Genomic DNA, 121,896 nt, shown 5'->3' with positions numbered 1-121,896 from the left:
AGGTCAAAGTCAAAGGCTCTGCAATCTAACTCTTTTAAACTCTCTAACAATGTTTTAATGCAATTTTTTATACCTTAGCTATGACTGTAACACTACACGCTACACTTTCTCATTTCCGTCTCTATGAACGGTATGTTTTGTCTGTATAGCGCACATGAAACAATACTTTTCACTGTATGTTAATACATGTGACAATAATAAATCAAACCAAAAGAGAGTTCCACCAAGACCAGCTAGCTCAGTGTGGTAAACATCTGGACAGAATTGATGCAAAATCCAAAGAAGTTTTTGGGTGGCATCTACCACTTGGCTCGAGAGTGTGGTGTGTCTGACCACAGGTTCCCTATTGGTTTGCATGGGCTCTGCACTTACTGTGACCGTTAGGGTGTGAGATGATTTTTCAATTTGTGTTATTCTTACAAATCTGAAAAGATTTTTAAAATTCATTTATGGGACATGGATGTCACTGGCTGGCCAGCATTAATTACCCATCCCTAGTTGCCCTTGGGGGGTAATTGAGAGTCAACCACTTTGCTGTGGTTCTGGAGTCACATGTAGGCCAGGCCAAGTAAAAATGGCAGATTTCCTTCCTGAAAGACATTAATGAATCGGATGGGGTTTTCCGACAATTGACAATGGTTTCATGGCCATCAGTAGATTCTTAATCTCCAGATTTTTTTTAACCTCTTGCAGGATTCAAACCTGGGTCTCCTAGAACATTAACTAAGTTTCTGGATCAATAGTCTAATGATAATACCACTAGGCCATTGCCTCCCCTCATAGCTGTAGGCAAAGGAGTAATATAGGATAGTTTTTTCCTTATTTAATGAATGTGTTACTCTGTTGTTAAAAAGTACATCAGCAGACTCCTGTATCTCTGTTGTTTCTCTATGTTTCTAAATAAAAGAAATAAGAGTTTGGATCTAAAAAGGTACTTTCCACCTTGGGATCTGACTTGTCCAGTAGTAAGATAAACTAGGATTGTAGCATAAAGACATTCAAAAAATATAAACACAGTTTGAGCCAACCAGTTAATTTTACCATTCCATTGCGATCTCTGAATCAGCCAAAAATGATGGCCAATCTTTAGTGTAATTGTGGATTAGTTTGTTCTCATTACCATCCATTACCAGGTAAAATGCGAAATAAAACATCATTTATATTTGTGAGTTGCTTAATGTGAACTCTGCTGACTCATCCTCATCAACAAAAATTGTGCTGTGGCATCATATTTGATTTCCGCTTTCATTACATTACAGACCTTGTTGTGAGCTGCTCGGTGGAGTTAGGGGGCGCCCAACTGCTCTCCACGCGTGCCAAGTAGAACATCACCGCAGTAGCGGTGAACTGAAAAGCGAGAAGGGGAAGTGTTCTTACTAACTGGCTATTGATCACTTTCAGTTAGTTCCAGTTCCACCAGTAGGAGACAACTACGGGAAGAGGCCAGCCAAAGAAACAAAGCACCAGAACACAGAGCGCTGCAGAGGAAACGTACTGTTGGTACCAGTATTCTCAATTCTGATAGCGGGGTTTAATTCCCAGCCGCTGCTTGTCTTTTTCACTGGGCGCTCTCACCAGTAATATTACTTACCCAAGGAACCAAAAGGAACAACACAAACCTCTTGCTTCCTCGATAATCTGACTGTGAAGACGCGATGAGCTCCGAAGCGGTGCAGGCGTTGATTTGATTGTAAGTTGTTTCCTGTTTTTTGGGGGGAATCGGTTTTTAAACTTCCAATGTTGTTACAGTAATCTTAGCTTCTCTGACAGATTAAGTTTAATACAGTACAGTCTATCTAACCTTTGCATCGAAGTATCTCAGTTCGAGCGTTTACAAAATACACATTTATTTTCCTGTTTTATTGCAGTTTTTCGGAATTACAATTGTGTTTAGCTCCGATTCATTGTTTGAATATTAAATGGTTGATTATTTTGACTTTTCAAATAGATATAGATATGTTCAGTCTATTTCCCGCGATGCTTATTGAGCAGTCTCTTCCCTCTTTGACCTCTCAGGTAGCGAGAATAGGGAAGCATTTTACAGAACTGGTTTGAATGGGGCGGAGGCGGGGGGGGGAGAACAGAAACATTTGATGGATTTTAGGAAGATTGGTTATGAGAAATCCATTATGGAGATACTGCGACTAGGTGGGTTAGATGACTGAAAGTAGGTATTCATGTCTGCCTGTAGTTATCACTATGTGTGAACGAAAATTGCTGTTTTACAACGTACACTGGGACTCTGCTATAACGCTGTCCCCGGGGTCCATTTCTCAAGACTGCACTATTGGTGAAACAATATTTTCACAAGGACCTTTCAAAAGTGTCAAGAGACAATAATAAATCAAAATTAAGATAATCAATTCAAAGAACTTATTTTTTTATAGTAAGAAAACATGTGAATATACTTGTATAATGGGTCATTGTTGAATGAATGTATGAGGTCACTGAGCTCGGTCAGTACAATGCAGAACGTCGGGTAGTGAGTGTTTAATCCCTGCTATGGGTTGTGGTAACTCGCGGAGACTATGTCTCCTCGCCTGGCCCCATGTTTGCCGAGTGGTGCCCTTCAAACGACAAGTAGCGAATTTGTTTCCCTCTCTTTCTAACGACGTGGAAATGCTGGCTTGGGGCTGGGGTAGGCGCAGTAAGAAGTCTCACTACACCAGGTTAAAGTCCAACAGGTTTATTTGGAATCACGAGCTTTCGGAGGCTCCACTCGCCCGATGAAGGAGCAGTGCTTAGAAAGTATGATTTGTCATACTTTGGGACAATGGTGTCCTTTGACAATTTGTCCTTTGGGGCAATGGTGAGTTGAATGTGTGTGTTGAAGAAATCAGTAATTTTTAACAGTTGACATTTACTCCTGGCGTGTGCTAGAGGTAGGAGGTTCTGAAGTTGCGTCACACTTGCAGCAATTAATTTTTCATTTGCTTCCAACCATCTCAGTGATCCTTCAAAGTGGCAATAACTCGCAGAGACACTGTCTCCTCGCCTGGCCCATGTTTGCCGAGTGGTGCCCTTCAAACGACAAGTAGCCAATTTGTTTCCCTCTCTTTCTAACGACGTGGAAATGCTGGCTTGGGACTGGGGTGGGCACAGTAAGAAGTCTCACTACACCAGGTTAAAGTCCAACAGGTTTATTTGGAATCACGAGCTTTCGGAGGCTCCACTCGCCCGATGAAGGAGCAGTGCTCAGAAAGTATGATTTGTCATACTTTGGGACAATGGTGTCCTTTGACAATTTGTCCTTTGGGGCACTGGTGAGTTGAATGTGTGTGTTGAAGAAATCAGTAATTTTTAACAGTTGACATTTACTCCTGGCGTGTGCTAGAGGTAGGAGATTCTGAAGTTGCGTCACACTTGCAGCAATTAATTTTTCATTTGCTTCCAACCACCTCAGTGATCCTTCAAAGTGGCAATGTCATCATCATCAGCATATTGGATTAAGTGAGGATTTGGATTTGTTTCACTGGCCAACATTTCATTTTTAAATCATTGCATCATTAGTAACTTCTTGCTGTTGATATTCAGTTTTGCACTGATGCCCTCAAAGTTTAACACAGCTTCAAGTTCAAATTTGCAGTTGCTTACATAGAAATCAAAAGCAGCACCAGGCCATTCAGCCCTTTCAGCCCACTCCACCATTCAATATCATCATGGCTGATCATCAAATTCAATGCCGTAATCCCACTTTTCTCCCACATCCCTTGGTCCCTTTAACCCCAAGAGCTATATCTAATTCCTTCTTGAAATTGCATAACATTTTGGCCTCAACTACTTTCTGTGGTAGTGAATTTCACACATTCTGTAACCTCTGGGTGAAGAAATTACTCCTCACCTCAGTCCTAAAAGATTTGCCCCTTACCCTCAAACTATGAACCAGGTTCTGGACTCCCCAATATCGAGAACATTCTTTCTGAATCTATCTTATCTGATTTTGTTAGTTTCTATGAGATCCTCTTTCAGTCTTCTAAACTCCAATGAATATAATCCTAATCAATTTAGTCGCACCTCATATGATAATTCTGCCAACCCAGGAATCAGTGTGGTAAATCTTTGCTGTGCTCCCTCAATAGCAGAACATCCTTCCTCAGATTAAAATACCAAAACTGCAGACAATACTTCAGTGCCTCACCAGTACCCTATATAATTGCAATAAAATATTCCTTTTCCTATACTCAAATCCTTTCACTATGAAGGCCAACATAGCATCAACTTCTTCACGGCCTGCTGTACCTACGTGCTTACTTTCAGCAGCTGATATATGAGGGCACCAAAGTCTCGCTGAGTCTTCACCTCTCAGTTTACACCCATTCAAGTAATAATCTGCCTTTCTATTTTTGTTACAGAAGTGGATAGCCTCATATTTGTCCACATCATACTGCATCTACCATGCATATGCTGACTCGCAGCCTATCCAAATCACGCTGAAGCATCTCAACATCATCCTCACAACTCACCCTCCCACCCAACTTTGTATCATCTGCAATTTTGGAGACAATAGGCAGGATTTTACAGCCTCGCTTGTCCCAAAACAGTAAAATCCCGCCCAAGGTCAACGGACCTTCCCATTTTCTGCCCCTTACCACTCCGATTACCGTGGTGGGCAGGGCAGTAAAATTCCAGCAAATACATTTAGTTCATTCATCCAAATCATTAATATATAATATGAACCCTTGGCGTCCTAGTATAGATCCTTGCGGTACCCCAGTAGTCACTGCCTGCCAATTTGAAAAAGATCTTTTTATTCCAATTCTTTGCTTCGTGTCTGCCAACCAGTTTTCTATCCATGTTAAGACACTACCTGCAATTTCGTTTAGACAGTGATGAGTAAATCCAGCATCATCCACAACTCATTTTTCAAGTGTCTCTCCTACAGTGAATTCTTGGATATTTTTCTAGTTATCACTGTTGGTTTACATCTCAAATTCATACTAAGCACATGACTCCAGGAGATTCTGCTGTTAAAAAATTCTTTCCTGAAGTGTGATTGTCATTGATAAGATCATCATATATTGCCCATCCCTAATTGCTCACGCGAGTCTGGTGCTGAACTGTCTTTTTGAATGATTGTAGTCCACTGGGGGATAGAAATATCCACACTTTGAAATGCATTGAAATGAGTATAGGATATAATTTGCAGGTGTTGAAAGACATTGACAATCTCTTGAAACATCGTGAAATGTAGAAATTACAGTGAAACTTTACATGCCTCAGCAAAGCTGCCACCATAATTAAGGATCCCATGCACCCCGGACATTCTGTCTTCCATCTTCTTCCTCCGGGAAAAAGATACAAAAGTCTGAGGTCACGTACCAACCGACTCAACAATAGCTTCTTCCCTGCAGCTGTCAAACTTTTGAATGGATTTACCTTGCATTAAGTTGATCTTTCTCTACACCCTAACACTATATTCTGCACTCTCTCATTTCCTTCTATATGGACGGTATGTTTTGTCTATATAGCACACAAGGAGCAATACTTTTCACTGTATGCTAATACATGTGACAATAATAAATCAAATCAAAAAGAAATCAGTATTTATCATACTTTCTGGTATATTGGTATAATGACTTTCTATGATATCCTCCACGTGCTACTTACCTCTACTTTATCTCCTGTTATTATCTTTACTACTCTTACACTTAGGTCAGATCTTTAAAATCACATTCATTCACAGAATGTGGGCAGCACAGGGTAGGCCAGAATTTATTACTTATCCTAATTGCCCTTGAGAATGTGATGGTGAGCTACCTCCTTGAACCTCTGCAGTAAATGTCATGTAGATATACCCACAGTACTGTTCGAAAAGAATTTTGCCCAATTTTGACAGTGAAGGAATGGTGACATAGTTCTAAGTCAGGCTGGTGTGAGGCTTTGGGGGGAATTTTCAGGTGGTGGTGATCTCATGCATCTGTTGCCTTTGTCCTTATGAGTGGTAGAAGTTGCAGTTTTGGAAGGTGCTGGAGAAGGAGTTTTTTTGGTGTGTGACTGCAGTGCATCTTCTCGATGGTACATGCTGCTACCACTGTATCAGTGGTGGAGGGAGTGAATGTTTAAGGTGATGGAAGGGATGCCAGTTTAGTGGGCTGTGTTGTCCTGCTTGGTGCTGGGCTTCTTGAGTTTTGTTTCAGCTTCACTCATCCAGGAAACAATTCCCAACTTGCACGCTGTAAATGATGACAAGCTTAGGGGGTCAGGAGGTGAGTTACTCTCTGTAGCATATTCAGCCTCTGACCTGCTCTTGTAGCTCGAGATCCTTGATGCCATACATGGGCAAATGCTCTCTTGGTGTCAAAGACAGTGACTGTCACCTCCGGTCTTGAATTCAGCTTGTTTGTCCATGTTTGAGCCAAGGCCATAATGAGATCTGAAGCTTTGTGACTTAGCAGAATCCAAATTGAGAATCAGTAAATTGCTTTGTAAGTGCTGTGGGATAGCTGATGAGAGTAGACTACTAGGAGTAGGAGTAGGCAAGTCAGCCCCTCAAGCCAGCTCCACCGTTCAATAAGATCATGACTGATCTCATTGTAAGCCCCACTCCATATTCCTGCCTAACTTTGATAACCAAGAATCTATCCAGTTATACCTTAAAAGTAATCATGCACTTTGTATCCCTGCCTTTTGAGGGAAAGAGTTCCAATGATGCTTGACCCTTTGCGAGAAAAGGTTTATTCTTATCTCTTTCTTAATTGAATGGCCCCTTATTTTCATACCATGACCCTAGTTCTAGATTCCACCACAAGAGAAAACATCCTCTCCTTATTTACCTTGTCAAGACCCCTCATGATCTTAAAAGTTTCAATCAAGTATTTGTGAATGACATTTAAATTCCCACCCAGAGAACAGTCTGTGCTTTTGCTACTCTCAGTTGCTTCGTTCAGATGATGTTCAACATTGAGGAGTACTGATTCATCAGCTGAGGAAGGACTGCAGGTGATAATGTACAGGATGTGTCCTTGTCTGTGTTTGGCATGCTGCCATGAGACTTTATGGAATCCTGAGACAATGTTGAAGATCCAACTGCCATTTTTTTCCTGACTATATACTATTGTGGGCCTCTGCTGTTGTTTAGATGGCGATTGAGGAGTTTGGGGCACTGGCTGTGAGATATAATTAGATGAATATAAAAATGTTAAGTTGTTGCTTAACTAGTCTGTGGGACAGCTCTTCCAGTTTTGACATAAGCTCCCAGTTTTGGAAAGGAGTACTTTTCAAGGTGTGCCATTATCAGATCTGGTTTCGATGTCAGATGATTCACCTGGTTAAACTGTTTCAAAGGGCAATTAAGAGCCAACAGCATTGTTGTGGGCCTGGAGTCACATGTAGACCAGATTGAGCAAAGATGCAGATTTTTGTTTCTAAAGAACATTAATCAATCAGATGCATTTTTTCAACAGTTTAATCGTTATTGTATATTTTAATTTCAAATTTATTAATTTATTAGTTTAAGTTTCACCAGTTGCCTGTGGTGGGAGTTGTTTAGTACTTGTTGGTGTCTTATTACTCATGAGGCTGCCATTTCTTTAGCTGGTTTGATGTAATTTATGAAGCAATCAGAAAAACTTTCAGCGAATGACCCAACTCTCTGATTGTGGTTTGGTGGCTTCTTCTGTCTCATCTCCCTTACAACCAGATTCTTATTTTTACTTCTGCCTCCCACCTGATCTAAATCCGCTCGTATCTGGCCCGTTGCAGGCTCCCTGTTGCATGCCTTAATGTCAGCCTTTTAATTGATCAGAACTTTACCCTTCAAGTAACCAGACAAGTTTTCTTAAAACAGGTATTTTCTTACAAGCTATAGCAAGGACGCAAGGAAGCTACTGTTGATATCCCTGTAACTAGCCAGAGTGGCGTATTCCAAGATTCAAAGCCAATTAAAATTTCAAAATCGATTACGAGTAATTAACATAAACCAATCAGAATTCCTTTATAATTGCTTCATTGTAATTTCCAATCAGTGAAGAAACCTCATTGTACAGCTTGTTTCTGTCTTTGTGAATCACTCCTATTTCCCAGTTACAGATATCTGATTTATGTGCTTTGCCAGATTGATGGCCTTGGTATCTGCCTGTGAAGGCTCTTATAAGACCTTTGTTTTTCAGCCTCTGTGATTTCTAAACTTTCTGTGACTGTTAACCCTTTTTTCCAAGATCTCCACCTACCTTCCTGACCTGATCTAATCTGCCCAACACAGCTGTCTCCTTGATCCAATTTTTCCTGATTTACCCAACTAACCCCCATAATCTGACCTGACCTGAATCCAACCTTACCCACCCAATGCACTAACCCACCCAACCCTCTTCATGCATCTACTCACTTATCCACACTGCTCACCTACCCACCTCACTCATTAATCCACTCACCCGCATTTCTACTTAACCACTTATCCACCTACCCATCTCACTCACCTACCCACTCTTCTCACCTACCCATTTCCCCACTTAACCATCCAGCCATTCATCCACTCATCCAGTCACACATCTATCCACTAGCAATCAAAGACTGGATCATAGAACTTTCCATATGACATGTAGTGCTTTTAAAAGGGGGTGTCAGCTGTCTTCCTCAAACTCTCATCTGAAGGAATCTCTAAGGACGCTGTGCTGTGTATTTTCTGTGAAAACCAGGATCAGATAACCCTGGAAGAAGTGCTTAGCAATGTTGAGTCAGGGATACTTACAAGCACAATGGCAAGCCACTTGTTGTTGCTGCTGCTCAAAAAATTCAGGCCATTATAACTGGACCACATTAACTCCACATTTAATCAATATTGTCCTGGATTTTGTGTTAAAAATAAAGACAAGGTTGTTGGTGCTTACCATTATTATGGAGTAAATCAGCCAACAACTGCTGGGTCAGAATTTTACATTGCACATGGGGCCATTCCCTTGACCTGGAAGTGCATGACATTGTGCCAGAAGACCTCAGGCACACATCCCGACATCATCCTGGACTTGCATGATATTTCGATCAGTGGGCATAAGTGAGAGTCGGAAGTATACCTGCCAACAACCAAGCAGGTGACTTATCCCATGAGGGGCCAATAGAAATAATTTTACATGGTCCATCTACTTTTACAGTTGGCACAGCAGGTCGACTGGCCAGGCAGCCTTTACATTTCAGCTGCAACCTCGAACCAGAGCCGGATGAAATGTCAGAACTGAAAAAGAATTTAAAATGGTGCCTGCAGACTGAGGTTTGTGCTTGAATGTGCTGCTCAGACATGCTTTACAGCATTTTTCCATTGCATGTTATTTTTTACAGGTCTGCAGCTCCCTGAGACAGTTCCATGTTGGATGGATAAAAGCAAATACTGAGGATGCTGGAATCTGAAACCAAGAGAGAAAATGCTGGAAAATTTCAGTAAGTCTGGCAGCATCTGCAAGGAGAGAAAAGAGCGGATGTTTTGAGTCCAGACAACCCTTTGTCAAAGCTAAAAGACATAGCAAGTGTGAGATATTTATACTGCAGGGTGAGCAAATGAAAGATGAGATGAAAGATCTTTCATTCCTTCACCCTGCAGTGTAAATATCTCCCATTTTCTATGTGTTTTAGCTTTGACAAAGGGTCATCTGGACTCGAAACATCAGCTCTTTTCTGTCCGTACAGATGCTGCCAGACTTGCTGATATTTTCCAGCATTTTCTCTTTTGGTTCCACATTGGCTGAGGGAGCACATTAGAAATGCCAGGCTGCACTTTCCCTTTTCTCGACGCCTGCCCTCTTCCAGCTCTCCCTGGCAGCACTCAGTTTTTCCCAGCCTGCATTTCATGCTCACTGCCCATTAATTTGCCAGCCAGTTTGATGTTGCGTTCTGAGACTGATTGCAGCCAGAAGCATGTTACATGCTCACTTTCGAGCCCACTGATTGTGTGTGACCAATGGGCTAAAAGTTCAGGCCCTGGGATCTGCGCGTGATCAGCTAAACGTGAAAATCTGCAAGTTGTGGTTCAATTTGCTCTGCTGCTCCAAAGATTTTGCTGTACCCTGCTCCATGCTAACATAAGAGCATAAGAAATAGGAGCGGGAGTAGGCCATCTAGCCCTTCAAACCTGCCCCGCCATTCAATAAGATCATGGCTGATCTGAAGTGGATCAGTTCCACTTTCCTGCTTTCTCCCCATAACCCTTAATTCCCCTGTCCAACAAAAACATATCTACCCGTGACTTAAATATATTTAGTGAGGTAGCCTCCACCACTTCAACGGGCAGGGAATTCCAGAGATTCACCACCCTTTGAGTGAAGAAGTTCCTCCTCAACTCTGATCTAAACTGCCTCCCCTTAACTTGAGGCTGTGTCCTCTAATCCTGCTATCCTTTCTAAGTGGGAAGAAGCTCTCTACTTCTACCCTATCCATCCCCTTTATTATCTTATACGTCTGTATAAGATCCCTCCTCATCCTTCTAAACTCCAACGAGTACAGACCTAGTCTATTTAGTCTCTCTTCATAGTCCAACGCCCTCATCTCCGGTATCAGCCTCGTGAACCTCCCTACTTTTATATTCTATCCCCCTCGCTATAAAGGCCAACATTCCATTCGCCTTCTTGATCACCTGCTGCACCTGCAGACTGAGTTTTTGCAACTCATGCACAAGGACCCCCAGGTCCCTCTGCACCGTAGCATGCTGCAGCTTTTCGCCTTTTAAATAATAATCCCTCCTACTATTATTTCTGCCAAAGTGGATAACTTCACACTTACTAACATTATACTCCATCTGCCAGGTGCTCGCCCAGTTGCTCAGCCTATCCAGATCTCTCTGCAGACTTTCCACACCCTCCACGCAATTTGCTTTTCCACTCATCTTCGTGTCATCAGCAAATTTCGTCACCCTACACTCAGCCCCCTCCTCCAGATCATCTATATAAATGGTAAATAGTTGAGGCCCCAGCACCGACCCCTGCAGCACTCCACTAGTCACCAACCGCCAACCAGAATAACACCCATTGATACCAACTCTCTTCTTCCTATTAGACAGCCAATCCTCTATCCGCGCTAACACCTTACCCCTAACTCCATGGACCCTAACCTTCTGTAGCAACCTTTTATGAGGCGCCTTATCAAACGCCTTTTGGAAATCTAAAAACACCACATCCACCGGTTCCCCTTTGTCTTCCGCACTAGTCACATCCTCATAGAAATCCAATAAATTTGTCAAACACGACTTCCCCTTAACGAATCCGTGCTGCGTCTGCTCGATCAAACCATTCTTTTCCAGATGCCTCGTTATTTCTTCTTTGATGATGGATTCTAACTACAGACTTGTAGTAACCGGTCTATAATTCCCTGCCTTTTGTCTGCTACCTTTTTTAAACAGCCACATAACATTAGCCATTTTCCAATCTTCCGGCACTTCCCGGAATCCAGTGAATTTTGATAAATAATTACTAAGACATCCACTATCACCTCTACCATTTCTTTCAGAACCCTGGGATGCATTCCACCTGGTCCTGGGGACTTGTCCATCTTCAGTCCCATTAGTCTATCAAACACTACCTCTCTAGTGACAGTAATCGCATTCAGGCCCTCAATTCCTACCATCCTTCTATCTTTAAGATCTGGCAAACTATTTGTGTCCTCCTCCGTGAAGACCGAGGCAAAAAACTTATTTAAAGCCTCAGCCATTTCCTCATCTCCCACTGCTAAATCCCCCCTCTCATCGTCTAAGGGTCCAACGTTCACTCTAGCCAGCCTCCTCTTCTTTATATATTTGTTCCATGGATTAAAATCCATGGACGGCATGAGGTTGCTGTACACAGAAGAATAAATTAGCACTCATGAATTCAGGCTTAAGTGAATTTTCAACTGCAGGGAAAGTTTTATTTACTGCCAAACTTCCCAGACCCTTGAAATTTAATTTTACAAGTGTGAAATCTTTTTTCTCAAGATTTACATTATGGTTGAATATGTTGTTGTCTGTGAAATGTGAACAGACGCTTCAGACAGTTTGTATATCTCAAACACTTTGCCCAGAAACTACAAAAAACAAGAAACTACAAACGGTCATGAATGTAGCCCAATCAATCATGCAAACCAGTTTCCCATCCATTGATTCTGTCTACACTTCCCGCTGCCCCAGCAAAGCAGCCAAAATAATGAAGCATCCCACGGAACCCGGACATTCTCTCTTCCACCTTCTTCCGTTGGGAAAAAGATACAAAAGTCTGAGGTCACATGCCAACTGACTCAAGAACAGCTTTGTCCCTGCTGCTGCTTAATGCAAGGACCTACCTTGCGTTAAGTTGATCTTTCTTGACATCCTAGCTATAATTGTAACACTACGTTCTGCACTCTCTCGTTTCCTTCTCTATGAACAATAAGCTTTGTCTGTATAGTGTGCAAGAAACAATACTTCTCACCATATGCTAATACATGTGACAATAATAGATCAAATTGAATTCAATCAGGTGCCCTTATTTATGAGATGAACAAAAGGACAAGGCTCGATTCGCGGTTCAACCCAATTTCATTAGCAAGTTCAATAAATATTAACACAGTTACTATTTCAAAATTATCTTAACTATATTTGCCTAAGATTCTAATACTACCCATGCTGATGAACTTGACTGAGTTGTGGGTCCTAGTCTCTGAGCCACTGCTGTCTCAGGGTCCTTGTCTGTGAAGGTGATTCTCATACGTCTTCTGTCATTTCTAAGTTGCCACTGAATGTTGCCTATGGTCTTCTTTGCTGTGGGTCATGACAAGTCTTCACTGCTAATTGCTTCCAGGGCTGCCTCTGATTCGTTTCCTCTGCAACCTTCTGGAAGCTGCCCTTGCTTCGAGCCAATAGCTTGAGGCCATAACACCCAATGAGATTGCAAATCCCTTATTTGGAGGATGTTAGATGCACCCTAGGTGACTGTTGCCAGTATGCATTTCCGTGTACCTCATTCCAAATAACGTTGTGGTGGAAAGTGCATTCAAAGAATCCAGCTGAAACCAGCAAATACATAAACCATTGACAAATGTGCTCAAGGTTGAGTCCTTCCAATCTCCACACCTAACACATGCCCTGGCTTGCCCATTTGTTCCTAATCTGTACTGTTTTTGATCTTAGCTTGTCTGAGTTCCCAGTGCTCTTGTTGTAGGAGCTATTTGCTGCAGCAGTTAAATTTAGTGTGTCCAGTTGTCCATTGGGATTCAGATTACTGGTCATCTGGCCACAATGTGAAAATTTAAAAATATTTATTTTCGATTTATTTTTATCAATCCCCCTTAATTCCACCTTTCCTCCCTCCCGCACATTTTCTGTAGAATTAATTTTATATATGTTTGTGTGTGAGTGTTTGTGTGTGTGTGTGTGTGTGTGTGTGTTAGTGAGAATTCTTCAGTTTGATTGATTGAAGAACCATACTATTGATTGCCAGGCTCACACAGATGGTACCACACTGGATTAGAAGCCTGATGAAAATGGTCTCCACTCAGATGCTGTGAGCAGCTTCGGAACAGTGAATGACGAGCGCTGTTCCTAAACTGCTGATTGCAAAATCTAGGCAAACTTGCTCATCCAGTATAACTCAACTCCCAGTGTTGAGAAATTAAGAGAACGCCCATCCCTGGCAATAACGAGCATTTATATACGATGCCTTCAAAGTAGTGAAACAATAAATGGCATGTGCAAAAATATTATCATGTTTCCTCATTTTTAATTATGCTGTAATTAAATTCATAAATAAACCTGTCGTTATCATTGTTTATGTGATTATGTTATCATAGAATCAGTCATAGTGGTTTACAGCATGGAAACAGGCCCTTCAGCCCAACTTGTCCATGCCGCTCTTTTTTTTAAAAACCCCTAAGCTAATCACGATTGCCTGCATTTGGCCCATATTCCTCTATATCCATTGTACCCATGTAACTATCTAATGCTTTCTAATAGATAAAATTGTACCCGCCTCTACTATTACCTCTGGCAGCTTGTTCCAGACACTCACCACCCTCTGTGTGAAAAAATTGCCCCTGTGGACACTTTTGTATCTCTCCCCTCTCATCTTAAACCTATGCCCTCTAGTTTTAGACTCTCCTACCTTTGGGAAAAGATATTGACTATCTACCTTGTCTATGCCCCTTGTTATTTTATAGACCTCTATAAGGTCACCCCTCAGCCTCCTACGCTCCAGAGGAAAAAGTCCCAGTCTATTCAGCCTCTCCTTATAACTCAATCCATTGAGTCCCAATAACATCCAAGTAAATCTTTTCTGCACTCTTTCTAGTTTAATAATACCTTTTCTATAATAGGGTGACCAGAATTGCACACAGTATTCCAAGTGTGGCCTTAACAATGTCTTGTACAACTTCAATAAGACGTCCCAACTCTTGTATTCAGTGTTCTGACTGATGAAACGAAGCAAGCTGAATGTCTTCTTCACCACTCTGTCCACCTGTGACTCCACTTTCAAGGAGCTATGAACCTGTACCCCAGATCCCTTTGTTGTGTAACTGTCCCCAACACCCTATTATTAACTGAATAATGTAAAGACTCACATTCCAACCATCCTTCACATTCCAGTCTATAATTATCTACATTTTTGTAGCATGGCCAATCCACTTAACCTGTACATCTTTGCACTGTGGGAGGAAACTAGGGCACCCAGAGGAAAGCCATGCAGACGAGGGAGAAGTGTGCAAACTTCACACAATCAACTAGGGCCGGAATTGAACCCAGCACTGTGAAGCAGCAGTGCTAACCACTATGCCATTGAAGACTGTTCCCCAACTGTGTAGAGGTTAGTTTGACCATCAGCATCAGAAATCTCATAGCCCAGAATGTTATCAAATATCATGTTGCCAAATATCAGCATTGTCAATGTGACGTTGGAGGTGGTTAATGGCTTCACAAAGCTAGGCTCCATAATCAGCAGCAATCTGTCACTCGATGCTGAAATCATTACTTGTATCATAAAGTTGCAGTGTTATGTCCATGCTGTGTGCGAGAGTGTGGAATAACAGCAACCTGACTGAGAACACCAAGCTGCGATCCTGCCAAGCCAACATCCTCAGCGTAATCTTCTACAGTAGTGAGATATGGCTATGTCACTACTGTAGCTAAGCTATGCCAGAGAAAAGGCCCAACAATTTCCATCTTTGCTGTTTCAGCTGTATCAACAGCATGTCTTGATAAGACAAGGTCACCATCTCAGAGGTCCTAGAGTGTGCTAAATTCATCAGCATAGGCTCATTGTGAAGCAAACAATGTTTGTACAGGCTCGGCCATGTTCACTACATGGGTGATGATAGGAGAGGAGGAAATTAGGAGTCCATGCCTTACACCACCTGCAGCTTGTGAATCACAAGATTGTGGAATGAAGGAGAAGCTGAAAGGACACAAGAGAATTATGATTAGCTCACTGAAAACTATCATTTGACATTCCATCTTCATGGCTCCAACAGGCCTGGTAGTCATTGTCTTTTAAATTCCCTGCATTGAAATGGTTCAGGGGAGTCAAATTGCATGTGGAAAGATTAACTGCATTTTTAAATAACTTCTTCAACATTTTGCCTCAGTCTTTCCAGAATCCATTTTGAGAGAGTAACCAATTCAACTCCAGGGTCACTTGTGCACTAACAGGAGTTTGGGGAAATAGGTTTCATCAAAGATGCATCTCATGTATCTATATACAAATAACTCGCATTTATATGTCATATTTAAATAGTAAAATATGTTAAGGTATTTCACAGGAGCATTACCAAACAAATGTTGGCACTGAGATACAGAAGGAGATATAAGAGCAGGCATCCATAAACTTGGGCAAAGAGTTAGGATTTAGGAAGTGCTTGCTGGCAACGCCAAATAGACCTTTGGCTCCCAGAAGGAAATATGGTGGGTCTGAGTCAATTCGGAGCTTATGAGAATCATGTTTCAAACATACATTGAACAGCACATGTTCTTCTTGTATGTGACACTGAAATAATAATATAATTGCCATTATGCTATCAGTTTGACCCTACTGTAAATCAAAAGCAGTAGGATCATTTTCACTACGTACATGCTTCACAGATCAGAATAACTCATCTGGTTCTCCATTGCTTGATCTGTCTTTCAGCAAAGCTGGAAAAAGAAGAATACCTGTTGCAAAAGGCCTTAATGATTTTAAAATCATCCTTCAATTTGTAGGTTAGAACCTTTTTGCTATGTTATGACCAGAGATGCTGTAGACCAAATGCATGTTTCTTTGGTTGAGGAAGATGTTAAAGATTTTATGGTATTATTTGAAGGAAAAAAAGGAGTTCTCTTGATAACCTGGTAAAATATTTCTGCCTCAGTTAGGGAGGAACAGTTTAACTGGCTAATTGTTTTATAGCTGCTTGCAGAATGTTGCTGATCCAGAATTATTCTGATCTGTGAAGCATGTATGTAGTGAAAATGATCCTACGAGTAAGTAATGTGTTCTTAGTTTCATATTCACCATGTGCCAAAGCAGTGCGGAGTTAGGAGGAAATAGACTTCAGTTGAACAACTAAACTGTGAGCTGTTTAGCCTCACCTGCCAAGGGTACAATCAGATGCTGAAATTATATCTAGGCTGTGGTGTTTAGTAATTGTGTGAGGATTGCTGCACATGGTAGTCTTGCAACTAATTTCTGTCAATAGGGTCTAAATTACTCACTGTAAGAACTTTCAATCTAGAGATTTTTAAAAATGGATTAGCAAGCATCCCGCTTGATTGGCACCCCTTCCACATTCACTCTCTCTATCACTGACAAACAGTAGCAGCCCAATGTACCATCTATACGACGACCGCAGAAACTCACCACCTTCCAATCCCATGATTGTGACCATCTAGTTGTTGTTGTTATTCGTTCATCATTGTCGATGAGGACCTCGACACCATTAGTCATTTTGAGACTGGATGCGGTGTGTCCAAAGATGACTGATCAGGCCAATTCGGGCACGGAATGTCCTGGCACATATTGGACAGACTTGTGTAGGCACTGTATTTGTTGCGCCAGTGGCTCTGGACTTGTGCAGCTCGCACTTAAGTTGTGCTTCAGCACTGCACCTTGCTTCATAAGCTTGACAGTCCTTGTGGATGAGGCAGCGTCAGGTAGGGCAGTTTTGTGCCAGCGTTTCCCTGGTGGTCGTGTCTATGTCAAGCGACTTCAGGAAGACCTTGAATGTGCCTTTGTAATGTTTCTTCTGCCCTCCATGCAAGCATCTTCCAGCAGAGAATTCCCCAAAAAGGAGCTGCTTGGGTATGTGCTCGTCTGGCATACAAATAACATGACCTGTCCACTGCGTCTGTGCTCTCATCAGCAGTGTGTGGACTAATGGTAGACTTGCTCTCGAGTGTATGGGATGTCAGGGAGGGGTAGTACCTCTGGTGGGGGAACATTTTGCGTCATTTCAGGGCGGTTTGTCCACCCTTTGTCCCCACCTGGTGCTCAGCTCTCACCTGTGCCTCCCTGTAGCTGTGGGCATGCGACAGTGGCCACACCCCAGGCAATGGCTTCGACAAGCCGGCTAAACCAGGTGAGGGTAGCCGACGGGTCTCAACCCTCGGTGAGATAGGGAGATGTCTATCCCAGTATGTGAAGCCAGACACTGGCAGATTGAGCGGACGAGACCAATGGAAGGTCCAATGGTCAAGAAGACAGTCTCTGCAAGCATCGTGGAACGCGAAGAGCAGGACAAGACACAGAAGATGTCCTGGTCATCCACTGTGCCTAGTCCCATCTCCAGCCGTTTTGATTCTTGCCTTGCCACTGGATCCAAATGGGAATTGGGAAGAGAGAGTGAGGTTGACGCTGCGCAACTCTCCCTCACTTTAATCCAAATCAAGCACTAGTCTTGACACCATCATCATCATCATCATCATCCTATTCAACCTTTGAAGTCCTGTGGCGATGGGTGAGTGACGAAGCAGCAGGTGTGGGTACACTGGGAGCTGTAGCCACAGACCTGGACACAGGCGGCTCAGGCCCAATGATCATTTTCCACTGACTGAAGCAGCAATGAAACTCGGTGTCTACCTGGGTGACTGAGCAGTCCTCTTCAGGAACGCACCGCTCACCTCCTTAGAATGAGGAAGGGGCTAGAAAAGGTGCCCTAAACATTGCCTGCTTCACTACACTCTGGCCAATTTACCACGGCTGGTGGGATTCCCCTCTTGTGGTCAAACACACAAAATAAAACAGAAGGTGACACCGCTCACCATTGGCACTTGGAATGTGTGCACGCTTTTGGACAACCCTACAATAGACAGACCAGAGAAAAGAAAAGCCTTAGTTGCCAGACCATCTAGTAGGGACACATAGGAACACCTGCACCTGGAAATTCCTCTCCAAGTCACTCACCATCCTGACTTGGAAATGTAACATTGTTCACTGTCGCTGGGTCAAGATCTTGAAACTTCCTCCCTAATAGCACTGTGGGTTTACCACATGGGGTGGAGCAGTTCAGGAAACTCACAACTAATTTTTCAAGGGCAACTAATAATGGACTATAAATGCTGGTTAAACTAGCAATGCCCAATAAAAAAAGCACTTATACTATGTAGCAAAATGCTCTCAACCATAACTTGCATTGGAGAGATCCTATAATAAAGCACCCAAAAAGCATCATCCTCCCATTGCAAAGTATTTATGCATATTTTCAGTTTTTCCAGAGCTCCTCTGTCACAGTAACGATGGATAAATGGGAAAACAAAGTGGAAGTTAACCCCATACGTTCAAAGAGATTCAGAATATTAAAAACGAATGCAAGGATGTATGGTCTAACTGGGCATAATTTGCAAATAGCTTTCATAAGAATAGGACACATAGAGGTGACCACCCTAATAAACTAAAGAACAGCTGAAATAACCACCACATAAGACAGAAAAAAATTTGATGATGGGAAACACTCAGTATGAAAAGGGACAAATGCTTCTGTCAGAAGGGTTTTGCATCCATTGTTAATGGTTAGAGTGTTACGTAGCTGCCTATTGTTTGGACTAAACACCCACAAACCATTCTGGAAGTTTGCAAAAGACAGTAGAAATGACCGAAAACCCGAATTTTGTGTAACACAAACAATGTTTGAAGACATGTGAAACGGGTGGATGAGGAAGTGTGTGGTTGCAGAAAAATGCTTTCCCAATCATACTTTGTTGAAATAAACACACTTAGTTTTTTGTTTTAATTCATCTAGGTTGTTTAAAGAACTCCACTGGTTGATTTCAGAATTTATAGACAAGATGACTGCTTGTTGTCGAATCAGTACATCAACAGACATTTTGGCAATGAATATAGCTTGAAAATTAAAGCATATACTGGCCTTAAACTTGAGTAAGTCTTTGCACTTTGAAGGCCTGCAGTTATGGGATCCTTATGTGTCAATCTAAAACATTAGCAGGTTCAAAACAGAAACAATATTTGCTGAAACACAACTCACATGACCCATAAAACACTGCCTAAATATAGGATCCAGATTGAAGACAAGGAATTAACCTTTAGGTCTTGCTGAACTGTCATAAATTTAAGTTGTAGATATCAATATTTGATATGTTCTTTAGGTGAGGAGAAGGAATTTCAAGTATTCCAAAGTATACTTTACAGCTACAGTGCGTTTAAAAATTAATGAAGAAGAGATTAATTTTCTAGCAAGGTTTGGGGCAATTTATGAATTATCTTTTTAACACTTTATTTATCATTGATACCTTCCAAAGGATGACCATGAAATTGATTAAAAGGGAGAAAACAGAATGATAGTAAACTTAAAAGAGGTATATATACAGTAAAACCCCAATGTTAACGCATTCCAATTTAGCGTGAATTTGAATATAACATGATGAATCATTGGACCCTTTTTTTGCTCTTTCCGGGGAACTGAAAAATTTTTGGTGAATTACTTCTGTATTTTCTTAGATCAAAATGGAACAAACTGCTAGAAAAAGAAAATCTTTTTCTGTGTTTATTAAAAAGCTTTACTGAAAATTACTTTGCGTTTTAACTTCTGCTGTAACAACAACAATTTATTCGCACAGTTCTTTAATTAAAAGGTAATTTACTTGCCAGATGTTAAACGTGCAAAAAACAGGTCAAATAGGGCAGTAATAGGGGTGTTTTAGGATGTTAGGTCAACACTGGGTCAGTTTGAAAGCTGATTTTCTTGAATCCCGATTTAGCACAACCCCGCTTTTCTTGTGATAACATTTTACGTACCCCAACCATAGCGTTATAAAGGGGCCACACTGTATATAAATAGAAACAGATTTATGGATTTCTCCAAGTATGTAAAAGGGAAGAGAGCAGAGAAAGTAAGCATGGATCCCTTAGGGGCAGAGGGAGGAAAGATTATAAGTGGGAATGAGGATATAGATTTAAGTAAATATATCTTGTGTCTGTCTTCACAGTAGATGATAGTAAAAAATACTAGAAATAGTGGAAACCAAAGGTCCAGTGAGACTTTAAGTATTTAATTAATATTAGCAAAGATAAATTACTGGAGAAATTAACTAAAAACTGGTGAATTCCCCTGTAGGCTTACAGCTTATAAAAGAAATTATGGAAATAGATTCACTTTTCACTTGCTGCAAATTTATTTGTTCTCTCTCAATCCAAACTTTCTGCCCTTATATCATTTTTGCACCTGATTTGGCATTGTATTTGCTCAGTTTAATTCAGTCCTTGCACTGATTTACACAAGAATATAGGCAATTAGAGGATGAGTTATTTATCTCCACCCTAAATGGCTGCCCCTTATTCTTACCCAATGGGCTAGATGCTCGTGGAGTGGGGAAGATACTATGGACCTTTACAAATGGTAGGCATGACTGGATGTGAATGTTTTATCTCTATATCCAACCAGTCCAATTTTTTCCACTGGGGGAAGGGATGGGACTTGATTCACATAAGCAGGAACTCTCACTTCAGCAGGGCCATTTGAACTAAGTGCTGAGTTCAAACAGACCCCATTCCAGTTGTTCTCAAAGCTTTAATCCACAGCATGGGAGTTGCAAATTGACAGTGTAGACATAAATGCCCTTGAAAGGAAGAAACTGTTCAGTTATGTTTCATAATCAGAAGTTTTTTTAAGTCCCTGATCTTTAAACCTGAAAAAACTGGCTTAAGCTGCCAGTAAGAGTCTTTTGAAAAATCACCACTTGCTAGACTGTTTTGAGTGACAGGCCATCTGGTGTAGGTGAAAGCATATCACCTGGTCCATGGTTTCAGTAGAGTTCTTTGTTGGCATTTCTCAAGGGTAGTTATTATATCAAAATGAATGGTTAACTAAATTCCAAAAGCAACAAAAACAGCTATTTCAACAGAGTTCTGAATTCACAGTTTAAAAGTTTCACAAAGCTACTAGAACATGAATTGTCTTTGATGTGTCTACTGAAACAAGTATGCCTGTTTTATAACAGATTAACCACTTGAGTTTTAAAAGCTTTTAATGAATATCACAAATGGGAATCTGCTTCACTAAGAATGAGAGCTGTATTAGATTGCTACAAGTTAATTTTTTTATTTCCACATGGCTCCTGAGGTCTGTCCATTGTAGAAACTGGATGTGTGGTTGAGGGGGCTTGGGTCAGCATGAATGTAGTATGAAGGACATGAGAGCTCACGGAGGTGGGAGTGGCTGGCATGGAGATGGCTTGGAGTATGAAGGGGCATGGGTGTGGACGGGTATAAGGGGTGAGGGCTAGAGGGCCTAACAAATTCGAAACAACTGGGGCAAAGCCCTAGAGAAACCCTGTTTCTCACCTCTCACAGTGATATCAGCACTGAATTACCAGGCGCAAGGCAGATTTTAATATTCATAAGCTGATTTCAATATGAATAGTGAGCCTGGGATGCAATCATTCGGGCTCTGTTGCCTTAACGGTATCGCTGGTGGAGTTCCACCAACGGGGACCAGGCATGATGACCTTACATGTAGAAACAGAGCCCTTGAGGTCCCTGAGTGTTGGGGACAGGGACACTCAATGCCCCCGTAGCCACTGCCAGCCTGGCACCATGGCACTGCCAACCTGGCACAATGCTAGTACCCACCAGATACCCTGGCACTGCCCACCATGCACCGGGTGCATTGTTTCCCTGACCCCGCTCATGACACATTCTGCAGGCTTGCTCTCAGCACATTGTTTCCTCAGTCCCGCTAACTGACTCTTTCACCTGCCCTGCCCTCTGGCACACTGTGAGCAAACCTGCTTGAAAGAGTATAGCTGCATTCTACTCATTGCTTCTCAGCTCACAAACCTTTAATTCCATGAATCAATCTATTGAACCTTTGTTGCACCCCCTCTTGGACAAGTATGTCCTTTCTTAGCTACTGAGGCCAGCAGTGGTCTTACCAAGGTCAAATACAATGCAGCAAGATTCCTTTAATTTTGACTCCAAGCAACTTGCAATAATGGACAACATAACATTTTGCTTTTTTATTGCGTACTGTACCTGTATATTAACTTTCTGTGCTTCGTATACAAAGTCACTCAAATCTCTCAGACCATCAACATTTAATAGTTTCTCATCGTTCTGTTTTTCTATTCTTCCTATTGAAGTAAATAACCTCAGGTTGTACTCCATCTGCTATCTTCTAGCCCACTCAACTGATCTATCCATACCCCTTTGAAAACACTTCATTTCTTTCCCATAGCTTACTTCCCCATTTAGCTTTGCATCAGTAAACTTGGATACATTACACTCATATAGTCAAGTCTCTTCACCTTGATCATTGATACAGATTATAAATATATAAGATCCAAGCTCTATCCATGAAGCATCCTAGCTTGACAAACTGAAAATGTTAGGGGTAAGTTTTTCACTCAGAGGGTGGTGAGTGAATGGAATCGGCTGCCGTCAGTGGTGGTGGAGGCGAACTCGCTGGGGTCTTTTAAAAGACTTCTGGATGAGTATATGGGGTTTTATGGGATTGGGGGTTATAGATAGGTGTTGATGTGATCGGCGCAACTCGTGGGCCGAAGGGCCTGTTTGTGCCGTAGTGTTTTATGTTCTATGTTCTATGACACATTTATTCATTCTCTGCTTTTTAAAAAAATCTTCTACACATGCTAATAATCATCACCATAAGCCTGCTCTTTGTGCAACAGCTATTTCAGTTTTGTGTGGCAGCTCATCAAATGCTTTTTAAAAATTAAATAAAATCACACGAGCTCTCCTTTATCCATTTACATCTTCAAAAACTCGAGATTTATTAAGCACTACTTCCCTTTCATAAAATCATATTGACTCTGCTAAATTATGTTATGAATTCCTCTGTGCCCCAGTACAACTTCATTAATAATGTATCCCAGCATTTTCCTGATGACTACTGTCAGACTAACTGGCTTATTGTTCCTCATGTTCACTCTCTCTCTCGTTCTCTGTTTTCTTGAATAATAATGTTCTGTTTGCTAACTCCCAATCCATTGGGATCATTCCAGAATTTTGGAAATTTTGGAAGATCTGCAGCCACTCACTCTGCAGCCGCTTCTTTTGGGATTCTAGGGTGTGGATGATTGGATCCAAAATCCATTCATTATGGGATGTTGCATTGAATTCCTGATATTGGGTCTACTGGGCAGAATTTTCCCAAAATTGCACAGAGGGCGGGATCAGGCAAGAAAAGCTGTGTGAAACTTATAGGTTTCACAGACACCTTCTCTCACCTGATCGAACAGCGCTTTTAAAGGCAAGGATCACACTGGCAGCCGTGGGGTTGGTAAGTGGGGGGGGAGGTGAGGAGCGTGGGTGGAAGCGGGTACTGAAACTAATTTATTAGTGTCACAGGTAGGCTTATATTAACACTGCAGTGAAGTTACTGTGAAAATCCCCAAATCATCATACCCCGCACTGAGGTACACTGAGGGAGAATTTAACATGGCCAATGCAACTTACAAGCACGTCTTTCGGACTGTGGGAGAAAACCAGAGCACCTGGAGGAAACCCAGGCAGACACGTGGAGAACGTGCAGACCCCGCATAGACAGTGACCCAAGCCAGGAAATGAACCCGGATTCTTGGTGCTGTGAGACAGAAGTGCTAATCTCTGTGCCACCTTGCCACCCAAAGCTGGGATCGAAAGATTGGGCTGACCCCAAAGTTATATGTAAGGCCCCCCCCACTTGCCCTTACAAAGATTAAAAGGTCCCTCAAGCATCTACCCCACTCATGCACTCCAAGTTTTGAGTCAGGTGTCATGACAATAAAATTATGTTGTTGGCCTATTGAGGACAACTAAAGAAAACAAAAAGTTCACCCACTGTTTTGTGACTTTGGTTCATGAGCTGAATAAGTTAAAACATCAAGATTTTCTTCACCCCTTTTCCATGTTTCCTTGTTTTCAGTTTAGTTGTCTGCTGTTGCTAGTGTTCCCTTACCATCATTAACAAGTGTAATTTGATATCATGGGATAGGAAAAGTGTTTAGGACATATGGAACAGTGCCGTTTAAAACAGTATCCTATTGATGGAATTTAGAGTCTGCAACCTATTTTAAACAGCCAGAAGCTGGAATTTGCATTTCTGTGGTCTAAATGTTTATTTAAATGTGCCACATTTTGTGAATGTGTGCATGCTGCTGTGTTAAAACTTGCAATGGAGGCACCATGACCAGGTAGTGACGGAATGGTGTTCTGGTCAGGAGGGAGATGGTTTACTTTTTTTCCACCTCTCGACTGACCATAGATAGATGTGTTTTAAAGGGAAACTGTTTTAACCCGTTCAGGGCTGTGACTCAAGAGAACAGATGAAAGATAGTTTTTTCGTAACATTAAGAAGGGGAAGAATAATTGTTGATTTTTCAACTTCCAAATTTATTTGCAAAGCACCCATTCACAGATGCATACACATAAGACTCAAACGTACCCACACACAAGACACAAACACAGATACAAGAAACATACAAGCACAAGAAAAGGTGATTATAAAAGAGGTAACATGCAGTTAGAATTCTGCATTGCAGAAGGAGGCCATTCGGCCCAACGTGCCTGCACCAACACAAATCCATCTAGTCCCTATCCCCATAACCCCATGCATTTGCCCTAGTTAGTCTCCCTATCACTAAGAGGCAATTTATCATGGCCAATCCACCTAACCCACACATCTTTAGACTGTGGGAGGAAAGCGGAGCACCTGGAGCAAACCCACGCCAACACGGGGAGATTGTGCAAACTGCACACAGACAGTGAGCCAAGCCGGGAATCGAACCTGGGTCCCTGGTGCTGTGAGGCAGCAGTGCTAATCACTGTGTCAGTGTGCCCTCTCATGTGTTTAAGAAGTTACATGTTTAAAAAGTCCAAAAAGTAATTGTTGTACTCAAGCCTGTCAAGATAGAGGGCTTGAAATGTTGCAGGCCTAATGATTCCCTTTTGGTTCAGTGACAAAATGGAGGGTGAAAGTTTCTGATGACAATTTTGCAGCAGCTGACCACTTGCAGCATTAGGTTTTTGGCTTTGCTTCAGTTGAGCTCCTATAGCCGAAATCTGACTTGGCTCTTCCAATAGGTAGATAAGATTGCTCTGCCTATAAATGGGTTCTTTGCTAGCCAAGATCTCTTCCCTCCGAGTCGCAGTGTCTCCAAAAATGATATGAGGTCACTCTCAAAAATGTGTGTCACATATAAACATACATACAAAGGTATGAATTAGAAGCAGGAATAGGACACACAACTGCTCGAACCTGCTCTGCCATTCCACAAGTTTATGGCTGATTTGATTGTAACTTCGGCCCCACATTCCTGCCTATCTCCAATAACTTTTCACCCCCTTGCTAATATAAATCTATCTAGCTATGCCTTAAAAATATTTAAAGACTCTGCTTCCACTGCATTTTGAGAAAGAGACTCATAATCCTCTGAGGAAAGAATTCTCTCCATCTCTACCTTCAGTAAACAACTTGGTATTTTTAAATAGTGACCTCTTGTTCTAGATTCTTCGACAAGAGGAAACATCCTCTCCATATACACATTGCCAATACCTCTGCAATCAAGTCACCTTTTACTCTTCCAAACCCTAGTGGATTCAAACCTAACCTCTCAATCTTTCTTCATAAGGCAATCTGCTCATTCCTGGTACTAGTCTAGCAAACCTTCTCTAAATATTTCTAATGTATTTACATATATTTTAAAATAAGGAGACCAATACTGTACACTATACTCCAGATGTGGCCTCACCAATGCCCTGTCAAACCCTGAGAAGCTTAAAGGTTTGATCAAGTCACCTCATACTCTTCTAAACTTAGTGCATAATGTTACTTATCACAAGTCGAGTCACCATAGTATCTTTTATTCCCTTGTCCTTCAAATGGTCCTTGATGACTTGAGCAATGACACACATTGGTGTTTAAGTTTTGGCCATTTGCATCCAGAAAACAAGTTCTGTCTAAGGTCAACTCCATGACTGTGTCCAGAAAAAACACAAATTAAACCAAGGATCAAAATCACATACTGTCAGGCCAATGTCCTTACTACCTTATGATGCAGAATCATGGATCTGCTAAAGGAACCACATTAAAGCTCTGGAACATTTCCAACAAAGACACCCGAGGTCCATTGTAAGTCCATTCATCAGTAAGGTGATGAAAAAGATTATCAATGTGCTGTCAAGTGGCACTGGTTTACCATAATCTACTCACAGATGCAACATGGGGGAACCCCATTGTGGACTATACCTGCAGCAAATGTTGGTTGCTCAAGGAAATTCAGTTTAGAATTAGTGAGTTGGAGTCTGAGCTTCAGACATTGCGACACACCAGAGAGGGGAAGAATTATCTGAATGCTGTGTTTCAGGAGGCATTGATACCCCTTAGATTAACTGCCCTTTATTTTGTCAGAGGTCACGGTCAGGAGGGTGTGATTATGAGTGAAACAGGTACAGGGATCCAAGAGATAGCACTGGAGGAGCCTCAACATCTGCCCTGGTCCATTAGGTTTGAGATTCATACTCCCTGTATAGATGAAAGCAGGGACTGTCGCGAGGATGAAAAACTGACCCCAGCACATAGTTCAGGAAGCCAATCAAGTACGGGGAGAAAAGACAAATGTAGTTGCAGTAGTCAGGGGAATAGATACTGTTCTCTGTAGCCAGGATCAAGAATCTTGAAGGCTGTGTTGCCTGCTCGATGCCAGGGTTCAGGACATTTCCTCTGAGCTAGAAAGGAACTTGCGGTGAATGGGGGAGGATCCTGTGGTCATGATCCATGTAGCGACCAATGACATAGGCAGAACGAAGAAGGAGGCTCTGTGTAGGCAGTTTGAAGAGTTAGGCACTAAATTAAAGAACAGAACCTACAGGGTTATAATCTCTGGATTATTATCTGAGGCTCGTGCAAATTGGTAAAGGGTGCACAAAATTAAAGAGATGAACGCATAGCTCAAGACTGGTGTGGGAGAGGTGTTTTTTTGTTCATGGGACATTGACGTAAGTACTGGGAAAAAGTCATACTCCCTGTGTGGATGAAAACAGGGACCACAGCACGTAGTTCAGGAAGCCAATCAAGTGCGGGGAGAAAAGACAAATGTAGTTGTAGCTGGAGGTAACCTACATCTGAAACGTGCAGGGAACAGTGATCTTGCAGACTGTATAACTAGAGAAATAGAGAGGGCTTTAAGCTAAATTTTAGGGGTGAGGGTTCAATTGCATGGAAAGTTAGAAAGTTAAAGAAGGTAGGTGTGCATATTAGTGGTAAGTCTGAATGTCAACAAAAAGTAAGAAGTATAAAAATTGTATTGCGTCAAGGACTTGTACAAGAGAGGGGAAATTTGATTTGATGGAAAGTTACAAATGGATATGGATAGGTTACGTGAATGGGACAAAATTTAGCAGATGGAGTTTAACCTGCTAAGTGCGAGGCTATCCATTTTGGTAGGAAAAATGCAAAGGCAAATTATTATCTAAATGGAGAGAAACTTCAGAATGTTTCAGTGCAGAGGGATGTGGATGTCCTCCTGCATGAATTGCAGAAAATAGAATGCGCATACAGCAAGTAATAAGGAAGGCAAGGCAAATGGAATCTTGGCATTTGTTGTTAAGAGAATAGAATATAAAAGTTGTGGAATGTCACAGCTACTGTTCAAAGCATTAGTGATGCTGCACTTAGAATATTGTGCACAGTTTTGTTCCCCTTACTTGAAGGAGGGATATAGTTTCACTGGAAGCCATTCAGAGGAGGTTCACTAGATTGATCCTAGAGATGAGGGCTTTGACTTATGAAAAGAGATTGGGCAGTTTAGGCCTAATACCCAAGATTCTAGAAGAATGAGACAAAATCTAATTGAGGTGCACAAGATGATAAGAGGGATTGACAAAGTAGACATGGAGAGGATGTTTCTTCTTGTAGGGCAATCTAGAACAGGTCATAGTTTTAGGATAAGGGGTAATGGATTTAAAACAGAGATGAAGAGAAATTGCTTGTCTCATAGGGTCATGTATCTGTGGAATTCACTACCCAAGAATGTGGTGGATGCTAGGATGTGAGTAAATTTAAAATAGAGTTGGACATATTTTTAAAGACCAAGGGTTTGAAGGACTATGGTGAACAGACAGGTAAGTGGAGTTCAGGCCAGGATGAGATCAGCCATCATTGTATTAAATGGTGGAGCAGGCTATTTCTAAATTGCCTACTCCTGCTCCTAGTTCTTATCTTTTATGAGAAGTTTTCTACAATTTTGATGCTGGTGCCATCAACAAGTATGTATGTTGCTTCATGGCATGTATCTGGTCCTGGCTAAGACATAGCCTTGGACCTGGCAGCATTGATTTAATAACCAAAGTTTTATTAGCATTTGAGAATTTGTTTGCCATAGAATTGGTGTCTTGTGGGCAGCTAGGGCCCATTCATCTGTGTACAGAAGCTCTCTGATTTTTGCCTCTGTGACTTTGTTGGAGGCATTTGGTCTGGGGATATTGAAGAGTTTCCCTGAATAAAAACCTCTTGTTGATGCCTACAGGCATGTTTCTGGTGGCTTCCTCAAGCATTGCAACAAAGAAGAGATTGAAGAAACATCATTGCTTTATGCCACTTAAGGCAAAGTCATCGGAGACATCTCACTACAGGCACAAACATATTCAACCATGCCATCAAGCAGTAAGCACAGGATGTTTGGGCATCCAAGCTTGATGAGCAAGTGCCAGAGATCAAATTGAGTCACACTTCAAGGTTTATATTTAGGAATGTAAACAGAATATTTAAAACCTCTCTGCACTTTTGTTTCAGTTTTCTTGCTATAAACACCATATTGGCTGTGCCATGATTAACTCCAAATCATTCCTCGAGGACATCATCCACAAGTTTCCCTGTAAGGATCTACAAACATTTTTGGATCCTTTCTCCTTCCAGATGCCTTAGCCTCTGTTTAGTTGATTTCCTTTATTACCTCTTCGGTAGAAGGAAGAAGCAATAGGCTTTCTTTCTCCGGCAACTGTTCAGTTTGATACGGAGAACCTGCTCAGGTGCAGTAAGTCAATTTGTTGGGCATTGCCAAAGCTAAATATCAAACTTCTTAAGGATCTAGCATTGTCTTATTCTTTTCTACACAACTTGACACCACTCTGCAGTTTGATCTTCCTTCTCCGAAGTGATGTACAGGATAAATGGAAACAGCTCTCTGATTAGATATTCCAAGACTTCAGGAAACATCCTGGCATATTGCAAGTATCAAGATTGTTCTGATGAGAATGGTGAAAAAAATGTCCCATCTTTTCAAACAGAAACAGTTTGAAAGCGTGGCTGAAAACAGATGCAAGTCTTCCAGCAGCCCTAAATTCAATAACCAAACATCAAGCTAATAAAAATGTTAACTACAAGCTCCAGCGTGCTTGAGGAGAAATACGAAATGACTGGTGGAATGCAAAAATTGATGATGTGCAAAATCGAGCTGAGAGACATGATTCATATTTTAAAAATGTGTGGAAGACTGTAATTGGTTCACCCACCACAACCTTCGCTCCTATCCTAACAACTGATGGAAATGAACAAACCGCTGAAAAGGCAGCTGAAATGGAAATATAGTGAGAGCATGTCACTGAATTCTTCAATTCTTACATCTCAACAAATTCTCTGCAGCAAATTGAGTAGTTCATACAGCAAAAAAAGCAATAAAGAAACCGTGCATGCAGTGCTATCCAAGGTTAACAACTGTCATTTGCATTGGATACATTGTTTGTACAGTGGAAGCAGGTCAAAAGAAAAATCAGTCCTTACAAATAAATACCTGTTGTAAGTGGAGGAGGTGAGGATATTCAGACAGAGGCTGAACATCAAGTGTGTGTATAATGATGCACTTGGATATATCTCCTCGGGCGGTTTCACACCAATTTGAAGCTGATTACATTGTACTACTTCATTCCGACAAAAAAAATATTGATTGTATATCTGGAATGCTTTATGTGAATCGATCAAGACATAATAGAGTGGACATCTGGGCTGATAATTCCTACTTCTTCTTTTGGGATTTCTGTGTCGAAATATCAGGCATAAAGGTAGTTTTACTTTAGTGAATTTTATCCACTCACAAAATAGGTGAGTTGGAACTGAGTGAGCAGCTGGAGGACAGATTGTGCAAAGAGGCTTGCAGATTGTCACAGTCAAACAATGTAAACTATAGCTGTGTGGCTGCAGTCTGAACTTACATGGCAGCAAGATAACCCTGCATGACAGATCCCGCTGCAGCACCCCGATATTGGGTGGCTGCTGCTTGAACTGTAAAGGAGACTGAGATCTTAGCCATCAAACACTACATCGTGGTTGGGTGCACAAGTATGTGAGCAGAATAAGCCACCACTTATGTGCTAGAAATAATGGGGATGAATCTCCCACCCCACCGTGCTAGTTTTCTGGCATGATAGGAGAATCTCACATCTGGGATTTCCCACGCCATTTTATTCACACTGGAATCCAGCAGGAACACCAAGTAAGTACTTTACATCTTATTTTAATGTTATTATAATGCGATTAGCAGGCCTGGGACTGAATTCTCCGGGCCTGCTAGCATCTCCCACCCCGCCAGGAGTATTTCACTCCAGCGAGCTGGGCTTAGACTAGATCCCCATTTTCAGGTAACTAACAGCCTCTCCCCAATGGAGTGAAGGGAAGGGGGTGCAATCGGAGCCCTCCAGAGGGTTGGGCAATGGGGGAGGGTGGTGTGTCCTGGACGTGGGCACCCTAGCAGTGCCAGCCTGTGTCACCAGCACTACCCAAGTGATAAAGTGCCGATGCCCAGGCGGCACCTTGGCACTACCCACGGGATAGACTGTGGGAGATTCTCGTGTGAACTCTCACTAAAAAAAACCAGCACGATTAGCACTGTTGCCTCACAGAGTCAGGGATCTGGGTCACTGTCTGTGTGGAGTTTGCACATTCTCCCCGTGCCTATGTGGGTTTCCTCCAGGTGCTCCAGTTTCCTCCTACAGTCCAAAGATGTGCATTGTGGATTGGTCATACTAAATTGCCCCTTAGTATCACGGAATTAGAGGAGGAAAATGCATGGAGTTATGGGGATAGGGCCTGAATGGGATTGTGGTCAGTGCAGACTTGATGGGCCAAATGGCCTCCTTCTGCACTGTAGGATTCTATGATTTACTCCAGTTTTTCCACAAATTTGATACTTAGAACTCTTTTGGGAAAATTCCACCCGTGGGTTCCAAGGTCTGTGCAAAGCTACCTGCCAAGTTGCTGCCGAACTCTGCCATAGTCCAAGACATTAATCATAGATTTTCTGCCATGCTTCTCAAAGCACCAACATTTTGTTGTGTATACCTATCAGAGTTCTTCTATAGGCAAATGTTACACATCATGATACACACAAGAAAATCATAACATATTTCACAGAAATCTACAGTTCATATTTTATCATGAAATTATGGACTTAAAATTATTCTCTAGCTCTCCTACCATTATCCTTCTGTTTGATATTCTTGCTCAGTGTTCTTTCTCCCGGCCCTCAATTGTTAAAATTTCATTCTTGTCACATAAGAACGCACACTTCCGCTTGTGGTCATCCCAGAAACATAACTTCACGCAGGCTGGCCAATGAATGGGAAGGCAGCTTGAAATGCACACTGGGAAAGGCTTAATGCTGGTGGGGGGGGCAGACCCTGAAAAAAGGATGTGGGCTGGTGCTTCTAATGTGCTTCCTCAGGGGGATAGCCACTGCTTCAGGGAACTGCTGACTTGAAAAATAAATTGTGAAACCATGCGGAGAGTGGCTGAGCAGCACATCCAAATGCAAGCCTCAGACCCCAGACACATTGTTAAAATTTAATTTCAGCCAGGACAGTTCATTTTGCCTTGGATTGAGGCTGAAGGTAAAAAGTTGAAGGCTGGCTGGCCAATTGACCCACCTGCCTGCCTAATTGTCAGTGCGCAGACATCCGACTCTCGTGTTCGCCTGCTGCCGAAATATTGCACGAGTGCGCAATGACATTGGGATGTCAGCCTGATGTCTTTTTGCCTGATTTCACGTTCAGGTGCCCAATTGAGCAATGTAAAATTCTGGCCGTAGATCAGTCAGGTGAAATATCGATAATAAATAGGATTCAAATATAATTAGGACATTATACCTTAGAATTGAATAAATGGTTGTCTCTGTTAACATGGCAGATGTACCCTACTCAGAAGCCTTTGGGCACACATTGGGACATATTTGAATCTGACACATCAGATGGAATGTTTCCACATCGAAGGTTGGTGGTGTTGTGGATGGTCTGGAAGGATGGCAAAAGTTGCAGCAGGACATAAATAGGATGCAGGACTGGGCGGAGAAGTGGCAGATGGACTTCAAAGCGGATAAATGCGTAGTCGTCCATTTTGGCAGAACCAACGGGATGAACGAGTACACTATCAAGGGCAGGAGTCTTGGTAGTGTTGAGGAGCAGAAGGATCTTGGGGTCCGGGTCCACAGGACTCTTAAATCGGCCTCGCAGGTGGAAGAGGTGGTCAAGAAGGCGTATGGTGTACTGGCCTTCATAAATCGAGGGATTGAGTTTAGGAGTCGGGAGGTAATGCTGCAACTTTATAAGACCCTTGTCAGGCCTCATTTGGAGTACTGTGCGCAGTTCTGGTCGCCTCACTATAGGAAAGACGTAGAAGCTATTGAAAGGGTACAGAGGAGATTTACAAGGATGTTGCCTGGACTGGGAGGCATGCCTTATGAAGTTAGGTTGAGGGAACTGGGTCTCTTTTCCCTGGAGAGACGTAGGTTGAGAGGCGACCTGATAGAGGTTTATAAAATGTTGAGAGGAATAGATAGGGTGGATTCTCAGAGGCTATTTCCCCGGGTTGAAATGGTCGCTACGAGAGGACACAGGTTTAAGGTGCGGGGAGGAAAGTACAGAAGTGATGTTAGGGGTAAGTTTTTCACTCAGAGGGTGGTGAGTGAATGGAATCGGCTGCCGTCAGTGGTGGTGGAGGCGAACTCGCTGGGGTCTTTTAAAAGACTTCTGGATGAGTATATGGGGTTTTATGGGATTGGGGGTTATAGGTAGGTGTTGATGTGATCGGCGCAACTCGTGAGCCGAAGGGCCTGTTTGTGCTGTAGTGTTCTATGTTCTATCCCTGACAGAAACATACTGTACAAGCTGATACAAAAGGTCACAAAAGACATAGATACCACAGTACAGGGATTTTCCAGAAAAAAATAGAACATTGAAGGTCCTGTCTATTCTATGTTTTAAATGATTTATGTTTTTAAGAAAAGTTAAAAAGATATTAGAGGTCAACTTTATCTGCAAAAGGGCACACTGGTTGTTTCTGTTTCAAATGAAGGATTCTTTTAAGGATTCATCTCAGATCCAAAGTGCCAGGGCATGGTTTTGGTGCTGGGGGCAGTGCTCCATCGGTGCTGCCAAGGCACATGGCCTGACGGTGGGCCTGAGTGGGGGCCTGAGGGCAGAGGAGCTGAGTGAGGGTCTGAGAGAAAGAGGGGGGTGAGTGGAGGTCTGAGGGGGTGGGGACTGTGAGGGATGCCAGGGTCAGGTCACCTTCATGCCTGCGTGGTGTGGGGGGGTTTGTTGTGGGGGAGATGCCCTTCTTTGCTTAGGGCTTGTTGGTGCCCCTATGGACTCTCAGGATCCAGCAAGCCAGGTCTACATTGGTGATAACCAACACCAAAGCCTGCCTGGTGCATCTCCTGCAGAGAGATGGGTAAATGGCAGGGACCAGTGAATGGGCCATCAAACCCACTAATCATGTTACAATTAGCAGGATTGCATGTTATTTGGGTTGCCACCAACTCTGGATGGGAACTCGAATGGGATTGATGGGAGGGTGGGGTGAATCCTGATAGACCTCATGCCCAGCTTTTAGCTCCGACACCTGAGCAGCAGTTGGGACAGTGAATCCCATCCCCCATTTGTTAGTGCAACATGTTGAAGTTCAGACTTGGATTCCCTGGAAATAGCTCTCTCTCTCTCTCTCTCTCTCTCTCTCTCTGCAGGATCATAGAATCCTACAGTGCAGAAAGAGGCCATTCAACACCTCGAGTCTGTACCAACCACAATCCCACCCAGGCCCTATCCCCATAACCACATGCATGTACCCTAGCTAGTTCCCCTGACACTATGGGTCAATTTAACCTGACCAATCCACCTAACCTGCGCATCTTTGGACTTTTATTAACATTTACTGTTCTTAAACAAATTTTGCTGATAACCTAAGGTGTTAGAACAAAGAACAACACAGCACGGGAAACAGGCCCTTCAGCCCAACGAGCCCGTGCTGCCATTTCAACATTGTGAGTCCCCTCTCCACCCATGACCCTTGTCTATGCTTATGGCACTCCACATTGGAAGCCAGATAGAGGGGGCCAGAGCACCTGGAGGAAACTCACACAGACACGGGGAGAATGTACAAACTCCACATAGATTTCTTCATTGACAGTTCCTCATCCCTCTCTCTCCTTTTCTCACCTTTTTCTGTCTATTTTCTCTTCTGTCTCTATCTCTCACCCTTTCTTTCTCTCTTGCTTCTGTCTTCCATTATCGCCCTCTTTCTCTTCATTGTTCTATCCCTCTGTCTTCCAGATTCCCTATTTATTTCTGTATTTAACGATTTAATTTAAAATAGAGCAACAAACAGTAACGAAATGGGCTGTTAATTTAAGCAATGGAAGATGAGTAAAGGATTGGATGTCATTTCCTTCTTGCTGCTTTCGATTTGTATCCATGTTGTGAGCTGTGGGAGGAATTGACTGTCTGACGGGCCTATTCTTGTCAGTGAGTGCATGTACAGAGCCTGTGAGTGTTCCCTGCATTGAGGCACTAATATTGCAGGAATGCTCATCTGTGATATACTGATTAATGAATACCACAATTTTATTTTCAGATCAATGAATACCCTGCTTTTATTTTCAGATCAGACTGTTTCAACAGTCTTCAGTTTCCTGAAAAATTTGTTGCGTAATGAGGGTGATAATGTTTTAAATATAACTGATAAGTAGATAAGCTATAGTTGTGCAGTGGTATTAATCTGGGTGAAAGCAGGTACGCAATTTCAATTTTTCTTCAGTATTATTATGTGGTCTCTGGTGGTTTGATTGGGGAGGGGTGTGTTGTGGTGTGTTGTCCTTTCGTTATATTTTGACTGCCACCAGCTGTTCAAATGTTACGAACTCAGTGCCAAAAAAAATTGGATATCTGGTTAAAGTGAGAAGATTTTGTTTTGTTTCATAGCAAACCCCAAAAAGTGTCTGTGAGACTGCAGCAAAAGCTAAAAGTAATATGTTCATATTTTGATGATTTTTGGTTGTTCAACCTAAATAATTTATTTTCAACAAAAATTTTTAATGTATTTCTCTAGTGATTCGTGGACAATAGTTGCATGGTAAGGTCTTAAATTCCAGTTATTATCTGCAACAGGTTAGTGGAAAAGAGTGGCGCGGTGGCACAGTGGTTAGCACTGCCAATTCACAGCGCCAGGGTTCCAGGTTCAAATCTGGCCTCAGGTCACTGTAAGAACATAAGAAATAGGAGCAGGAGTAGGCCATCTAGCCCTTCGAACCTGCCCCGCTATTCAATAAGATCATGGCTGATCTGAAGTGGATCAGTTCCACTTTCCCGCTTTCTTCCCATAACCCTTAATCCCCTTGCCTACCAAAAACCTATCTACCCGCGTCTTAAATATATTTAGCGAGGTAGCCTCCACCACTTCAACGGACAGAGAATTCCAGAGATTCACCACCCTTTGAGTGAAGAAGTTCCTCCTCAACTCTGTTCTAAACTGCCCCCCCCCTTATCTTGAGGCTGTGCCCTCCTGCTGTCCTTTCTGAGCGGGAAGAACCTCTCCGCCACTACCCTATCCATCCCTTTCATCATCTTATACGTCTCAATGAGATCCCCCCTCATCCTTCTAAACTCTAATGAGTACAAGCCCAGTCTATTCAGCCTCTCCTCATAGCTCAACCCCCTCAACTCCGGTATCAGCCTAGTAAACCTCCTCGGCACTCCCTCCAAGGCCAAAATATCCTTGCGCAAGTGCGACCAAAACTGCACACAGTACTCAAACTGCAGCCTCACCAGTGCCCTGTACAGTTGCAGCAAGACCTCCCTACTTTTATATTCAATCCCCCTCGCTATGAAGGCCAGCATCCCATGTCTGTGTGGAGTTTGCACATTCTTCCCATGTCTGTGTAGGTTTCCTCCGGGTGCTCTGCTTTCCTCCCACAGCCCAAAGATGTTGGGTTAGGTTGATTAATCATGCTAAATTGACCTAGTGTCAGGAGCATTAGCAGGCTAATTATGTGGGGTCTCGGTGGGATTGTGGTCAATACAGACTCGATGGGCCGAATGGCTTCTTCTGTACTGTAGGGATTCTGTGTTCTATGACACCAAAATGTTTATTTCCCGTGAAATAAACTGCATGGTGAAACCAACTTATGAAGAGAAACAAGAACATGCCATTTTAATCAGTTATAACCATTGAAAGCGGGAGAGACTTGAGATCATGGGGGGGTGGGTGCAGAAATGAAGGTGAGTGCCGAACAAAACTAAGTGTAAGTCCACCCCTGCTTGCTTCTGTATTCATTCACATGTGATGCTGAAGAAATCCGGGGATTTTCTGTTTCAGAGATCATTTTTAAAAATCTTATTCCTGGTTACAGAAACTGTACCTGTAGCTGTTCAACCCTTTTCCTGCCTATGGTTCCAAATGGATCACAACTTCCAACTGTTCCTTTACAGAGTGTCCTGCACCCATTCAGTGATGTCCATTATCCCAACACCAGGAAGGCAACAAATTGTTCTGCACTCAAACTGTCTTTTCCCTTGACCATTTTATCCCCTGCACTAAAAGATTGCTGTACCTTTTTATGCTCCCTTCGGGCAGCTGAGTGTCCCAAAGTTCTGCTAATTTGCTTCTTTCTGAAATGCACCAAGGGAACATCACCTTCACTGGTATGCAAGTCTGTATACCAGATTTAAGTGCCACAGAATTGTAGAATGTAAAAGCACAGAAGGAGATCATTTAGCCTATACTGTCTCTCAGTTTCCAAGAGAAATTTAACTAGTCTCACACCCTCGCTTTTTCTCTGCAGCCTGCAGTCTATTTCCCTTCAGATGCATATTCACATTCCTTTTAAATTTCACTGAATAATCTGCCCCAAACAGTGCATTCCAGATAGTACCCATTCCTTTCGTAAAACCACTTTTCTTTGAGCTGCCTTTGATTCTTTTGCTGATCACCTTAAATCTGTGCATTTTAGTTCTAGATTTTTCCACCAATGGAAATAATTTCTCTGTATCTGCTCTGCCTAAATCCCTCATGACTTTGAACACTTCCATGAAATCTTCTCTCAATCTTACCTTCTCGAAGGAAAACCACTCTAGTTTCTCCAATCTAACTTCATTACTGAAGACCCTCATCCCTGGAAACATTTTTGTAAATCTTGTTTGAAGTCTCTTTAGAAAGATTGTAAAGTTTTCAAAGTGCATTGCCCATAACTAGATAAAATCCCAAATTGAGACCAAACCAGTGTTTCTTAAAGCTGTACCGTAACTTCCCTGGTACCCAAAGATGCTCTGGGCAATCCCTTCCAGAACTTCAGAGATAAGGGTTTGCACAGAAATTCCCAGAAGTTTAAACCTACCCTGAATAATTGCCCTGAGTTGGGATCGATCCGGAAAATGTGATTTAGATCACAAGTTTCAGGTAGTTCTGGCTATGTTGCAAATAATTATCAAGAAAAGGATAGAAGAATTTAAACCTCTTCTAACTTCTTGGTGACTAGTGTAAGTAACTATTGTAAAGGCCCATACCCGAAGGGAATCTCCCCACACCCCTGAAGCCCCAGTGGACTCACCCCATCCCCAAACTAACCACCTTCCCATAGTATTCCCCTTACTCCCCCCTCCCCTAACTCCATGGGCTTTTCCGCACCCCCACAGGAATATTCCTCATTACCTCCCCACGGGCTTAACTCTCATCCGCGTGCCCGCCCAAGAATTGAACCATCCTCTCTTCTGCTCCTGCCCCAGCCTCCCTCCCACCCCAAACCAGAACCACCACACAACCCAAACACATCCGTTATCCTGGGCCAATGCTGGTCTCTGGGACAAAGTGCACTGCCTGGATCTCGCCTGGCTTCAGTCAGAAGAAAGATCTGATGAATAACTGAGCATGGGGTGGCATGTGATGCTGATTGCCAGTCCCAAGAAGTTACAGTCCAATGTCCTTTCAGCCTTCTCTATTACAGAGAAATAATTCTCTAATTGACGCTCTTTGATCCTTTTATTTCCAATTTAAAAACTTGACTGAATATTTCTGAGTCTTTGTGGATTTATTTTATTTACTTACGCTGAAATGTAGCTTTTTTGCTCAGTGAACACACACATAATGGGTTCAGGCAAGAAAGAATTGGCCCAAAGCCCTGTTTAAGCTTCTGTGGACAAATCAATAGATTAGTGCAGAGCAGTGGGTTTTGACAGATGTCAGGCATATGGTCTTTATTCTAAAGTTATAAAGTTGTGAATGTTATAGTCTGTGATCCAGCTTAGGAAGAGACATTGAGAGTTTTTGGGTGTGTTTAAAATGACTTCATCATTCAAGATTACTCAGCTGGGCAATGTGCAATAGAAGAATAAATTCTACACAGTAGAAATTCTGGTTATTTCTGAATAACAGAACCACTGTGGCAAAGCAAGTCCCAGTGTGATTTGAAATAGAGACTCAAAATGCTGGAAATAATCTGCAGGTCAGACAGTATCTGCAGAGAGAGATAAAGGGTCGAATTGTTCGTGGGGCAGCAATCACCATCAGATTGCCACTTTGCTGAAACCTTTCCATGTGCTGCTGCACATCTTCCAGGGTATTCCTCACCTAGCTTCTCCAGAAACATAGAGTGCAGCACCCTCGGGGAACTCCAACACAGCACCGTAGTGTCGAGGAGCAAGTCAGGACATACCCCCTGGCTGCATTATGGTAAGTTTAAATGTCCTGTGTGAATATTAGTGAATGGGTGAGTGAACGAATGAGTGAATGGGTAAGGTGGGAGAGTGGGTAGGTGAGTGAACATTAGAACATAAGGGGCCCTATTTTACCATTTTGGTTCTAAGTGCTGGGCAGATTTGAAACAGGGAGTGATACAGATCTGACTTTTAGACCCGTTCTCAGGTACCCCCATGTACACTCTGCCTGGAAAAAAAAGTCAGCAATTCCGAATTGCGCTGCAGAAGCCTGTGGGCGGGGCTTAACGCGCCTGAAATCCTGTAGTTCTGTTTGGCGCCTCCAACTGCGCATACACAGAAAAAAAAGATAGAATGCAGCTCCCCTGCCACATTGCTCCTGGGCCAGATAATGTGTCCCCTGGCGCCCACAGATGTTGCCCCACCCCACAATAATGATCCCCTTACCCCTCAGCCACCCAGACCAACCGCGGGTCCCTTCCCCCCACCCCCCCCCCCCACCCCCCACAGACAGAGTGGCAGCAGACCCTCCCCTCCCCACTGATCTTAGCCAAAGTGGCGGCAGACCCCCCCCCCCCCTTTCCCCCCACTGATCTCCGGCAGAGTGGCAGCAGACCACCCCACCACCGATCCTGAGCAGAGAGCCATCAGATGCTTGGCACTTACTTTCTCACTAACTGGAGAGCCTGAATCAAACTTTTATGGAGCATGTCTGTTTCGCGCCGATTCTAGATGAGTGAACGCAGTGGTAAAGGGGGAAGTGCCGGTAAACTTGAGCGTGCAGCCCATTAAGTCAATTTAAATGCATGCAAATGCATTTTTGGGCCTTGGTAGAGGGGGGACCGCCATGAAGGCGGGCGCAGATCGCGCTACTTGCCTCACGCCCGAATTTACCAAGTTTTCGAGCCCAAAAACACGTGCAACTTCATGGTAAAATCGGGCCTAAGAATTAGGAGCAGGAGTAGGCAATTCAGGCCTTCAAGCCTGCTCCGCCTTTCAGTACAGATCATGGCTAATCTTGTCTCAGCCTGTACTCCACCTTCCTGCCCATTGTCCATAACCCTTTAACCCATTACTAATTAAAAATCTGTCTATCACCTCCTTAAATTTACTCAACATCCCGACACCCACCCAACTCAGGGTAGTGAATTCCACAGATTCTCTACCCTTTGAGTTTCCCCTCATCTCCGTTTTAAATCTGCTACCCTTATTCTAAAACTATGACCTCTTGTTCTGGATTGCCTCACAAGTGGAAGCATTCCCCTTCATCTACTTTGTCAATACCTTTTATCATCTTATATACCTCAAATAGATCTCTTCTCATTCGTCTAAACTCTCGAGAATATAGGCCTAAACTACTGAATCTCTCTTCACAAGACAAACCCCTGGACTCTGGCATCAATCTAGTGAACCTCCTCTGAACTGCCTGTAATGCCACTGCATCCTTCCTCAAATAAGGGGACCAAAATTGTACACATTACTCCAGGTGCGATCTCACCAATGCCTTGTATATTTGCAACAAAATGTTCTTACTTTTGGACTCCATTTCTTTAGCTATAAATGATAAAAGTCCATTTGCTTTATTTATTACTTGCCATACCTGAATACCAGTGACTCATGGATGAGGGCACCCAGGTCCCTTTACACTGAAGCACCCTGAAGTCTCTCTCCATTTAGATAATAAGTTGCCCTTCCATTTATTCAACCAAAATGGATAACTTCACATTTATTCACAATAAATTCCATTTGCCACATTTTGGTCCACTCACTTAACCCCTTGACATCCATTTGTAAATTTCTTATTTCCACATTGCAACTATTTTCGAGTCATCAGCAAATTTGGCTGTATACCTTCTATACCTGCATACAACTCACTAACATAGACCGAAATAGTTGAGGCCCAAGGACTGAACTCTGTGGCGCCCCATTGGTTACATCTTGCCAACCAGAAAAAGACCCATTTATTTCAACTCTCAGTGTTTTTTCAATTAGCAAGTCTTCTATTCAAGCTAATAAATTATCTGTGGTGCAGCACCTTATGAAACACTTTCCTGAAGACTACATATACTACATCTATAGGATCCTCATTATCTACCTGGCTTGTTACATCATTGACAAACTCTAACAAATTAGTTAAACCTGATTTACCCTTAATAAAACCATGCTGACTCTGATGGATTGCATTTTGACTTTCAACACTTGAAGTATTACACAGTTCTCCAGACAGCACTTGGAGTATTACACAGTTCTCCAGACAGTGCTTGGAGTATTACACAGTTCTGCTGTCTGAATTTTGAAATGGATATAGAAGTACAAAAAAAATTTACTAGAGTGATACCAGAACTGAGAAACAAAATACAACAATCTGGACACTTTTCTCTGGGAGAAAGGACTGTGGGGTGACCTGATTGAGGTGCTTAAAATTACAATATTATAGGATAAAAATAGAGATTGAATATAAAAATAGTCTCACTTACAGGTGAGACTAAAACTAATTGGAATAAGATTGTCAACCTGAGAGAATTGCTAGCACAATTGGTAGTGGCAATGTTGATATACATAGAAACAAATATAGAAAATAGAAGCAGGAGTAGGCCCTTTGGCCCTTCAAGCCTGCACCACCTTTCATTGTGATCATGACTGATCGTCAAATTCAGTGCCCTTATCCCACATTCTTCATATCCCTTGATCCCTTTAGCCCCATATATTTAAGATGTATTTTAGGGAAAGCTAAGAGAATGGCAAAAGGAATAGAAGCATTTATTGAAGTTACAGTAAGAAGTCACACAACACCAGGTTAAAGTCCAGCAGATTTATCTGGTGGCACGAGCTTTCGGAGCGCTGCCCCGTCATCAGCTGAGTCTCGTGCTACCAAATAAACCTGTAGGACTTTAACCTGGTGTTGTGAGATTTCTTAATGTGCCTACCTCAGTCCAATGCTGGCATCTCCACATCTGTTGAAATTGTTAGATGAAAAAGGTTGGGAGAGTTTTGTTTGGAGTATAAGCACCGTCCTGATCTGTTTGAATGCTGTAAATATTATTGTAACTGTTATTTTGATCTCTGTAGGGAAACTAAACCAAAATTTGATACTTAAAAATGCAAATTTCACTTTAAAAGTCAGTAGAACAAAGATATGCCTTACTAAACCACAAGTATTCACATTGCTCCTTGCACAAATGCAACACTATGGGCCCATTTTGATTCTGAGTGCTGGGTGGACTTGAAACTGGGAGTGTTTCAGATCTGACTTCTAGACCCGTTCTCAGGCGCCCCATATGCACTCTGCCTGAAAAAGATATCAGAGATTCTGATTTTTTAGACATTGGCATAGAATCCCTACAGTGTAGCAGGAGGCCATTCGGCCCATCAAGTCTGCACCAACAACAATCCCACCCAAGCCCTATTCCTGCAACCCATCCATTAACCCTACTAATTCCCTGGCATGAGTAGGCAATTTAGCATGGCCAATTGCATCTAACCTGCATGTTTTTAGACTGTGGGAGGAAACCGGAGCACCTGGAGGAAACCCACGCAGACACAGGGAGAACGTGCAGACTCCATACGGTGAGTGACTCGAGGCTGGAATTGAACCCGGGTTCCTGGCGCTGTGAGGCACTATTGCTAACCACTGTGCCACCGTGCTGCCCTATTTGTACTGCATAACCCTGTGGGCGGGGCTTAACGTGCCCAAAACCCTGCAGCTCCAATTGGCGCCTCCAACTGTGCATGCGCAGAAAAACAATGATAGAATGCCATTCCCTACCACATTCCCTCCTTGGCTGGATAATGCTTCCCCCGGCCCCCACGGATATTGCCCCACCCCCACAACATTACCGACCCCTTTAACTCCGCATGCCCCTCCCCCACCTCCCAGACCGAGCACGCCCTCCCTCCAACTCTCAACTACCCTCTGGGCAAGGGCAACTAGGGATGGGCAATAAATGCTGGCCAGCCAGCGACGCCCATGTCCCACGAATGAATTTAAAAAAAAGAGGGCTGTAGGTGCTGGAACACACTGCCAGTGGAAGCAGGCATGTTAGCAACGTTCAAGACAAAGCTTGATAGACGCATGAACACGAGGTGAACAGAGGGACAGCAACCGCATGTGGGCCATAAATAGTGGGTCTAAATTAATCGGCACAGGCTTGGTAGGCCAAAGAGCCTGTTCTTGTGCTATATTATTCTTTGTTCTTTGATTTTAAAATCCGAATATTATTGTTCTTTTCATTGCGCAGTCAGTCCTATACCAAGCAACAGAAACTTCCTTAGCAACACTGAATACTAACCTAGAAGAGACCTAAGCTAAGTAAAACTGTCTCTGCAGAGGAATAATTGGCTTTTCCTTATTAATAAGAAAACTATTGTACAGTTGGAGAGTGGTTGATTGGTTCCTTTGCAGAATACCTTATTACCTGCTTCCAGCATTGTGAATGGTAACTGCTTGCTGCCAGCATTAACTGCAACATGAAAACTAATTTATGAGGAAAAATTTAGTATACTAAATGGGTCTGCCAGGTGTTCATTGGCATTACTGTAAATGATTGAGCACTTTTACAGCTTTCCTGGCAAGGCCGATAGTTTTAAAGTCAGGAATGGAAACCAATTTCTCATACTATTGCAAAGAGTGAGAGGAGAAGACAACCTGTAATAATGTTGGCACAGTGGATGGAATCCTCCCAGTCGTGTGGGGGCATGTTGAAAGCAGACCGAGGAAATTTACGAAATTTAGTGTTAGATCAGAGTGCCGACTGTCTTCCCAGAGGCTCTGCCTCGTAATAGTGGGAAGCCAATCTACATGATTAACTGCCCATCTGAGGGCTAATAGGGATCTTCCCAGCAGTGATACCCCATTGATGGCCAAGTCTGGCAGGTGCCTGGAACCAGCATGCCAGTCGCCACCCAAAGGCTCCCCAACGCCTGTAGCCATCCTGTGCAGCGGATTCCACTCCACGGGTGTGGCTCGTATCTGTGACTGCCTTATATTTGATTAGCTTGACACCTCTTCAGGGGGTGCCTCAACATGGCACCCTCCCACACTCTCTCCTACAGTGAGAGTGCTCACCTGTGGGACTGCCACCCTTGGAGAATTCAGGAATCCAACTGCCCTCCTTAATTGGATCGCTGACCAGGAGATGGCCTTTTGATTGGTCTACCCCAGGAAGATCCCCTCTGGCAGGCATGCTGATAGCCAGTGCAAGTTTGGAACCCAGAAATGATCCTAACCTTCGATTCCACCCAGTGTGTGGATTAATGAGGAAGTCTTAAATTCTCAAGCCCCGCACATCGGGAAGGTCTTGACAATTATCTTTTGTGGCTTTGCTTTTGCTAATTTCATTATTTTAAACTGACTATTAAAGTTAAAACATCCATTCACCCAAAGTCAAAAATCTTATCATCATTTCTTCAGTACACACTGTACAAGTTGTACCTTATAATTTTGGACATTACAAAATACTTTTTGTTGTCACACACTATCAAACCAATGATTAAGCAATCTAACTGCTAATAGAGGTTTCCACACACACTCCGAAAATGTGACCTTAAAATATCCATTGCTGGGATGGAAATACACTTTGATATTACTGCTGTTTTTTTTTAGCTTCCATTTTCAATACTGGTTTACTATCAGCAATGATTTGAGAATTTCAGTTTCTTCATGTTGCCCATGACTGGAATAAGAGTCTCCACATATTTTAAAGTTAAAGTTTCTTTATTAGTATCACAAGTAGTTGTACATTAACACCAATGAAGTTACTGTGAAAATCCCATAGTCACTACATCCTGGTACTGTTCAGGTATGCTGAGGAAGAATTTAGCTTGGCCAGTGCACCTAACCAGCATGTCTTATGTACTGTTCTGGTCACCTCACTACTGAGATAAATGGGCTGAAGTTAGAAATAGGAAAGGAGTGGTCACGTTGTTAGGAATTTTCCAGAGGTCCCCAAATAGTAATATAGATGTGGAGGAGGAAATTGCAAAACAGATTATGGATGGGCGTGGAGGTCACAGGGTAGTTGTCATGAGTGACTTTAACTTTCCAAATATCGATTGGAACCTTTATAGGTCGAATAGTTCGGATGGGGCAGTTTTTGTACAGTGTGTGCAGGAGGGTTTCCTGACACAATAGGCCAGATTTTACCATTTTCATTCTAAATGCCGATTCTGGGTGTAGTACAGATCCGACTTAGAAATCCGCTGTCAGGCGCCCCCATACGCTCTCAGCCATCTCCAGTCAGATTCACACTGTGGGCGGGGCTTAGCGCTGCCTGAACTGTGCATGCGCAGTTAGAAAAAGATTGGAAAAAGCGCTCAAGTATCAGATCTGTATCAGAAAGTGGGACTGATGGTGTATCTCTGGGAGGTGGGGGGAGGGGTGAGGTGGAGGGGCGAGTAAGATGGATCTCGGGGGGGGGGCAGGCGAGGGCGGGTAAGATGGATCTCGGAGAGGGGGGCAGATGGATCTTTGATGGGGAGGCAGATGGATATCTGGTGGGGGCAGGGGGGTCTGCTGCCACTCTGCAGGTGCTCAGTGGGGTGGGGAGAGGGGCAGGGATGGCGATCGGCCTGAGTAGTAGGGGGTGGATAAGGGGGACAGTGATGTGTGTGAGTAGTGGAAGCTGGATAAGGGGGTCACACACACATCACTGCCCCCCTTATTCACTCTCTCCACTACCCAGACTGATTGCCACCCCTGCCCCCTTCCCTCCCACTGATTGCCTGCAGAGTGGCAGCGGACCCCTCTGCCCTCCCACCAGAGATTCATCTGCCCCCCCCACCCCCTCCCCCACCAGAGATCCATCTGATCCACCTCCCTCCTCCCCCCACTCCCAAGACAACGACCTGGCCTCATTCCCCCCCCACCCCCGACAACGAACGTGCCTCACTTCCTCCCCCCCCAGAGAATGGTCTGGCCTCACTCCCCCTCCCCTCCAGAAGAACATCTGACCCGCCTCCTCAGCAACCCCACCGTCAGACAATGATCAGCCCAAACCCCCCCCCCTCCACCACCAGAAACGATCAGCCCTCCCCCCAGCCAGAGATACATCTGACCTGCCTCCTCCTCCTCCTTCCCAACCAGACAACGATCTGACCTCACTCCCCTCCTTCTTCCTCCAACCAGAGAATGATCTGATCCCACTCCCCCCCCACCCCCCACTGCCACCACTGATCTGAGTCAGAGAGCCGTTGGAAACACTAATCACGCTCTTCAGAGACTGGATCACCCGACTCACACTTTTATTCAGCAGGTCCCTAAAAGCACGATTGTGGATTGTTAAATGCGGTGGTAAAGGGGGAAATGCTGATAGAGTTGGGCGGGCAGTTCATTAATTCAATTTAAATGCATGCAAATGTATTTAAATCATCGTTGTGCCCAAATGGATCCCCGCCATTCGCGGATCTCGGTGAAGTAGCAATCTGCGCGGACTCGGTGCAGATCGTGATAAAGACCTCACACCCGACTTTACTACGATTTCACACCCAAAAACGGGCGCAAATTGTTGGTAAAATTGGGCCCAATATGTGGATAGGCCGACAAGAGGTGGGGCCACATTGGACTTGGTACTGGGTAATGAACCGGGCCAAGTACTAGCTTTGTTTGTGGGAGAGCACTTTGGAGATAGTGGTCAGATGTAATTTGGAGTATCGTGAGCAGTTTTGGGCCCTGTATCTAATAAAGGATGTGCTGGCCTTGGAAAGTGTCCAGAGGAGGTTCACAAGAATGATCCTTGAAATGTTTAAGAAGGGTGCCAGGCAAAAGGCGGGGAATTATAGGCCGGTTAGTTTAACGTCTGTGGTAGGTAAAATGTTAGAATCCGTCATTAAGGAGGAAATTGCGAGGCATCTTGAAGGGAATTGCTTGATAGGGCAGACGCAACACGGTTTCATTAAAGGGAAGTCGTGTCTGACAAATTTACTGGAGTTCTATGAGGATGTGTCTAGGGCGGTGGATAGAGGAGAGCCGGTGGATGTGGTCTTTCTGGATTTTCAGAAGGCGTTTGATAAGGTACCTCACAAGAGGTTACTGCAGAAGGTCAGAGGACATGGAGTTGGGGGTAGGGTGTTAGCGTGGATAGAGGATTGGTTGTCAAATAGGAGGCAGAGAGTGGGGGTCAATGGGTGCTATTCGGATTGGCGGTTGGTGACTAGTGGGGTGCCCCAGGGGTCGGTGCTGGGGCCTCAGCTATTTACCATTTATATAGATGATCTGGAGGAGGGAACCGAGTGTAGGGTGTTGAAATTTGCTGATGACACCAAGATTGGGGGAAAGGCAAATTGTGCGGAGGGTGTGGAGAGTCTGCAGAAGGATCTAGATAGGCTGGGCGAATGGGCCAGGAAATGGCAAATGGAATTTAATGTTGGCAAGTGTGAGGTGGTCCACTTTGGTAGGAAGAATGGTAGGAAGGACTATTACTTACGTGGCGAAAAACTGCAGCAGGCGACGGTGCAGAGGGACCTCAGGGTCCTTGTGCATGAGTCGCAAAAACCCAGCCTGCAGGTGCAGCAGGTGGTCAGGAAGGCGAATGGGATGTTGGCCTTCATAGCGAGGGGGATTGAATATAAAAGTAGGGAGGTCTTGCTGCAGCTGTATAGGGCATTGGTGAGGCCGCAGCTGGAGTACTGTGTGCAGTTTTGGGCGCCGCACCTGCGCAAGGATATTTTGGCCTTGGAGGGAGTGCAGAGGAGGTTTACTAGGCTGATACCGGAGTTGAGGGGGTTGAGCTATGAGGAGAGGCTGAATAAACTAGGCTTGTACTCGTTAGAGTTTAGAAGAATGAGGGGAGATCTCATTGAGACGTATAAGATGATGAATGGGATGGATAGGATAGAGGTGGAGAGACTCTTCCTGCTCAAAAAAGACAGTAGGACTAGGGGGCACAGCCTCAAGATAAAGGGGGGGCGGTTTAGAACGGAGTTGAGGAGGAACTTCTTCACTCAAAGGGTGGTGAATCTCTGGAATTCTCTGCCCGTTGAAGTGGTGGAGGCTGCCTCGCTAAATATTTTTAAGAAGCGGGTTGATGGGTTTTTGATAAGAGAGGGGATTAAGGGTTATGGGGAGAGGGCGGGAAAGTGGAACTGAGCCACGACAGATCAGCCATGATCTTATTGAATGGCGGGGCAGGCTCGAAGGGCCAGATGGCCTACTGCTGCTCCTATTTCTTATGTTCTTATGTTCTTATGAAAAGCTTGTTATATGAGGAACGGTTGAGGCATCTGGGTGTGTACTCGCTGGAGTTTAGAAGGATAAGGGAGGATCTTATTGAAACTTTCAGGATACTAGGAGGCCTGGATAGAGTGGACATGGAGAGGATGTTTCCACCAGTAAGAAAAACTAGAACCAGAGGGCACAACCTCAGAAGACTAAAGGGACGATCCTTTAAAACAGAGACGACGAAGAATTTCTTCAGCCAGAGTGGCATATTTGTGAAACTCTTTGCTGTAGAAGGTTGTGGAGGCCAGGTCATTGAGTGTTTTTAAGACAGAGATAGAATGGCTCTTGATTAATAAGGGGATCAGGAGTTATGGGGATGAGAAAAATATCAGCTGTGATTGAATGGCGGAGTAGACACGATAGGCCGAGTGGTCTATGTCTTATGGTCTTATCGGTCATGGCTGGGCAGTGTCCACCCTGGAGGAATCAGAGACCACCAGCGATATGTCATGGGATCTGTGACTTCACAACTTTTTCTTTATAGTCTACACCATTAAATCCCGCTATTGTCATCGGTGGCTTCAACATTTTTTTTCCTCCCGATTACGGCTTTTGCCGACTTCTAGGAAAATCTCACCCAATAGTATCATGAGATAAAGTAGCTAAACAAATAAGTGGATAAGTAGCAGGTGACTTATATCATGGAAACAAATTGAATTTATGGGCGGCACAGTTAGCACTGCTGCTTCACAGCTCCAGGGACCTGGGTTCGATTCCTGGCTCGGGTCACTGTCTGTGTAGAGTCTGCACGTTCTTCTCATGTCTGCGTGGGTTTCCTCCAGGTGCTCCAGTTTCCTCCCACAGTCCAAAGAAATGCGGGTTAGGTTGATTAGCCATGCTAAAATTGCCCCTTAGTGTCCTGAGATGCATAGGTTAGAGGGATTAGCAGGTAAAATATGTAGGAATATGGGAGTAGGGCCTGGGTGGGATTGTGGTTGATGCAGACTCAATGGGCCGAATGGCCTCTTTCTGCACTGTAGGGTTTTATGATTCTATGAATGTATAATAAATGTTGAAATATGTGAAGTTTTACTACAGTTTCAATATTTCACATCCTTTCAAGAAATCTTCAACGTCTTTCAACACTACCAGTAGCTCTATTGTACACCACTTCAATGCACTTCAGAATGTTGTTTGGTAATTTATAGAAGGAATCAGGTCTGCGTGATAGCTTTGATGTGATGTTGAGAATGCAGTAAGATTCAGCAGTCATTGATTTATGAAGTCAACCAAGGCTATCTAACTGCATTAGAAATGAAAGCTATGTTAGCTGTCATCTACTGTGAATTCAACCAACTTGGACTTACAGACTAGTTTTCACACTATTGTTGAATTAGAGGAAGGAACATGCCCTCCTGGTTGCCTTTCTGATTCATGTTCAGTGGGCTTCACTGAACTAAATCGCTGTTCATTCATCCTTCAAGTAAGCCATCTGCTCAGCACTATCGACTATGACAGCACTACAAGTCTACTACTTCTTTCTTCATTAATATTCAAGTCCCACTCCAGGACTTATTTACCCTTCTAATCCACCTAAACTACACACCTTGGGACATTAAGAGACAATTTAGCATGGCTAATTCACCTAACCTGCATACCTTTAGACCGTGGGAGGAAACCTGAACACCCAGAAGAAATCCCCACATACACGGAGAGAAAATGTAAGTTCCACACAGTCACCCAAGGCCAGAATTGAACCCAGGTCCCTGCTGCTACGAGGTAGCAGTACTAACCACTGTGCCACAGGAAAGAAAGCCTAATAGTAGCAGTTAGATCAATGTAAAACCTATCCAAGTTAGAAGTGTTGTGGGAAATTACCACTGGACTCAGACCGGAGTTCAAAAGTACAGCTTTATTTCGGACACAAAGCTTCTGGAGAAAGCACTAGTACTCCGCAGTACTTGGCAGGTACCTTCTCAGCAATACAATACGAGTGATACATTTTTATACTTTTCAGACAATGGATAGTCCAGACATTAGCCATTTAACACATTGTTTTAGTTGAGTAGGATCGATAGTTAACACATTGTTACAGTCAAACGTATACAGACATTAGCATTTAACATCGCATTGCTTCATAGAATGGATACATTTCCTCTATCAGTGACTATCAATCACTTAGTTTCGGTCTATTTATACAATAATTGGTTTTCATGCATTTATGTATTCCCGTTCCCATTTATAGCTAAACTATAGACCTTACTGCCCTGAGTCTGTCCTGATCTTTAAAGTGCCTCAAGCTCTTACTGGCTTCCTGCAGTATTTGTTTCCTGCATGTTTAACTTCAAATAACTGTCTGCATGTTTTAACTTCAAGTAGCTATCTGTGCTAAAGTCAGTGCCTGCTTAATGTCTCTTTCTCAGGTAACCATTTTATGTGCCAGGCCACCATTTTGTGTGTCAGGTACTCATCTTTATGATTTTCCCCACTTCAGTCCCCACTTTTGGTCCGGATTATGACTTTAATAACCCCTAGACCAACAATTACACATTCACATATAGAGGTCAATTTTCTTCTTTCCTTCTTTGTTTCTTCTGATGTCTTCAGAGTTCTTCATCATGGGTTCTTCCTCAATGGATACACAGGCTCCTGGCACAATTCTCATTACAATAGCCTTGCAGCAGACTTTTAGGCATCCAACAATTAGACTACACACAATTACAATTGAGATAAGTCTGACTAATCCATGTAATACGTAGGATTCCCAGGACTCCCCTACTGGCCATTCCAGCAAGTTACTTCCTTTCTTGGGTCCCTGTCTGAAACTATCAAGTTGTTCTCTGATGTTATTGACGACTTGTGTAATGTTATAGGACTCGTCCGTGACATGGGTTATGCATTTGTTGCCTACGATTGTACACACTCCCCCTTGTTGTGCTAACTGGTTACCCACTGCGTATCGTGCCTGCTGTGCATATAATCTCAGTTCAGCTATTTCTTGGTTAACAGCCTCCAGTGCTTTTGAAGTGCTGTTTCCCAGGACTTTTAGTCCACAAACAAATATGATTCCTGTTGTTTGCAGTAATCACTCCTGCTGCTGCCCCCCCCACCCCCCCACAGAGATAAGGCTCCAAGGAACCCGTATCCCAATGATGATCCCATTGTGCCTGGGGCTTTCCAGTTGGCGCAGAATTCTTTGCTAATAGCCCAGGTTACTATTCTCATCCATATATGCCCCTTTTGAGGGCATGGAACAGTCAGTGGTCCTTTTGTTCCTACTGCAAAACAGTTTGGGAGGTTTGGTGTGTATGTTGTGTAAGTATCATTGAAGAGGAACACACATCCCTTCTTAGCCTGGTAACATTTAGTGTCTCGATTATGAGTTTGTTCATATTGCCAATTGTTTGGTTTACTTGACTCCCCATTTGATCCCACCATCTGGTAAATATCAGATGGGTATGTCCATTTGGCTGAGCTTACATGAGTTCCATTGCATTGTCCGCAAATGAGCTGTCTTCCTGCGGCTATATTTAGATATTTCCGTTCATCACATGTGCAAGTAAACTGTCCCTTGTTAACCTGACAATGTTGACGGACATGTTGCATCTGCACGCAGGAATCATTCTTAGGGGCCAAGGCATAGGCACATCCCCATCCCTGTCCTGTAAAGCAAAGCGGATAGCTTGGTGTATCTGAACAAACTTTTCCTCCCACCTGTTGGAACTCCCTGCACACAGGATCTGTGGGGTTTACAAGTCCCACACGTCTCCCTTGTATACCTCTTTCATATTTGCCAATATGTCCCTTACAGGGTGCATTTGATGTATTTACTGTATATAAGTCATGAGGGGTCCACCCAGGAGTGGCTACAAATAGAGCTTCTACCGATTGTGCTAATGGGTAACATACAATTCGATTCCTATGTCAGTGTATATGAGCTTTGTAAAATAGAGTATCCTCCAATCCAGTCAAATTTACAGTCGCGACAACGCAAAGTAGTACAGTTACATACACGATTACATACATATTCGCAACGATCAAGTATCAATCCTAATACTATAATTTATATAATCTCCAAAAATTATACTATTAACCCGAATGCGCCAGTTACTCTTCTTTTCAGTCTTTGCCTGTGTTGAGGAAAGCAGTCCAGTTAATTCAGTCATTCATTCATTCATATATTTCTTTGTGTAATTTCAGCTGGGCCCAATGTTTCAATATACCTTTCCCTCTTATGTCTACACAGGTACAGGTGTCTCCATTAATTATAACTTCATATGGCCCATTACATTTTGGTGCAAACCTTGGTTTATCAGGTAATGTTTTTACTAGGACGCAATTTCCCACTGCTGGGACGTCAGGGAGCATTTCAAGCTTTCTCTCTGCGTTTTTTTATTTCCTGAGTGTCTTTTTTCAATTTGCACATCCCTGTTAGTTATGTGCTTAGTTCCAAAACGTACCTCCTGATTTTTTTAGTGGACCTATATCGGTCCCACCTGTTATGATGCTTTGCCCGTCCTGTCATTAGTTCATAAGGGGTTAATCCAGTTGTCCGGTTTGTGGTAGCTCTTAGTCTCATTAGTATAGTGGCAATACCTCTGTAATTCACTTATACATCAGTCATGCAAAATATTTAATTACATATCCCCTTTACATAGAAAGCTTAGTGTGAATCAAATAACACTTTGCACTGGCGTTTTGGCTGCAGCTGGACATCCATTCATTTGTATGTAATCCTATCAAAAAACATCACTTTCCCTATTAAAATCACATGCCATACAGCTCCAATCTTTGTATGATGTACTCTTAGATTATATCTAATTTGATCATTTGTTTGCTTGTAAGCACCGTATTAGAGTACTTCATAAAATGCCGCTACCCTACCTACAAAGAAGTGCATTCAACTGCTTAGCATCAACATTTAGCAGCGTTGTGCAAGTTATTCAGCATTTGATTTTATTCTCAGTTCTCTATGGCAATGCTATACTGTATAATAATAATCAAGCGGCAGTTACATCATATCACTTTACACATCATAACTGTGATATCCAAACCTTTTTAATTTAAGTTGTTTGTGTTTTTAAACTGAGTTAAGCTTTGCAGCTGCCCTGAGGTTAAACTAAGATGCAAAGCACAGCATCCACTGCTTGCAACAAACACTCCATAAGAACAATCAGGCTTCAACAACTCCTGCTCTCAATCTAATGCATCAACAACCACCTGCATGTGGCAAGCAACCAGACCACACAAACACACTGAAATACTAAAACTAATAAGATTCCTCCTCTCCGCCTCCAGGTATGCCACTACCCATTCTACCAATTCATTATAATCTTGGGACATAATCACTCCCACTTTTAGGATGGTTTGGTGAGCACTAGCGAGTCCATCCTTAAAAGCCTGGATAAATGCTCGATCTCCTCGACCTGGGTTCCCTTGTCCTGAGCACTCTTCATATACCTGGAACAATTGTTCCCCGTATTCAGAAGCTCCTTCCCCTTTTAACTGTTTTGTTGTGGTTATTCTGCTCCAGTTAGTAGGACCATTCCCTAAGACCCCCTGAATCTCTGCTTTAAACCGGGTGAAAGGTGTCTGTTGGGCATCTATCTCCGATGTTAGGGGAACTACTGTTTAAAAAAGGAAGTAGATAAAAGGCGGGTAACCATAGGCCGGTTAGCTTAATGTCCGTAGTTGGGAAAATGCTGGAATCCATCATTAAAGAAGAAATAGCAGGACACCTGGTAAACAGTGGTTCGATCAAGCAGATGCAGCATGGATTCATGAAGGGAAAGTCATGTTTGACAAACTTACTGGATTTTTATGAAGATGTAATGAGTGCGGTTGACAGAGAGGGACCGGTGGAAGTGGTGTTTTTAGATTTCCAGAAGGCGTTCGATAAGGTGCCTTACAAAAGGTCGCTGCAGAAGATTAAGGTCCACGGAATTGGGGGTTAAGTGATAGCGTGGATTGGGGATTGGCTATCTAACAGGAAGCAGAGAGTTGGAATAAATGGGTGCTTTTCTGGTTGGCAGTTGGTGACTAGTGGCGTGCCGCAGGGATCGGTGCTGGGGCCTCAACTGTTTACCATATACATAGACAATCTGGAGGAGGGGACCGAGTGTAGGCTAACAAAATTTGCTGATGACACAAAGATGAGTGGGAAAGCGAATTGCATGGAGGATGCAGAAAGTCTGTAGAGAGATTTGGATAGGCTGAGTGAGTAGACGAGGATCTGGCAGATGGAGTATAACGTTGGCAAGTGTGAGGTTATCCACTTTGGAAGGAATAATAGTAAAATGGACTATTATTTAAATGATGAAAAATTACAATCTGCTACAGTGCAGAGGGACCTGGGGGTCCTTGTGCATGAATCACAAAAACTCAGTTTGCAGGTGCAGCAGGTGGTCAAGAAGGCAAATGGAATGTTGGCCTTTATCGTGAGGGGGATAGAATATAAAAGCGGGGAGGTCTTGCTGCAATTGTACAGGGCACTGGTGAGGCTGCAACTGGAGTACTGTGTGCAATTTTGGTCCCCTTATTTGGGAAAGGATATATTGGCCTTAGAGGAGGTGCAGAGAAGGTTGATACCAGAGATGAGGGGGCTAGCTTATGAAGAGAGATTGAGTAGATTGGGCATGTACTCGTTGGAGTTTAGAGGGGTGATCTTATGGAGACATATAAGATAATGAAGGGGCTAGAAAGGGTGGAGGCAGAGAGATTCTTTCCACTTAGAAAGGGAACAAGAACTAGAGGACACAGCCTCAAAATAAGGGGGAGTCAGTTTAGAACAGAGTTGAGGAGGAACTTCTTCTCCCAGAGGGTAGTGAATCTCTGGAATTCTCTGCCCATTGAAGCAGTGGAGGCTACCTCGTTGAATATGTTTAAGTCACAGGTAGATAGATTTCTGATCAATAACGGAATTAAGGGTTATGGGGAACAGGCGGGAAAGTGGAACTGATCCAGTTCAGATCAGCCATGATCTTGTTGAATGGCAGAGCAGGCTCGAGGGGCTGGATGGCCTACTCCTGCTCCTATTTCTTATGTTCTTATGTCCACCGTCTCCCACTATAATCCTGTGCTGGAGGAGTGGCGGGTCCACCTGCTACCTACCTCCACTTATCCGCTGGACAGGCTTCTCTGATCAGCTGGTGTATGTCTCTCAGCTGTAATTGGTGTCTTATCCAGATTGTGTCTGGGTATTCTTCCCAGAATTTAGTGTTTGCGCTTCTAGGTTGTAATTTACCCAGGAAGGCCATTATCTGCTGTCTCTCACCTGGGGTGAAGGGCTTATAATTTGCCTTTGGCTGTGCATCTGTTCCCCATCGGGTTACTGGCGCTAAGTTGTGTTCTAGCGCTTCCCATTCCTCTAGATGAGCGGTTGGTCCCTGTCGTGTGGGCTCATAGCGAGGTAGAGGAACAGTTTCCCCTCTCCATTGCTTTTCTTCTAATACCTGGTTTTGTTTCCCCAATTACCTCACTCAGGATTCTAATTCTCTAATCTTTTCTTTATCTTCACTCCACTTCGTAGTAGAGGCAATACTTGCTCAATTAGACCAGCTAACTGATGTATTAACAATACTCCTGTCTTCTTTGTCTTGTTTCTCTTTATCTATCCACTTTCTCTGCTGCTGTAGGGTCTGAGAAGTATCCCAGCCATCTATTTGCCTCCTCTTTGTTAATGCTTACCTGCCTGTCATGTACACTTCAATGAGAGAGCCTGCAAATCCTCTCTTAACTTCATTATCTGCCATTTCTCAGACCTCACTATCCCCAGTCACTATTGCCACCTTGGCAATGTGTTTTAGGCACTGTACGGCCATGATTGCTCCCTAGTAAAGTGTGCTGTCTACCATAGGGACTTCACTACCCCCAGCCACTATTACTACTCTAGCACCGTGTTTCATTACCGTCATAGGGTCTCAACTTATACTCACAGCATCCAGTATTACTACCTCGGCAATGTGCCTTTCCACTGGAGTCTGGCTCGAGGTCAGAGTTGATCAAGCTCCTTTTCCACACCGCTTTTACAACATTGACAGTCCAGTACCCAATTTTACAAACTTTCATGCAATCAGATGGCAACTCTGCATTTGTTTGCCCCTACAGAGTTTGATGTTAACTGACCTTTGCCATTTGTACTTCACAATCCTAAGTGTCCTTGGTGCCTCTATGCCCACTTCAATTCCTGACCTTCACATGGCAGATTTCCCCTCTTAACAAATGGTCTAAGTCTGGGTGTTTTGAAATAGGCACTATCTTGTCCTCTTGTCGGTCAGCACAAGTAACAGTTATTTATCACTATCAGCAGTAATTATCACTATACCACATACAACAATACTTATTACTTAAGTTTAACCTCTTTCAAACTGTATTCTTGACCTTGTCTGACTCCCACAGATTCAGTGATCTCTACCCTGGCTTTCCGATTGGGGCCAATGGATCGAAACTTACCAGTAATAGGATTCTAGCCGACTATGCCAATTGTTGTGGGAAATTACCACCAGAGTCAGACTGGAGGTTCAAAAGTACAGTTTTATTTCGGACACAAAGCTTCGGGAGAAAGCACTGGTACTCTGCAGTACTTGGCAGCTTCCTTCTCAATAATACAATAGGAGTGGCTCATTTTTATACTTTTCAGACAATGGATAGTCTGGACATTAACCACTTAACACATTGTTTTAGTTGAGTAAGATCGATAGTTAACACATTGTTACAGTCAGACATATACAGACATTAGCATTTAACATCGTATTGTTTCATGGAATGGATATATTTCCACTATCAGTGACTATCAATGACTTGGTTTTGGTCTATAAGTACAGTAATTGGTTTTCATGCATTTATGTATTCCCATTCCCTTTTATAGCTAAATTCTTTATCAGACCTTATTGTCCTGAGTCTGTCCTAATCTTTAAAGTGCCTCAAGTTCTTACTGGCTTCCTGCAAAATTTGTTTCCTGCATGTTTAACTTTAAATAACTGTCTCATGTTTTAATTTCAAGTAGCTATCTGCGCTAAAGTCAGTGCCTGCTTATTGTCTCTTTCTCAGGTAACCATTTTATGTGCCAGGCCACCATTTTGTGTGTCAGTTACTCATCTTTATGATGTTCCCCACTTCAGAGGAGATTGTCATCTCCAATTTATTGTTTATCAAATTCATGTCTAAACCAGAATTTCCTGTTTTGTAAGCACCTTGGCTTGCAGAACTTTGTTTTATTTTACATTTCAGAGCTATTGCTGCTCTTTATGGTCCCAATTCAACTTGCTCTAAGCAAAAATTTAGAATGTCTTGAAATACAAAAGAGCAGGGAAAATACATTTAAACATTCAGGCTGTCATTTTCTGAAATGGATAGAATCCCATTGGGATGGTGGTGCTACTCTGCTCATATGAACCTTCAGGTTATGACATTTTGCGTCAATATTGCACTTTTAACATAGTACAATGTCCCAGATTGCTTCCTAAGAGCATCATAAAAATAATTGACAATGAGCCACATAATGCAATATTAGAGCAGATAGACAAAGAGGCAGGTTTTTATGGATGTATTAAAGGAGGAAAGAGAGGTAAAGAAACAGAGAAGTTCAAGGTGGAAATTTGGGAGGTGCGCCAGCTAATGGTGGAGCAGTTTAAATCTGGGAGGGTCAAGAGACCAAAATTAGAACCTTTAGATGTCTCAGAGAGTTTTAGAACTGAAAGAGGCTATCAAGTTAGAAATAGCTGAGACTGTGAAGGGATTCAAAAGCAAAGATGATATTTTAAAACCGAGTAATTACTTGACCAGGAGATGACGTGAGTTATTGAGCACTTAAGGCTCTGGCTGAATGAGACTCGGTAAGAGTTAGAATATGGCAGCAAAAATTTAAGTGACCTTAAGTGACCTTTATGTTTATGAAGGGTGAAACATGAGAGGCATGCAACATTGGAATAGTCAAATCCAGAGCTAATAAACACATGGATGATGGTTTCAGTGGCAGATGAGCTGAGGCAGGGATGGATTCAGGAGACGTTATGAGATGGGAATGGATCATTTTGGTTATGGTACAGAGATGAGGTCGCAAGTTAGTCTTGGGGCTAAATATGACACCAAAGTTGTGATCAATTTGATTCGGCCTCAGACAGTTGCCATTGGATTCATTTCAATCACAAACTCTGCTTCTGGAGAGCTCAGAAGCAGAGTTTGTGATTGAAATGAATGCAATGGACATCATTTCTCAGTTTGTTGGAGCTTGGTTCAGGGACAAACGGAAGGAAAAGTCCTGGAAGTTAGTATTGTTACAGTTATGGTGTTCATAAGATTGTTATGTTTTGGGATTTTATTGTAAATTTGGGATAAAATAAAGCCAGTCATGCTCTGAAGTCTGTCTAACAACAGGCCTAAATGACCTGGTGTTTAAAGATTTAGGGTAGCATAGTGGTTAGCACTGCTGCCTCACAGTGGCAGGGACCTGGTTCAATTTTGACCTCGGGACACAGTCTGTGTGGAGTTTACCCCTTCTCCCCATGTCTGCATGTGTTTCCTCTGAGTGCTCCGGTTTCCTCCCACAGCCCAAAGATGTGCAGGTTAGGTTGTTTGGCCATGTTAAATTGACCCTAATTGACCCAGGGTAAATATGTGGGATTATGGGAATAGGATCGGGGTAGGAGTGTGGTCAGTGTAAACTCGATGGACCGAATGGCCTCCTTCTGCACTGTAGGGATTCTGTGATTAAATGGAGGCCCAGTTTGTTTTGCTAGAAAGTCTAAGATGTTCACACTTGGAAAAAGTAGCAGCAACACCTGTGTTTACAGTGGTCAGACTGGTCTCCAAAGTCGCTGGAAAGTGCCTATAATATTGGGTTGTAAATAGTTATGCTTTAAGCTGTCCATTTACTTACAAGATAAAATACAATTGGAGTCTCAAGCATGGATAATCAGCATTTATTCTGGATACAAGGCCCTGTGATTTACATTCCATGGAGTGGGCTTTGTGAGGTGAACAGTTTCCAAGATATCCCTGAAACACAAAGAGGCAGGCAGATTGCCTGGGTGTGAAGGAGAGAAAGCCATTAGAGGCTGAAAGACTCTATGGTTCACCACACAGAAATGCAGGTGAGAATTCAGTCTCAGATTGAAAAAAATCGAATTTGTGAGGATTTGAATCAAGGTTAGAAGATCCTCCCAGCTTGCACTAGAGGGAGAATTGACAGGAAAAGCCATCACTGTGGAAGAAGTTTTTGCTTGGGAAAAAAAGAATAAAAGTAAACCCTTGGAAGCTAAAATCACTTTGTCCTGGGTCTGGGAAAATTAAATGACTGGAAGGAACAGTGTATAGTATACCTGTGAAGTAGGTTTTTCAGTTTTATTATCAGTAAAAAGGGACATTTTGGTTCTGTAGTTTAAAGTATAAGTTGCCTGCAAAAATATATTTTAGTGAATCGTGCTTTTAGTCTGCCTGTTACGATTAAAGTCTTAAAACATGAAATCTTACAACGCCACCATGTCTGTTGCCAACTGGAAATTCAAATTTTTCTTTTTAAAGTTTTTGTTCTCTAAGAGGACCATAATGATGTTAAATTGTGATCCCCATGTGACTGTGCCCACTGCAGCTTTCGCCAAGCTGAGATTAAAGGCGAGCAGAGAATCTCCTTGGATATGTCTGCTAAGTAATTATGAAGCAGCAGCGGTTGTTATAGATCAGCACAGTGGAACAGTGGTTATTACTGCTGGCTCACAGCACCAGAGGCCAGGGTTTGATTCCAGCCTTGGGTGACAGTCTGTGTGGAGTTTGCATGTTCTTCCTGCATCTGCATGGGTTTCCTTCGGTTGCTCCGATTTCCTCCCACAGTCCAAAGATGTGTGGGTCAGATGGATTGGCCTTGATAAATTGCACATCAGTGTTTAAAGATACATAGGTTAGGTGGATTAGCCACAGTAAATATCTCATGCAGAAAGGGAAGTCCTAGACCATAAGACAGAGGAGCAGAATTAGACCACTCGACCCATCGAGTCTGCTCCACAATTCAATCATGGCTAATTTTTTTCTCATCCCTGTTCTCCTGTCTTTTCCCCATATCCCCTGATCCCCTTATTGTTCAAGAACCTATCTATCTCTGTCTTAAAGACACTCAATGACCTGGCCTCCACAGCCTTCTGCAGCAAAGAGTTCCACAGATTCACCACTCTCTGGCTGAAGAAATTCCTCCTCATCTCTGTTTTAGAGGATCGCCCCTTTAGTCTGAGGTTGTGTCTGGTTCTAGTTTTTCTTACTAGTGGAAACATCCTCTCCATGCCCACTCTATCCAGGCCTCCCAGTATCCTGTAAGTTTCAATAAGATTCCCCCTCATCCTTCTAAATTCCAGCCTGTACAGACCGGATCCCTCAACCATTCCTTGCTTTTAATTCCAGGGATCATTCTTGTGAACCTCCTCTGGACCCCTTCCAAGGCCAGCACATCCTTCCTTAGGTATGGCGCCCAAAGTCCTCACAGTACTCCAAATGGGGTCTGAGCAGAGCATTATACAGCCTCAGAAGTACATCCCTGCTTTTGTATTCTAGCCCTCCCAACATGAATGCGAACACTGCATTTGCCTCCCTAACTGACGACTGAACCTGCACGTTAATTTTAAAAGAATCTTGAACAATGACTTCCAAGTCCTTTTGTGTTTCTGATTTCCTAAGCATTTTCCCATTTAGAAAATAGCCTATGCTCCCATTCCTCCTTCCAAAGTGCATAACCTCACAATTTTCCACATTGTATTCCATTTGCCACTTCTTTGTCCACTCTCCTAACCTGTCCAAGTCTTTCTGCAGCCCTCCTGCTTCCTAATTACTATCTGTCCCTCCGCATATCATTGTATCATCTACAAATTTACCAACAGTGCCTTCAGTTCCTTCCTCCAAATCGTTGATGTATATTGTGAAAAGTTGTGGTCCCAGCACTGACCCCTGAGGCACATCACTAGTCACCGGCTGCCATCCTGGGAAAGACCCCTTTTTTCCTACTCTCTGCCTTCTGCCAGTCAGCCAATCTTCTATCAATGCCAGGATCTTACCCTTAATAACCATGGGCACTTAAACTTATTTAACAGTCTCCTATGCGGCACCTTATCAAAGGCTGGGTTGCTGTTTGGAGAGCTGGTGCTGGCTCGATGGGCTGAATAGCCATTTCAACACTGTAGGTATTCTATTTTATTCTTTGGTCAAGAATCTCTTGGTTTTGAAGAAGAGCCATACAGACTTGAAACATTAACTCTGTTTCCCACTCCGCAAATGCTGCTAGATCTGATAGGTTTTTCCATCATTTTTTGTTTTATTTCAGATTTGCAACATCTGCAGTTTTTTTCATAATGGAGGGAAACTGTCTATCCAAAATGGAGTCGAGGCTGGCTTGGCAGCAGGAGTATAGCGATGGTCAGGGTCCTGAAAGGCTGGTTAGGGATTTGGGAGAGCAGAGTAGTTGAGAGTGAAGAAGTGAAAGGAAACACAATGATAACAGAGGGGAACCTAAGAGGGATAAAGAAAAAAGAAGTAAAAAAAGCAAGGGAGGAAGTAGAAATAGTAGTATAAATTCAGGTCTGGTGCATCAGCTTTAACATGAACACAGGGAAAATTTTGTTGCATTGCAGAATTGGAGTGCATATATATTTAATGACAGACGAGATAAGTTAAAGTCAGACGTCCCATGGTGGGATAAAGTTGACATAAGGAGGATGGCATCAACATGGAGCATTGGTAAACACATATTCAGATTGGGTGACAGATGTGGGAAGTGGGACAGATCTAAACTTGCTGAATTAAGCTGTCAACACACCAGCAATTCACACAATAATATTGCTATTTTTTGGGCCAGCAGCATCGTGCAACAAGTCACAAATCCATAAAACGTTTAGGCTTCAAAGAGAACAAAGTTTGAAAGTGTAGAAGCTTTACAGCTAGCTAGCAAGTGACATTTAAAACCAAAATCCCAGGAGAGCCATTTGTTCTGAATAATGGATTACTTTTCCACGTAAACAAAGCGAGCTCCTATTTATTATTCTGTTGAATGTGACCCATTTCTTGAAATAGGCAAATTTTGTAGTGTTTGCATATGTGCATATACTATATGGAAATCAGGATTTCAGTGAAATGCAGTGAGGTAGATCCATTAAAAACAATAAAAGTAAAAATCAGGAGAGATGCTAAACATTTTACATTACTGCAAAGTAAAGATCTGCCAAAAGACTTATCGTCTGATATGATAGGGCAGGTGATTAAAATAAGTTGCAAACTTAATAGATGTATTTCCAATACTCTCACCAAAGTCCATCTTAACCATATAGTTTTTGATGTGGAGTTGCTGGTATTGGACTAGGGTAGGCACAGTAAGTAGTCTCACAACACCAGGTTAAAGTCCAACAGGTTTATTTGGTAGCACGAGCTTTCAGAGTGCTGCTCCACTCACCTGATGAAGGAGCAGCACTCCGAAAGCTCGTGCTATCAAATAAACCTGTTGGACTTGAACCTGATATAGTTTTTAGATCAAGTGCAGGCACCTGCCCCAGCTAGATGAAGACAATTTTCTGGCTGTTCACACCTTACCATTGTTGCAAATGAGGATGGAGAATTTGGCATTCAGCCAAATCTCCATTCACTGCAGCACGACTGGAAGATCCCACTGGTGTGAATGGCTGGAAAATTCATGAATCTATTATAGCAGGTTCCTTTGCATAATTTGGACCACAACAGAATTTCAACCAAAATTCACAGTGGGATCATGTGTGTAGTAGATCATCAATTTTGTCAGAGTTTCCAGCTACCAGGTTGCTTCTTTCACGTTCTTTTGTTGCCTGTCATTCACAATAGCCTTCCTGCACATGTCGTGGGTGCAACTACTATTAACTCCATTTGGATGAAGAAACACCTGGTTAGAAGGATCCTCAACAGTATCCTCGGCACCCTTATATAGCACCCTTAACATAGTAAAACTTCACAGGGTGCTTCCTGTGGTCAATTAACAAACAAGATTGGACATTGAATTACTTAAGAACACGGTAGTAGAGGTACCTTAAACTTGGTTAAAGATAAAAACAAAGAATGCTGGAAGTATTCAACAGGTCTGGAAGTATCTGTGGAAAGAAAAGTATAGTTAACAGCAGGATTTTCCTGCCACCCCGCGGCGGGTTTTCTGACAGCGTGTTGCTCACCATTGACGAAGAAGTCAATGGCCATGAGCGTCATTCACCAACCACACTACTAACCCCGTGGCCAGGGTCACTTTTGACGGGACCAGAAGACCCCCGCCAATGAGAAAGACCAGAAAATTCCTGTCAGTGTTTCAGATCAAGGACTGAATATTTCCAGCATTTTCTGGTTTTATTTCAGATTTCCAGATTTGTAGTAGTTTGCTTTGTGTTACCTTGACCAAAGCATCAATTTCAAGGAGCATCTTAAAGGACGACAGGGTAGAATCTGTTAGTTCAGTTGACTGGACAGCTAGCATATGGTTCAAGATTAACACCAACAATGCTGGTTCTGATCTTTGTTCCATCTGAGGTAAATGTCTCCTCGTCCTGCCCCATAGTACATTCAGGACATAAACCGTCCTAGTGGTTAGCATTGATCAGAAATTGAGCTGGACTAGCTATATTAATACTATGGCTGCAAGAACTGGCCAGAAGCTGGGGCTTCTGCCGACAGTAACTCACCTCCTGATTCCCTAAAGGGTGTCCACCATCTATAAGGCACAAATCATGAATTTGATGGAATACTCCCCATTTGCCTGAAAAAATGAGCTCCAACAACACTCAAGAAGTTTAACACCATCCAAGATTAAGCAGCCTACTTGATGGCCATGCCATCCAATACCTTAAACATTTACTCCCTACACTACTAATGCATAATGGTAGCAGTGTGTACCATCTACAAGATTCACTACAGAAACTCATCAAGGCTTCTTCAACAGCACCTTCCAAACTTCCAACCTCTATCACCTAGAAGGGCAAGAACACCACCATCTGCAAATTCCTCTCCAAGTCACACATCATCCTGACTTGGAACAATATCATTATCCTTTCGTTGTTGCTGGGTCAAAATCTTGAACTCCCTTCCTAGCACTACATGGATGGCAGTGGTTCAAGAACACAACTTGCCAACAACATCTCAAAGGCAGTTAGGGATGGGCAATAAATACTGGCATAGCTAGAGATGTCCACATTCAATGAACAAACAAAAATATATGTACAAACGTACCCAGGTCCTTTTGTGTTTCAGTGTTCTTCAATCTCTCTATTTAACTAATATTCCACTTTTCTATTCTTCCTGACAAAATGGAGAACCTCACATTTTCCCACATTATACTCCATCTGCCTAAATTTTGCCCACTCACTCAAACTATATCCTTTTGCAAACTCTTTGGGGCGATTCTCCCAAAAATGTTCTAAGTGTTGAATTCATGTAAAATCTGGAGTAAATCATGTGCTTTTTTCTGTGGAAGTTTCAAAGTGAATCTCCCACACTGCAGAGTGCCTCAGCGTGAATCACGCTAACAATCAGGGGCAGGGCTTATTACTGCTCGAGAGGCTGGCAGCAGAGTGTTACACCCACTCTTCTCCCCAGTTAAGCCCTGCCTCTTTGGCCTGCCTGATGCTTGCTGCACAGTGCCAAGATGACCCCTGAGCATTGGCACTTTGCCCGTTGGATAGTGCTGGGGGCCCAAGCTGGCACTGCCAAGGTGGCAATACCCAGGGGCACATCCCCCAGCACATGACCCTTGATTGCCCTCCTTCACTCCAGCGGGGTCACGCTGCCAGTTTCCCGCAAGTGGGGAGCTATACTAAACCCCGCAGGAGCGAAATACTCCTGGTGGGGTGGGGGGAGGCTAGCAGACCCGGAGACTTTAGTCCCGGGCTCGCTAATGATATTAAAATGAATTTAAATGAATTATGCAGCTCCGTGCTGCATTCCGTGCTGTGGCACCCATCAAAGAGCCTGCGAAACAACCTACTCAATGGGAGAATCGCCTCCATTGTATCCTCCTCACAGTTTGCCTTCTTACCTACCTTTGTACCATCAGCAAATTTGTCTACAATACAGTAACTCCCTTCATCCAAGTTATTAATATAGTTTGTAAATAGATAGAACGATAGACTCATAGAAATGTGGTGCAGAAAGAAGCCATTCAGCTCATCCTGTCTGTGCTGGCCAAAAAAGAAAATAGCCCTTTAATCTCATTTTCCAGTGCCTGGTCCATAATCTGTTTGAGTTCCCAGTATCTATTCTGCCCACACTCAACTAGCTCATTCGCCTGGTTGCTATTTGCCAACCTGAAAATGATCCGTTTATTCTGACTCTGTTTCCTATCAGTTAGCCAAACATCTGCCTATGCTAATATATTAACACCAACTTCATTTAAAGTGAAAACCGCTTTTTTCCTGTACTTCCGGTTCTCGGGGCTTGTTAGAGTGTAGTTTACTTCCGTACCGGAAGTTAGGCCAGGGGATAGTCGTTAAGGGGGAGCGGGGGGTATAAATCGGATACTCACCCGGGGACCCACCTCATTGTTCTCCGGAGCATTGAACCTGGTGGCTGTGGCTGTGGTGAGTGACTGATTTAAAGTGAAAACCGCTTTTTTCCTGTACTTCCGGTTCTCGGGGCTTGTTAGAGTGTAGTTTACTTCCGTACCGGAAGTTAGGCCAGGGGATTGTCGTTAAGGGGGAGCGGGGGGTATAAAAAAGGGGTAGCAGTATAGAGCGGGCAGCGTCGGGAGCGGGCAGCGGAGTGAGTGGGAACTGAGTGAGAAGGGCTTTGGCTTGCTGGGCTTAGGCGAGTGCAGGCTTAGAGAAGGTGAGAGTCAGATTCCTACCTTGGGCACTTACAGGAGGTTGGGACATGGCAGGGAATATAGGGAGGAATGTAAGTTGCGTCCGGTGCCACATGTGGGAGTTCCTGGTGGTGTCACGGGTCCCCAAGGTACACATCTGCAGTAAATGTTTAGAACTGCAGCGATTGAGGGCCCGGATCAGGCAACTCGAGGGGCGACTGGAAGATGCGTTTCTAGTTAGGGAGAATGAGGAGATAATGGCTGGGAAACATGAGCAGGAGGGGGTCTCAAGGGCGGAAGAGAAGGGAGGATGGACGACTGTTAGGAGGGGAAAGAGGAAGAAGAAGAGTAGTCAGGGTCCCCCGGCCTCCCCGGAGGCCCCCCAAGGTTCGTCGGCAGGGGCACAGAAAAATAGGAAGGAAGGGGAGACTGATTTAGAGGGACGGAAAGGGTCTGGTAAGGTGATAGTGGTAGGGGATGGGAGGGTCCGAGGGATTGATAGGAGGTTCTGTGGGCAGGGGCGTGACTCCAGGATGGTGGTCTGCCTCCCTGGAGCAGGGGTAAAAGATATAATGGAAAGGGTAGAGGGAATTTTGAAAGGGGAGGGGACCCAGGCAGAGGTCATAGTACATGTAGGGGAGGGGGATATAGGAAGGAGGAGTAGGGGAGAGGTCCGTAGGCAATTTAAGGAGTTGGGGGCCAAACTAAAGGGCAGGACCTCTAGGGTGGCACTGTCTGGGTTGCTGCCCAGTATGAGCAGGGCTAAGAATGACGAGATCATGCAGTTGAATGCATGGTTGAGGGACTGGTGTAGGGTAGAGGGGTTTACTTATGTAGATCATTGGGAGGTGTTTAGGAGAGAAAGGCAACTGTACAGGAGGGGTGGGGAGGATTTGAACGGGAGGGGGACTAGTGTCTTAGCAGGGAGGTTAGCTGGGGTGTTCAGGAATGATTTAAACTAATAGGGAGGGGGGGTGGGGAGGTGGCTGGGAGAGAGACGGGTGAAAGGAAAATTATAAGGGAGAAGGTGGTTCCGAGGGACATTTGTGGGTTGAACTGTGTCTGTTTCAATGCTAGGAGTGTGGCAGGGAAAACGGATGAGCTTAGGGCCTTGATGTTTGTGAGGCAGTTGGATGTGGTGGCTGTAACGGAGACGTGGTTACGGGGAGGGCAGGACTGGCAGCTGAATGTTCCTGGGTACAGGTGTTTTAGGTGTGACAGAGGAGGGTTGAAGAGAGGTGGAGGGGTGGCACTGTTAGTCAAGGAAAACATCACAGTAGTGCGGAGGGAGGGCGATATGGAAGAGATAGGGATTGAGTCGCTGTGGGTGGAGTTGAGGAATAAAAAGGGAGAGATCACACTGCTAGGGGTGTACTATAGGCCACCCAACAGCCCAAAGTCAGTGGAGGAGGGAATTTGCAGGGGCATTTTGGACAGGTGCAGAAAGAATAGAGTGGTTGTAGTGGGTGATTTTAATTTTCCCGGAGTGAATTGGAGGGGGCCTAGAGCTGGGGGTACGGAGGGAGAGGAGTTTGTGAGATGTGTTATGGAAGGGTCGCTAGAACAGTATGTAACTTGCCCGACTAGGGGAGGGGCTATACTGGATTTAGTGTTGGGAAACGAGCCAGGGCAGGTGGGTGAGGTAGAGGTAGGCGAACATGTGGCGAACAGTGACCACAAGTCCGTCTACTTTAGGATAAAAATGGAAAGGGACGAGTGCCGTCCAAGCGGGAGTGTGCTGAACTGGGGAAAGGCGAGCTATGGCAGGATTAGGAGGGAGCTGCAGCAAACTGACTGGGAGGGACTGTTAGCTGGCAAGTCCACGGTTGGCAAGTGGGAGGCTTTTAGGGACAAAATGAAATGGTTGCAGGGGAGGTTTGTTCCGGTTAAGCGAAAGGATGGGAAAGGTAGGATTAGAGAGCCGTGGATTACGGGGGATATTGAAGACTTGGTTAGGAAGAAGAGGGAGGCGTATGATAGGTCAAAACAAATGGGTACGGAGTGTGCGCTGGAGGAATATAGAGAGAGTAGGAGGGAGCTAAAAAGGGGAATTAGAAGGGCGAAGAGAGGGCATGAGATGGCTTTGGCCGGTAGGATTAAGGATAATCCTAAGGCATTTTATTCCTATATTAGAGGCAAGAGAGTAGTTAGAGGGAAAATTGGTCCTCTTAGGGACAAGAGTGGAGAGTTGTGTATTGAGTCGGAGGGAATGGGGGAGCTCCTGAATGAATACTTTGCGTCGGTATTCACGAAGGAGAGGGGTTCGGAATCGTGCGGTCTCTTGGAGGGAGCGGAGGTTCAGTTGCAGGATATAGTTATTACGAGAGAGGAAGTGCTAGGGCTTTTAGGTAGCGTAAGGACGGATAAAGCTCCGGGGCCTGATGGTATTTATCCCAGGCTGCTTAGGGAGGCGAAAGATGAAATTGCTGGGCCTCTGGCGCACATCTTTGTCTCTTCTTTGGACACAGGTGAGGTCCCAGAAGACTGGAGGGTAGCAAATGTGGTCCCGTTGTTCAAAAAAGGTAGTAGGGATAACCCTGGGAATTATAGGCCAGTGAGTTTGACGTCGGTGGTAGGGAAGTTAATGGAAAAAATACTTAGGGGTAGGATGTATGAGCATTTGGAGCGTTGCGATCTGATTAGGGATACGCAACATGGCTTTGTTAGAGGGAGGTCTTGCCTTACGAATCTGGTGGAATTCTTTGAGGAGGTGACAAAAACGGTTGACGATGGGAGAGCCGTTGATGTCATCTACATGGATTTCAGTAAGGCGTTTGACAAAGTCCCTCACGGTAGGCTGGTAGAAAAGGTTAAGGCGCATGGGATACGAGGCCAGGTAGTTAGGTGGATTGAGAACTGGTTGGGAAATAGGAGACAGAGGGTAGTTGTGGAGGGTACCTTGTCGGGCTGGAGGCCAGTGACCAGTGGTGTGCCGCAGGGCTCGGTACTGGGACCTCTCCTCTTTGTAGTCTACATAAATGACTTAGAAGAGGGAGTAGGTGGTGTGATCAGCAAGTTTGCTGATGACACCAAGATGGCAGGGTTGGCGGGTACAGAGCTGGATTGTCAGGTGATACAACAGGATATAGATAGGTTGGTGCAGTGGGCAGATAGGTGGCAGATGGCATTTAATCCTGACAAATGCGAGGTGATGCATTTTGGAAGGAATAATGCAGAGAGGAGTTATGTGATAAAAGGTAGGCCGATTAGGAGTATAGATGTACAGAGAGACCTGGGAGTGCAGGTCCACAAATCCATGAAGGTTGTGTCACAAGTGGAGAACGTTGTTAGGAAGGCTTATGGGATGTTAGCCTTTATAGGAAGGGGCTTAGAGTATAAAAGCTGCCGTCTAATGCTTCAGTTATACAGAACGTTGGTTAGACCGCATTTGGAGTACTGCGTCCAGTTCTGGTCACCTTATTACCGGAAGGACGTGGAGTCTCTGGAAAGGGTGCAGAGGAGGTTTACCAGGATGTTGCCTGGCATGGGGGGACTGGGTTACGAGGAGAGACTGAAGAGACTGGGGCTATTCTCCTTGGAAAGAAGGAGATTGAGAGGGGACATGATAGAGGTATATAAGATACTGAAGGGAATAGATAGAGTTAATAGTGAGAGACTGCTCCCTAGACTGGGTACGAACACAAGAGGTCATCAATTAAGGGTGAGGGGGGGGAGGTATAATTTGGAGGTAAGAGGAAGGTTCTTTACACAGAGAGTTGTGGGGGTCTGGAATGCGCTACCGAGTAGGGTGGTGGAGGCAGGCACGTTGGACTCGTTTAAGATGCAGTTAGATAGGCATATGAGTGAAACGGGAATGGAGGGATATGGTAGGGGCTATTAAATAGGGTAAACCTCGGGAGACACCGGAAGGGCAGGCTGTATAACTAATATGTTTTGTCTTTATTCCACAGGTGGAGGTCCACCTCGTGTCAAGCGAGGGGCATGCACACGGCAGGTTGTGCGTGGGCTGCTCTTGGAAGTCCAGGAGTGGCCTAGTACTTCATGTCGGTGTGTGTGCTTGATCCTGGACCGATAGACGGGCACCGCAACAGCTCAGTGACTAGCACTGCTAGCTGTGCAGATACATGGATTTGGGCCTGTGTCTGTGGGAGTTTGCGCATTCTCCCTGTGGTTGCGTGGGTTTCCTCCGGGCGCTCCGGTTTCCTCCCACACCCCAAAGATGTGCTCTTAGGCTAATTGGTTTCCACCAAATTGACACTATTTCTTCCCTGAATCTGACTGAGTAGGGTCCCATTCGTAGACATGCAGGGTAGAATAGGTGTAGGGCGATGCGGCGGCGCGGGCTCGTTGGGCCGAAGGGCCTGTTTCCCGTGCTGGGTTGTTCTTTGTTCTTTGTTCATGAGCTCTTATCTTTTGCAGTAACCTTTTATGTTAATACCACTGCCTGTTAAGGAGAGGTGTGTAGACTCTCTCTTCTTGAAAAGTCATTGCCTGGCGCTTGTGTGACACAAATGTTCCTTGCCATTTATCAAACCAAGTTTGTATGTTGTCCACGTCTTCCTACACACAGATAGAGACTGTGATTTTCTGGATCTGACACAGATGGGCATTGTTGTGAGTGGGATGGTAAAATTTGGAAAACCAAATCTCACCCAAAGACTATTCAGGAATTATGAATGGAACTAAAGGCTGCAATCATCAGCAGACATCCCCCTTTCTAACCTAATGTTGGTGGTAAAGATATTAATGAAGCAGCTGGGCCTGAGACTGAGACTGAGGAACTCCTGCAGAGATGCCCTGGGGAGATATGACTCCCACCAGTGGAAAATTTTGCCCCTAATTCCCATCGACTTCAGTTTTCCTGGACTGTTTTGATATCACTCTCAACTCTCCTCTAGAATTCAGTTACTTTCCCATAAGGGGACCAAGGCTGTAATCGAGATCTGGAGCCAAGTGGTGAACCTAAACTGAATATCAGTGAGCAAGTTGTTGCCATGTAAGTGCTGCTTGATAGTGCTGTCAGTGACACCTTCCATCAATTTACTGGTGCTCGAGAATAGACTGATGGGGTAGTAAGTGGCTGACTGGACAGGTCATACCTGGACAATTTTCCACTTTATCAGGCAGGTGCCAGCATCGTAGCTGTACTGGAAAACCTTGGCTTGAAGCACAGCTAGTTCTGGAATGTGGCCCACATCCTACTGGGGTTCACAGCCTGTGCTGGATGCATGAGAAAATATTAGAATGCTCAATGAATGTACTTCATTGTATTTATTAGAATTGATTATTTTCAATGTACTGTGGTTTCAACATGAAGAAGAGATTCCACAAAACAATTATCACCAAAGCACTTATATTAAATGAATGAAGGAGAAAAGATGAAAGAGTTGTCACTGAGTGAAATGCAATAGAGGCAGGCCAGAGTAATGAATGCAATAAACACTAAAGTTGGGTGGAGTAGCAGGTCACAAATTTGTATCTTCACCATTAGAACTTGAGTTTTAATTCATTTTAGACTATGAGTTTTTGACCCATTTTGGAGCCGGGCTCATTGACCTGCATTCAACTTCCTGATAATGAAATTTTGATAACAGGGTCATTTGAGACCCAAGGACATAGATGTCCTTTCCAGACTTGCCTCAGGTGACAAACGACTGACATGGAAAGTGTAAGTCTGTGAAGCATGGAGAAATGAGGTCCTGCCCCTAAGGCAACCACTACTATTACCTTTGCTTGCTAACCTTGGAATTAGGATCACAAACTCATAAAATTCTACCATAGCAAATAGGGTTTCTCACTTTGAAACAAGTTTGGGGTGTTTTCAATCCACTTACCACTGGCTGTACTCCCACAGTACAAAATTGCCCAGAATTCATTAAAAATAAAAATAGCTTACTTACAAAGAGTAATGAAAGTGTCAGATAAAAATCGCAAGATTCAACAACTTTGGGGTGAAGCTGTTCTGGTTGCTAAGTATTAAACATCGTGAAATTATCCTTTGCGCAATGTGTACATAGTTTGCTACCTTTTGTTGCAAGAGAGGAAATATAACGTTGTTTTGGGAAACTCCATGGATTACCTGATTGCTACTTGGTAAACATGGATGGAGAATTTCTGCTACTGAATGGGGGTACCATAAGCGTAGACACGGGTCAAGGGAGGTGTAGGAAAAATACATTGTTAAGATGGTGGCGCGGGCTCGTTGGGCCGAAGGGCCTGTTTCCCGTGCTGTGTTGTCCTTTGTTCTCTGTTCTTTGAGTTGCAAATTTGTACAAAAATGTTCCTGCAATGCTTTTAGTGTTGCAAAAACGTAACAACTAGAGGATATCTCATTTCCCTTCATATCTTTACGCTGTCTTAAACCACCGAAGCCATACAGGGTCCGCCCCTGGTGTTTTAGCACATACACCACATTCGTAGCAGTCACCGTTTTGCATTTGGCATGTTCAGTGTATGTCACCGAGTCCCTGATTACGTTCTCCAAAAACACCTTCAACACCCATTGTTTCCAGAGGAGCAGTTGGAATGGTGATTCAGTGAAGAGAGTTTGTCAGTAAGAGGGATTTTTACCTTACTTTTTTTGGAGTTTTTTTTTCTAAGCTGGGAGTGTAAAACCAGAAGAAGCCCCAGTGAGACCTGGGAAGTATTTTTTTTCCCTTTAAAAGGTACTTATCTTAAGAGGGTTCAACCTCATTGTTTCCAGAGGAGCAGTTGGAGTGGTGATTCAGTGAAGAGGGTTTGTCGGTAAGAGGGATTTCTACTTACTTTTTTCAGAGTTTTTTTCTTAAGCCGGGAGTGTAAAACTGGAAGTAGGCCCCAGTGAGACCTGGGAAGTTTTTTTTACCCAATAAATTTGAACGGGGAGGAAACCGTGACCCTACATGTCTAGAGTCTCCCACCGTCCCCCCTCCTCGAACTTAAAAAAAGACTTGGAGTGAAAGCAGGGAAGCTTTCTTCTTTCTTTACCTTATTCCTCTAACCTAAGGGGGGTGAGGGAGTATCAGGCAAGATCTTTCTTTCTTTTTATCTAGAGGGAATGGCAGGAAAGGCAGTGCAATGTTCCTCCTGCAGAATGTTTGAGGTGAGGGATGCCTTCAGTGTCTCTGCTGATTTCACCGGTGGGAAGTGCACCCATCTCCAGCTCCTCAAAAACTGCGTTAGGGAACTGAAGGTGGAGCTGGATGAACTTCGGATCATTCAGGAGGCAGAAGTGATCATAGATAAAAGCTTCAGGGATTTGGATACTCCGAAGAATGAAAATAGGTGGGTGACGGTGAGAGGGGCTGGGAGGAAGCAGCCAGTGCGGAGATCCCCTATGGTTGTTCCCCTCAGCAACAATTATACTACATCGGATACTTTTGAGGAGGATGACTTACTACTGGTAAGCCAGGGTGACCAGATCTCCAGCACTGAGGCTCAGAAGGAAAGAGGGGAGAGCAGGAGAGCAATAGTAATTGAGGATGCAATGGTTAGACGGACAGATAGGAGATTCTGCAGCGGCAAAAGAGACTCACGGATGGTATGTTGCTTCCCGGGTGCAGGGGTCCATGACGACTCAGACTATGTTTTCAAGATCCTTAAGGAGGAGGGGAATCAGTCTCAGGTCGTGGTGCACATCGGTACTAACGACTAGGTAGGAGAAGGAATGGGGATTTAGGGAGCTAGGATGGAAGCTGAGAGCCAGGACAAAGCATGTTGTCATCTCTGGTTTGTTGCTGGTGCCACGTGCTAGTGAGTTGAGGAACAGGAAGAAAGTGCAGATTAACATGTGGCTGCAGGGATGGTGTAGGAGAGAGGGTTTCATTTACTTGGATAATTGGAGCACATTCTGGGGAAGGTGGGACCTGTACAAACAGGATGGTTTGCACCTGAACCAGAGGGGTAGCAATATCCTGGGAGGGAAATTTGCTACAACTCTTCGGGGGCGTGGCGGGGTGGGGTTGGTTTAAACTAATTTGTCAGGGGGATGGGAAAATGAACTGTAATCCAAAAGCCAGTGTTGAGGGTCGTGAGGTATTGAGGAAGGTATCAAGGTCGCAAGAGTATACAGGCAGACAGGATGGTGAGTTGAAGTGTATCTACTTCAATGCAAGGAGCATCCGGAATAAGGTAGGTGAGCTTGGAGCGTGGATTGGTACTTGGGACTATGATGTTGTGGCCATTACGGAGACGTGGTTAGAACAGAGACAGGAATGGTTGTTGGCAGCTCTGGGGTATAGATGTTTCAGTAAGTGTAGGGAAGGCGGTAAAAGAGGCGGAGGAGTAGCATTGTTAATCAAGGATAGTTTAACGGCTGCTAAAAGGCATTTCAAGAGCAATCTGCCTACTGAGGTAATATGGGCTGAAGTTAGAAATAGCAAAGGATCGGTCACATTGTTAGGAGATTGCTATAGGCCCCCAAATAGTAATAGAGATGTGGAAGAGGAAATGGCAAAGCAGATTATGGATAGATGTGGAGGTCACAGGGTAGTTATCATGAGTGACTTTAACTTTCCAAATATTGATTGGAACCTTTGTTGGCCAAATAGTTTGGATGGGACACTTTTTGTACAGTGTGTGCAAGAGGGTTTCCTGACACAATATTTGGATAAGCCAACAAGATGTGGGGTCACATTGGACTTGGTACTGGATAATGAACTGGGCCAAGTGTTAGATTTGTTTGTGGGACAGCACTTTGGAGATAGTGACTGCAATTCGGTGTCCTTCATTATTGCAATGGAGAGGGATAGGTCTCACGACAGAGCAAGGTTTATAATTGGGGCAGGGGTAATTATGATGCGATTAGGCAAGAATTAGGGAGCAAAAGATGGGAACAGAAACTGTCAGGTGTAGGCACAAACGAAAAGGAACAAATACTGCGTGTCCTTGATAGGTATGTCCCTGGCAGGCAGGCAGGAAATGGCCGAGTGAGGGAACCATGGTTCACGAAGGAGGTTGAATGTCTTGTCAAGAGGAAAAAGGAAGCATATGTAAGGATGAAAAAACAAGGTTCACTTGGGTTGCTTGAGGGTTACAAGGTAGCTAAGAATGAATTAAAGAAAGGTTTAGGAGAGCTAGGAGGGGACATGAGAGGTCCTTGGTGGGTCAGATAAAGGAAAACCCCAAGGCTTTTTACTCTTATGTGAGAAATAAAAGAATGACCAGGGTGAGGTTAGGGCCAGTCAAGGAAAGTAGTGGGAACTTGTGCATGGAGTCAGAAGAGATAGGTAAGGCATTGAATGAATACGTTTCTTCAGTGTTCACTAAGGAGAGGGGCCATGTTTTTGAAGATGAGTGTGTGTTACAGGTTAATAGGATAGAGGAGGTAGATGTTGTGAGGGAAGATGTATTAGCAATTTTGAAAAACCTGAGGGTCGTTAAGTCCCCTGGGCCAGATGGGATACATCCTAGGATACTTTGGGAGGCAAGGGATGAGATTGCAGAGGCTTTACCTTTGATCTTTGGGTCCTCATTGTCCACGGGGATTGTGCCAGAGGACTGGAGAGTGGCGAATGTTGTTCCTCTCTTCAAGAAAGTAAATAGGAGTAACCCTGGCAATTAATAGGCCAGGTAGTCTTACTTCAGTGGTCGATAAGTTAATGGAAAGAGTCCGGAGAGATAGGATTTATCACCATTTGGAAAGATGCAGTTTAATCCGGGATTGTCAGCACGGTTTCGTGAGGGGTAAGTCCTGCCTCACAAATTTGATTGAATTCTTTGAGGAGGTAACTAAGTGTGTAGACAAAAGTAGAGCAATGGATGTTGTATGCATGGATTTTAGTGAGGCATTTGATAAAGTTCCCCATGATAGGCCCATGAAGAAAGTAAGGAGGTGTGGGATAGAGGGAAATTTGGCTGATTGGATAAGTCACTGGCTGTTTTATAGAAGACAGAGGGTGGGTGATGGAAGGAAAATTTTCAGACTAGAGGCCAGTTACCAGCGATGTACCACAGGGATCAGTGTTGGGTCCTCTGCTATTTTTGATTTTTATCAATGACTTGGAAGAGGGGGCTGAAGGGTGGGCTAGTAAATTTGCTGATGACACCAAGATTGGTGGAGTAGCAGATGAGGTGGAGGGCTCTTGTAGGCTGCAAGGAGACATTGGTAGGATGCAGAGCTGGACAGAAAAGTGGCAGATGGAGTTTAACCCTGAAAAGTGCAGGTGATTCATTTTGGTAGGACAAACTTGAATGCGGAAATACAAGGTCAACAGCGGGGTCCTGAGGAATGTGGAGGGACAGAGAGATCTTGGGGTTCATATCCACGGATCCCTGAAGGTTGCCACTCAGTTGGGTAGAGCCGTGAAGAATACTTATCGTCGGTTAGCCTTTATTAATAGGGGTTTGAGTTTAAAAGCCGTGGGGTTGTGCTGCATATAGTTCTGGTCGCCTCACTATAAGAAGGATATGGAAGCATTGGAGAGAATGCAGAGGAGATTTACCAGGATGCTGCCTAGTTTGGAGTGTAGTCTTAAGAGGAAAGGTTGAGGGAGCTGAGACTTTCCTCTTTAGAGCAGAAGAGGATGAGAGGTGACTTAATAGAGGTTTATAAGATGATGAGGGGGATAGATAGAGTGGACATGTAGAGACTGTTTCCTCGAGTGGATGTAGCTGTTACTAGGGGGCACAACTATAAGGTTTATGGTGGGAGATATAGGAGGTATGTCCGAGATAGATTCTTTACTCAGAGAATGGTTGGGGTGTGGAATAGACTGCCTGCTGTGATAGTGGAGTCGGACACTTTAGAAACTTTCAAGCAGTTATTGGATAGGCACATGGAGCACACCAGAATGATAGGGAATGTGATAGCCTGATCTTGGGTTTGGACATAGCTCGGCACAACATCAAGGGCAGAAGGGCCTGTACTCTGCTGTACTGTTCTATGTTCTATGTACCCTGCGGACCTCATCGTAGATCAAGCCTGAGATACGCTTGACACTTCTGCTTGGTAATGCCTTGAATATTGTTGCAGAGCGCCTTGCGGTGCCGCTTGGCTCTGCCTTTACCAAGCCCTTTGCTACCTTCCCCTCTACGGACATGGATGTAGCTTTTGTGTAAATGTTATAACACTTGTCATGACACAGCACCTATGTGACAGTATTATCACAGTGGTCAACACTGCTGCCTCACAGCGCCAGGGTTCGATTCCCACTTGGGTCACTGTCTGTACGGAGTCTGCACATTCCCCCTGTGTCCATGTGGGTTTCCTCCGGGTGCTCCGGTTTCCTCCCACAGCCCAGAGATGTGCAAGTTAGGTGAATTGGCCAAGCTAAATTCACCCTCAGTGTACCTGAACAGGCATCGGAGTGTGGCAGCTAGGGGATTTTCACAGTAACTTCATTGCACTGTGAATATAAGCCAATTTTTGACTAATAAATAAAATTTATAAATCTTTAATGACATATTTTTAAAGGGTGGGATTTTTCCACCCTGCTGTGCTAATCAAGTTCTGTAGTGGGCATGAAATATGAGCGAGAGGCAAAAAAACCAGGCATGCCAATTTCTTGCCTGTACCCAATATTGCCATTCTGCCAGTGTAATCAGCCTTGTGCCCAGAAAGGGTACAAAGCTGATTTTAGTACCATTAGGCTCATTTGAATGTCATCAGTGAGCCCGGGGTGCAGTCGACTGTCTCACTTGCCTTGCTGATCTTGCTGGTGGAGGTCCTCACTAGTGAGGATCACAGATGGTCCCCACCAATGGGGACCAGATATAATGGCCTCATTCGTGGTACCAGAGGCTGTTGAAACTCCCCGGGTGGTTGAAGGCCGGTCAGGCCCCTTGGGACCCTGGCACTGCCCACTGGGCATCTGGCACTTCCCACCAGCAGGGGGTGGGCCTTAGGGGGCATGGCCTGATGGAGTGGGGTCTGACAGGTCAGAGCCAGATGGAGGAGACAGGGACAGGGGACGATGGGTAGAAGGAAGGGAAGGGGTTTTCTGCATCGGGAGGGGGTTCGGTTGGGGCAGGTCAGTGGGGCTGTCAATCAGGGGTTGGGGCCAGCGATCAGGAAGTTGATGATTTGGAGGTTGGCGGTGATCAGGGGAGAGCAGGTAGTGATTAGATGCCGGTCCGTTGGTTGGGGGCAGCGATTGCTGGGTCCATGATGGGTGGGGGTGGCAAACGAGCAGTGGTTGGGGTCACCAACCAGTAAGCTAGTGATCAGGGAAATGGTGATCAGAGGGGGGGCCAGTGATCGAGGTGGGGGGAGAGCGGTCCAACAATCAGCAAGCTAATGATCGGGGAAGGGGGTTGTACACTAGAACGCAGTATCCTGGGGGATCAGGACCCAAGCACAGTGGCATCCCTAGCAGTCTGCAGCCTGCTACCTGCCGTGAATAAGCTCCACCCACCCCCACCTTGTTGGCAGGAATCAGATTATGACTTCTGTATTGCGCAGAGTGTTGTAAGCTCACGTAACTCAGCTCCATGGAAAAATGGGTGAGAAAGGCTCTCATTTTCTTGTCTGTTCGACTCTTAGTATTTATATGAGAAAATGCCACCCAAAGACTTAGGCCCAGATTTTGCCACAGATATCTATTATGACCAAAATAGCAGAAATAGCTGAAAATCCTATGTCCCGCTACCCCCCACCCCTCAGAGGCATCTTTGTGACCTGGGCGTGTTCCCCTCAACTGCTTCACATTTTTAAACACCTGTTATAAACCTTGCCGCCATTATCTGGGGGGGAAATATGTGATGGGGAAGCCCTGTAAGATTGTGTTAATTTATTAAAATGAATTTAAATGAAGTTCCTGCGTTATGTTACCAGCAAAAGGAGGGAAAAATCAGAGAACAAGATCTCGCCACTTTAATTCTCATTCCCGATTTTGGCCAATCTCTTTGGCTATCTAAAATAGACACAGATGGAAGAAGACTTCAGACTGTTAATTACATTATGACAATCCTTTATCTAGTACTCTGTTGTAATATCACATGATACTGCAGCCATCTTGCTTCCAACAGAAAATGAAAATTGGTTATCAGAGACACTGGGTGAAATTTTGAGGTAAGAAAGCTGGCGTGCAGCTCTCCAGCTGAATAGCTGAATTTTCTCCCCAAAGTCACATTTTTGAGATCATCACCTCAGCTAAATTAACAACTCAATTACAAATCATCAGGCCTGCACTGAAATTGAGACTGAGTTAAATTCCATTTTGACAATTATTGCTTTACTTTCAACTGTATCTGTTTTTTATGCATGATAGTGTGGATGAGTTGCATAAGTGAACAAGGGGCAAGGGGATAGGCAGGAATGTGAGCTGGATTCTCCAGTCCGTCCCACCAGCTAGATCTTCTGGTCCATCAATTTTGAGCCTCTGTCACTGGTTCCCTGATGACAGCACGGATGAGGAATCTAAATCGACATCACCTTTGGCAGGATAAAAGAGCCTGCCAGTGGCCGATGATAAGCTGCCTCAACCACCCACCATGGGAGGGCTGGAGAATTCCTCCCACAGAGTGAGGTTAGAATCCGTCATCAAGGAGGAAATAGCGAGGCATCTTGAGGGGAACTGCTTGATAGAGCAGACGCAGCACGGTTTCGTTAAAGGGGAAGTCGTGTCTGACAAATTTACTGGAGTTCTATGAGGATGTGTCTAGGGCGGTGGATAGAGGAGAGCCGGTGGATGTGGTCTTTCTGGATTTTCAGAAGGCGTTTGACAAGGTACCTCACAAGAGGTTATTGCAGAAGGTCAGGGGGCATGGAGTTGGGGGTAGGGTGTTAGCGTGGATAGAGGACTGGTTGTCAAATAGGAGGCAGAGAGTGGGGGTCAACGGGTGCTATTTGGATTGGCGGATGGTGACTAGTGGAGTGCCCCAGGGGTCGGTGCTGGGGCCTCAGCTACTTACCATTTATATAGATGATCTGGAGGAGGGAACCGAGTGTAGGGTGTCGAAATTTGCTGATGACACCAAAATTGGTGGAAAGGCAAATTGTGCGGAGGGTGGTGAGAGTCTACAGAAGGATCTAGATAGGCTGGGCGAATGGGCCAGGAAATGGCAGATGGAATTTAATGTTGGCAAGTGCGAGGTGGTCCACTTTGGTAGGAATAATGTTAGGAAGGACTATTACTTACGTGGAGAAAAACTGCAGCAGGCGACGGTGCAGAGGGACCTCGGGGTCCTTGTGCATGAGTCGCAAAAACCCAGCTTGCAGGTGCAGCAGGTGGTCAGGAAGGCGAATGGGATGCTGGCCTTCATCGCAAGAGGGATTGAATATAAAAGTAGGGAGGTCTTGCTGCGGCTGTATAGGGCATTGGTGAGGCCGCAGCTGGAGTACTGTGTGCAGTTTTGGGCGCCGTACTTACGCAAGGATATTTTGGCCTTGGAGGGAGTGCAGAGGAGGTTTACTAGGCTGATGCCGGAGTTGAGGGGGTTGAGCTATGAGGAGAGGCTGAATAAATTAGGCTTGTACTCGTTAGAGTTTAGAAGAATGAGGGGAGATCTCATTGAGACGTATAAGATGATGAATGGGATGGATAGGATAGAGGTGGAGAGACTCTTCCCGCTCAGAAAGGATAGTAGGACTAGGGGGCACAGCCTCAAGATAAAGGGGGGGGGGCGGTTTAGAACGGAGTTGAGGAGGAACTTCTTCACTCAAAGGGTGGTGAATCTCTGGAATTCTCTGCCCGTTGAAGTGGTGGAGGCTACCTCGCTAAATATTTTTAAGACGCGGGTTGATGGGTTTTTGATAAGAGAGGGGATTAAGGGTTATGGGGAGAGGGCGGGAATGTGGAACTGAGTCACGACAGATCAGCCATGATCTTATTGAATGGTGGGGCAGGCTCGAAGGGCTAGTTGGCCTACTCATGCTCCTATTTCTTATGTTCTTATGTTCTTATAAGCAGATCATCCACCATCTAATTTAATGGGAGAACAGCTCAAATGGCCACGTGGCCTATTCCTGCACATAATATGTATGAAACAGTTACCTTCAATAAAGAATGCTGCTCAGGTTTCAATCAACACATGCAATAGCTGTTGCTATCAGGACTATTTGTAATCTCATGCTATTGCTAAGCAACAAGTCCAGGACGAGAGAGCCGTGGAATAGTTTACAGCTTCTAATGCATTGATTACTGCTAGAAATGGGTTGAAGGTATATTTTGTGAGTACATGCAGCATATTTTTTAATATACTAAACCAGCTTGTGATAGTTATTGTGGCATGTGTGTGATGAATGGGAGCTCAAGAAATTTATTAAAGGATACATTTTTATAAATTTATGCTCCTTGTGATGAGTTTCACATGCCAGAAGTGCAAACTGAGAATTTGATAGAGGACAAGAGTGGTTTTTTTCTACTATTATAATGTTGGCAGCACTAGCGCTCTGAAATGAATTTAAGCCAACATTAAGTTAAAATTCTATGTAAAGCCAAGCACAAACTCCAAACTAAAATTACTTCTGGAACAGAATTTCATCAAAGTATAAATTTTCAGAACAATGAGGGTACATCTGTGATTTGCAGCCATGCTGACAGAGTTTGGGAAATGTCATCTCATCTCAGTGTCCCTGTGAGTGCAATATTCCTGCTGGAGGTGCTGAGTTTACCCTTGTGCCATATCTCATCTTTTTCTTGGATGTTATGATCACAATCTTCAATAACTTGACTCATTGGTTGGAAATTGACCATAATGGTGTGAGGCTCACACTTAAACTACCTTTGTATATCTCCAGATGCACAGCTGAACATTCAGGCCAGAAGGCACCATCCATAAAGGGTGCCTTGCTCAGCACTGGAATCAAACTCCCCTCTCCCCACCATGGACATGGAAGGTGTACCCCCACAACCTAGAGATATTAGGGACTCCCTTTCTCGACCCCTCCTCCTCCAAACTCTGCAAGTATTAGGGGCCCTCTCCCCCCACCACTCATGGCAGTATCACAGGCACTATCCCGTTCACAGGCATCACCATCCCCCACCCCCCCATCACAGGCATCACCACACAGCGCCTTTCAGAGGCAAGTCCCCCTTCCCCCTTCATGGCTACGTCCCCACTTGTCCTTCACAGACATCAATCCTTCCTTCCTCTCAACACACGTTAAGGGGTACCCCCCTTCCCCCACAATGGACTCTTGAGAAGGTCCATCCCTGACATTGGCACAAGTTGGCATGATGGAGCCGGCCCTTTAGATATTTTAAGGGAAATGGGTCATTCAAGGATTCATTCATATTTGGAACTAGTCAAAGAGACTGCAATTTTTCCTTCCTTCTGAATAACTTGTTGTGGGTTGATGTTGAACATGTGAGTTCTGTGCAGTTCTCCATGAATAAAAATTCAAAAATTCCTTTTTGCCTCGTTTGAATTTTAACCCTTAAACTGGCCAAAATAACATTGCAGAATTCTGTGAATAGAAAAGATTCAGGATCAAATTGTAACTTTGCTTCATTGCATTTGATGAGAGAATTAGGTGAAATATTTTAACGTAAACAATGACTCTTTAAAGGAAATAATCCCAAGTGGTTTGATGTTGATACAGTATTCATTTATGTTAACGTAATTCAAAAAAGTTTTAACATAAACACATTACCCAATGTTCGAAGAATAGTCAATATACAAAAACCCCATGTAAAAAGCTGAGTTGGGGAAATGGACTGAATTTAAGAATACTTGGCAATTCAGACTCCTTGCAAAATTTGATAATAAACTGCTAACAAACTATAGTCAAGCATCTTTTTGCAAGGTGCTTCATAGGAGGTGGGGAGGTGAATGGAGTTTAGGGTTGGGAATTCCAGGTTTGGATTTTCATCCCCGAGGTAGGTCACAAAGGTCGGAAAAATTCCAAGCTTGGCACGTGCGCCTTGGGAGAAAATGCCCACAAGAACAGGATTTTCATTGTGTCAGGGGGAGAGGGGAATAGATGCAGTAAGGCCAGCCAACCTGGGAAAAATTCAGTGGCAACCACAGATGCTGCCTTCATGCTGTGGCATTTCATCCCCATCAGAATAAAAACAGAAAGGCTTTCCACCCTCACACCCCTTGCTCTATTCAAGCCACCGTATAAGCTCCACACAACCATGCCAAGATATGTTCATGTGCCCATGCCAAGATGTGTTCCGCCATCAACCCCTGTTACCCCTCATGCCCCCATGCCAAGGAATGCTGCTCAAAAAACCCATATGGTCCCTCATGTACCCCATACCAAGATATCATATTTCCGTGTCCATTGAGCCACAATACACTCTGTAGATACAAGGATATGTCAAAAAAAGCATTCTAAAAACAATCATTTTGAATACATAATGAAGCTTGACTGAGAGCCCAGAAATCCATTACTGTTGAAGCAAATGAGTTCCAGAGAAAACATTGTTTGATTGACAGTTCTAGCTCTCTAATCTCTGATATCAAATCAACATTGTTTATTTACGCAAAAGATAATCTGGTTTCAATTGTTTGCAGTTTCTGCCAATAATACATCAGAGTCTGGATAATTTACACTTTAATTCGTCAATAGTTAAAAGGTGTTTTTAAGAAAATGAGAAGTTATAAATGAATGACTTTATTTTTTAAATGGCTTAAAGAGCGCCCCGTCATCTTCAAAGAACAAAAAACAAAACAGCCCGGGAAACAGACCCTTCGGCCCAACGTGCCCGCGCCGCCATTTTAACATTGAGTCCCCCCTCCACCCAAGACCCTTGTCTATGCTTATGGCATTCCACATTGAGGGAAGACTAATTTAGGGACAATTTGTTAAACCAATCAGCCTAATAGCACATCTTTGGGGTGTGGGAGGAAACTGGAGCGCCCGGAGAAAACCCACGCAAGCATGGGGAGAATGCGCAAACTCCCACAGACACTGGCCCAAATCCATTTATCTGCATAGCAAACAGTGATAGTCACTGAGCTGTCATGTTGCCCAGCATCTGGTCCAGTTTAAGTGTACACTAACGATGTGAAGTACTAGGCTATTCTCGAAGCAACCAAGAGCAGCCCTCGTACAACCCATCGCGTGTATGCCCCTTGTTGGACAACAAGGCGGACCGAAGCACCTGTGGATTAAAAGAGAAAAACTTCAGTATCATCCACATCCTTATACATTCCCAGGGACATCCCAAGGCTCCTGAACCTTATTTAAAACAGTCTCCTATATCCCTCCATCTCCATCCCGCTCATGTGCCTATCTAAGTGACTCTTAAACAACTCCAGCGTGCCTGCCTCCACCACCTTGCTTGGCAGAACATTTCATATCCCCACTACCCTCTGTGTGAAAAACCTCCCTCTAATATCCGAATTATACCTCGCCCCCCTCACCCTAAGCCCGTGGTCCCTCGTAATGTGCATTTCCAACCTAGGAAAAAGCTTACCACTGTTTACTCTATCTATACCCTTCATAACCTTAGACACCTCTATTAGATCTCCCCTCACTTGCCGTCTTTCAAGGGAAACAGCCCCAATTTGCTCAATCTTTTCTCATAACCCAGCCCTTCCACAGCAGGCAACATCCTGGTAAACCTCCTCTGCACTCTCTCCAGGGTCTCCACATCTTTCCGGTAGTAAGGCGACCAGAACTGGATTCAGTACTCCAAATGCGGCCTAACCAACGTTCTATACAACTGCAACATTAGACTCCAGCTCTTATACTCTATACCCCTTCCTATAAAGGCTAACATACCATAAGCTTTCTTCACAACCTTCTCCACTTGTACTGCCACCTTCAAAGACTTGTGCACTTGCACCCCCAGGTCCCTCTGCGTTTCTATACTCTTTATAGGTCTACCCTTTATCATATAACTCCCCCCTACACTATTTCTGCCAAAATGCATCACCTCACATTTATCAGGATTAAACTCCATTTGCCATTTACCTGCCCAATATACCAGCCTATCTATATCCCCGACTCTGTCACTGCCACCACATCTAAATTCCTCATGAACATTAAGGCCTTAAGTTCATCCGTTTTACCCGTCACACTCCTTACATTAAAACAGATGCACTCCAGACCTCCAGGCCCACTCGGATCCTCCTTCTCCCGGGGAATTTTCCTCTCATCCAAACTTACCCTGTCACCCAACTCGCTCCCAATCCCAGTGCCTACTGAGCTAGCAGTCTCATCCCCACCCCCCCCTCCATATTGGTTTAAACCCTGCCGAAACACTCCAGCTAACCTCCCAGCTAAAATATTTGTGCCCTTCCCATTTAAATGTTCCCCCTCCCTCCTGTACAGGTTCCCTTCCCTCACAAAGACTTCCCAATGGTCTACAAAAGTAAGACCCTCTGTCTTGCACCAATCCTTCAGCCACGCATTCAGCTGTAGGATCTCATTATTCCTAGCCCCGCTATTACACGGCACTGGCAGCAGCCCAGAGATTGCCACCCTGCTGTTCAGCCTGGCCCCCAACTCCCTGAACTGCCTACATATATCCCCCCTGCTCTTCCTTCCTACGTCCTTCTCTCCTATGTGTACAATTAAATCAGCCTGGGTCCCTTCGCCCTTCAAAATTCCCTCTACCCTCTCCGAAACATCCTGTACCCCTGCTCCAGGGAGGCAGACTACCATCCTGGAGTCCTGCTTTTGCCCACAGAACCGCCTATCAATTCCTTTAACCTTCCCATCTCTGACCACTATCACACATCTAGCCCCCTTCCTTCCCTCTGAGGCATTCTGGTCCTCCTCTCTTGCCCTTTCTACCCCAGTTGTCGCCTTACCCTTGATATTTTGGGGGATTACCACTGGGGTGGTCTTTGCACCATGACTCCTCTTCTTTTTCCCCTTCCTAACAGTAACCCCCTGCCGCCCCCCTCCAGGCTCTGGGATCTCCACTTGACTGTAGTTCCTATTCACTATCGCCTTGTTCTCCCTGACTAAAAATACATCTTCAAGACGCAGCTCTAATTGCCTGACCCGGGCCCTCAGACGCTGCAACTCCAAACACTTGGTGCAGATGTGGACTTTCGGGAGACGTGTTGTCTCCAGGAACTCCCACATATTACACCTAACGCAGCTGAAGCATCTCCCAAGGACCCTGCCATTCACCTGACCACCCTTGGAGTTATGGACACAGAAATGGAAAACAAGAAAGAAAGGAACTCACCTTGCCTAAGCCTGCTCTCGCCTAAGCCCAGTGAGCCAAAGTCCTTACAGCTCTCACTCTGCTCCCACCTCACTCCGCTGCCCGCTCCCGACGCTGCCCGCTGTCTACTGCGGCCTTCTTTTTATACTCCCGCGCTCCCTTCCCGACTGCCCCCGCGCCTAGCTTCCGCTACAGAAAGAAAAAACACACAAAAACCCCGCGAACTGGCAATAGAGAGAAAAAGAACTAAATCGAAAATCGAACACTCACCACAGCCACCAAGTACACTGCTCCGGAGAACACTCAGCAAACATTGAACCCTCAGAGTTAGGAGCCTAGATAGTTGATGATATCGGATGAGGGGAGGAGAGAAGGCATGAGAGGCCAGAACTTGGGAAACGGAAACTTGTAGTGGATATGGTGTGGAATTTTTAGGGCTAGCAGAGGAGCAAGAGATAGAGGGGGCAAGCCACTGGAGCAATTTAAATTCAAGATGCGAGTTTTATATTTAAGCCCGTAGGAGATCAAGAACAAGTGTAGAGCAATGAGGACTGGTTATAGGCAGGCAGGACTTAATGCAGGATTGAATATGGGCAGCAGTGATTTGAATGAGATAAAGTTTATGGAGGGTTGAGGAGGGAAGACTAGTCAGGAGATCTTTGGAGTAATTGAGTCTGGAGGTAACCAAGGCATGAGTGAATATTTCAGTAGCAAGTCGGCAGAGGTCGGGGTGAAGGCAGATGGTGTAGTGGATGTGAATTTAGGCATCTCCTTGATTAATAGATATGGAGTTGGAAAGTCAATTCTGAGTCAATCAGGACATCAAGCAGTTTGGTTTATCCTGACACCATAGCTAAGTAGGACATGGAGTTTATGGGTAAGGTATTGGCTTGGTGCTGACTCCAAAGAAGATGGTTTTAGTCTTCCCAATATTTTATTGGACTGATTGAGCTGAGTGCACTAATCAGTGCTGCAATTTCAATAAAATTATACAAAAAATACTTTCTTCACCGAGTTGTAAGTGTTGGAAAGTACCACAGATGATAAACATTCTTGAGACCTGAGTAAGGTCTAAGATTAATTCTGCCTTTTATATTTTTGTCTAATGATTGAAATTAAGAGGGTAATTCTCCTGCCATTCATGCCAGTGCAGCGCAGCCTCTCTTGTGTGTTTTGCAGCAATGTGTGGTGACATCAATGAGAAACCCCTTTGACTGCAGCAGGAACAGAGAATCCCACCATCATCTAACAGCGTGCCACCTCCCACCACCAATAAACACGGGGCTGGGAGGCCTGAGAATTCCCCCCTAAATCTCTACCAGCTGTCTTCAAAAATATAAAAAGAATGATTTTATGTTATTTTGGGGGAGCTGCATCTTGTCAAAATTAAAAACGTTCTTCATAGCTTTTGAGAGTTAGATACCAGTCAAAGATTTACATTCACGCATCAAACTCTACTGCTGTATTTGATATTCTGTATTTATTCTCAATGGGAGCACAAGTGCACTTATTCATCTTTACATTATAGCAAGAAGTTAAAATGGTCTTACAGTTACAAGAATAGTTAGATTGTTATGGTATGTTATTATTACCTTATTCAATATGTTTAAGTTTCTGAAAGCTTTTTATTTTTGTTTTAATATAGAAATTATAATGCATTTTTTCATACCACCTACCTGTTTGCAATTATTTACGCTTCAATTATTGAACATGCAATTGATTTTTGTGTTGTGTTTTGTTACAGTTGTTTCAGTCTTTCTCTTGTGAACCAATGTATCTGAGATTAAAGATCATGCTGTATCGTGAAGGCTTCATTGGCTAAGTGGAAAGAAAACAGATGATGAACAGGAGATAAAGTTGGCTATATTAAGAAGGGACTAGAAATGTTGTACCGAAGACTGCGGTATTTCAGGTACAGATTGTTTCGGTGGACTCTGACAGGAATCTGCTGTTCAATAACATTGCTGTTTCTTGTAAGTCGTGACAAGGGTCCTATAAACCAGTACCGAAGTTTGGAGCTTATTGAAGAAGACCCCAGATATTATGTAAATTGCACTGGTATTATCAATGGAGATGAAGAGACAATAAAACTAGCTAAACTTCAGGCACTCTCAATTGCATATAAAAACCGTCCAGTGCTGAGTGAAAAAGATTACATCGACTTGACCAAACACTGCTCCAACTTCACCAAGGTACAAAAATATATCACATTTCCACTTAGCAAAGAAGAAGAAGAATTTCCAATAGCATATTCAATAGTAATCCATCACAGAATTGACATGTTTGAAAAGCTTTTACGGTCGATATATACACCTCAAAACTTTTATTGTATTCATGTTGACAAGAAGTCATCAGAGATTTTCTTGGACGCAGTTAGAAGAATAGCCTCATGCTTTGACAATGTCTTTATTGCCAGCCAGCTTGAAAATGTAACCTATGCATCATGGAGCAGGGTTCAGGCAGATATAAACTGCATGAAGGACCTACTTCAAAGAAACTTAACATGGAAGTACTTGATCAATCTCTGTGGCATGGATTTCCCATTAAAAACCAACTTGGAAATGGTGGAAAAACTCAAGGCCTTAAAAGGAGCAAACAGCTTAGAAACAGAGAAGACATCACCACATAAAGAAATTAGATGGAGACGCAGTTATAAAGTGGTGAATGGGAAAATAAAGGATACAGAAACTAAGAAAGAAGCTCCTCCAATTGAAACACCAATGTTTTCAGGAGGTGCCTACTTTGTTGTTGGTAGAAATTTTGTGGAATATTTATTTAAAAGCCCTAAAATATTAAAGTTTATTGAATGGGAAAAAGACACTTACAGTCCAGATGAACACATGTGGGCAACACTCCAAAGAATGCCTGATGTGCCTGGATCCGTCCCTGTTAATAATAAGTTTGATATCTCTGACATGAACTCCTTAGCAAGGCTAGTAAAATGGAGTTACTTAGAAGGCGATGTTTCCAAAGGCGCACCTTATCCACCTTGCACTGGTGTACATGTCCGTTCAGTGTGTGTATTTGGAGCTGGGGATCTGAAATGGATGCTGCAGCAGCACCACTTATTTGCCAATAAGTTTGACACAGCAGTCGATGGCATTGCACTTCAGTGCTTAGAGGAACATTTAAGACATAAAGCTATTTACAGTCTTTTAAATTACTCTTAGGCATGATCATCCCAAAGATTTGGGGATAAACCTTCATAAGCAAAATGGGAGGATTTCTGTCTTTCTTCATGATTTAATAATCTGCAAACACATCACGGGTCATGTAGGCTTTTAAACGTATGGCCTCTGATATTGATGGGGATGGGTTGTGCAAGCAAGGCAGAGATTCTTTGGCTTCACTCTGCGCATCTTGATTCAAAAGGTTCTCTGCCCAGAATCCTCCTGATTGACAGTCTTGGTTCCCTCTCAACCAAGGAACAGTCTGGAGGATGTCACAGCTATCATAAGGCTTGGTGTCTCACTTTTGGTTGAACATTAACTGTTTACCGGTAACCCAAAGCTGTATACAACTCTGAGGTACAGCCCTATATGGATGCTGTCTCCATTCTGGTTCCTGAACATAGTCTACTATCATATGACTCTCTACCTCATACCATGGGTAGTCTGTTTTACGGTCCCATATTAACCAATTATTGGTCATTTAAATGCCATTTCTTGCCCAGCCTGATTTTTTTTTAGGCTGGCAGGAGGATTTACCTGGCATGGGAGAAGCTGTTCTCACTTTCTGAGAAACCCAGCCAGCCAGTATTAAACTTGCAAGACAGGTTGAATATCAGATTCCTAACCTCATTACAGTATTTAAATGTCCAACCCACTTCCTGGGAGTGGCTTGGCTATCCATCCCAAGTCACGCTTCCGTTAGCAAGTTGCTTTGGGTTTAAGATTTTTGAAACTTTTGCCTTTCATCTGGGCCCAACCCATACAAATTTGAGTGGTAAAATTATGCCCCTCATTCCTGCGACTGAATTATGTTTGCAGATAGATAATTATGGAGAAAAACAGCCACATTCCTGTGTTTCATTAGAAGAGTAACTCCACCAAATTTGCCAGGCTGGTACTGGTAGATGGCTCATAACTTTTCCAAGTCACAGGCAAGATTGGGATGCTTACTGTAAGTCTTTATAAAGCACTACCTCTGTGTTTAATGAACAGTGTGCAAGTGTATTTCCTTGCCAAATTAAGAAAAAGCTGAATATTTAAATGAGAAAAATTAGACAAGTCATTCTTATTGTTCATATAATTAAATGCAAATTTGCATTTTTTAAAAGTCATCTACTATTGGTTATTAGAAAGGGCTAGACTAACGTCACTTATTTTAAAATACAATGATATTGTAATCAATATTTGCATATTATATTCAGTTAGTAACTGAATGGCTTCCAATATTCTCTATAGCAAAGAGCACTGGTCTCCTCAATCTGGCTCAATCCAAGTTTAGAAATTACAATTTTTATTTTAGTGCCACCCTTTAGGCTCTGTTCCATGTAATCCTTTAAGAGAAAGAGTATACACACAGTGAAGGTTTTGCAAAAACTTGCACACTGGTATCTGTGGTTAAGATCATTAACTGTCAAGTAGTTCATTTTTATCTTATCATTGTTAAATGATCTTGTGTGTGTATAACACATCCAATTTACATAGAACCATTCAGAAATTACTTCAGAGATAGAGGCCATTCTGCCCATTGATCAATGCTGGTGTTTATGCTCTAATTGAACATCCTTCTATCCTATTTTATCCCACTCAATCAAAAAAATCATTTAATTTCTTTCTTCTCATGTGCTTATTTGGCTTCGCCTTAAATTTTTCAAGCTACTCATTCAGTTACTCCTTGTGTAACAAGTTTTGCATTGTAACCACTCGCTGAGCAAATAAGTTTACTGTTGAAAAAAAGAGGTACATTTCCAAATTATTTTCTTGTACCCATCGGGACAAACACAAGGTTATCAAATTTCAAGCAATCACAATAACTTGACATCCTTGCATTTGTCCTTATGAGTGCAAGATGAAAAGTTCCAGAAACACATCAGCAATATTCAAGCTATGATATACCAAGCCAATAAAGAAGTTCACTTGGATATCCAATGCAGGAAAAAGTGTCTCAGTTGAAACTGCATTTCCAATATTTTTAAAGGACTGTGTAGATTTGAAAACCTTCCAACAATCAATTCTAAAAGAATTATATTTGAATGTCATAGTTTAGTTTTTTGTCATTGATAATTGTGTGTTTACATTAAGATTGACATTGGTTTGGATAAATTACCTTTCTCTTCAATATTTAACGTAAAGCTATTCTTATAACTCACATCAGTTGAAGATTATGCTGATTAAGAAACAATGGGTTGGATCTTCTGGCTTTTCCTGCTGGCAGAATCAGAAAATTGGTCCTGCAAAGGTGACCCTCCCACCACAGTGGATTCCCTGGTGGTGGGATTGGCGAGCCATGCAAAGCACCATAGAGAACTGGCAGGATCGAAAGATCCCATCCATGGCCAATGGCAAGCCACATCTGCCACTGGCAAGTATGCCGATTGATCCGGGAAATCCCACCCAATGTATTGTTTCCACATAGTCTAATGCCCAATGCGAGAACAAGCTACTTTTGTGTTTTCTGTTGTTTATCTTTACCATAATTCAAAGTACTTCAGACATTGAATGAGAAATTCTGTTTGGTACATTGCATAGTGTGCTCTATGTATTGGGCCATTGTACATGTGTTTGTTTTATCACGTTGAAATGATTTCTGTAATATCACATGATCATAGGTTTCTTGAGGTCATGGGCAGCAAGCTTCCTAGATATCAGATGAATTAAGTTTCAGCAAGTTCTAGGTCTCCAAGGTTAGCTAGTGAATTATTTAAAATAAATTAACTGAGGAGTTGGTGTCATTCATCATTAATAGTACTCCACACATAAAATCAACAACAAGGGTGTTAGGGATTCTACTTTTCTTCCTCAGTCATTCCTATTTCCTATAATCCTTGGGCTTTTGAAATCTAAGGCTGATGTTATCTAACAATTTTTCTTGTTTTACCTTAACTCATATTTTACTCTTTTCAGTGTTGTCCTACATTATGTCCTTCAAAGATATGTGGATTAGGTTGATTGGCCATGCTAAATTGACTCTTAGTGTCAGGGGGACAAGCGGAGTAAAAACACAAGGTTACAGGGACAGGGCATGGGTGGGCTTGTTGTCGGTGCAAGCTTGATGGGCTGAATGGCCTTCTTCTGCACTGTAACAGTTCTTGGATTCTTGGATAATGGGCTTTGACCCCACATCTTGATTCTTAAATTTGAAACAAAGTTGGAGTGGTTTCTAATTAAACATTAACTTCCTGTACTGAGCTATACTATTGCTATAGGTAATATTATTCACAATATTGTTTTCAAAATTAACCCTCGTCATGCTACAGATGAGTTGTGGGGCTCTGTTGGGACTCTCAGCAGGAATGCCCATTCAATTTTGTGCTTTGATGTGTTAGACTTTGGGCTTTCAATCAACTGCAGAAATCAAAGGGAATCTTGAGAGCCAGGAGAAAGAAACAAGTTGATTGAAACATTTCAAAGTTCACTTTAAATGTTAAAGAAATGGCAAGAAGCAGTCTAATAAGTTGGATCATGTAATAAAATGGTGAAGTTATAATTTAGAGTTAAGAAATAGGACAGAAGAGAAATGGCATAATGTAAAGATAGGGAAAGCAGAATTAAATTGTTTCCATTGTTTTATATTTATTTAAAATTGTAGTTTAGAACTAATATAATAGTAGTGAATTAATTTCTGGGGCTTTATTTTCCTCAGTGGGAGATCCATAAACCAGCATAATCCTCAAACTGCACTCTTGTCCAATAATATGACTCCTCTGAGAGTCAACACCCTATGTATTTGTACTGAACTCCTAATACCATTTATAAGCAGTCTGGCACTTTGGGAGGTTGTGGGGATAGGGTGGGGTGGAAGGGTTTCATTGCTACATAGATTCATAATTTGAGGTGTTACTGCCTGATATTTAGCACATATCAATGGGTTTTTGGTCTGAAGGAAGGAGGGCCATGGAGGAGGTGGCCTTGGCAGTGGATGCCACCTTCATCAACCCTTATATAGGTAGTCTCTGTCCAAAGATATTCACCAACTGCTTAAAGACAGTGGTGGCCTGGTTTAGTATACCAAAGTTTTGTGCTTATGATACTGTGCTAGTGAGTCAGAAGTTATGATTTTCATGATAATCCATCCGAATGACTGATGTACTTCAATGAATCTGCAAACTCCAGCAGACAGACTTACCATATGTTTCCTAAAATGGCCTAATAAGCCGTTAAGTTGTAATACAGCAGTTGTAGAATTAGAAATATTGGACAAGCTTATTGACAATAACTCAAATTGTGTTCAGACATTTCCAGTCCAGTTGGTTTTGCAAAGTCTGCGTCGCTACATCTGGACTCTGATGTCAATTTTGGGAAAGCAGTGCTACAGGCACGTATCTTTCAGCCAATATCCTACTTTGTTGTCACTACTCCTGGGTATGTTTTGTTCCTTCTGTTGTATCAGCACATCAGAACTGGGGAAACTGGTATAATGTCAGGCGTGTACAGCATTGGGAGTCTACAATATTTACTTCAGACTTTATCGCCAAAATTTTACCAGCCTGCCCACCACAGGAATTGGAGCGGGCAAGGGACGGAGAATGGAAAGTCCATTGACCTCATGGTTTCGGGTTGTAAATTCCCGCCCTGTATTCTGCAATGCTGATTCACACCATATGGCATTCAGGGGCTGAGTGTTCATGTCATAAACACTATGGGCAAAACAATACACAAGCTGTAGTACTGAAGACACATTGCAGCAGAACTAACTAGTCCCCTAACCAAGTTATTCCAGTCCAGATGCAACATTGCATCTCCATACAGTGTGGAAAGATGCTGAGATATGTGCAAAATCAGGACAAATTCAAGTCAATCAATGACATTCCTTTCAGTTTGTTTCCAATAAAAGGTGATGGTAGATGTCATGGGCAGTGTCACCTCCAGTTCAATTCTGAACTCCAGACTCTGGCTTCAGCAAGTTTCCCATTTGTCATTGGTAATTTTCTGGGGAATCATTACCCTTCCCTCAATTGGCCCATTGTGGGCCCCAGTTGTTACCTGTTGCTGTTGATCAAGTAGCCACTGTCCCGTTAACTGTGCCTCCGGCAAGATCACTCAAAGGTAATTCTGCTTTACATTCTGACCTTGCTTCCCAGTTCATAACTCAGAATTGGGAAAATTTAGCCTACTGCCTTTGGAGGGAGTCATGAGGTTTTCACACAGGGGATTAATGTTCCTTCTCTGTATTCGTCTTACCATCAGGAATCATAATTCTAGTGAGCATTATCAAAAATTTTACATCAAAACAGACTGACTTTTATGTCACCCACATTATGCTGTGTTTTGTTTTGTTTTCTTGTAAGGTTTAATTGAATGAATTATTTAAAATATTGCATTTTTGTACTTTTAATGATTTTTAATCAGACTGCTGTATATAATGTGACAATTTTCAATGATAATTTACTGGACTGAAATTTAAAATTGTAAAATTAATTGAGTAATTGTGGTGTTTGAATCAGAAGTGCTGGATTTAAAGCATTTATAAATATTTAAAGGGGCAAATAAATGGTGGAACATGAGATTCCTGGGGTGAAGAAAATCTCTTGTGGGCCACAGTTCCTCCTGCGTTACAATGAATGTTACTTTTGTAGATCATTGTTTATTTTGATTGCTACAACTGGAATTTACTCTATCAGCGTGTTGACTGATATCAAGGCCTGAATGTAATTTAGAAAGGCAATTTTTGATTCATTTTTATGCAAATTAATTGACAATACAACCTTGAAACCAAAGCATAAAGCAATGTATTAAAGTATTGTAATGAAATCCTACATATGGCATTAGCCTAAAAGAAATGGAATTATGAGATTGGAAGAAAGCTACCAGAATGGATGTCTTGTTAAAATGTGTACAGATCATTGATTTATTTGGTTGCTTGCTTTCATGTTTTAATGGCACAATGTTTCTTTTTAAGAAAATTGTCTCAAATCTGTGTAAGCATTGAAAATCCTAATGGAAAACTTTATCTTTATATATCTAGAATAAAACATATGCGTATGTTGTTACAAGGGTTGTTATTTCTGTTGCATCACAATATCTGTGTAACCAACTAAAAATGCACACATCAAAATGACAGTTTTCTAATGAAATTGCCTGAAGGGACAACTATTCAGACATATCTACAACACCATTACATTAAATCTTGAATTCCAGACAGTGATGTTACATGAAAATATACAAATCTTTCCATTTTGAGACTAAATGCGGTGTCTCTGATTGCATGTGTCCCACTGACCAGAATAGCGGGATCTCAGATACTAATTCTGCATTTGAGACCTCACAAATTATGCATCAATGAGTTCCCTTCCAATTCACGTGGTGGGCCGATATCTGATTCGTCCACCTGCTGTCAGGTGGTGGGTTGGAAGATTTCGGTGTTATATTTAAATACCAGTCCAATGCACTCATATTACTTCCTGCAATCCACCTGTCTTCATGCAGGACGGCAGCAACCCATAGGTAAACAGCAACCTCAAGAAGTCTGTTCCTCGATTCAACCATTCTTCCCCTCCCCTCCCTGCCTAGCCAATCACTTGTGAGACATCCATGCCCCACTTGGACCTCTACCTGCCGCACTTGGAGTCTTCATGCATTCCCATGCAATAAACAATGCCTTTGATCATACATTGACATTGCTGTTGATCTGGTTTGTAAGCTTTTCAAGTAGTCTTGTCAGGGTCCAGCTTCCCTCAGTCCTCCTTTGTCCACCTCTTTGCCCCTCTGTGAGCCATTGTGAGCCCTTGCTACAACACTCAACCCCCTTGCATAGCCCTCCTTTCATTGCTCCCAGTGACTCAATGTCTTCACCAGGCTACAATCCACCTGTTCTTTAAATCTCACCTCACACCCTAACCCCAGTCAAGTCGGGGCTGCATGAGTTCCACAACATGTATATAGTAAATGGTATCCTGGTTCATGGGGAAGCCACCATCTTGGCAAAGCCACATTCCCCCGCTGATCAGGGAGAGCACCAATGCAGTCTGGCAAACCAGAAAAACAAAGAACAAAAACAGCCTGGGAAATGGGCCCTTCGGCCCAACGAGCCCGCGCCGCCATTTTAACACTACCAGTCCCCCCCTCCACCCATGACCCTTATCTATTGTTTTATGGCCATCCACATTGAGGGAAACTAATTTAGGGACATTTTATTACTGCCAATCAGCCTAATAGCACATCTTTGGGGTGTGGGAGGAAATTGGAGCACGCGGAGAAAACCCATGCAAGCACGGGGAGAATGCGCAAACTCCCACAGACACTGGCCCAAATCCATGTGTCTGCACAGCAAACAGTGATAGTCACTGAGCTGTCGTCTTGCCCAGCATCTGGTCCAGTTTAAGCACACACTAACGACATGAAGCACTAGGTCAATCTCGAACATTCAAGAGCAGCCCAAGTACGACCCATCATGTGTATGCCCCTCGTTGGACAATAAGGCGGACCGACTTAAAACCTGTGAATGAAAAGAGAAAAAACATTATTATCATATCATATCCATTTACCTTACCAGGGACGCCCCAATGCTAATGAACCTTATTTAAAACAATCTCCTATATCCACCCATCTCCAACCCACTCATGTGCCTGTCTAAGTTACTCTTAAACAACTCTAGCGTGCTTGCCTCCACCACCTTACTTGGCAGAGCATTCCATACCCCCACTACCCTCTGTGTGAAAAACCTCCCTCTAATATCTGTGTTATACCTCTCCCCACTCACCTTTAGCCCATGGCCCCTCGTCCTGTGTGTCTCTAACATAGGAAATAGCTTACCTCTGTTTATCTATACCCTTCATAATCTTATATACCTCTATTAGATCCCCCCTCAGTCGCCTTCTTTCAAGGGAAAACAGCCCCAATTTGTTCAATCTTTCCTCATATCCCAGTCCTTCCATACCAGGCAACATCCTGGTAAACCTCCTCTGCACTCTCTCCAGAGTCTCCACGTCCTTCTGGTAGTAAGGCGATCTGAACTGGACGCAGTACTCTAAATGTGGCCTAACCAATGTTCTATACAACTGCAACATTAGACTCCAGCTCTTATATTCTATGCCCCTTCCTATAAAGGCTAACATAACATAGGCTTTCTTCACAACCTGCTCCACTTGTACTGCCACCTTCAAAGACTTGTGCACTTGCACGCCCAGGTCTCGCTGCGATTCTATACTCCTTACGGGCTTACCCTTTATCATATAACTCCCCCCTACATTATTCCAGCCAAAATGCATCACCTCACATTTATCCAGGTTAAACTCCATTTGCCGTGTATCTGCCCAAAATACCAGCCTATCAATATCCCATTGTATTGCCAGACACTGCTCCTCACTGCCTGCCAATCCAGCCATCTTGGTGTCATCAGCAAATTTGCTGATCACACCACTTACTCCCTCTTCCAAGTCATTTATATACACTACAAAGAGAAGAGGTCCCAGTACTGAGCCCTGTGGCACACCACTAGTGACAGACCTCCAGCTAGAAAAGGACCCCTCCACTACTACATGCTGCAGTGTCACCTAATCCAGTCTGGAAGGATCTGGAGGCAAATAATTTCATGGTTATGGTCACCATTGCGTCCATTAACAGCACTATTTTTACTCTGGTTGAAGGTTGCAAGACTGCCTGCAAGAGATGGCAAGTTTCTGCAATTTTTCTTTCCTAAACTGGAGACAATGTGACCATTCTCCACCGTCTTGACCCCTTTTTATGATCCAAAATGTTTATGTCTTAGTGCAAAACTCTCTCCTTCCATAGGGCCATTTGTCACTTTTTCTTTAGTTTTGCCTCACAGTACACTGACCTTTGTTCTGCTATTAACACATTCTCCATCTGTATGCCACTATCAGGGTCTTCCTTATTCCTCAATTATCTCTTTTGTCTTATTGCCAGAATATCTTTTTCCAATTTCTCTTAACTCACACCTATCCCAGAATTTTTCCTTTTCTCCACTGATTTCACTCCCCTTAAACAATGTAAAGTCTATCACATTTCTCCCTCTCTTTAGTTCTGAAGAAAAATCATCCAGCAGGTGCCTCAATGCCATCCCTCATGCCCTCAATTCAGACACTATACCCACGTCTCCACCTTGATCCTTGTCAACGCAAACAAGGTGCAGCATGTGGATCCACCAGGGGATCAATGGAACAAAGCACCCACATTCCACCAGCCCCTAAGTGTCCCCCTTCCCCCGCTGCCCAAAGAAACCCAGCATCATGTTAGAGGGCAATTGAGTGGCTACATGTGACAAGTGTTTTTCCCTGATGGGGGACTTCGCCAATGCACCCCATCATGACTTCAAATGAGGTGCATGATAATAAATATCACCATCACGCCTTGCATAGGGATGCATAACAATGTAATCTATATGATGTTGTGGCTTTACTGGGAATGTCAGCTCAATGCCTGGGGCATTGGCTTTCGAAGGGTTAACAGTTGGCCTCCACTAAACGACAATGTTGCTTGGCTGCACACCATAGTCTACAGGGCTCTGAGGTCCTTGCCCTTTTTTGGGTTGAACTCAATAAAGGAAAGTGAACAAACTCAGGAACAAAGCAAAAAGGGCAGCATTTTATAGGAGAACTGCCCAAAACAAAAATGAAACTAAAACATTAAACCGAAGTGTGATTAAAAGGGTTGATAAGGCATTCCCGACCTTGTGGTGCCCAATGTGCATGGAAGACCTCAATAATACCCATGGACACCTCACGTATCCTCTCCAAGGACATCCAGCTGCAATTGTGGCTATGGTAGAGGGGCAGACAATCAGGTCAGCCAACCTCCTTGGTTGCCTACTGCCTGGACCTGTTCATAGCAAGTTTGGCCAGGACGAGGAGCAGGTTCACGAGGAGATCCTCTGCCTTCCCCACCCCCCTCTGCACTAAATGCCCATAGGTCAGGAGCATGGGGCTGAAATGCAAATTAAACAGCAACAAAAAGTTTTTTAAATAATTAAAAAGGTAGTGCAGACTAAAACACCCTATATAAACATGGTCCATGGATTCCATAAGACTGCAAAAGGGCAGGTCTCTTGAGACTCCATAAACGAGTGATATCTACAGTTTTATGATACTACTGCATGCAACACCCTCCACCCTAGGTCCCCGATGTTAAAGGAAAGGATCCCTCCATAGAGGGACCTGCATCAGGGACCTCTGCCGCTGGATGGAAACAAGACACATCAAGGTGCTTGCTCAGCAAGTGTCTGCTCAATTATGAGGCCAGCAATTAGCATATCCAGCTCAATTCCTAGAGGGCATCCTGTTTCTCCCAGGTCACAAGTAGTGCAGAGTTGAGCAGCCTTCCATGACCCATTGAGATCTATCATTGTAGCAAGCATTCCTGACAAATTGTTTTAGCTTTCCAGGCAGCCTTTCCCCCTTGTCCTCACACCGCTATCTCAGTGTGGGTTCCAATCACGCTGCCATTATCCTTACCCAATTGCCCATTCATGATTCCCGTACTGTGCTCTGAGAGGCTGGCCTCTCATGGGACCTCACCTGAGTAACTCACAGTTGCTCACAGTGCTGAGCTTTTTAATTTAAAGCCTTCTGAGCTTCTAGCTAGCCCACACTAAAGAAGGGCACTCCGTCAGCTGCAATATGGGCAGGGACCCGGGATGGAGGAAATGGGAAGCACTGCCTGCATATCTGTCTTCACAATCCCTTTAAAGGAAGGGGTGCCCTGACATTAAAGGAAGGTAAGGCCCGCAAGTGACCCCTGTGGACCCTTCTCCCGGATATGGTGATTGTGGACCCCCACGGCCAAGTGCTGAGTTGACTTGTCTATGTCCCCTGCAACTTCTCCGGTGCCCCCTGATCAGTGGACACCTGGGCGGATGCTGGCTAAATGAGCGCCCACCTCTGAACTCCCTGCTTATGTTGTAAATACCATCAGTGTGATGCCTTGCCAGCATCCGTTGAATATCCAATAGGAGGAAGTCCTGGAAAGAGTGCTCGCTAATGACATGCTAACGTATAAACATGAGCTTTCGGTGGCCCACTCTGCAGAGAAAGGCTGGGAAGATGGGAACTCAGAAACTTGCCAGCACAAATTGGCTTTGCACATATTGAGCGTGTGCTGCCATTCCCACAGACGGAGAGTGAGGGCTCAAAATCGTCCCCATTAGGTGCTTAAAGATGGTAATATAACAGACAACCAACAGAGCTTCAAACTTTTCACAACCCTTTTGAAAATTTATAGGTTGTTTTACTCAAAAGTAGCCCTCCAGCTGTATTTATTCTTCCCACATTTCAGCCAATTATCCTCATTCATGTTTCACCCTGAATCCCCACAGCTTTAAGTGTAATTAATAATCTTTTATGTGGAACCATATCAAATCCCTTTTTAGTTATTTAATGGCCATTGTCTTGGTTTGTCAGCTCTTCAAAGAAATCAACAATTTATAGTTGAAAAGTTCTCAGAATAGGTTTTTGATGGACCTATTCAACGTGTATTGCTTGAACTCTACCTATGAAGCAGCTTTTCTGTGGGAAATGACTAAACTGCATGAAGCCAGTTCTAAAAGGGAGAAAAATTGAACTTGGGCATGTGTGAACACAAAAACCATTGCCTCGCACTTGATTTCCATATTTAGTTCCACTTTTGTGTTCCATTTTCCTTGTACCGCTTCAATATGTAAAATTGAAACACAGATCTGTTCTGACATATGCATACACTTGAGTTGTTGTGCACAACCGAGTGCAACCCAGATTATTTCAAGAAATAGCAAGAAAGGAAGCCTGCCAAATGCCGGGCTGATTTTTGTGCAACGTTTGTTTTTTCAAAATGTTACGCTGAAAATATTATTTCACACCCTAACACATTTAGCTTGAGGTTTAATTGTCCATGATCAACATTTTAAAATAAGTTAAGCACAATTAATATTTCATTTAAAATATTAAATGAAGCAGCAAGTGGAAAATCTTCCACTTATCCATTGTCATAGTCTGGAATTCTCCGTCCTCCCAGGTGTGTGTTTCCCGCCAGTGGGACGTGTCCCGTTGCTTGCTAGGGGAGGGATTTTCTGGTCCTACCACTGCCAAAGGGAATTCCCATTGACATCACCCCCTCTCAGCAGGCCTGGAGAATTCCACTGACGTGAACAGCCAGAGAATTCCAGCCATAATGTCAGTCCTTTAGTTGCATACTTATCAGAAATTGTTGCTTTTTCACTCATTTTTCATTTTCATGTTGAGATTATTGTAATCTTGGAAAATAATAGTGTATAATTAAAACAATTATGGAAATATAAATTATTCTTTGTGTAAGTGGTGTAGTTCTTAGCACTATTGCCTAACAGTTCCAGGGACACAGGTTCAGTCCTGGACTCAGGTGTCCGGGGTCACCATCGCAGATGTTAGAACAACCTTCTCAAAGGTCAGCCCACGGAAGGCGACTGGCCCAGCTGCGGTATTCAGATGAGCACTCAGATCCTACACAGAGCAGCTGGTGGGCGTATTCACAGACATCTTCAATCTCTCTTTACAACAATCTGAGGTCCCAATCTGCTTCAAGAAGATGACCATTGTCCTGGTACCAAAGAAAAGCCAAGCAGCATGCCTTAATGACTATTGTCTGGTGGCTCTGACATTCATCATTTTGAAGTGCTTCTAAAGGTTAGTCATGGCACAAATCAATTCCAACCACCTGGACAGGCTGGATCCACTGCAGTTTGCCTACTGCCACAACAGATCTACAGCAGGTGCCATCTCCCTGGCCCTGCACTCAACCCTGGAACAAGGACCCCTATGTCACACTCCTATTTATTGACTACAGCTCAGCCTTCAACACCATTATTCCTATGAAACCCATCTCCAAACTCTGTGTCCTGGGCCTCGGCTCCTCCATCTGTGGCTTGATCCTGAACTTCCTAACTCACAGACCACAATCAGTAAGAATAAGCAACATGTCCTCCATGATCATTCTCAAGACCGGTACCCCACAAGGCTATGTTTTCAGCCCCCTACTATACTCCTTATACACCTATGACTGCATGGCCAAATTCCCTCCAACTCGGTCTTCAAGTTTCCTGATGACACCACCGTCGTGGGTCGGATCTCAAACAATGATAAGACAGAGTACAGGAATGAGATAGAGAATCTGGTGAACTGGTGTGGTGACAATAATCTCTCCCTCAATGTCAACAAAATGAAGGAGGTTGCCATTGACTTCAGGAAGTGTAGAGGAGAACATGTCCCTGTCTAAATCAACAGGGATGAAGTAGAAAGGGTAAAGACCTTCAAGTTTTTAGGTATCCAGATCACCAACAGCTTGTCCTGGTTCCCTTATGTCGACACTATTGTAAGAAAGCCCATCAAAGCCTTTACTTTCTCAGAAGACTAAGGAAATTTGGCATGTCAGCTACGACTCTCACCAACCTTTACAGATGTACCTTTGAAAGCATTCTTTCTGGTTGTATCACAGCTTGGTATGGCTCCTGCTCTGTCCAAGGCCACAAGAAACTACAAAAGGTAATGAATGTAGCCCAATCCATCATGCAAACCAGCCTCCCATCCACTGACTCTGTCTACACTTCTTGACAAAGCAGCCAACATAATTAAGGACCCCACACACCCCAGACATTGTCGCTTCCACCTTCTTCCATTGGGAAAAAGATACAAAAGTCTGAGATCATGTACCAACCAACTCAAGAAGGAGCCAGGTTGTGCAGATTGCAGCATACAACAACTATGATGGAGACGTGCTTTGGACGCAGCTGCAATACTTCCCTGGATCAGTCCAGGCATCATTTCAGCAGCCGAATTCTCCTCTTCACCACCACTTTGCAGAGGACTGACTCCTGTTGTATCTCCCCTCGGCATCAGCTCTTGGGTGACAGAGTGAGATCATTATGGGATCTTTTCAAGGTTAGCCCTCATCACTCAGGACTCATGCAAGAGCCACGAACAGCCTGAGTATCTGTGAGTGCCGCAAGATGTAAGCATTGTTTGAGTTCCAAGGGTAACGGGCTCAAACTGGGAGAATCTGTGTCCTGTGCTTACAGGCAATCTGCACAATCATTAAATGGGAGTTTTTTTGTTTCTCAAAGGCTCCCATCTCACCTGCTGGCATATTGATGGTCCCATGAGTGCAATCTATTGCACCTTGGATGCAGGGGATCCTGACGATTGCCATAAAGCTTTGTGCTCTCTCTGTCTAGCTGCTTTCATCTGTCTGGTAGTAGATGAACATGTGAATGCACCTAAAGATGGCATCAGTGACTAGCTTGTCACAACTGTGTGTGGCTGATTGAGAGACATCATGCATATCTCCCACTGAGCCCTGAAAAGAACTTGGGGTGTAGCCTTAGAAGGCTACTGCATTCTTAAAAGTTATTGGCATGGGGTGAAAATCAGAACAATTGGAGGCAAATTTGGGACCTATCATGTCACTGTGCTCCAATCCTCCTGGAAGCCTTCTCGGGAAGTCCTGAAATGCTGCAAGACAGGCTTGAAAGATATTATTCAGAGACTGAGGGACAACTCTGTATCCACACAACGATGAACTTGCAATGACAGAGAAAATGTTGTGCTCTGGGGCCTTTTGTCCTGCCCTTGGATGAGGAAATGCAGAAAATGTAATTAACATCAACACATTTTGCAAATGTGTTCAGCTGAAAATCACTTAGGTGGCATTAAATCACTGTCTATTGGATTGATAATGGCTTTGACAGGCCCTTGGTAGGTGTGTACCCCATTTGCTCACGCACCTGCCAATCTCAAAATCACATGCTTGCCCAATGACGTGGGAAGCGCAACCAAAATCATTTGACAAAATCTTCCATTTGGCTATGTCAATTACACACCCAACCCCCAAACATAAAACTCTAGCCACAAAAACTAGTAGTGAAAGTTTATACAGGTCCATTAAGTGGAAAGGGGTAAGTAAAATGAACATTGGTTCTGCACAGAGAGAATCTAGAGAATTAATAATGAAGAGTAAGCAAATGATGGATGAAACGAACAGATATTTTGCTTCTGTCTTCATTGCAAAAAATTAAAATAATATCCCAGAAACAAGAGGTGAAATGGAGGGAGGAACTGCAAACAATTACAATGACCAGGGAAAGAGTGTTAAGAATATTAGAACTAAAAGCTGATAAGTCCCCAGGCCTGATGGATTTCAACCTAGGATCTCAAAAGAAGTAGCTGCTGAGACAGTTGTGTTTAACTTTCCAAAATTCCCAAGTTCTGGAAAATTGTGAATTTAACTCCTTTGGTGAAGATAGGAGGAAGACAGAAAATAAGAGACTATAGGCTAGTAAGCTTAATGTCTGTAATGGATAAATGCTGGAATCTTTTACTAAGAACATAAGAAAATAAGAAATAAGAGCAGGAGTAGGCCATCTAGCCCTTCGAGCCTGCCCCGCCATTCAATAAGATCATGGCTGATCTGAAGTGGATCAGTTCCACTTTCCTGCTTTCTCCCCATAACCCTTAATTCCCCTGTCTATCAGAAACCTGTCTACCCGTGACTTAAATATATTGAGTGAGGTAGCCTCCACCACTTCAACAGGCAGAGAATTCCAGAGATTCACCACCCTTTGAGTGAAGAAGTTCCTCCTCAACTCTGATCTAAACTGCCGCCCCCTTATCTTGAGGCTGTGTCCTCTAGTCCTGCTATCCTTTCTAAGTGGGAAGAATCTCTCTACCTCTACCCTATCCAGCCCCCTCATTATCTTATACGTCTCTATAAGATCCCCCCTCATCCTTCTAAACTCCAACGAGAACAGACCCAGTCTATTTAGTCTCTGTTCATAAGCCAATCCCCTCATCTCCGGTATCAGCTATAACTAAGGTGGTTATAGTGGGGGAATTGGAAAATCATAATACATTCAGGCAGAGTTATATGCTTTAGGAAAGGGAAATCCTGTTTCACTAATTTATTAGTTTCCTTTTAGGAAGTGACAAGCAACGTGGATAAAGGAGAACCTGTGAATGTGTCGTGCTTAGATTTCCAGAAGGCATTTGATGAGGTACCACATCAAAGGTTACTATACAACGTAAGAGTTTATGCTGTGAGGAGTCAATGGGGCAATTCTACCAGCCAGCTGTGCTGCTTCAGCAGTGCAGAGGGACGGGAGACATAAGCAGAAGCCGTTTAGTGCCGCTGGGCACCACAGCCTCCATACATCTCTGGCTGCTGGAATTCCAGCATCGTCGGCTCCGTGCCGGAAATTGGTGTGAAGCTGATTAAAATAGTTAAGTCCAAATTTAAATGTCGTTAGTGGGCCTGCTAGCCTCACCACGCATGTGAGGAGTGTTTTGCTCCAGCAGGGTTTACAACGCTAATGGGGAGCTGATGGCCCGACCCTGCTGGAGTGAAAGGGGATCTGGAGATGCTGGTGTTGGACTGGGGTAAACACAGTAAGAAGTCTCACAACACCAGGTTAAAGTCCAAACAGGTTTATTTGGTAGCAAACGCTACTAGCTGTCAGAGCACTGCTCCTTCGTCAGGAGAGTGGGGAGTTCTGATCACAAATAGAGCATATAAAGACACACACTCAGATTACAGAATACTGATTAGAATGCGAGTCTTTACAGCTAATCACATCTGAAAAGTACAGACAATGTGAGTGGAGAGAGCATTAAGCATAGGTTAAAGAGATGTGTATTGTCTCCAGACAGGACAGTAAGTGAAATTTTGCATGCCCAGGCAAATCATGGGGTTTACAAATAGAACATAGAACACTACAGCACAAACAGGCCCTTCAGCCCACAAGTTGTGCCGATCATATCCATACCTACCAGGCCATAGAACTATCTGTAACTCCCAATCCCATTAAATTCCATATACTCATCCAGAAGTCTTTTAAAAGACCCTAACGAGTTCACCTCTACCACCACCGACGGCAGCCAATTCCACTCACTCACCACCCTCTGAGTGAAAAACTTACCCCGACATCTCCTCTGTACCTGGTCCCCAGGACCTTAAACCTCTGTCCTCTCATAGCGATCATTTCAGCCCTGGAAAATAGCCTCCGAGAATCCACCCTATCTATCCCTCTCAACATTTTATAAACCTCTGTCAGGTCGCCTCTCAACCTTTGTCTCTCCAGGGAGAAGAGACCTAGCTCCCTTAACCTATCTTCATAAGGCATGCCTCCCAATCCAAGCAACATTCTTGTAAATCTCCTCTGCACCCTGTCAATAGCTTCCACATCCTTCTTGTAGTGAGGCGACCAGAGCTGCACACAGTACTCCAAGTGGGGTCTGACAAGGGTCTTATAAAGTTGCAGCATTACATCCCGACTCCTAAACTCAATCCCTCGATTAATGAAGCCAGTACACCATAAGCCTTCTTGACCACATCCTCCACCTGTGCGGCTGATTTAAGAGTCCTATGGACCCGGACCCCAAGATCCTTCTGCTCCTCAACACAGCTAAGACTCCTACCCTTGATATTGTACTCCTTCATCCCATTGGTCCTGCCAAAAATGGACCACTACACATTTATCCACGTTGAAGTCCATCTGCCACTTCTCCACCCAGTCTTGCAACCTATCTATGTCACGCTGCAACTTCTGACACCCCTCCAGGCCATCCACAACACCACCAACCTTCGTATCGTTGGCGAACTTACCAACCCATCCCTCCACTTCCTCATCCAGGTCATTTATGAAAATAACAAACAGCAAGGGTCCTAGAACAGATCCCTGGGGCACTCCACCGGTAACTGACCTCCATGCAGAAAAAGACCCATCCACAACCACTCTCTCCTTCTGCAGGCAAGCCAGTTCTGGATCCACAAGGCCAAAGCCCCTTGGATCCAATACCCTCTCACCTTCTCAAGAAGTCTTGCATGGGGGACCTTATCAAATGCCTTGCTGAAGTCCACGTGAACCATATCCACCGCTCTTCCTTCGTCAATGTGTTCAGTCACATTTTCAAAGAACTCAACTAGGCTCGTAAGGCATGACCTGCCCTTGACAAAGCCGTGCTGACTATTTCTGATCATTCTAATCTTCTCTAAATGCTCATAAATCCTGTCCCTCAGAATCCTCTCCATCAACTTACTAACCACTGAGGTCAGACTCACCAGTCGGTAATTTCCCGGGCTATCCCTGTTCCCTTTCTTGAAAATAGGAACCACATCTGCAATCCTCCAATCCTTCGGAACCTCTCCCATCTCCATCGACGATGCAAAGATCATCGCCAGGGGCTCTGCAATCACTTCCCTCACCTCCCACAGTAACCTGGGGTACATCCCACCCAGTCCTGGTGACTTAACTATCTTGATAGAATTTAAAAGTTCCAACGCATCCTCTTTCTTAACATCCACATACTCAATCTTTTCAGTCCACCGCAAACTTTCAGCACAACCTCCCAGATCACTTTCCACCGTGAATACCGTGACATGAACCCAAGATCCCAGTTAAGGCCGCCCTCATGTGTGCGGAACTTGGCTATCAGTCTCTGCTCAGCAATTCTGTGTTGTCATGTGCCATGAAGGTTGCCTTGGAGAACGCTTACCCGAAGATCAGAGGCCGAATGCCCATGACTGCTGAAGTGTTCCCCAACAGGAAGAGAACAGTTTTGCCTGGTAATTGTTCAGCAGTGTTCATTCATCTGTTGTCGTAGCGTCTGCATGGTCTCACCAATGTACCATGCCTCGGGACATCCTTTCCTGCAGCATATCAGGTAGACAACATTGGCTGAGTTGCAGGAGTATGTACCGGTGCATTTTTTTGGGCGAATCCTGGCCAACATATCAGCACAGAGAGAGGATTGGTAACTAATAGGAAAGAGTCAACATAAATGGGTCATTTTCAGGTTGACAAGATGAAATGACTGGAGTGTTATTTGGATCAGTGCTGAGGCCTAAACTATTTACAATCTATATTAATGATTTGCATAACAGGACCAAATCTATAGTTGATAAATTTGCTGATTGCACAAAGGTAAGTTATGAAGAAAACATAAGGAGCATGCAAAGAGATATGGATTGAGTAAGTGGATGAAATTTTGGCAAATAGAGTAAGATGTGAGAAAATATGTGCTTCTCCACAATGGTGAAAAGAATGAAAAATCATCATATTATTTAAATGGGAAGAGATTGCAGAACTCTGAGGTGCAGAGGGATCTGTGTGTCCTGGTAAATGAATCACAAAAAGTTAATATGCAGGGACAGCAATTCATTTGGAAAACAAATTGAATGCTGTCATTTAGTGTGAGAGAAATGGAACATAAATTTAGGGATGTTTTGCTACAATTATACAGGGCATTGGCGAGACAACATCTAGAGTGCTATGAACACTATTGGTCTCTTATTTAAGAAAGAACATAATTGCATTAGAAGCAGTTCAGAGAAGGTTTACTTGACTAAGTGCCAGGATGAGGGGTTATCTTATGAGAATTGGTTGGGTGTGTATCCATTGGAGTTTAGAAAAATGAGAGGTGATCTTATTAAAACATGTAAGATCCTGAGGGACTTGACAGGTTAGATGCTGAAAAGACATTTCCCCTTGAGGGAGAGAACTAGAGGATACAATGTAAAAGTAGGTGTGCTCCCATTTAAGATTGAGATCAGAAGAATTTTTTTCTCTCAGAGATCGTGAGTCTGTGGAACTCTGTTCCCTCGGCAACGGTGGAGGTATGGTCATTGAATATATTTAAGACTGAGTTAGATTTTTGATTGACAAGGGAATCATTGGGTGCGGGGCTAGGAAGGAAAGTGGAGTTGAAGCTGCACTCAAATCAGTCATGTTCTTATTAAATGTCAGAACAGGCTTTGAGGGCTTAAATGGCCTATTCCTGCTCCTGCTTTTTATGTTTCCTTGTTCGTATGTATGTTTGTACAATTTTGATTGCTATGAATCTCCAGAAACATATAATAAAACACAACATTGTTGGGTACTTATAGAGTATTAATACCTTCCATAAACACTGCATTAATACCCAGAACATACCATTACAACTTTTGGTGTTTGAACAGAATGGTGTTGAAGGAGTAATTACTCCAATTGTATTTGATTGTGAGTGTGCTTTTGTGGTTAAAGTGGCAAATTACAGCACTTCAGTGAGATGAAGCTTTGGCATAACTCATCACCGATGCTGCAGTCACTTACTGTTAGTTTAATGTACTGAAAATAAATAGTTAGGGAAGTAAGAACATAACTAGATTCCATAGGCAACTATGTGGTGTGTGGCTATCATAACAGGTGACGTTACTTTTCAATTATTCTTACAATGTGGACATTGCTGGCAGGGCCAATGTTTATTTCCCATCCTTAGTGATCCTCAAGGCCCTCGTGAACTGATCAGTCCGTAAAATGGATGCATATGTCATGGAAGAAGTTCCAGGATTTTGATCCAGCCAAAATGAAGGAATAATGATGTATCACCATGTTAGGGTGATTCACTGCTTTAAAGCAATATGGTAAGTTTGGAATGAAAACTGAAAATGCTGGAAAATCTCAGCAGGTCTGACAACATCTCTGGAGAGGGAATAGAGCCAACATTTCAAATCAGGATGACCCTTTAACAGATTCCAGCATCCACAATATTTTGCCTTTACCTTATGAGAAATTTGGAAGTACTTGGATCCTGCACTAAGACAATTTCTGATTTATTTATGTAAGTCAAAAAAAAAGCTCTGCTGTTGAAAACAATTTGATGAGATTAAAAACTTTATTGCTACAGCAGTGCAACACAAATATGTACTTTGGTTATGAGATCATCTAGTACAAATATTTCACAGTTGCTGGTTGGAAATATGTGCTAATTTGTGACTCAGAAATAAACCTGTGAACAAACAGCCCTGAGCTGAAGTGTTGAACAAGAACTATAAATTGCCATCAAGCAGCTGGACACTAGAAATTGCAGGACAAGACTTCTTCTTCTCACTACTTGCAACAAAGTATTAAACATGTCCTTCATTCTCGCTTTTAAGATCCTGTTACAAATGCCTAGAAGAGGAAATCTTCCCTTATCATGTTCAGTGATGCAAATATTGTGTAGTTACAACGGAGTAGCCTCAGTAGAAAGTGATATGAAGAGCTCAAACACTGCCAACATTTTTCTATTTATGATTTTAATTAGATTGGCCACCTTCTCAGAGCAGACTTGTTTTTAATTAAAATGTCGCTCATCCCAATCTGGATTCCCTATTCCGCTGTGGGTTTCATGTTTCTCCTGTCATCTACAGATAAGTGTGAACTACCATTTTTTGTCAACACAAAAGGTTTGTCCACAACTGACAGAACAATTGGTTCCAGAGTGACAAAAAAACGCGCCCCACATACACAGACTGTAGCCGATTATTCTAACCTAGGAATTCTGAGGAAATCAACCAGAAAGCACTTATCAAAGTCACATGTATATATGGGTGAAACAATGAAGCAAATGCATCAAGGAACATGGTCTTATTGTGAATGTGCCTGAGCACAATGATGAAAATTGTATTTGCAACAGAATCATTAAAGCAAGTATAAAGGACATGTTATAAATAATAGGACTAGAAAGTCATGTCTATATTGTTTAATGACCAGCTACTTGAAGTGCTTGTTCATTGATGCAACTTGAACTTACTTGTCCAAAAGCTTGTATCCAAATCACAAATTAGCACGTCCCCAAGCAACAACTGCAAAATATTTGCACTGGACTATCTCATGACGTTAAGAGTCTCTTTGTGTTGCATTTGTTTAGCAATAAAGTTTTTGTGTCATCAGACATCGTGGCTACCCTTCTGTCTTTGATGTTAAAATTTTTTATTAGTCACAAGTAGGCTTACATTCACACTGCAATGAACTTACTATGAAAATCCCCCAGTCGTCACACTCTGGCGCCTGTTCACGTAGATTAAGGGAGAATTTAGCATGGCCACTGTACTTAACCCTGCACATCTTTGTTCTGTGGGAGGAAACCAGAGCACCCAGAGGAAACCCATGCAGTCATGGGGAGAACATGCAAACTCTGCACAGGTTAATGATTTGGAGATTGGGATTTAGGAGGTTGACCACATTTGGGTCTGAAGGAAATGCTCTTATAAACACAGATGTGCCAGCTGTATAGGAGGAAATCATTAACTAAATAAATGCAATCACTTGAAGCTGGATGCAAATGAAGAAGAAATGTGCCTGCAAAAATAATAAGGTGAATTTGAATGGGTTTTTCATGTTCACATAGATTGAATCTGCATATAGAATGGGCAAATCAAATCAGTAACAATAATATAGAGGAGAATTCCTGGAGTGTATACGCAATTGGTTTTTGGACAAATGCATTGTGGAACCAACGAGACAACAGGCTGTCCTAGACTGGGTATTGTGCACTAAGAAAGGAATAATTGACAATCCAGTTGTGAGAGGCCCCTTGGGGATAAACAACTATAATGTGATTGAATTCTTGACCAAGATGGAGAGTGATGTAGTTGATTCCGAGACTAGAGTCCTGAATCTAAATAAAGTAAACTACAATGATGTGAGGTGCAAGTTGGCTAAGATGGGTTGGGGAATGTTACTTGAAGGGACAATGGTGGATAGGCAATGGAAATCATTCAAAGAGAGCGTGGGTGAATTACAACAATAGTTCATTCCTGTCTGGCACAAAAATAAAATGGGAAATGTGGCCAAACCATGGCTTACAATGAAAATTAGAGATACTATTAGATCCAAGGAAGAGACATACAAATTGGTCAGAAAAAAACAACAGATCTGAGGATTGGGAACAGTTTAGAGTTCAGCAAAGGAGGACAAAATGATTGATTAAGAAGGGGAGTATAGACCATGGAAGTAAGCTTGTGGAGGGCTTAAAAACTGATTGTAAAAGCTTTGATAGAAACGTGAGGAGAAAAAGTTGGCAAAAATAAATGTATGTCCCTTACAGTCAGAAACAGGGGAAATTATAATGGGGAACAAAGAACAGGCTGGGTAACTAAACACATACTTTGATTCTATCTTCACAAAGAAGGAGGCAAGTAAAACATGGGAAATGTTAAGAAGGAGAAACTGAATGAGATCAATATTCGTAGGAAAGTAATATTGGAGAAATTGATGAAAATGAAGGCTGATAAATCCCCAGGGCCTGATATGCTACATCTCAGAGTGGTTAAGGAAGTAGCCATACAAATAATGGATGCATTGGTGGTCATTTTCCAAGGTTTAATAGACTTTGGAACATTCCCTACTGATTGGAAGATAGCTAATTTAATGCCACTATTTAAAAGGGAAGTAGAGAGTAATCAGGGAATTATTGACCAGTCAGCCCCTGACGTTGGAATAGGGAAAATGTCCAAGTCCATTATGAAAGACTTAACAGCAGAGCACTTGAAAAACAATGGCAGGATCAGGCAGAGTTAGCATGGATTTATGAAAAGGAAATCATGTTTGACCAATCTATTGAATCATAGAATCAGAGAATCTCTACAGTGCAGAAGGAGACCATTTCGCCCATCAAGTCTACACCGACAATAATCCCACCAAGGCTCTTTCCCTGTAACCCCAAGTGTTTATCCTGATAGTCGTCCTCACTCTAAAGGACAACTTAGCATGGCCATCAATCTAACCTACAGATCTTTGGACTTTAGGAGGAAATGGGAATACCTGGAGGAAACCCATGCAGACATGGTGAGAATACACATTCCACACAGGCAGTCACCCAAGCCAGAATTGAACCTAGGTCCCTGGTGCTGTGAGGCAGCAGTGCCAATACTGGAATTGTTCCAGGATATAACTAATAAAGGGATGCTACTGGATTAGTTTATTTGGACCTTCAGAAGTCTTTTGACAAGGTAAGAGATTCGAATGTAGCATTTCTAGGGTGCCAAGCTTTCAGAGCCAGGATGCTAGGCTGGCAGTACCAAGCTGGCACTGCCCCAATCATTCAGGGGCTTCAATGGCCTCCAGTTCCAACGGCAAGACCGAGATGCCTGGTCCCCACAATGGGGACCATCTGTGATTTGCACCAGTTCAACTGGTTAAGGTAAGTCCGGGTCATAGCATCTGGGACTCGCTAATGACCTGTAAATCATGTCATTAATATTGCGATCAGCCTTGCACCATTTCTGGGTGGGAGCTGATTTCACTGGCAAAACAGTGCCGGTAAAAATTGCAAGAGGTGAGAAACCAGGTGCGAACTCGATTTTCCACCTGTCACCCTATGTTATTAGCTCACCATGCTGATTGACCAGTGTGGCCAGCCAGTAAGATCATGTCCTGTGTGTTTTAAAAAAGAAGTTAGAGCTAACTCTTGGGGCTAAGGGGATCAAGGGATCGGTGGGGGGTGGGGTAAGGGTGGGGGAGGGTTGGGGGGGTGGGAAGTTGGAACAAGATGATCAGCCATAATCATAATCAATGATGGAGCAGGTTCAAAGGGCCAAATGGCCTACTCCTGCTCCTGTTCCTATGTTTCTATTTATTGTCAGATATGTCAGCGATAGCACAAAAATGCTTTGGGAACAATTTAACTCTTGTTGTTGTGTGTCAGCTCTGGCTCAGTTAGTAACACTCTTGTCAGAAAGCTCTCTGTTCAAGTTCCATTCCAAGATATGAGTATAAAAATCAAGGCTTGCACTCTGCTATAGTACTGTGACTGTGCTGCATAGTTATAGAACACAGAACATTACAGCACAGTACAGGCCCTTTGGCCCTCAATGTTGCATCGACCTGTGAAAACCAATCTAAACCCCATCTAATTGGAGGAGAAGTCTTTTGAATTGATGCAAAACTGAGTTCCCATCTGCCTTCTCAGTTGTGTATCAAAGGTCACACTGCGCTACTTCAAAGGAGAGCAGGGAATTACCCCAGAATTCAGGCCAATGTGTCCCTCAACATCATTATAAAACAGATTATCGCATTGCTGTTTACTGGAGTTGGTAATGTGCAAATTGCCAGCTGTGTTTCCTAGATTACCACAGTGATAGAACTTCAAAAGCATTTAATTGGAGGTAAAACACTTCGGTACATTCTTTGACTAAAAATCTGTTGTATAAATGCTTTATTTTTTGAACTAAACCATTGTCCTTAAGTGGCACAAACATTTGTGTGGAATTCTCCCAAAAAAATCACATGTATCGAATTTGCGTGAAAACTGGAGTAATTCATGCTGTTTTGTTCAGTGGGAGTTTAGAGAAGAATCTCCCACACTCTGTGCACTGCTGAGGCCACCAGCATGAATACCACTAAATTCCAGGAGGTGGGTCCTATTCCCACTGGAGAGACTGAAATCAGTGTGCTCAGCGGGCCACTGCGCATGCGTCGAGCAGACAGTGCTGATATTGCGTATTCGCAGTGGCCCCACACTGATGGCATCCCTCTTTGCTCATCAGTTTGATCGCTGGCCAATCCCATGATCCCCGCAATGCCATCTTTCCATCCCATCACAACCTGATTGCTGGCCCCCCACCCATTCCCAGGGCCAGGCCCCCCATCCATCCTGATTTCTCTAGCCCCTGCTATGATTCCCCCTAACAGTTAACCCTCCCCCCGCCCCACAATCACGCTCTCCCCCCCTGCAGTTCCAAGGCCCCAGCAGGCTGACCATCCCCCCGACTTCCGACCCCAACCCATCCCTATCGCTGGCCTCCCTCTTTTCCCAGGCAATCCCCAGGCACAGCAGGACCTCCTACCTCCATCGATCACTCTCCAGGTCCCGCCCCATCAGGCCCCGTCTCCTTGGCCCTCATAGGCCCTCATTGGCTCTGCCTGATGCCTAATGGGCAATGCCAAGGTGGTCCCTGAACATTGGCGCTTTGCCCTTTGGCAGTGTTGGGGGCATAGGCTGGCACTGTCAGGGTGCCCTTGTCGAGGAGGCACCACCCCCTGCCACTTGACCATTTGGAGTCCTTGATTGCCTTCCCTTCACTCCAATGGGGTCAGGCCACTAGTTCCCTGAAAGTGGGAAGCTAGTATAATCTCTGCTAGAGTGAAACAGTCCGGTGAGGTCGGAGAGACTAGCAAATCCAGAGACCTCAGTCCTGGGCCCACTGATCGCATTTGAATTATAGGGAAATGATTATTTAAATAATTTCCGCGTCTCCTCGCTGAAGCAGATGCTGCCAGAAATCCGATGTTGGGAAATGCAAGCAGGGCATGAATCTGGCACCATGGGATTCTCCTGGCCTGCTGCACTAATTTTTTATCGCAGCAGGATGGGGGAATCGCGGCCCTTATGCTTAATATGCACAGTACAATCTTTTGGAAGTGGTGGTGTTTTTCTGACTGTTTAGTTTCTGAGTGGGGTTGATCACCTATTTTCTATCTGCCTAGATTTCTGTCCCCCTTAATTAATTCAGAGGCCACACAACTAAAGCACTATTACTGCTCTCTGCTTTTTTTTAAATCCCTAAGGTGCAGAATTATGGCAGATAGGTAGAATTCTCCCATAACAGTGAGAACAATGGAGTGCTCTGCACCAGTCTCTTTGGTGCACTCCACAATCCACATCAGTCACTGTTATGGAGTCTCCAGGTGCGTGACTTACCCGGGTGGCTGCAGCTGTACACCAGTAACAAGATGAACTGCATTTAAACGCTCCCTCTGTTCTCACAACCAGTCACGTCAGGAGGATGGCAGTGCACAGACCAACCCCATGGTTGCCAGGAGGAGAGAATGGACAACTGCTGGACACCATGGAGAAGAGACGGCCCAACCTGTACCCTGAGGAGAGAAGGTGATCCAAGTGCAGGGACTCAAGTGCATCCTGGGAGGTGGTGGCTGTGGCAGTCAGTGCCCGTGGCCTGACATACAGGACCAAACAACAAAGAACAAAGTACAGCACAGGAACAGGCTACTCAGTCCTCCCAGCCTGTGCCGATCATGATGCCATAACAAAAAAAACCCTTCAGTCCTTACTCAGTCCTTATCCTTCTATTTCCTCCCTATTCAGGTACCCATCCGGCTGCCTCTTAAATGTTGCTAATGTGCCTCCACCACCTCCTCTGGCAGTGCATTCCAAGCACCCACCACTCTCTGTGTGAAAAACTTCCTCAGCCCACCTACCTTAAACGTTCCCCTCTCACTTTCAACCTGTGCCCCCTTGTAATTGACACTTCCACCTTTGGAAAAAGCCTCTAACTATCCATCCTATCTATGCTTTTCATAATTGTCTAGACTTCTATCAGGCCTTCCCTCAGCCTCCATCTTTCCAGTGAAAACAATCCTAGTTAATTCAACCTCCCCTCATAGCCAACATTCTCGAGGCTAGGCAACATTCCGGTGAACCTTATTTGCACTCTCTCCAAAGTTCCATGTCCTTCTGGTAGTGTGGTGACCAGAACAGCACACAATGCTCCACATGGGGCCTAACCAAGGTTTTGTATAAGTGTAATATGATTTCCCAACACCTGTACTCAGTATCCCGGCTGATGAAGGCAAGTATGCCATATGCCTTCTTAATCATCATGGCCACTTTTAGGGAACTGTGGACCTGCCAAGATACCTCTGTATGTTAATGTTCCTAAGGGTTCTGCCATTTACAGTATAATTCATGCCTCACATTTGTCTGGATTAAATTCCACCTGCTATTTCTGTGCCCAAGACTCCAATCTATATATATCTTGCTGTATCCTCTGACAATCCTCAGCACTATCAGCAACTCTGCCAGTCTTTGTGTCATCTGCAAACTTACTAATCAGACCATCCACATTTTGCTCCAGATCATTTATATGTACTACAAACAACAGAGGTCCCAGCACTGATACTTACGCAACACCACTGGCTACAGATCTCCATTCTGAAAAATACCCTTCTACTCTTACTCTCTGTGTTTTATAACAAAGCCAGTCTTATATGTATCTAGCCAGCCCACTCTGTATCCCATGTGATTTTAGTTTTTGTACCAGTCTGCCATGTGGGTGGGACCTTGTCAAATGCCTTACTAAAGTCCATGTCAACATGTGCATGTTGATTGATGTCTTCTTTTGATCCACAGGTGATTCGGTCCACCTTGTTGTCCAACATGGGGCATACACCCGGTGGGTCATAAGAACATAAGAACATAAGAAATAGGAGCAGGAGTAGGCCATCTATCCCTTCGAGCCTGCCCCGCCATTCAATAAGATCATGGCTGATCTGTTGTGGCTCAGTTCAGTAAAAAGTCTGACAACACCAGGTTTTAGTCCAACCTATTTATTTGATAATATTCTCACAAGCTTTCGAGGGGTTACCCTCTTCGTCAGGTGAATGGAGAGTTCTGGCCTCAGACAGAGCATATAAAGCACAGACAGTTTAGAGATTACTGATTAAAATGCGAATCCTTACACCTAACCTGCTGTTCAAGACCTGAAGTGGCTGACAATGTGAGTGGTAGGAGCACTGATCACAGTTTAAAGAGATGTGTATTGTCTCCAGACAGTATAGTAAGTGAGGTTTTGCAAACCCAGGCAAGTCACGGGGGTTACAGATAGTGTCGCACTATCTGTAACCCCCGTGACTTGCCTGGGTTTGCAAAACCTCACTTACTATACTGTCTGGAGACAATACACATCTCTTTAAACTGTGATCAGTGCTCCTACCACTCACATTGTCAGCCACTTCAGGTCTTGAACAGCAGGTTAGGTGTAAGGATTCGCATTTTAATCAGTAATCTCTAAACTGTCTGTGCTTTATATGCTCTGTCTGAGGCCAGAACTCTCCATTCACCTGACGAAGAGGGTAACCCCTCGAAAGCTTGTGAGAATATTATCAAATAAATAGGTTGGACTAAAACCTGGTGTTGTCAGACTTTTTACTGTGTTTACGCCAGTCCAACGCCAGCATACCCACATCGTGGCTCAGTTCCACATTCCCGCCCTCTCCCCATAACCCTTAATCCCCTCTCTTATCAAAAACCCATCAACCCGCATCTTAAAAATATTTAGTGAGGTAGCCTCCACCACTTCAACGGGCAGAGAATTCCAGAGATTCACGAGGGTTGCTCTTGGTTATTGCTTCGAGAGTTGCCTAGTGCTTCACGTCGTTAGTATAAGCTTAAACTGGACCACTGACGGGCAACGTGACAGCTCAGTGACTCACTGTTTGCTGTGCAGACACATGGATTTGGGCCAGTGTCTGTGGGAGTTTGCACATTCTCCCCGTGCTTGCATGGGTTTTCTCTGGGTGCTCTGGTTTCCTCCCACGCCCCAAAAACGTGCTCTTAGGCTGATTGGTGTTAACAAATTACCCCTAAATTAGTCATCCCTCAACCTGGTTATGGTTCCTTTAGTGTGGAATCCAGTAGGCGTAGACAGAAGTCATAGGTAGAAGAGGGTACTCACAATGTTAAAATGGCGGCGCGGGCTTGTTGGGCCGAAGGGCATATTTCCTGTGCTGTGTTGTTCTTTGTTCTTTGTAAACAACATTCGAAGCTCTTTCCTCATCAATTTTCTGACCAGAGGCCAAGAAGGAGATGAACAACCTCATTCGAACTGCAAAGGTGAGTGTCCATCCATCATGTCCTGGCATCAGTCCCGTCCATCACAGCTGGAATTTCCACCTCAGCCCAATTCTTGACATCCCACAGCATGTCAGCAACCAACTCCCAGAAACCTCCACCAATTCCTGTCACAACCCCTGCCTGGTGAGACATGGTACTGAGCTATGCCACCCATTTCCCCACCCTCTCAGGCCCGCCACTTGTCAAGACCTCAATCGTACACCTATGTCTCCAGCGGGAAAGATGTTGCATAACACAGAGAGCGGGAGAGGACAGGCAGTGGAACCTCTGAACTGCAAGTGACTGTGATGTCCGCATAGCCACAGAAATGAAGATCCACAAAACTTCATCAATTTAGACCTTGCCCAAGTAAGTGCCAATTTGCCCAGATACATGTCCCTCTCTAGCACCTATCCATGTGTCATCTCTAGCAGAGGCAGCACCAGATGAGACCAGGCCTCAGGAGTTGGCACCCCACCTCGCATCCCCTGCAGCCCACTCCCTCTGCGACTTCTGCCAGCACCTCAGAGGAAAGCACCTCAGAAAACACCAACCAGATATCAGAGGCATCACCTGCACTATCCACCAGCACAGAGGTACACACCTCAGTGGGTGCAATTAGCAGACAGGCCTCAAGGTCACTTTCTGGTGAGAAGCATGAAGCTGCTGATGCACATCAGGTGAAGGCAGGAATGTATGAGGGATCGGGCTGGCAGAGCTCTGCAGGGTTCAAGGACACAGCTGGCTCCCAGCCAGATGCCAAGCAGCTGATAAGGCTCTCAAAAACCTGCCGGCAAAAGCCGGAGGCAGTGTCAGAGACCTTCCAGCAACTGTGAGGCTGTTTGAAGGAGCCACAAGACATGCAACACAGTTGACCGCCTTCACCTCTGTCGTGCATCTTGGATGTAATGGCAGACCACGGAGGGTAAAGAAGTTGTAGGGTCACCTAGTGGGCATGGTTGAGGGTGGACCCTATAATTAGGGATTGAATGCACTGTAAATAATAACAATAAAAGGTTATTGCACTCCATAGCAATGACTTCTCTATCTGTGATCCATCTCCCACAGGGAGCCTTGTACCCCACCTGCTCCAGAAACATGGAGAAATGTGGAGTGCGGGAGCAACCTACGGCCCACTGACAGTAACTACCATTGACGTCACGTGAACTCCATCTTCCAGCACCTGTATCATATCCCTGGGTGCCATGGTTCTCCCAATTCTCAGTCAAGTGCGTAGCATTAATGGTCCCCATTGTTGGTTTTCAGTACACAGGCCTGATAGTAAAAATGAACCCTTTAATGAAAGTCATTCAAAAATATTTTGAAATGTCAAAATGCTTAATTTCTGATAAGAAGATGCATCTATTGATGGTCTCCATCAAAATGACCTTTGGTGGCCTCTTTAAGCTTTCAATCAAATGTAAACCCAAATCCCACTGCAGAGATAATAGTAGCTTTTGGAAATTAGCCAAGAATTTAGAACAAACCCTTGAGGAAAAGCCAACAAACAGCTACAGAAACTGTTATAACAGGCTTTTTTGACATCTGCAACTGTTACAACAGGCCTTTGTGACACCTGCAGGCAATGCATTCCAGATCCTCACCACCTGCTGGATGCGGACTATCCCCACAGTTCATCCTGAGACATCTGTTCTGTGCCCTGAAACTGTGCCCCACCATCATAGGCCTCCAAACAAAGGGAACAGCCACTTCCTATGCATTCCAGCCACATCCTCTCATGAATCCTTGCACCCCCCCCCCCCCATTATCCCCCCCTTAGCCTCCTCCAAACCCAACGTCACCCATGGTCTTTTATACCCCCATTCCACTTCATGCCAAGTCACCCAATATCCAGATCTCAGGGCCCAAATGAAGATGAAATAAAATAAATTCCAATAATATAATACAGAATTCACTACACAGATTTGATTGTAAATAAGAACCCTTTAATGAAAGTCATTCAAAGATTCTTTTAAATCCCAAATGCTTAGTTTCTTATTAAAAAAATGTCTACATCAAAGATAACCTTTGGAGGCCTCTTTAAGCTTTCAATCAAAATGTAAACACAATATCCCACTGCAAAGATAATAGCTTTTGGAAATCAGCCAAGTATTTAGAAAGAACCCTTAAGGAAAAGACAACAAACAGCAACAGAAACTATTACAACTATTACAATGGAAGAGCCTAAAAATTGAGGCTGTGTCAGAATAGACTCTTTAATGGTGTATTACAGCAGTCTTCTTTGATACTTGTTTTATTTCATTTTAAAGGCCTGGGGATCTTAACAACGTCAGATCATGACAGTTACACAGACTTTCACATCCAGGTGCCACGCATCATTTATGGAAGCCTATGGAGTCTCCCCCAGCTCTGTGAAACTTTGGACTTATATATTTATTCCTTTTAAAGGGAACTACCCAAATATCCTAGTGGCCATAAGGTTAATGTAGCTGTATCTGAAACAAAAGGAATTTATGAGCCTGAATCTTTAGAAAGACGTGAGTATGACTTTCACCATCTGGATAGTCCCAGTGAAACATACTCCTCAACTCCAATAGGCCTTTTGTCATTTTACACTCTAACTTGGACAGAAGGACTGCCTTGGAGAGCTATCAGCCAATCAGACTGGCCAGCAACTTTCCAGCCACCAGGCACAGCACTGTACTGGCCTGAAGAGGAACTGCAGTGACATGCCTGAGATTAAGGACATGGAGACCAGGTGATTGGCAGGGATCCTGGGAAGAGAAGATGGGGGACTTGGGGGATCATGAATGGGTCACCAGGGGGTGGGGGGGGGGGGGGCGATGATTGGGGAATGGGGGCAGTATCCAACAATAATTAGCCATGACATTATTAATTGTGAATTTGTTTTTACCACTCTTTTGCTTTGCTTTCGTACTGGTCAGACCATACTCACCTCCGCCATTTTGTCTAAACCACCACTTCTACCTAGATAAATGTCGTTTCCTATTAGTTATTGCACGAGATGACCCCTGAACTAAAAGGCAGGACAATGATTAACCTTGCACATGGGATAGCCAACTATCATGTAGGATCAGGAGATGGAGTTTCTTCGGTAGTATAACCTGATTGATGGCAGGTAAGAGACACTTTCAAAAAAAATGTTAACAGTCTCTCAGTGCCTGTGAGAAGATTTTGTTAAGGGCTCATGGTTGCCAGATTCTTGTCATGGTAGGTCCAGG

At 43.7% G+C, this 121,896-nt stretch overlaps 1 protein-coding gene across 2 annotated transcripts; it reads left to right on the top strand.

Moving 5' to 3' along the window:
• The first annotated feature begins 1,422 nt into the window (after window positions 1–1,422).
• Window positions 1,423–95,336, top strand: LOC145343066 (beta-1,3-galactosyl-O-glycosyl-glycoprotein beta-1,6-N-acetylglucosaminyltransferase-like). Of its 2 annotated transcripts, XM_080188888.1 has the most exons (3): window positions 1,423–1,690; window positions 52,715–52,784; window positions 87,947–95,336. In XM_080188888.1, exon 3 carries the CDS (start codon window positions 88,086–88,088, stop codon window positions 89,370–89,372), a length of 1,287 nt encoding a protein of 428 aa, XP_080045014.1. In that variant the 5' UTR covers window positions 1,423–1,690; window positions 52,715–52,784; window positions 87,947–88,085; the 3' UTR covers window positions 89,373–95,336. The 2 variants fall into 2 exon arrangements, with proteins under 2 accessions (XP_080045014.1, XP_080045013.1); XM_080188887.1 differs by lacking the exon at window positions 52,715–52,784.
• The last annotated feature ends 26,560 nt before the right edge of the window (window positions 95,337–121,896 follow it).

The sequence above is a fragment of the Carcharhinus amblyrhynchos genome, chromosome 5 (genome assembly GCF_965287045.1).
Source record: "Carcharhinus amblyrhynchos chromosome 5, sCarAmb.v2.hapA, whole genome shotgun sequence".
Classification (NCBI taxonomy): domain Eukaryota; kingdom Metazoa; phylum Chordata; class Chondrichthyes; order Carcharhiniformes; family Carcharhinidae; genus Carcharhinus; species Carcharhinus amblyrhynchos.
The sequence above is the reverse complement of the archived record's forward strand: the minus strand, read 5'-3'. Positions and strand labels throughout refer to the sequence as shown.

What these genes read in the sequence shown, in the direction of transcription:
- LOC145343066 (XM_080188887.1), top strand. Translation starts at nt 88,086, where the DNA reads ATGTTGTACCGAAGACTGCGGTATTTCAGGTACAGATTGTTTCGGTGG.